Raw genomic sequence first — 114,174 nt, forward strand, 5'->3', positions numbered from 1 at the left:
CATTATTAAAGTGGCTGGAGTTGAGTCAGTGTCAGTGTGTTGGCAGCAGCCACTCAATGTTAGTGGTGGCTGTTTAACAGTCTGATGGTCTACGCTCACTATCGTAGACTCGTCAGAGATGTTGGCATGTTCCAGATATTTCTGTAAGTCTTTAGCTGACACTAGGATTCTTCTTAACCTCATTGAGCATTCTGCGCTGTTGCAGTCATCTTTGCAGGACGGCCACTCCTAGGGAGAGTAGCAACAGTGCTGAACTTTCTCCATTTATAGACAATTTGTCTTTCCGTGGACTGATGAACATCAAAGCGTTTAGATATACTTTTGTAACCCTTTCTAGCTTTGTGCAAGTCAACCAATCTTAATCTTATGTCTTCTGAGATCTCTTTTGTTCGAGGCATGGTTCACACCATACAATGCTTCTTGTGAATAGCAAACTTGCATTTTGTGAGTGTTTTTTATAGAGCAAGGCAGCTCTAACCAACATCTCCAATCTCGTCTCATTGTTTGAACTCCAGGTTAGTTGACTCCTGACTCAAATTTGCTTTTGGAGAAGTCATTAGCCTAGGGGTTCAAATACTTTGTCCAACCTATACTATGAATGTTTAAATGATGTATTCAATATAGACAAGAAAAATTCAATTAATTTGTGTGTTATTAGTTTAAGCACACTGTGTTTGTCTGTTGTTGTGGCTTAGAGGAAGATCAGATCAAATTTGATGACCAGTTTATGCAGAAATCCAGGTCATTCCAAAGGGTTCACATGCTGACCTGTGTGATGTTATTCTAGACGTTATTACATTAAATGAACAATCAGCCAAGGTAGTCAAGCTTTTGCCATGAACGTGTTTCATTTAAAGGGACTTTGATAAAGAACTACAATCAACATCATAGACAATTGCCCCCGTACCACCTCAGATATGCAGACAGTGTCCCCAAAATGACTGTTCCACAGTGTGAGTGGATTGTCTGATACAGACTCATCTCCGCATGAGTAGGATAAGGTTTACCTAAAGTACTTCTTCCCCCTCATTGCAACGGTTAGAAAGGTAGGCTGAAGGTTGGCTGTGCAGGTGTATGTGGATAGTCTGACACAGATTCAGTCCCCTTATCTAAGGTCAGTTTTGCATTTCTTCCCACACAAGGAAGGTAAGCAGGTGCTGACTGCTGATCCTAGATCTGTGCCTGAAGAAAAACACTCGTTCCAAATGGCACCCTATTGTTCTGATCAAAAGTAGTGCACTATATTAGGAAATAGGGTACCATTTGGGACACATAGAACTTTATACAAGGAGCGTCCATATGGCTCCTCCTGGTGGACCCTGATTGGTAACCAATGTCCTGCAATGATGACATCAGAGGTGCATAGCGCCCCCTGTCAGCTGGCCTCCTGAACAACTGGGTCCTCACTCAGCTCCCTCCAGCTGTCGTCATCGGTGCAACGCTCAAATAGATTCCCGGCAACAAGCCCTGTGCCCATTGTGGTTCCCTTCACCAGAAGGCTCACATCTCGCCCTGTGTGGCTCAGCATGGGTACTATCGACATCTAGTGGAGAGATTAAGGTATTTCAATGAGGTGTAGAGTACTGTACAGTAGGTATGTATACAATCAAAGTGTATTTATTCACAGGATACAACAGATGTAAACAGTTCAGCTAAATGCAAATGATGCACTGTAAACTAGGTTATTGATCAAAGTGCTGGTGAATATGCATGGAAAACCATTGAATATCGTTTTTACACACATACACATACTTGCACAAACTCAAACCACTATTCAATATGATTACTGAAGCACGTTCACTACTGTATATGGATACCAGTGGTGGCTGGTAGCACCTTGAAGATGCACTATGCAGAAATCTCACCACCATTTCCAGGTTGCAAAAATAGTTTGCCTAATTTAAGTTTATGTGACAAAACAAGCAAGTATAGTGTAGATAATCATTGTACCATCTAAACTGCTGTGAAATATCTTTTCCATACCCAAAAATATTTTATTTTCATCTGTTTGAAGCTGGTGTACAATAGCAAAAGTAAAATAAGCAAAAACTAGACTTAAAAATGGGTAGCATAGAAATAGCCCACATGGAACAGATCTACTGCTGTTTAGACTTGCTTTCAATGAGAATGACAGATCTATATCTCACATTTCTCCAATAGAAATCCCACATCACACTTGTAGGCGATGTCATGGCAAAGTTGGCTAGCTAAAGCCGCGTTCAAGTGCTAGTCAGAACTAGGAAACTCTGACATTTCCAACTTGCTAACTAGTTGTAGTTATAGAGCCCCACATTGGAGGTGTCATAATACCCATAAAACCTAGCGGTCAAACAAGGGAAACGGTTCCAATAGTTTTTCTATCATTCATTTTCCCCCATAGGGTATTTTAGATAAGCTTAAAATAAGGGCTGTGTTTCATGTAGGCTTACCCTGGTGGAAGTTTTGATAACCATATAAATCTCTCTCGGACAAGATGCCGTTTATCAATGAATTCTGCTCTATTTATGGTCCTAATTCAAAAATGCTAATTAGAATAAAATTAGACATCACGCAAAACTACAAAATCCCAGCAAGCTCCTGCCTATTTATTCATTACTACATTTACCTAACATTAGATAGTTGATCCAGAGATTCTTACCTTTGCCTCGATAGGCAGTCTCATCCAGATCATCGTGGTATTTGTAGTACTTTATGATAGCCACATTGGCCTCTAATTAGCATTTAATTTTTGGGGGTGTAAATACATTTATAAAAGTCACCTTGTCCTAGAGAAGTTTACACGGTTATCAAAATGTCAATTCAGGGTAAGCCTACACAAAACACAGCCCTTTTTAAAAAATTGTTTCTAAAATCCCCTATGGGAAAAATGTATGGTGGAAAAACGATTGGAACCAGTTCCCTGTTTGACTGCTTATGGATATTATGGCTCATACTGTGGTAGTACAGTATTTTGTGTTTCAAGAGCTGAATTCTGGGTATTTTCAGATATAGATGTTATGTGTTAAAGATGCTATAGTCTCAAAAGTCGACAAACGTGTAAAACTTGGTCAAAACTTGTAAAGTGGTGGTCCCATGTTTCATGAGCTAAAATAAAAAATTATTTAATGTTCTGAAATAAAGCTGAACATGTCCCAGTTCTTCCATGCCCTGCATACTCAGACATGTCACCAATTGAGCATGTTTGGGATGCTCTGGATTGCGTACGCGTACGACAGTGTGTTCCAGTTCCCGCCATTATCCAGCAACTTCACACAGCCATTGAAGAGTGGGACAACATTGCACAGGTCACAATCAACTATGCGAAGGAGATGTGTCGTGCTGCATGAGGCGAATAGTGGTCACACCAAATGGTGGTCACACCAGATACTAACTGGTTTTCTTTTCCACACCCCTACTTTTTTTTAAAGGTATCTGTGCCCAACAGATGCATATTGGTATTCCCAGTGATGTGAAATCCATACATTAGGGCCTAATTAATGTATTTCAATTGACTGATCTCCATAAATGAACTGTAACTCCATAAAATCCTTGAAATTGTTGCATGTTACGTTTATATTTTTGTTCGGTGTATGTGTAACTGATATATGCAAATGAATACTACATGTTCGTGTTTTTAAATGTATGTCAATTGTAAAGTATTTTGTCTGTAATGGCTTGTTCGTTATGTGTCGGACCCCAGAAAGACTAGCTCTCGTCATTGGCGTCGGCTAATGGAGAACCCAATGAAATCAACAACAACAACAAAAATCAGTGAGCTCCGGAACCATTGGCAGTGCATATGTTTCCGTCTAGCGTGAGGGAACAGTTATTATTTGCACACTGCTACGTCACGTCACAGTTCCACAATGGCGAGCCCTGTTATGGAAGAACTTCCAAAGAATTCTGTGTTGGACCCACTGAAGGGGCTCCTGCTCACTTATTTCATGCCAGAATCATGTTACGACGAGTTTTTCCTCAATTTTAACTTTCTGGATGGTAAGTCAAGTTGTTACATAATTGACTGACGTTTGATTGCAAGAGCTAACTTAGCTAGTTAACGTTAGCTAGCCATGGCTTCAACGTTGAATGGATGAGCTAGCTAGGTATCGTTAGCTTGCAAGACTTGCGTTTTTAATCGATATTTCACAATGTAACTTCTATGTTATCTTTTGCGTTTACAGTTACTGGATATAAAGACATATATTGGACGGCATGTACGTAGGGATCGTACCCTCTAAACAGGCTAAAAAGACAGAAGAGGAGCTAACGTTAGTTGGAAGTTTTGTTTTGACAGCGTTCAGAGGCGGGGCTATCGCATGCCAGTGTTCCTCAATTTCTTGCAGTTCCTCAATAATTCTAGATAGATGTGTCATTCTTCTCCTATCTGTTCTCTCTGATAATACCCGTTCAATCGACGATTGTTTCTGTCTGCAGTGCCATGTCTAAAGATTGTGCTGAGCAAAGGTCTGGGCATTGGAATCATCCTGGGGTCTGTGATGGGTAAGATTAAGATTCTCTCTATCTCGTTCTCTCTTTCAATTCAAAGGCCTTTATTGGCATGGGAAACACATGTTTACATTGCCAAAGCAAATGAAGTAGATAATAAACTAAAGTGAAATAAACAATAAAACATGAACATTAAACATTCCACTCACTCTCAATCTTTATCTCTATCTCTCTCTCCCTATGTGTGCAAAGCATAACTCTCTGCCCCTCGCTTATATACAGGTAACTGGCAAAATAAAGGAAACACTTGAGTAAATGATACAAAGTACTGTACAGGTGTGGTTCCTCAGACTGTTAAATATCCATCACTAGCACATTAGAGGCTGCTGCCTATATACAAAGACTTGACATCAATAGCCACTTTAATAAACGGAACACTAGTCCCTTTAATAAAGTTGACATATTTTCCATTACTCGTCTCATTTGTATAAACTGTATTATATTCATCTGTATTTTAGTGTATGCAGCTTATATATTCTTAATTCAATTCCTGTACTTAGATGTGTGTGTGTTGTTGTGAAATTGTTAGATATTACTGCACTGATGGAGCTAGAAACACAAGCATTTCGCTACACCCACAATAACATCTGCTAAACATGTGTATGTGACCAATAACATTTGATTCGATTAAGCAATTTACATCCCATCATGCTTAGGGTCATGAATAAAAATGTCCAGTTGGCCATTATTTCGGCTACCGTGGCTAGAAGAAGATATGGCAGTGACTTTTAAAGAGGGATCTCAAAGGAGCATAGGGGTTTAAAGTGTGTGTGTGTGTGTGTGTGTGTGTGTGTGTGTGTGTGTGTGTGTGTGTGTGTGTGTGTGTGTGTGTGTGTGTGTGTGTGTGTGTGTGTGTGTGTGTGTGTGTGTGTGTGTGTGTGTGTGTGTGTGTCTCAGTCACCAGATGTCAACGGAATTGATTCTGGAGCAGTGCCTAAGACAGTTTTTTCCACCACCGTCAAATAAACACAGAATTATGGAATTTCTTGTGGAAGAATGGTGCTGCATCCCTCCAATAGAGTTCTAGACACTTGTAGAATTTATGCCAAGGTGCATTGAAGCTCTTCTGGGTACTCGTGGGGGCCCAAATCCCTATTAAGACACTATGTTGGTGTTTCCTTTTTTTGGGCAGTTACCTGTAGATGGAAAGATATTTACAATAGAATTCAATCCATCAAGCGCACGTTTAGATAATACATAACATAACCCATATCTCGCTCTCTCCCACTCTCTCTCTCCCCACAGTAAAGCTGCCCCAGATCCTGAAGCTGATGGGGGCTAAGAGTGCAGATGGTCTAAGCTTCAACTCTGTCTTGCTGGAGCTGCTGGCTATTACCGGCACCATGGCCTATAGCATTGCTAACAGCTTCCCCTTCAGGTACTGTGGTAGTGTTGTACACACACACGGAGACATGCACAGACAGTCACACACACACAGACACGCACAAGTTAACATATTTGGCGTTTTCTCTTTCAGTGCCTGGGGTGAGGCCCTCTTCCTCATGTTACAGACAGTAGCCATCGGGTTCCTCATTATGCATTATGGAGGCAACACAGTCAAAGGTAAGACACACACACACACACACCTACCTGACGATAAGACTTGACACTCACTACTAACACTTCCTTTTGAGCTTACAAAGTACAATTTTACGTTAGCATACAACTAGCTGCCCTCACAAGCAGTGGTTTACGTTCTAATTCTGTGTGTCTGCTCCCTCTAGGTGTGCTGTTCCTGGTGGTGTACTTTGGTCTGGTAGCTCTGCTGCTCTCCCCTGTAACGCCAATGCCTGTGGTCATGGCCATGCAGGCATCCAACATGCCTGCTATCATCATTGGCAGGGTACGTAGCGCATTAATAGATTCTCTAACATGTATAACATAATCAACGTGTTAAATTGTAACAACAGCGTTATAATGTTGTTCGAGCGCCACATTGGACAATAAATGTGTTTTAATATTTTCATGTTATCCTCTAGGATTTAATTGTGCTTTAAATAGTTCAACTGTAAAAATGTGCCCCAAAATAAATCAATAATAAAGTCGATTTGTGTTATAAAATGTGTTTTATAGGAGTTATCCTTAGTTAACAAAATAATGTTATCGTTGTATTAATCTGTGATCATGTTTATTTCTCCCTGTGATTGCAGCTTATTCAGGTAGTGACTAACTATCGTAATGGACACACAGGTCAGCTGTCTGCCATCACTGTGTTTATGCTGTTCGCTGGCTCCTTGGCTCGCATATTCACCTCAATACAGGTATATGTGTGTGTACAGTGAATGTATACTAAACATTAGGAAAATCTTCCTAATATTGAGTTGCACCCCTCAATTGGTCGGGGCATGGACTCTACAAGGTGTCAAAAGTGTTCAACAGGGATGCTGGCCCATGTTGACTCCAATGCTTCCCACAGTTGTATCAAGTTGGCTGGATGTCCTTTGGGCGGTGGAACATTCTTAATACACACGGGAAACTGTTGAGTGTGAAAACCCAGCAGCATTTCTTGACACAAACCAGTGTGCCTGACACCTACTACCGTACCCCATTCAAAGGCACTTAAAATATTTTTGTCTTTCCCATTCACTCTGAATTGCAAGCATACACAATCCATGTCTGAATTGTCTCTAGTCTTAAAAATCCTTCTTTAACCTGTCTCCTTCCCTTCATTTACACTGATTTGAAGTTGATTTAACAAGTGACATCAATAAGGGATCATAGCTTTCACCTGGTCAATCTGTCATGGAAAAAGCAGCTGTTCTTAATGTTTTGTGTACTTAATGTTTTGTTACTTGTACATTTTTTGTCAATAAGCAGACACTCTTATCCTGAGTGACTTAGTCGGTATGTGCAGCTGTGTGTGAGTAAAGTGTGTGTACTGTATGTGAGTGTGGATGCGTCATAAACGGCACACTATTCCCTATATAGTAGGTAATAAGAACGTCTGCTAAGTGACACCTAAAGGGTGCCATTTCAGGCAGTCTGTGTGTGATCCTGTCCTAATCCAACATGCCAATAATTTCTACTTTTCACTTCCTGGTTTCTCTCTACCAACAGGAAACGGGTGACTCCCTGATGGCCCTGACCTATGTCATATCCTCTTCCTGTAACGGCCTTATCGCTGCCCAGCTCCTGTACTACTGGAACAGCAGCCCGGCACAGAAGAAGAAGACAGAGTAGATAGACGGGTGCACGTGAAATTAGTTGCCTCTAAATTGGCACCCTATTTCCAATATAGTGCACTACTTTTGACCAGGACCCATAAGGTTGTGGTCAAAAGCAGTGCACTATATTGGGAATAGCGTGCCATTTTGGGATGCAGTAGAGAGAATATACAGACAGGGTGCAGCTCAAATGGCCCCCTATTCCATATGTAGTGCACTGCTGACCAGGGCCATGGACTCTAATGGTACACTATGGGAAATTGGGTGTCATTTGAGATTTGCACCAATTCACATCTAGCAATTCATACACTCTGCACTCCCCTACTGTAAGCTTAGCTCTGGACCAAACATTCTACTCCCACCACCCAAACCAAGGAACTCTCTACTCTACCTGACTTCAATGATACTGTGACTACAGCCCAGTTAGACTAGCTCACACAGAGAAATCATTAGTTTTGCCTCAGTGTTTTAGCTCAGGGAAGGCTTGACACGCTTATTTCTCCATCCTGAACACTGATTATACTAAACGCCACAGAAGTGCCGATACGGTGTAGGGTGAAGTTGCCGCTTGACGCTGATCCTGAGTCAGTTTAGCATTTTTCCCACTTATGGTTAAGGTTAGGATTCTGGGAGGGGAAACTGATCCTATATCTGTACCTAGGGGAAACTTCAACCCAGAGCTGTCAAAACACCCACTACGGTCAGTTGTTTTTGTCGTACTCCTAAATCTTTATGCCTCCCTAACAATGCACTACATTGTTCCAGTTATATTACACGGGTTGTCCTCGGACCATAATCTAGAATGAAAACGCATTCCAGAACACAACCAGGAAGGTAACTATTCTAGCTATAATCAAGGGGTCAAGCAATAGAGGTTTACTGTGAAATTCTCTGTCAGTATGTTTAAGTTAAATGTTCAAATTTTAAGTTGTTGAAGCTTTGTTGACTGAGTGTAATCTAAAGCAGCCTGGTCTCAGATCCTTTAATGCTTGTGCCAACTTCATTGCTGTACTTGGTAAGCAATGTTTGGCGTGACAAGAGTTACAAGGATTTGGCATTATTGCACAAACAGACTGGCACACAGAGAAGATCAAAATAACAACTGAACCAAATGGTTCTGTCCAAATTATGTTTGTCTGTGTTTCTTTGTGCATATAGATGCTTTATTTGTTTAATGATAAATCACATATTTTATTGAATTCAATGAATGAGTCCACAATACTAAGTAATTCATTCCAATTTGATTCAGATTAACCTGGGAGCAGAAATTTGGGGTCGTTATGGTTTTATGTTGAAGTCCAATTTCTCTGTTTAGTTTTAGTTTACTTGTTGAGATTCAACTTCTCATGTTAAGATGCTGCTTGCGCTTGTATGCGTCACATGCGAGTGCTACAGTTCTGAACATGGTAAGAGTTTATTTTAATGCAAAAAATGTAATAAAATATGTTTTGTTTTTGTTGGGACTGCTCAGGTGTCTGTAGTTTTCTCTTATGTTTTCAGAACTCCAGTCCAAGAAAGCCTGTGGGTTGTGCAGGCTTTCATTCCAACCCTGCAGTAAACATCCCTGATTTAGCAAGTTATATGATATAATGAAATAAAACTCAACTCAATTATTTTCATTAGGTTTCTTGTTTAAGGAAGGGCTGGAACAAAAGCCTGCATACCCATTGTTCCAAAATGATTGGGTGTCATTCATTTTCACACCACTAGAGAGAGACAATTGTTCACCCTCTATTTTGTTCACTCACTACTAGTTCTCCAAAGTACAGGAATTTACACTAAACAAAAATATTAATGCAACTTGCAACAATTTCAGAGATTCTACTGAGTGACAGTTCATTTAAGGAAATCAGTCAATTGAAATTAATTATGCCCTAATTTATGGATTTCATATGACTGGGAATACCGATATGCATCTGTTGGTCGCATATACCTTTAAAAAAGGTAGGGGTGTGGATCAGATAACCAGTCAGTTTCTGGTGTGACCACCATTTACCTCCTTCAGTGTGACACAAATTCTTCGCACAGAGTTGATCCAGCTGTTGATTGAGGCCTGTGGAATGTTGTCCCACTCCTCTTCAATGGCTGTGTGAAGTTGCTGTTGTACATGTTGATCCAGGGCATCCCAAACATGCTCAATGGGTGACATTTCTGGTGAGTATGCAGGCAATGGATGAACTGGGGCATTTTCAGCTTCCAAGAATTGTGTACAACTCCTTGCGACATGGGGCCATCTATTATGCTGAAACATGACGTGATGGCGGTGTTTGAATGTCATGACTATGGGCCTCAGGATCTCATCAACGGGATCTCTGCATTCAAATTGACAGTTTGTGCTGAAATTCTTCGGTTGTGCAAACCCACAATTTCATCAGCTGTCCGGGTGGCTCGTCTCAGACAATCCCACAGGTGAAGAATCTGGATGTGGAGGTCCTTAGCTGTCGTGGTTACAATTGGTCTGCAGTTGTGAGGCCGGTTGGACGTACTGCCAAATTCTCTAAAATGACATTGGAGGCGGCTTATGGTAGAGAAATAAACATTATATTCTCTGGCAACAGCTCTGGTGGACATTTCTGCAGTCAGCATGCCAATTACCACATCCTGAAAAACTTGAGACATCTGTGGAATTGTGTTGTGTGACCAAACTGGCCTTTTATTGTTCCCAACACAAGGTGCACTTGTGCAATGATCATGCTGTTCAGTCAGCTTCTTGATATGCCACACCTGTTAGGTGAATGGATTATCTTGACAAAGTAGAAAAGCTCACTAACAGGGATGTAAACAAATTTGTACACAACATTTTAGAGAAATAAGCTTATCGGGTGTATGGAACATTTCTGGGATCTTTTATTTCAGCTCATGGGACCAACAACATTACATGTTGCTTATATATCTTTCTTCAGTATGGGAAATTTTGTCTCTGCTTATTCTCTTATTTTTCCCACAAACTTGATCATTCTTTTCCACCTCTTTTGTGATGTAATAAAATGTTTTCTATTTTTCTGCATGCCCTCTTTACCATAACATTATTTGTCACTACCCCCCCCCCTCCCCCATTGAATAGACCCTTCTCTCCTTTCCTTTCTCAAGTCCCGTGTGTGTCGTTCCATCGGCCCCCTGCCTCTCTGTCCTCAATCACACTGACATCATCAACACCCCCCGCAACCGAAAAGTCCCACAATTGAACAACGGAAGTTTCTTAAGAAACAACTCAAAACACAATTTTTGTGTGAACAACAGACTCTAAAAGTTCATTAAACTTAATAGAAGGGTTGTGCTGAAGATATCTGTAAGATACACTTGTTTATTTCCACATTAAGCCACAACAGTGACCATCTTTTTCTCTCTCTCTCTCTCTCTCTCTCTCTCTCTCTCTCTCTCTCTCTCTCTCTCTCTCTCTCTCTCTCTCTCTCTCTCTCTCTCTCTCTCTCTGCAAAGTACATCTTTCTCTTTTCATCCCTTTTCTCTCATCGGTTTCCCTCATGCTTTGTTTATCACTCACTCACCAACTTCTGTCCTTTGTTTCTATGACGGGAACGAAAGAGAGGAGCCAAACCACATGAGTGGGAAGAGAGCGAGTAAAAGGGGTAAGTAGAGAAATGATTGTCTTGGAAAGAAAGAGAGAGAAACGGCGGTTGTAGCAGGCCAAGGAGTAGGAGAAACAGGAGGGAGATCGACAGAGGCAGGCAGTTAAGAAAGGGAGTTTGGAGAAAATAAAAATCATTTTTTTCATTGAGAGAGAAAGGGGGTGGGGGGGGAGGAGGAGAGGAGAGGAGAGGGCCCCGGGAGGCGTTTCTGATGGTGATTGTGCAGCGGCGATGGCAAGCTCCAACTTTGTTAGGCCGTATCACCTGTGAGATATAGATGCATCTTGGGAGGTCTGACTGTGCTTTAGAAGAGGCCAGTTTTGTTCCACTGCGCTCAGTTCACACACATACACACACTCATCGCCTCCTTTAATCTCTTTAATGTGTGGGCCAATCTTTATCTACCTGCTGATTGTTAGGCCTGCATTTCCCATCTCCCCCAATCTGGCCATCTGTGAAACACCCCACCTCTGGCAGAACCTGGCGGAACACGCCATTGCCCCACCTCAGCGGTGTGGTTTGGTGAATGCCTCAGCTGGCTGATAAGGGTAAAGCCCTTTCATCTCCCCAATGGTTTAGTCTGTTTACTCACAGGATTAAGATCAAGTGTAGCAAACTTTTCCTCTTCCTTGTTCATCCTCTAATCACAAAAATGGATGTTTGCACCAGATGTGTTTCAGTAGGAACACACACACACATGCAAACAAAAACACATACGCATACACACGGGGTTCTCGAGTGGTGCAGCGGTCTAAGGCGTCACTACAGACCCGGGTTCGATCCCAGGCTGTATCTCAACCGGCTATGATCGGGAGTACCATAGGAGCGGCGCACAATTGGCCCAGCGTCGTTCTGGTTCGGGGAGGGTTTGGCTGGGGGGGGGGCTTTACCTGTAGGCAGTCATTGTAAATAAAAATGTGTTCTTAACTGCCTTGTCTAGTTAAATAGAAGTTTTTTTAAATACGCTAGAACTAAAAAGGCTTGTCACCCAACAACCATCCCACCACTCTCTCTCTTGCTCTCAGACCTGTTGAACTCTCCCACCCCTCTCGCTCTCCCTCTCTCTTTCGGACCTGTTGAACCCCCCTCTCTCTCCCCCTCGCTCTCCCTCTCTCTCAGACCTGTCTACCTCAGGGTGTGTCTCTACTAGCTCATTAGGGTTACCTGTCACTCTCTCACTCAGAGGTTGGCAAACAGTTCCTCTATTAGCAGCATTATACCCCTGTTGAATGTCTCCTATCTGCCATAGTTACACGCCACAGCTATGTGAGACAGATTTACCCAACCTGGGACACCTCCAGTCCTGACAAAGGCAGCAACACTTTCTATGATCAGTCTGTGAGTGTACATACCACCCATGGTCTTGACAGACTTTGTAAAACGCTGAGCTTGTTTTTTGGTTGTTTTGGCTATTATCTGAAAAATAACATCCGTGACACGTCTCAAATATCGGACATTTTTTATTTCAAATGTTTTTCTCATATTTCAAACCACGCATTCAACAGGTGATTTATTTTTTTACAATGGTCGGCTAATCGATTTCGTCCCATTTCTATCCACAATTATATATTTTGACATTTTTCATACAGTATCTACATCTTAATGTTACTGTTCTGTGAAACGAACAACAGTTGTGGGTGAGATAACCCTCGTCATTCCTGTCGGGCTGTGAGTGGGAACTGTGAAGTCTTTTGAAGCTGCGGAGATGCGGAGATGATCCTGTGATGTTTCACCGCAGACTGGAGCCAGACTGACGGACAGTCTTGCCTTATCGTTCGTGAGTTCCTTGAATTAGCTCGGGTGCTGCAAACAAAGCGGCACTAAATAGTACTATGCTAGGTAGGCAGGTAGGCCTCATGCACACACACACACACACACACTATCAGCAGAGATCTTGCTTCTTTGACAGCATTTGTTGAGAGATGTGGGAGGGAGCAAACACACACACACACAACGCTCCCTACCGCAAAAGGGGAAGAAAACCGTCACTGTTTTTCCATAACCTGTTAGGCCTACCTGGTTCACTCAGACCTGCAGTGGTGGAAAAGGTAACCAATTGTAATACTTGAGTAAAAGATACCTTAAAAGAAAATGACTCAAGTAAAAGTGATTCACCGAGTAAAATACTACAGTAAGATACTACTTGAGTAAATATACTTTTTAAATATACTTAAGTACAAAAGTAAATGTAATTGCTAAAATATGCTTAGGTTTAAAAGTAAAAGTATAAATAATTTCAAATTCCTTATATTAAGCAAACCAGGCAGCACAATCTTCTTGTTTTTGAAATATATGGATAGCCAGGTGCACTCTCCAAAATTCAGGATATAATTTACAAATGAAGCATTCATGTTTCGTGAGTCCGCCAGATCAGAGGCAGTAGGGATGACCAGGAATGTTCTCTTGATAAGTGTGTGAATTTGACCATATTCCTGTCCTGCTAAGCATTCAAAATCTAACGAGCACTTTGGGGTGTCAGTGAAAATGTATGGAGTATGACTGATGACTTACATGGCCCTTGGACCTATTATATTACGTAATGTTAGGTGTGTAACCATAAAACATGTGAAGGTACCTATGGTAGGCCTAACACTTTATACAACCTTCTTGATGACTCCCAATAGACCTACCCAAACGGCAGGACATACGAACGCCTTTCCCTGAAAAAACAAAACTGTTGGAGAAATATGTTGCTCATGTCTATGGCCAAGGTATTGGATAGCACATCACTCAGTCAGCCCTCATAGCTCCAAAAGCTCCACTGCTAAGTATAGACCTAACAGGGCAGACAAGTAGACGAGAGTGGGGTAAGTTGAGCCAAAGGGTTAGTTAAGCCACTCTTTGTTTCTAGAAAACCATAAAGAATATGAATTTTGTGAACAAATATTTAGGAAGAGGTCATGATTTCATAGAGTCTGTGAATTCAGAAACCACATGGAAAAAACCACCTTGGTGGTTAAGCAAGTTTGAACAAAAAACAAACAGATTTTTACAAAGTCAAATGTATTTATTGTGTTATAGGTTTCATGATGCTTGTATCTAAACCAAAGTAAATAGTTCTAAGATTGTCTTGTACATGAGTTGGGGTCTCACTACAATGTGAGTAGTAAAAATATTAGAAAGCACTACTTAAGTTTTTTTGGGGGGGATTATCTGTACTTTACAATTTATATTTTTTGACAACTTTTACTTTTACTTTACTACATTCCTAAAGAAAATGTTGTACTTTTCACTCCATACATTTTCCCTGACACCCAAAAATACTTGTTAGATTTTGAATGCTTAGCAGGACAGGAAAATGGCCTAATTCACACACTTATCAAGAGAACATCCCTGGTCTATTCGAGCAGCAACAAGGGATGAAAAAAAAGACAATGACACTGAAAGAGGTACATTGATTAGAAAATAACATGTACCTGTGCTTAAAATCTCTTATGGATTAGTCCCTTTTTTTCAATTTTCACCTAAAATGACATACCCAAATCGAACTTTCTGTAGCTCAGGCCCTGAAGCAAGAATATGCATATTCTTGGTACCATTTGAAAGGAAACACTTTGAAGTTTATGGAAATGTGAAAGTAATGTAGTATAAGATAACACAATAGATCTGGTAAAAGATAATACAAAGAAAAAAACAACCGTTCTTTTGTTATTTTTTTGTACCATCACCTTTGAAATGAAAGAGAAAGGCCATAATGTATTATTTCAGCCCAGGTGCAATTTAGATTTCGGCCACTAGATGACCTCAGTGTATGTCTAAAGTTTTAGACTGATCCAATGAACCATTGCATTTCTGTACAAAATGATGTATCAAGACTGCCCAAATGTGCCTAATTTGTTTATTAATAACTTTTCATGTTCAAAATTGTGCACTCTCCTCAAACAATAGCATGGTATTCTTATTATATTCTATAGCTACTGTAAATTGGACAGTGCAGTTAGATTAACAAGAACTTAAGCTTTCTGCCAATATCAGATATGTCTATGTCCTGGGAAATCTTCTTGTTACTTACAACCTCATGCTAATCGCATTAGCCTATGTTAGCTCAACCGTCCTGTGGAAGGGACACCAATGCCAAAGAAGTTTTTTTAAAAATAAAATAAAAAAAGGTTATGATAGCAGAGAGAAACAACCCACTGGGCACAGACGTCAATTCCATGTTGGTTCAATGTAATTTCTTGAAATTACGTGGAAACAACTTTGATTCAACCAGTGTGTGCCCAGTGGGAAGGTCTTATCTGTTGACATGGAGTCTGAGCATGCTAAACATATCAAGAATCTCGAGGACCAGTTTCATGGGCTTAGTAGCCTCAAATGTTGAGAACTTGCCTTTGAATTGGCACATAAAAACAACATCCCTGTCTCAGACAACTGGTCAAGAAATTGAAGGGTAAGTGATATTGAACTGATATCTATATCTGAATGTAGGCATACATTTAAGATATACCACAACATTAAACATTAAACACCTACCAGCACCAACACTCACAGTCACAGGACACCATCTCCCACTTACCCCATGAGGCACAATTTTACTCTGTCCCCATGCTCAATTTACCCCATACCCGGGGGGTATGAGACCACTTTTTTTTCGACAAGCTAAGTTTTCAAAACTGTTATGTTTACATGAATTCGGATTATTTCCAGGGATACACAACATCCTGAAATACAGTATATGTAGATACCTTTGGTAGAAAGAATACTGTATTTCCCTTGATGTAGTTATGCTGAATTTAAAACATGGCTCAACGTACCCCACTCTCCCCTACCCATAGACGTATGCTGTTGTCAGTCATAAAACTGAATCTTATAGCCATCCATGATCAGGCTTCCCCGGCTCCCTCCAAGCTACCCTGTTATTACCCAGTTTTATTTGATGTGATTTTTTATGAAATCTTTAACACTGCATTGTTGGAAAAGGACCCGTAAGTAAGCATTTCACTGTTAGTCTACACCTGTTGTCTATGAAGCATGTGACAAAGAACATTTTATTTGATTTATTGCGTGACTTGGTGTACTCAGGTGCGAACCTGTGAAAATGCGGCAGATTAGGCATTCAGTGACATTGCAGCCAACCGTGTGTGAGTGCGTGTGTGTGTCAATGGCATAGTTTTTGTGTCGTTGCTGCGCCAGAAACGGACGCCCACTCGCTTACCTGTGAGCAAACAACGCAACGAGCAGGTCTTTCAATGACCTGTGCAGAAAGAAGTGGTTGGTTTGTAGTCAGTCACAGACAGTCAGTGATGGGGTATGAGCTTATAGGTTTTGGGGCCTGTGTTTCTGTAGTTAACCTCCCCATGACCAGTGATAAGCCCCTAGGCCCCTTACCTACTGCAATTGTTAGGCCCCCTATCTATTAAAAGCTTATTTAAAATGTGCACATTTTATGTTCTTAAAGGGTCGATCAGCAGTTGCTACATCCATTTTTGTGATATAGACCCATTGATCCTTGAAGAATATAACTTATAAAAGACTCATGAGCTTGGTTCAACTGCCATACCCCATCAGAACCCAAAATATAAGCTTGTTTTATTCAAATTTTTGTAAACAAAGTAAATGTAGGCTATGTAAACATAGCCTCAAAACATGATTAAAACTATAATTTGTATATAATGGATGGTCAGTCCTTGCATCCATAGCTCTGTCCATTCATTTGAGAGTGGTAACATTTCTCCTGCCCCATCCTTAGCTTTTTACTGAAACAAGGAGAAAACGCGATGCTATTGTTTCTACTGCTGATTGCCCTTTAATATGTGTGTGGGGTTGTGTTTTGTTGGGATACTGTTGCCCCATTTATAGCCACTTGTATTGTCCAAGTAAGCTTGTGTGTAAACCTCAAATAGCGGGTTGGATAAATTATTGGACATGTAAAAACAATATGCACATAAGACATGAGAAGTTGTGCAATTGCAATTGACTGTGTTCAATTGTATTATAGAATGGGTTTTCTGTGATGCTTAAATCCTTGCCAAGAGCTCTACGTACGCTATGTGTGCGCACTGTGCGGGCGGGGTTGCAGAAAGGGAGCGTGAGGAAGGTGTTTGCCCTGCCCTGCTTTGCGTGCAAGAGAGGAGTGGTTCGTAGGCTTCAAGGAATGCAGGTAAATAATATGCGCGAGGAGTTTCCATGACGACTTCTGATGTGGTGAGTTTTCCTGCAGCAATGTTGACTAAAGAGAAAACGTGTTTCTGTTTTTGTGTTTCGATGATTCTCAATCTCCAAGTAGGCCAGTTGGTGCACATTAATGAATTAAAAGCAGGAAAGGTTACATCCCACTGGGCAGAAATTGGTTGAATCAACTTTGTTTCAAAGTAATTTGTCAACCTAGCCTGACATGGAAAATACACTGGATTTGAAAAATCAATCAGTCAGAGATTGTTGTTTTGAGGGTGACAATTCAACCACAGGATTATGTCATCATGGTAACCAAATTTCAACATAGACAAACCTTGTTTACATTTTTTTTTAAATTTGTACATTTAAAACAATGTCAGATCTTCAACTTATATCCACTTTCAGAAAAAAAACAATAGGCTGGGCAGCACATCCTACTGGAGAATGTACAGTGCATTCAGAAAGTATCCAGACTCCTTGACTTTTTCCACATTTTTTTTTAACGTTACAGCCATTCTAAAATTGATTAAATTGCATTTTCCCCCCTAATCAATCGAAAACAATACACCAGATTTTTGCAAATATATTCAGCTGACGTCAAGCTTCCCACAATTAGTTGGATGAATTTTGACCCATTCCTCCTGACAGAGCTGGTGTAACTGAGTCAGGTTTGTAGGCCTCCTTGCTCTCACACTCCTTTTCAGTTCTGCCCACAAATATTCTATAGGATTGAGGTCAGGGCTTTGTGATGATGGCCACTCCCACACCTTGACTTTGGTGTCCTTAAGCCATTTGCCACAACTTTGTAAGTATGCTTGGGGTTATTTGCTTCAATATGTCCACATAATTTTCCTCCCTCATGATGCCATCTATTTTATGAAGTGCACCAGTCCCTCCTGTAGCAAAGCACCCCCACATCATGATGCTGCCACCCCTGTGCTTCAAGGTTGGGAAGGTGTTATTCGGCTTGCAAGCCTCCCCCTTTTTCCTCCAAACATAACTATGGTCATTATGGCCAAACAGTTCTATTTTTGTTTCATCAGACCAGAGGACATTTCTCCAAAAAGTACAATCTTTGTCCCTATGTGCAGTTGCAAACCGTATGCTGACTTTTTTTGTGGTGGTTTTGGAGCAGTGGCTTCTTCCTTTCTGAGCGGCCTTTCGGGTTATGTCGATATAGGACTCGTTTTATTGGGGATATAGATACTTTTGTACCTGTTTCCTCCAGCATCTTCACAAGGTCCTTTGCTGTTGTTTTGGGATTGATTTGCACTGTTCGCTCCAAAGTACGTTCATCTCTTGGAGACAGAACGCGTCTCCTTCCTGAGCGGTATGGCGGCTGCGTGGTCCCATGGTGTTTATACTTGCGTACTATTGTTTGTACAGATGAATGTGGTACCTTCAGGCGTTTGGGAATTGCTCCCAAGGATGAACAAGACTTGTGGAGGTCTACAATTTTTTTCTGAGGTCTTGGCTGATTTCTTTGGATTTTCCCATGATGTCAAGCAAAGAGGCACTGAGTTTGAAGGTAGGCCTTGAAATACATCCACAGGTACACCTCCAATTGACTCAAATGATGTCAATTAGCCTATCAGAAGCTTCTAAAGCCATGACATTATTTTCTGGAATTTTCTAAGCTGTTTAAAGGCACAGTCAACTTAGTGTATGTAAACTTCTTCTTTGTATTGGTGGACTATATTATTAAACACGCTTCTCAGACATCCCTGCTCTCCTGCGCCTGACTCCTACACTTCTCACCAAGACGCATGTTATCACATATAAATTAAATAATCTGTAGTCTGTAAAGAATAGTTGGGAAAATGATTTGGGTCATGCACAAAGTAGATGTCCTAACCGACTAGCCAAAACTATAGTTTGTTAACAAGAAATTTGTGGAGTGGTTGAAAAACAAGTTTTAATGACTCCACCCTAAGTGTATGTAAATTTCCAACTTCAACTGTATATAAAAAGAAACTGAAATAGCACATTTACTTAAATGTTCAGACCCTTTACTCAGTACTTTGTTGAAGCATCTTTGGCAGCGATTACAGCCTCAAGTCTTCTTGGGTATGACGCTATAAGCTTGGTAAACCTGTATTTGGGGAGTTTCTCCCATTCTTCTCTGCAGATCCTCTCAAGCTCTGTCAGGTTGGATGAGGAGCGTTGTTGCACAGCTATTTTCAGGTCTCTTCAGAAATGTTAGATTGGGTTCAAGTCAGGGCTCTGGCTGGGCCACTCAAGGACATTCAGAGTCGTGTCCCGAAGCCACTCCTGCATTGTCTTGGCTGTGTGCTTAAGGTCGTTGTCCTGTTGGAAGGTGAACAGCAGATTTTCATCAAGGATCTCTATGTACTTTGTTCCGTTCATCTTTCCCTCGATCCTGGCTTGTCTCCCAGTCCCTGTTGCTAAAAAAAACATCCCCACAGCATGATGCCACCACCATGCTTCACTGCAGGGATGGTATTGGCCAGTTGATGAATGGAACCTGATTTCCTCCAGACCAAAGAGTTCAACCAAGGTTTCATCAGACCAGAGAATCTTGTTTCTCATGTTCTGAGAGTCCTTTAGGTGCCTTTTGGCAAACTCCAGGCTAGCTGTTGCCTTTTACTGAGGAGTGACTTCCGTCTGGCCACTCTACCATAAATGCCTAATTGGTGGAGTGCTGCAGAGATGCTTGTCCTTCTGGAAGGTTCTCCCACTTCCACAGAGGAACTCTGGAACTCTGTCAGAGTGACCATCGGGTTCTTGGTCACCAAGGCCCTTCTCCTCCAATTGCTCAGTTTGGCCAGACGGCCAGCTCTAGGAAGAGTCTTGGTGGTTCCAAACTTCTTCCATTTAAGAATGATGGAGGCCACTGTGTTCTTGGGGACATTCAATGCTGCAGACATGTTTGGTACCTCTCCCCAGATCTGTGCCTCGACACAATCCTGTCTGGGAGCTCTATGGACAATTCCTTCGACCTTATGGTTTGGTTGTTGCTTTGACATGCACTGTCAACTGTGGGACCTTATATAGACAGGTGTGTGCCTTTCCAAATCATGTCCAATCAATTGAATTTACCACAGGTGGAGTCCAATCAAGTTGTAGAAACATCTCAAGGATGATCAATGGAGTATCATAACAAAGGGTCAGAATAATTATGTAAATAAAGTAATTTCTGTTTTTATTTTGTAATAAATTAGCAAAAATGTCTAAAAATGTGTTTTCGCTTTGTCATTATGGGGTATTGTGTGTAGATTGATGATTGAAAAAAAATGTAAAATCAATTTTAGAATAAGGCTGTAGCGTAACAAAATGTGGAAAAAGTAAAGTGGTCCAAATGCAATGTATCTATTTACAGCTACCCTCTGGTCTCCTATCCAGGGTTTTAAGGTTGGTGCGCTCCGGAATCTTTAAGATGTCCCTTCTCCATTGAAGTTGAATGTAAAATGGTTAAGGTTTGGGTAGGGGTTAAAAACTTATTTTGGCTGGAATCCCAATACCGGGATCGATATGACAACTACCGGTGAAAATAGAGGGTGTCAAATTCAAACCACAGAAATCTCATAATTACAATTCCTAAAACATACCTGTGTCTGATATCATTTTAAAGGTAATCTTGTTGTTAATCCCACCAAAGTGTCCGATTTCAAATAGGCTTTTCAGCGAAAGCATTACAAACAATTGTGTTAGGTCTCCACCAACCCACAATAAGCACAGCCATTTTAAAGCGAAATGTAGCATTCACAAAAAGCAGAAATAAAGATTAAATGAATCACTAACCTTGAATTATCTTCATCAGATGACAGTCGTAGGACTTCAGTTTACACAATACATGCATGTTTTGTTTGATAAAGTTCATATTTATATCAACAAATCTGAGTTTACTTTGGCTTATTAGATTCACCAGTTGCAAAAACATCAAGTGATTTTGCATAGCCACATCGTTTCAACAGAAATACTCATCATAAATGTAGATGATAATACAAGTTATACACATGGAATTATAGATATACCTCTCCTTAATGCAACCGCTATGTCAGATTTCAAAAAAAGTTTACGGAAAAAGCAACACATGCAATAATCTGAGACGGCGCTCAGAACAAAAGCCAAATTAGCCGCCATGTTGGAGTCAACAGAAACCAGAAAATACATAAATGTTTCCTTACCTTTGATGAACTTCATCAGAATGGAGTCCTAGAAATCCCAGGTCCACAATAAATGCTTGATTTGTTCAAAAATGTCTGTTATTTATGTCCAATTAGCTACTTTGGTTAGCGCGTTTGGTAAACAATTACAAAGTCACAAAGCACGTCCACTATAACGTGACGAAATGTCCAAAAGTTCCATAACAGTCAGTAGAAACATGTCAAACGATGTACTGAATCAATCTTTAGAATGTTGTTTACATATATCTTGAATAACGTTCCAACCGGAGAATTAGAATGACTTCAGATAACCGGTGGAACGCAGGTCCTTCCCCTGTGAACGCGCATAGTGAATACATGGTGAACTCGTGGCAGTGGTGACGATTTCCTGTGTCATTCGATCCCCCTTCACATTAGCGTCATCAGACAAAGTTCTATTGACTGTTGACATCTAGTGGAAGGCGTAGGAAGTGAAGACTCATCCATATCTCGCTGTACTTTCAATGAGAGCTTGGTTGAAAATCTGCCACCCCCAGAAAAAAAAACAGTAAGTGGAATTTCTCAGGTTTTTGCCTGCTATATGAGTTCTGTTATACTCACAGACATAATTCAAACAGTTTTAGAAACTTCAGAGTGTTTTCTATCCAATACTAATAATAATATGCAAATATTAGCAACTATGACTGAGGAGCAGGCCGTTGAATATGGGCACCTCTGTGCACCTTTCATCAAAGCTACTCAATACTGCCCCTGCAGCCATAAGAAGTTAAGGTTAGGGTTAGGGATTAGGGTAGGATCGTCCCAAGTACACCGGATAACACTGACCAGGGTTTTAACTAGGCCCAGCCCAGCTTAGCTATGATATTTGTCACTGACTATTACCAATGTGCTATCGTGAGAAACTAAATATATTCACTGTTGCTATAGTAGTCATTCCAAAGTGTACACTCTAAGAAAAATGCTTCCAAAATGGTTCTTTGGCTGTCCCCATAGGAGAACGCTTTTTGGTTCCAGGTAAGAACCAAAAAGGGTTCTCTTATGGGGACAGCCGAATAACCTTTTTAGGATCTAGATAGCACCTTTTTTTATGAGTGTAGGTTTAACAGAGTAAATGAAATGTGACCGTACTTTATCACACATCATCAATAATGCTATTTAGGCCTACATAACATTTGAAAGTCATCAACAGTTATTGTTTCAATTTAACCAAAGATTCTTCTAAAAATAGACAAAATATGCCCATGCTTTGGTTGATTTAAAATGTTAGGATATTTAAGGGAATTGTGAATTGTGAATATTTAGTGAATTGTGTCGATTTAACAAAATATCAACATTTGAAGCAGCTGTATCTTCTGCTTGGATAGTTACATATGTGCCACTAACTTAGTTTGGCTTTAAAGATGCATTCTGAGATCTTAAGCACAACAAATTTGTGACATACTGTACGAATTGGATTCTTACACTATCATATGAATTGCAATATAGATATACAATACAAGTCCAACATTTGGACAAACCTACTCATTCAAGGGTTTTCTTTATTTTTACTATTTTCTACATTGTATAATAATAGTGAAGGCATCAAAACTGTGAAATAACACATATAGAATCATGTAATTACCAAAAAAAGTGTTAAACAAATCAAAATATATTTTACATTTTAAATTCTTCAAAGTAACCACGCTTTTCCTTGATGACAGCTTTGAACACTCTTGGTATTCTCTCAACCAGCTTCACCTGGAATGCTTTCCCAACAGAGTTCCCAAATATGCTGAAAAAATTGTTGGCTGCTTTTACTTCAATCTGTGATCCATCTCATCCCAAACCTTCTCAACTAGGTTGAGGTCGGGTGATTGTGGACGCCAGGTCATTAGATGCAGCACTCATCACTCTCCTTCTTGGTCAAATAGCTCTAGCACAGCCTGGAGGTGTGTTGGGTCATTGTCCTGTTGAAAAACAAATGATAGTCCCACTAAGCGCAAACCAGATGGGATGGCGTATCGCTGCAGAATGCTGTGGTAGCCATGCTGGTTATTTGTGCCTTGAATTCTAAATAAATCCCAGACAGTGTCACCAGCAAAGCACCATCACACCTCTTCCATGCTTCACGGTGGGAACCACACATGTTGAGATCATCCTTTCACCTACTCTGTGTCTCACAAAGACACGGTGGTTGGAACCAGAAATCTCAAATTTGGACTCATCAGACCAAAGGACAGATTTTCACCAGTCTAATGTCCATTGCCCGTGTTTCTTGGCCCAAGTAAGTCTCTTATTCTTATTTGTGTTCTTTAGTAGTGGTTTCTTTGCAGCAATTCAACCATGAAGGCCTGATTCACACAGTCTCCTCTGAACAGTTGATGTTGAGATGTGTCTGTTACATGTTACTTTATTTACTTTATTTGGGCTGCAATCTGAGGTGCAGTTAACTCTAATGAATGTATCCTCTGCAGCAGAGGTAACTCTGGGTCTTCCTTTTATGTGGTGGTCCATCATGACAGCCAGTTTCATCATAGCGCTTGATGGTTTTTGCAACTGCACTTGAAGAAACTTTAAAAGTTCTTGACATTTTCACGGATGGACTGACCTTCATGTCTTAAAGTAATGATGGACTGTCGCTTCTCTTTGCTTATCTGAGCTATTCTTGTCATAATATGGACTCGGTCTTTTACCAAATAGGGCTATCTTCTGTATACCACCACTACCTTGTCACAACACAATTGATTGGCTCAAACACATTACGAAGGAAAGAAATTCCACAAATTAACTTTTAACAAGGCACACCTGTTAATTGAAATGCATTCCAGGTGACGACCTCATGAAGCTGGTTGAGAGAATGCCAAGTGTGTGCAAAGCTGTCATCAAGTTGTTTTGATTTGTATAACACTTTTTTGGTTACTACATGATTCCATATGTGTTATTTCAAAGTGTTGATGTTCACTATTATTCTACAATGTAGAAAATAGTAAAGATAAAGAAATGTGAGTAGGTGTGAATGAGTAGGTGTGTCTGAACTTTTGACTGGTACTGTATTATTATTAAACTATTTTGCAGGACATAACATATCATACAAAATGGATGACGTAGTATACAATTGGATGACGTAATACACAATTGGATGATGTTTTACCTCATGAGCACCACTTTCAAATTACTGGCTGAAAGTATACAAAGTTCTGGAGCATCAATTTAATTCCAGTTTGTCTTAATTGATATATTGGATTCATGATCTCCATTTCAACCAAATATCCAAGTTAAATAATAGGACTAAATCAAACTTTTTTTCAAGTGCATCCCACTAGGCAAAGATGTCAATTCAACTTCTATTCAACTTCTATTCCACTTTGGCTCAATGGAAATCTGTTGAAATTATGTAAAAAGCCAGTTGATTCAACCAGTGTGTGCCTAGTGGTATTTTAAGTGTGATTTTATTATATGTAGTCCTTTTATTTAGATATTTGGTTGAGATGGAGATGTAAATCCAACATATTAATTATTAATTTGAAGACAAACTGGAATTAAAGCCAGACTAAATCAGTGGCACAGTGGAACCTTCCAAGCAGAAGATACATCTCCTTAATATTTTAATATTTGGTTGCATTAACAACCATACAGTTAAATTTCAATTTTAAAATACAATAAATAGCCTATTAACAAGTTAATAAATTATATGTTGAAACTCAACCAAAAATAAAAGTTAAAGAATGGGATTAAGCCAGTGGCTCAGATGGAATCTATCCAAGCAGTAGATACATTCATTTTAAAAGTTGATATTTGGTTGGCTTGTCAACCAAACTCAATTCAATATTTATTTTGTAATACAGTAAATAGACATTTGGTTGACAACTAATCCAAAAGTCAGACATTGTTTTTGCATTGGAATTTGATTGTGCTTTTAGGCGGTTGACAGCATAGTGATAACACATTGGAAATTCAATTAACATTTGGCTGTATTTTGAATGGGTGAATATAGGTTTTAATCTCATTGATCAACATCTCAACCAAATATTGCTCAATTATCCACGTTAAAATGACGTGGTGTGCCCAGTGGGATAGGCCTATGCGGCAAAAATGTGTTTATGAGTAAGAGACGTTTCAGACAGTATGAGACAAGGCAAATGTCAACTTGCTCATTGATCAGATAAGAGAGACGCAATTAGGCCTACCAGTCGTTGCGCGTGCATTAATTTAAAGCAGGATATATCACAGCAAATGAGTTTAGGCTTATGAGTAAGAAATGTCTCAGCATCAGAAAGAGCAAATGTCAACTTCGACATAAAAAAAAAGAACTGAGCGTATTGTAACCTGCCACCTGAGTCATAGAGAAGACTTTCTGATTACCACAGCTTCTCATAATTCTTTGAAAGTCACACCGCCAGCATCTCGCACGCACTTGTTTAGCCCTGGCTCACCAAATCCATGGCAACCACTTGTTGAAGCCTCACTGCCCGTTGCTAAGATATTGGATGTATTCTACCAGAAAATCCTCCTACCCCCATGTCCCCTCACCAAACTCAACAACCCTCGGAACGTACAGGCTGGCCATCATCTAACTTCCGTCGTGCAGTGGGACAACAAACTTTTTTTAACCTTTATTTAAATAGGCAAGTCAGTTAAGAACAAATTCTTATTTACAATGACGGTCTACCCCGGTCGATGCTGGGCCAATGGGCGATGCCCTGTTGGACTCCCAATCATGGCCGGATGTGATACAGCCTGGATTCGAACTAGGGACTGTAGTGACTCCTCTTGCGCTGAGATGCAGGGAGCCCGAGTGGACCTTTGTCAATTTATACAGATCAATATACATGAATGCTGTCAAAAGTATGAGCCTCCACTTTTAAGTTTAAAAGGGTCCTTGCTACACAGTTCCACCACTCATGCCATCTGGCTAACCATTTGGCGCAAACAAAATGTTATCTTATCTCCCCCTCCATACACAACTTCACAATTAGTGTGTTTCAATTATTGCACCCTTATTTAGGAATAGACCATATTGTTCAAATCTCCAACTGCTTGGCCCAAATTAATATTCCGAGGGGTGCACGCGGTCATGGGCCCGGGCTAGTGTTTTGTGGGCCAATTTACGCACTTTCTTGGCTAGTTTCGCAGCCTTGAGTTCAGAGTTGCCAGGGAAACGACAGGCCGTGTTGGTAGTTAGTTGGGTCTTGAATGTCATATTGAGAGAGGGAGAGATGGTGGGTTTTACCCCCCTCCCTTGCCCCACTCCACTCATATCTTCCCCATAGCTCTCCCATCCTCCCCTCCCCTCTACCCTGCGATTAGCCTGCGCAGGCTCTCCGATTTCCATGAGAATGGCGACGGGCGGTGAAAGGGTTAAGCCTGATCTGGAGAGAAGGGGCGATAAAGCCCCCGAATGCAACGCTAATTTTCTGCTCGGCGGGGGAGCGAGAGAAAGGGAACAAAGCTCTCCGGGGGAGTCGCCGAAGACTCCGCGGCTTTACTATGTGCACCTGCGAGCTCAAAAGCTAGGGACAATGTGCCTCCGAAACGGGCAATTATGAGTGGGCCAGCCACCCGCTTTCTCTCCGGAGAAGGGGAGGGGTTGGGCAAGAGGGGGGAGAAGTGAAATTTAAAAGACGGGGAGAAAAGTAAATGATCGACCCTAAATCATTCTAACTCCCCCCGCGCCTCTCCTACACCCCGGACGCCCCTGTCCCATCTCCCCAAACGTTTTTTTGTCCGCCTCCTTCCGAAGTTTTATTTTAAGCATCCCCAAGCATAATGGTGTCCACCTGTGGTGCCACTGTTTAAAGTAAAACCCGGCTCGTTTTGATTGAGCGCCTGATGTCAGGCCTATGGTTATTTTCTGTAATGATCGAGGACAGATGAGGTCACTCAAACAGCTGAGTGGCCAAAACTGAATAGGAACCATTAATAACGCGTTGTAAAACATTAGCAGTCACTTTTGCTGGTTTTAAAATATTGGATTAAGTAATTGCATTTTTTAGAGCCTGTATTATGTTCTTATTTCTCAACTTTGCCTGACAAAACATGCTCCAAATGAGCCCCATATCAAAAACCTTCACCAATGGATGAATCGACCTACCAATCTGACGTGTAATCTATGCATTATGCATACTGGAACAATTGTTGCCTGTGCCAGGAATTTCCAAAGAATAGCCTGTAAATGGTGCGTCATCATTCTGAAAATGCTATACTGATTTACATTTTTTTTTTTTTTACAATGGTGTGCACTTCTAAAATGTAAACGTTTAGAGAACAAAATAAAATTGCTTGATGTAAAAAACACTGCTGAAAAGATGCAAGGAAAATATATGGAGACCAGAGGATTTAAAAACGTTTTAATACTTGTCATCCATGCCACATATGAAAATGAGTTAAAAAAATACCCTTAGTATAGGGGCCTTAAATTGTTTATTTATACACAATGCACATCAAATGTTGCAAGACTCTCAAACAAGGATTAGACAACTAAATAAATTCCAAAAAAAAGTTACGTTTTACACACTTGGATTGCAATAAAACATTCATTATTCCTTTCATATAAATTATAGTATTTAAAACAACCAAAAATAATTTGATTTATTCCCTTTTTTTAATGCAAGTTCTTTAGTGGACTTTACAATACTAAAAAGGGACTGTTGGAACATGACAGTTCCAGAATGGTTGTAATTTGATGTGGTTCTACCACTTCCACAGCCTAAAAATGTACCCACTTGCAGTTTAAGACTGCAAATAATTCTAAAATCGATTCTAACTTTTAGCAGCACTGGTTTACTATTCATAAATTAGTTAAGAGGGTGTTGTCAGATGAAACAAAGACAAATTACATTTAACCCTCAAGTCTTGTTACAACAGGAAACTTGAGACAAAACTTTATGCCAACTCCTTTTTGTCAGTCATTTTGTAGAACTATAAAAAGGAAAGTGGAATGGGTTATCTGAAGACCTTAAGCAGCAGGCAACTGAAATATGAAACTGAGAAGCTGGTGAACATGGAGACACTTATTGTAAAATTAATAGATTTTATTCTCTACCATTAGTTGCCCGGGCAGAATGTAGTAACTGTGGTTGGATAAGTAGAAATCCATACAAACAGTTGCCGAGCTAGAGAAATCATTCAAATGTATTTTGTAAAAATAAAATTCAATAGAATGCAGCATTTGTATAAAATGTCATTCAGTTAATTGTATTCTATGAACACAGTTAAAACCTGCAGAATACAATAGGGGTATCTGAACAATAAACATTATGAACTTGGGACAACTCCTAATAGCATTTACAAAACAAGTTTTTTTTTTTTTTTTAAATGGATGACTAATGCAAACAATTACATTGTCAAATGTAAAACTCATTGCAGCAGCAGGGGGTTATGTTAAAGGACAGCGCAAACTATTGGAGTTGTGTTTATTAGTCCAATGTTGATACAGTCCCCAAATGTTTTGCATGTCAAGTTGTCAAGATATGATTTTCTAGAGGCAAAGTGTCACTTGCCACATGATACAAAACATCATGTGGCAAGTGACACTTTTCTTTTTGAAAACTTGACTGCTGACATGCAAAACATTTAGGGACTGTATCAACATTGGACTAATGAAAAGATAGAAAATAGCAAAAGAATGAGTGGATTTTTCCTTCAACTTAAAAAATAAAAGTTGAAGACAAACCAAAATGTATTGGCATGGGGTTTGGACATACAGTACTACTAAACACACCAGTTCATCTCACATACTTGTTTCCATTGGATCCAATGAACGCATAAGATTGTCCAGACTATACCATGTCATCCTAGGAAATTGGATTGGCTTTAAAAACAAGCGCATTTACTCACAAAACAGTAGAAGGCACCAAGTGGCCATACTTGTATATTTAAAAAAATAAGTCACTTCATTCAAGTTATACTCTGTGCATTTCTCCCTTGGTCTCCCCATTTCACTGCACTAGCAAGCAGTTAGTTGATTTGAGATGTTCCGAGAGGCCCCATTGGGCCACACAAACAAAACCAGTTAAGGAATCACAATCCTCAGAATCCTTGTGGTGGGTCATGTGATTTGTATGTCACTGGCCTTAGGAGAATAGTGATTGACTGACCCGGTTCCCAGTGTGTTGCGTTCCCGTTGTGGGGCCCCCCCTGTTTCTGCATCCCAAATGGCACCCTATTCCCTTTATAGTGCACTACTTTTGACCATGCAGGGCCCAGGTCAAAAGTAGACCACTATTTGGGAATAGGGTGCCATTTGGGACACCGCCCATGGCTCCCTCCCGGTTGGTTTAGTTCATGATGATTACCGATCAACTCGAGGGGCGGACACTACTGTGCCAGTAGGACAATACAGGAGACCGAACACAATGGAACAATTGTGAACATACTACAGTCACGTGCTGTGTGAAATACATAGGGGCCTGGGTGTTTTTGAATGGAAGCTTTTGATGTCAAGCTCAGTTTTTGTCAGAGGGGAAAAAATATGTACACAAACAAACATTTAATCATCATAATGTCTATGTACAGTACAGCAGTCCATCATAATGAGAAGTTAATTGAGAAGGGTCTCCGTCCAAGAAGTGGATTGGCAACTGAATGAAACAACCTAGTCTTGGGACAGAGGGCGGGATGGACGAGGGGGGTCGTTATTGTAGGCAAAATGCAGAGGTAGAAAAATAACCTTTTTATATAAAGTCACTTTTTTTTTATAATGCAACACGGGACCATAATGAGTGGGTCTGACAATGTTGTGCCCAGCGTGTGTGACATAACTGGTGTCCTTGAGCCTCTCGAAGCCAGCACACTCACATTGAGTCCCAGTCACTATCCCCACCAATCCCTAGATATGAGTGAGAGGCACAGTCCCACTGAGATAGTGTTGCTGGACGCTGTAGCCGCCTCTCTGGGAGACCGGGTCAGTGGTGTCCCCTCCGGGGATATACATACTGATCATATCCCGCAGGTCCCCCTGGAGAGGCCCGCGGTGGTGGTTAGGTCCACCCGTCGGGGAGTGCGACACTGGCTCTGGCTTCACCATGGACATGACTGGGTTGGGCTGCTGGTGGCTGCTGCTGTAAGACATGGGGCTGAGGAGGAGAGGGGGGAGATGCTGTTATTGACTAAATTATATGAATGTTATGCTACAGTATGCCATGTCGGGCCTTGCCACTAAATTTCAGGTACACACGAAACACATAGCGCAGACCCGATTAGACTATTCTACATGACAGACAATCAAATCATTTATAATCCGAAACATGTTGTAAAGAACAGACTGATTATGAAGTATCCAATTTTTCAGTTATCTTAAAATTTGCAACAAGTTCAATATTTTCTTTGGGATATTAGAGTGGATTTGTCAAATAAAGAGCACCGATTCATATTGATTCCAAGACAGACCCATCTGAACTAAATAATTACTCCTGCATGACAGTCAGAAGAGGAGCATGCAATAGATTATACTGGGTGCAGACAGACATGCATAGATCTGATGTGAGGGAGAGCCCATGGAATCCACCCTGTCTGTTTACAAACAGCATGGATTGGGGACAGGACAGGTCCAAACTAGTTAGGCCACCAACTACAGCACCATGAAGCAAACAGTAGATATTCTCAGTTAAAGAAATCATAAACCAACTAAAGGTACTTAAAGATATCAGGGTGAGGAATTATTTTACATTGGAAGCATGAAAAAGCAGTGTGAATGTTAATTATGCATAAAATAAAATGAAACTAAATCAATCACTGGTGTCTCTGCAAGAGGCCTTGCAAGAGGCCTGGGAGAAGGCACTGATGCAGACTAGAGGATTGTGGGTAAAGGACCACACACAAAGCTTTCCCATAGAGTGGGCCTCTACACATGCTCTACAATCCATCCACAGGCCTGAAAACAAGTAAACAACCTACACTTAACCAATTGTGTTTTTAAAAATGCAGTGCTTTGTGTTATGTTCCAAGTGTGAAACTGTGCACTGTAATTTTGGCCCGGTTTCTTGTTAGAGATTTTCAATCTCGATGAGACTAGCCTGGTAAAATAAGGTTAAAAAAAAAAAGTTAAAAATATTAACCCAAGTTCTAAAGACATAAGGTAGAATGTTTTAATAAATTATAGGTTAAATGACAGGTCAAACTTTTTTTTAAATATATATTTTATCCTTAAAAATGTGTAGTATATTTACCATTTCTGAAAAACAAAAATACAAAGTAATCTTCTGGAAAACAACAATTGGGAGAAAGACAAAACAAACGTTATAGCTCTGTGCTGGATGGGTGAGGGTTATGAGTCATGGCATGGGTTCTAATTCATCTTAGTTTTAAACAGGCAAATCCAGTTAGGTCCCATGTGTTTGTTTCCAATCAGATTATAAATGTTCACAGAAATTCATCAAATGTGTGTGAGTCAGAATGTTGGAAGTGTTTTAACAAACAAGTGTTTAACTAAATTTGAGCAACTCAGGTAATTCAAAACCCATCATGCTCATTATCTGACACATTTTGAAATACACTGACAAGGCATAAAGCTGGCTGGACCTGTACTGATTGTATACTGCATTAACTAATAAAATGCAGAAGTAATGTTAATTTATTCCATGTTGGGCGATTAATAATTTATGGTCCATTAAAAACAGCAGGCTATATCCTTTTTTTATGTGATAAACTGCTCTTGCAGTAATTGGGCCTAAAGTAATGTGATTTAACAATAAGTCTTGATTTAGTGCAACATTGATTCTGCAGCAACCACTGGTTGAAAGCAGAGAAAGTGGGTGTCTTCAGAATAGCTCAAATCTGATCACAATAACGAGAAGATGGAAATTGGCAAACTTCAGGCTGCCGAGCCTGACAAGTTTATAATTGGTTCCAAATCAGATAAGAAACGTTGTCTAGGCTATATAAAAGGGTACATGCTTTCAAATGTTGAGGTAAATTAAATATTGAGGGTGACCTTTTAATACAATACGCAATAAACTCAGCAAATGCAGGTGTCAGATTACAAAGGTGGCAACTGGCGAGCGAGCAGTCATTAAACTCTCATTATCAAAACTGGATTTACATGAAAGCTATAAAACATTGTCCTTCTCAATTAGGCATTAGAATCAGAACATGCGGAATGGAATTTAGAACTATAGCATATCCTACCTGTAAGTGTTGGCGCCGTTCATATACGTCTGTGCTGCGGTCATGGCCTGGGGGTACTGGAGCGCGGACAGGTCGTAGCGGTGCAGCTGCTGAGTGTAGCCCAGGGCCTCGCTCTGCATCCCGGCGTAACCTCCCGCCGGGCCCCACCCGTAACTCTCCATCCTGGGGCTCCCACCTTGGCCCTGCGCGGCGGCCAGCAGGTTCCCGGCAGAGAGAGGGTACTTCCCCATCTGGTTGTCCTTCTTGAGCAGGGGCTTGGATTTACGGCGTGGTTTGTACTTGTAATCGGGGTAATCCTTCATGTGCACCGCCCTGAGGCGCTTTGCTTCGTCAATGAATGGCCGCTTCTCAGCATCAGTCAGTAGCTTCCACTCCGCGCCCAGCCGCTTGCTGATCTCAGAGTTGTGCATCTTGGGGTTCTCCTGGGCCATCTTGCGGCGCTGGCCCCTAGACCAGACCATGAATGCGTTCATGGGTCTTTTGACCTTGTCCATGGGGTCCCCGCCCGGAGGACACAGGGATTTGGACCCCGGGTGAGAGTTGCCGGTGACCGGAGACATGGAGGTTTGGTGCGACTGCTGTTGCCCAGAGGTCTTCAACTCGTGTTCCATCATGTTATACATAGTTGTCTGGAACTTGTAAAAAGTGTCTCAGTTCAAAATAAATCAAGTTAAAATTAAAAAAAATTAAAACGAAGTAAACAGTCACAGCCGTTGTCACCTTACCTGTCGGCTTTTGGCCGGGTGGTTTTCCGTACTAGAATGACAAGTGGAAACCGAATGCACAAAGTGTTCCAAATCAACTAATTAGAAGACACACCCGATTCAAACAACGGGGAATAAATTACGAGTCGGTGTGTGAAGCGGTCATTAGGCTACATAAATCAAGCGAGAGAAAACTCAACGATATAACCTGAGGGATTGTTTGCGCATTTAAAATAAAAAATATAATTTAAAACCCCTTCAGTCTGTAAGCCTATTTCTTTCTGCACAGGGTTGCAGACAACCACCTGTAGAGACTCAATTCTGTAAACTGAAGAGTCCTGCGTGATGACAAAAAAAGTGATTCCATTTCAATCGTACGGTTTTTCAGGAGATAATTGTATTCGAAGGGTCCGGACCAATCCTCGAGCGCGATAGGCTTCCCCGTGCGCGCGCTCATTTGCTTAACTATAGGAAGGGGCGCGAGCTGCATGCGCTGGAGGCACTGAGGAGTGGAGCACTTGTTGATGAGCGATAGAAAGTGTGTGAGGGACGGGGTGCTTTTCAATGAGAAAAAGTAATAATCCCGCACACACTCATTTAAAAGTGTGACTTCTGCTGTAATTATTTGGAATAAAGATTTTAAAATCATGGCCTTTGCAGTTTGGCACACAGCCAGCATGCGCATAAATGGATGTTCATAAAATCGTTTTACTTTTTGTGCTTCCACGATTACGAGCAAAACGGACCAAATGTAAACAAATGATCAAACATGAATACATTTTAACATATTTAATCTACTTTTGTTTTCATCATCATTTTTAAGACAATCATTTAAAGGCTATTTTATTACAAGGATACTTTTATTGCGCTTGGAACAAAATTCACACAATCCTAATTCAGTCCACAACAACAACCACAATGACAAATTACGTTTACCAAATTAGTTTGTTGTTTCTGTGAGCGTGTCTGCTCGTTTTCTAGACGTCTGGCATCGTTCAAACGATTGTTAGCCTATAGAGACGTCCATGACTTCTATACATGGTATTGATACGCTTACAATGGCGCACAGAATCACGGTGGGGTTCCACGAGAACGAGGAAAAGGTCTGTTGGTTCGTCCAAATAGAAGCTTTTCTTATGCTGCAGTTCCAAAGGAATAGGTCTTTGTTAATGTTTCCCAAACCTACGAGGGGCATGCTGTCTCTCTATTTACCCCAGTACCCAACATCATCCTTCCTTTCATACCATTATTTTGAAAGGAAAGGATACAGACCTGTCATCATTCAAGTGATGTCGAGCCTGTAACTACAGGTCTATGCTCCTCTCCAAGCTCCATCAAAAAGTAATACATGGATTAATCACTAAAGTGGTTATCTTTGGATAATATAGACCTAGTGTATACAGTAAATTGGTGCTTTTATTTTACCAATATATTCAAAGCACTTCTAAAGGGATTTTTTGTACTTTGAAACAGCTCATGGTGCTGTCAGGTCGCAGTGAAGTTTAGAATCTACTGACATTCTTTAGTTGCTCTCTGAGGTTTCTAGGATCCAGGTGACCTATGGGAAGAGCTCAGGTGAGAGAGGAGCAATAGGTGAGACAGTTTCTGTGAGTCACCTGGCTGCCAGACGTTATAACCTGTTGGTGTGTGTATGTGTGTTCCCCCAATAGGTGAGACAGTTTCTGTGAGAGTAACCTGACAACACCTGACTGGCAAACATTATAAATTGCTCTCTCTCTCACTCTCAATGTCTCTCTCTCTTTCTCTGGGTACCTCAGTGTGCATGTGCTTGATGGCAGGTGTGTTGAAGAGTGTTTTGTGTGTGTGTGTGTGTGTGTGTGTAAGTGTGTTAGAGGGAGAGAGTGTGTTTGGTGCAGGTGTACAGTATGTTACATAAGAGTGTGTGTTTGTGTGTGTTCTGTATAGGCCTATGGAGTGCAGGTGTGTGTGATGTGCATCTTGGTGGGGGCCTACAAGCCTTGGAGTGTGTGTAAATGAGTGAGAGAGTGTGTGTGTGTTTTGTATGGTGAGTGGTGTTTATGTGTTTTAGGCCTTTGGGTTGCAGGTGTGGTGTGTGTGAAAATAGTGTGTGTGTTCTGTATGGTGCAGCCAGGTGTGTGATTGAGTGTGTGTGACTGTGTGTGAGTGTATTGTATGGTGAAGCCAGGTGTTGGTCTTCTCTGTTCGTGACTGACAGAAACGCCCAGACGCCAATCACACCGGGGATTGTGGGGCTCCACTCTGCCGTTTCCGTTTCCAAGACAACCCCTTTGGAATCTTTTGCAACACTCCCTCCCTTTCTCCTCTCCTCTTTTCCACTCTCTCTCTCTCTCTCTCTCTCTCTCTCTCTCTCTCTCTCTCTCTCTCTCTCTGTTTCTTTCTTCTTCTTTCTCTCTTTCTTTCAAAAACTGTTTCTTTCTTCTTCTTTCTCCACTTTTGTACAAAAACAACTCTCCAACTCAGGACCTCTGCCTCAGTCACACACTCACACACACACACACACACACACACACACACACACACACACACACACACACACACACACACACTGTAAATGCACCACCCACCACTTTGCCTAGGCCACTCTTTGTCAATGTTAAAATCCTGTTTTCAAGTCCTTGAAAGTTAAAATCTGCAGCAGCAAGTTGCAACAAGGTTTTCCATTCCTACTGCTTGACAAAAGTCCAAACACTCACACCATTGTCCCGGGCCTTTGCCTCAATACTAACCGACTGGTGCGGCAGCACCTGTGCTATTGTACTATATGTTTACTATTAGAGCTCACTAATCACTTAAATATGGTGTTAGTTCACATTTCTACACATAGGCTACATCAAATAAAATAATATTTTATTTGTCACATACTTTGTAAACAACAGGTGTAGACTAATAGTGAAATGCTTACTTACAGGTCTTTTTCCAACAATGCAGAGTTAAGATAAAGATACAAAAAAAATAGGAATAGAAATAGTGTCAAGGAATAAATACACAGTGAGTAACGAATAACAACAAACACCTACATCATTGAGAGTATCTTGACTGGCTGCATCACTGCTCGGTATAGCAACAGCACCGCCCTCGATCACATGGCGCTACAGAGGGTGGTGCGGACAGCCTAGTACATCACTGGGGCCTAGCTCCCTGCCATCCAAGACCTTTATATCAGGCGGTGTGAAAGGAAGGCCCAGAAAATTGTTAAAGACTCCAGCCACCCAAGCGCCACAGACTGTTCTCTCTGCTTCTGCATGGCAAGCGGTACCGGTGCATCAAATATGACACAAACAGGCTCCTGAACAGCTTCTATCCCCAAGCCATAATATTGCTAAATAACTCACAGAATGGCTACACAGACTGAGTTGACCCTTGTATTTTATTTTTACATTGTCTCTGCACACTCAAGGACTCTACACACTCACACACACAATTACACTCCATCACACACATAACATGCACACACATTTATACTGACTCTACACAATCGCGCACACACATACACTCACATACTATCATAATTTATGCTGCTGCTACTCTGTTTATCATATATCCTGATACTTAGTCACCTTACCCCTATACATATCTACCTCCATCACTCTAGTATCCACATTGTAAATATGGTATTGGAACTGACCATGTACAGTTGAAGTCGGAAGTTTACATAAACTTAGGTTGAAGTCATTAAAACTTGTTTTTCAACCACTCCACAAATTTCTTTAACAATTATTTTTCCAACAATTGTTTACAGACAGATTATTTCACTTATAATTCACTGTATCACAATTCCAGTGGGTCAGAAGTTTACATACACTAAGTTGACTGTGCCATTAAACAGCTTGGAAAATTCCAGAAAATAATGTCATGGCTTTAGAAGCTTCTGATAAGCTGATTTTACATAATTTGAGTCAATTGGAGGTGTACCTGTGGATATATTTCAAGGCCTACCTTCAAACTCAGTGCCTCTTTGCTTGACATCATGGGAAAATCAAAACAAATCAGCCAAAACCTCAGAAAAAAAAATTGTAGACCTCCACAAGTCTGGTTCATCCTTGGGAGCAATTTCCAAATGCCTGAAGGTACCACGTTCATCTGTACAAACAATAGTACGCAAGTATAAACACCATGGGACCACGCAGCTGTCATACCGCTCAAGAAGAAGACGTGTTCTGTCTCCTAGAGATGAACATATTTGGTGCGAAAAGTGCAAATCAATCCCAGAACAACAACAAAGGACCCTGTGAAGATGCTGGAGGAAACAGGTACAAAAGTATCTATATCCACAGTAAAACGAGTCCTATATCGTCATAACCTGAAAGGCCACTCAGCAAGGAAGAAGCCACTGTTCCAAGACCGCCATAAAAAAGCCAGACGACAGTTTGCAACTGCACATGGGGACAAAGATCGTACTTTTTGGAGAAATAACCTCTAGTCTGATGAAACAAAAATAGAACTGTTTGGCCATAAAGAGGGAGGCTTGCAAGCCGAATAACACCATCCCAACTGTGAAGCACAAGGGTGGCAGCATCATGATGTGGGGGTGGTTTGCTACAGGAGGGACTGGTGCACTTCATAAAATAGATGGCATCATGAGGGAGGGAACTTATGTGGATATATTGAAGAAACATCTCAATACATCAGTCAGGAAGTTAAAGCTTGGTCGCAAATGGGTCTCCCAAATGGACAATGACCCCAAGCATACTTCCAAAGTTGTGGCAAAATGGCTTAAGGACAACAAAGTCAAGGTATTGGAGTGGCCATCACAAAGCCCTGACCTCAATCATATAGTTCAGCAGAACTGAAAAAGCGTGTGCGTGCAAGGAGGCCTACAAACCTGACTCAGTTACACCAGTTCTGTCAGGGGGAATGGACCAAAATTCACCCAACTTATTGTGGGAAGCTTGTGGAAGGCTAGCCAAAATGTTTTACCCAAGTTAAACAATTTAAAGGCAATGCTATCAAATACTAATTGAGTGTATGTAAACTTCTGACCCACTGGGAATGTGATGAAAGAAATAAAAGCTGAAATAAATTATTCTCCCTACTATTATTCTGACATTTCACATTCGTAAAATAAAGTGGTCATCCTAACTGACCTAAGACAGGGAATTTTTACTAGGATTAAATGTCAGGAATTGTGAAAAACTGAGTTTAAATGTATTTGGCTAAGGTGTATGTAAACATCCGACTTCAACTATATATATCTTCATACTTTCTTGTGTTCTTCTTATTTCTTGTGTGTTTTTGTTCTACCTTATGTTATTTTTAGTGCTACATTAATATTGATTACTGCATTGTTGGGTTTGGAGCTTGCAAGAAAGGCATTTCCCTGTACTGTGCATATGACATTAAAACATTACATTTTAAACTTGAACAATAACGAGTAAAAGTAACATGGCTATATACAGGGAGTACCAGTACCGAGTCGATGTGCAGGGGTACGAGGTCATTTAGGTAGCTATGTACATATAGGTAGGGGGAAAGTGACGAGGCAACAGGACAAATAATAGACAGTAGCAGCAGAATATGTGGTGAGTTTGAATGTGTGTGTCAGTGTGAGTGTGTGTGTGGCGTCAGTATGTATGTGTGCACGTGCTATGTGTGTGTGGGCATATGTAGTGTGTGTGTTAGAATGTCAGTGTAAGTATGTGTGAGTGTGTGGGTAGAGTCCATTGTGTGTGCATAGAGTCAGTGCAAGAGAGTTAGTGCAATAGAGGGTCAATGCAGGTAGTCCGGGTAGCCATTTTATTAACTATTTAGCAGTCTTGTTTCGTATTCCTATAGCTTGGGGGTAGAAGCTGTTCAGGGTCCGGTTGGTTCCAGACTTGGTGTACTGGTACCGCTTGTCGTGCGTTAGCAGAGAGAACCGTCTATGGCTTGGGCCTTCCTCTGACACCGCCTGGTATATAGGTCCTGGATGGTCAACCACTGTAGCACCTTGCGGTCGGGTGCCTTGCAGTTGCCGTACCAAGTGGTGATGGAGCCAGTCAAGATGCCGTCAATGGTGCAGCTGTAGACCTTTCTTGACGATGCTTAGAAAAAACAGTGTGTTGTATATCCATGTCCGTTGATAGGATAGTCTCAAACGGAGATCATCTAGTTTGTTCTCCAGTGACTGTACATTTGCCAACAAACCAGGGCTATGGCGGTCTACTTGCTCACCAATGTAGTCAAGACGCAGCCTTGCTTGCCTCTCTTTCGCCACTGCTTCCGCTTTCGATTCCCGGGGAACAGGGCCTGGTCCGGTTTAAGCAGAACATCCAGAGTTGAAGTAAAAATCTTCATCCAAATCGAGATTAGTGATAGCTGTTCTGATGTCCAAAAGCAGTTTTTCGTGACAGAAAATGATGAGGGAAACATTACAAAGATCAACGTAAAAAAACACACAAAATAGCAGAATTGGTCAGTAGCCTGTAAGGCAGTAGTTATCCACTGCACCGCCATCCTAGTGGTAGTGTGCTTTAGGACAGACTACACAGTCTATATACTGTCTGTGACTTTGGCTGTTGTTGTGAACTCAGACTGATCTGAAATCAGTTGGATCACATTTCTCAGTGATTTATGTTACAATTGTAGTGGTTTGTAGCCTATAATGTACCGTTTCAGTTAATACTGTCGGTACAACACAACTATGGGGAGGCGCACTCTTGTGACTTCCATTGAAGAACTAAAATGTCGCCTGACGAGGCCATTGGAATTCGTGACTCTCTGGCAGCCCCGCCTTCCACTGGTGGTAAGCATGTGGCCCAGATTCCTTCCTTAAATTCTTCCACTCTTCACCTCGATGTGAGCAGGAATGATTCACGCTACTAAAAACAAACATTTTTGGAACACGAGACTATCTCACTTGGCGCCAACTTAACTGTCCATTTGTGATAGAGTGTGCTCACCCCCTGGACGATGTGTACTGGAGTTTATTTGTTTTCATAGTTTTCTAATCACAAGCAAATTAAAGAATAACAAATTGTTTGTGATAAGAAAACAGAGTAAGATGGCAAAAAAATGCATTTAGACGACAAAGGCTAAGCCGGGTACGGGTTTTGCGACCATGTACCCAGTCATGTGGTTATTTTGTTTCTCCCATGAGGTTATTTTGTTTCACCTTGAAGCGAGCTCAGGTGGCCCTTGCTTGAACCAGTCCATATTCACATTGCCAACGGCTGCGTTCAATCTCCTTGGATAGACGTGCAGTATTCTTGAGAAAACTTGGGGTTACCAATGGTGACCTTCCTTTTCTGGATGCCAGTACCTCGGTCGAGTTGCAGGACACATGTAGGGATTTGGGGCTGTGGTCAGAGGAGATGGAACTGGCCTCCCAGCAGGGCAATAGTGAGCCGGCTGACTCAGTCTTCCACGGTGACGCACAGGGCCCTGGTTTGGATGAGGACATGGTGTCCCTTGCAGGCTCCAAGGGTTTCTCAGTTGATGAGGAGGATTTAGTTCCATCGTAGCCACCTCCTCATGCTATGGGTCTAGCTCCGCTGGCTAACACAGGTGTGGCTAACGCTAATCCTACACTACATCCTACATAGTGGCTTACATCTACAGGCAGAGAGGGGGGGACCCGGTCTCTCCCCCTCCTCACATTAGTGTGCTCCCTGTGGCTGTGGAGCAGTGCACACTTTCTCTTGCTTCAGGTGATGCATGTTCCCAGGTACCTCAGCTTAGGTGTGGATCTGCTATTCAGGGGAGGCCCTCTCCCTTAAGAGTGGAGGTTACACCCCTGGGTGGTTACCCAGATATGGAAGAGGTTTGGCAGGGCCGACGGAGATCTTAACACATCGCAAGAAAACATACAGTGTTGTCTGTTTTTCACGGTGAGAGACCTGAGTGATCCTTTGGGAATGGACGCTCTGGCGCACCAGTGACCTCGGACCCTCCTTTACGCATTCCCCCCTGTGGAACTGATTCAGCCAACTGTGGAGAGGGTGCGCTGACAGGTCTTATCACTGATTCTTGTGGCTCCACATCGGGCCCAGGCAGCCTTAGTTCGCGGATATCATTTACCTGTTGGGTGGGGGGTCCCACTAATACTAGGGATGTGAGAAATTGACAACAGATATACTAGATATTATCTAGCGTGTCCTGTGTTGCATATAATCTGAACTGAGCATACAAGCATACAAGTATCTAAGTATCTGACTGAGTGGTGGTAGGGCGAAGCAGGCACGTAAACATCCATTCAAACAGCACTTTCGTGAGTTTTGCCAGCAGCTCTTCATTGTGCATCAAGCATTGCGCTGTTTATGACTTCAAGCCTATCAACTCCCGAGATGAGGCTGGTGTAATTGAAGTGAAATGGCTAGCTAGTTAGCGCGCGCTAATAGCGTTTCAAACATCACTCGCTCTGAGCCTTCTAGTAGTTGTTCCCCTTGCTCTGCATGGGTAACGCTGCTTCGATGGTGGCTGTTGTCGTTGTGTTGCTGGTTCGAGCCCAGGGAGGAGCGAGGAGAGGGACGGAAGCTATACTGTTACACTGGCAATACTAAAGTGCCTTTAAGAATATCCAATAGTCAAAGGTTAATGAAATACAAATGGTATAGAGGGAAATAGTCCTATAATTCCTATAATAACTACAACCTAAAACTTCTTACCTGGGAATATTGAAGAGCCGCCAGCTTTAATATGTTCTCATGTTCTGAGCAAGGAACTGAAACGTTAGCTTTCTTACATAGCACATATTGCACTTTTACTTTCTTCTCCAACACTTTGTTTTTGTATTATTTAAACCAAATTGAACATGTTTCATTATTTACTTGAGGCTAAATTGATTTTATTGATGTATTATATTAAGTTCAAATAAGTGTTCATTCAGTATTGTTGTAATTGTCATTATTAGAAATTAATAAATTTGTTGCCACGGAAGGAGAGTTGCATGGCATTGAAGCTCGTCTGGAGGTTAGTTAACAGTGTCCAAAGAAGGGTCAGAAGTATACAAAATGGTGTCATCTGCGTAGAGGTGGATCAGAGAATCACCAGCAGCAAGAGCGACATCATTGATGTATACAGAAAAATGAGTCGGCTTGAGAATTGAATCCTGTGGCACCCCCAAAGAGACTGCCAGAGGTCCGGAAAACAGGCCCTCCGATTTGACACACTGAACTCTGTCTGAGAAGTAGTTGGTGAACCAGGCGAGGCAGTCATTTGACAAACCAAGGCTGTTGAGTCTGCCGATAAGAATGTGGTGATTGACAGAGTCGAAAGCCTTGGCCAGGTCGATGAATATGGCTGCACAGTATTGTATTTTATCGATGGCGGTTATGATATCGTTTAGGACCTTGAGCGTGGCTGAGGTGCGCCCATGACCAGCTTGGAAACCAGATTGCATAGTGGAGAAGGTATAGTGGGATTCGAAATGGTCGGTGATCTGTTTGTTAACTTGGCTTTCGAAGACATTAGAAAGGCAGGGTAGGATAGATATAGGTCTGTAACAGTTTGGGTTTAGAGTGTCTCCCCCTTTGAAGAGGGGATTTGGGTGAAGGAGAAATGGGGGAGGTTTGGGCAAGTTGATGTGGGGGGTGCAGGGCTGTTGACCGGGGTAGGTGTAGCCATGTGGAAAGCATGGCCAGCTGTAGAATTATTTTTATTGAAATTCTCAATTTTCATGGATTTATCAGTGGTGACAGTGTTTCCTATCCTCAGTGCAGTGGGCAGCTGGGAGGAGGTGATCTTATTCTCCATGGACTTTACAGTGTCCCAGAACTTTTGGGAATTTTATTCTACATGATGCAAATTACTGTTTGAAAAAGCTAGCCTTTGCTTTCCTAACTGCCTGTGTATATTGGTTCCTAACTTCCATGAAAAGTTGCACATCGCGGGGGCTATTCAATGCTAACGCAGTACGCCACAGGATGTTTTTGTGCTGGTCAAGGGCAGTCAGGTCTGGAGTGAACCAAAGGCTATATTTGTTCCTGGTTCTACATTTTTTTGAATGGGGCATGCTTATTTAAGTGAGGAATGGTGGGGAAAGCACTTTTAAAGAACAGCCAGGCATCCTCTACTGACAGAATGAGGTCAATATCCTTCCAGGATACCCGGGCCAGATCGATTAGACATGCCTTCTCGCTGAAGTGTTTTAGGGAGCGTTTGACAGTGATGAGGGGTGGTCGTTTGACCGCAGACCCATTACGGACGCAGGCAATGAGGCAGTGATCGCTGAGATCCTGGTTGAAGATAGCAGGGGTGTATTTAGAGGGCAGGTTAGTCAGGAGGATGTCTATGAGGGTGCCCATGATTACAGATTTGGGGTTGTACCTGGTAGGTTCATTGATAATTTCTGTGAGATTGAGGGCATCTAGCTTAGATTGTAGGACGGCCGGGGTGTTAAACTGTCCCAGTTTAGGTCACCTAACAGTACAAGCTCTGAAGATAGATGGGGGGCAATCAATTCACATATGGTGTCCAGGGCACAGCTGGGGGCAGAAGGTGGTCTATAACAAGCGAAAACGGTCAGAGACTTGTTTCTGGAAAGGTGGACTTTTATGAGCAAAAGCTAGAATTGTTTGGTCAAAGACCTGGATACTATGACAGAGCTCTGCAGGCTGTCTCTGCAGTAGATTGCAACTCCGCCCCCTTTGGCAATTCTATCTTGTCGGAAAATGTTATAGTTAGGGGTGGAAATTTCAGGGGTTTTGGTGGCCTTCCTAAGCCAGAATTCAGACACGGCTAGGACATCCGGGTTGGCAGAGTGTGCCAAAGCAGTGAGTAAAACAAACTTAGGGAGGAGGCTTCTGTTAACATGCATGAAACCAAGGCTTTTACGGTTACAGAAGTCAACAAATGAGATCGCCTGGGGAATGGGAGTGGAGCTAGGTGCTGGTAGGATGGGGGTATGGTAGGATGTGAATACAGTGGAGGTAAACCTAGGCATTGAGTGACGATGAGAGAGGTTTTGTCTCTAGAGACATCATTTAGACCAGGTGAGGTCACCGCATGTGTGGGAGGTTAAACAAATGGGCTAGCTAAGGCATATTTAGCAGGGCTGGAGTCTCTATAGTGAAATAAGACAATAAACACTAACCAAAACAGCAAGGGACAAGACATATTGACATTAGGGAGAGGCATGCGTAGCTGAGTGATCATAGGGACCAGTGGGAGGCTAGGCGAGGTGGAGACACTGCGACTCAGACAGCTAGTGGGTCAGGGCTAGCAGAAGGGCCTTAGGAGGGACGTCACAACGAAAGAAGTCTGTTGTAGCCCCCTCAACGGTTACGTTAGCAGACCAGTCGTGTTGGATTGGCAGGGCTCTGTGTAGGCAGTAAAAGGGTCCAGGCCAATTGGCAAAATAGGTATTGTAGCCCAAGAAATTGGCTGATGGTCCTCTTCAGCTAACAGTCCGATATGCTCTAGACAGCTAGTAGGCCGAGGCTAGCTGATGGGCCTTCAGGGGACATCGTAACGGAGGAGCCTGTTGAAACCCCTCGGGCGGATTACGTGGGTAGACCAGTCGTGGTGGAATCGGCGGGGCTCCGTGTCGGGCAGTAAAAGGGATCCAGGCCAATTGGAAAAATATGCATTGTAGCCCAAGGACTGGTTGATGGACCTCTTCAGCTAGCCAGGAGATGGTGCTTGCTTCGGGACAGAGACGTCAGCCAAGGGGGTAGCCACTCGGATAGCAGCTAGCTAGCTGCGATGATCCAGGATAAAAACTTGAGCTTGCGGTAAGAAACCAGAGATGTGGAGAAAGAGCAGTCCGGTATGCTCTGGGTTGAAACGCGCTGTGCAGACTGGCAGGTTGACCAGGCTAAGGTTAGCTGATGACTGCTAGCAGTGGCTAACTGACTATTAGCTAGTTAGCTCGCTAGCTTCTGTTGGGGGTTCCAGTTCTAAAGTATAGAAAATAGCAGATCCATACCACATTGGGTGAGGCAGGTTGCAGGAGAGTATGTTGAAACTGAGGTTAAAAATATATATTTTTAAATATATATATATACGAAATATATACGAAGGGAAAAATATATATACACGGGACACGACAAGTCGAAGACAAACACGTCTGAACTGCTACGCCATCTTGGAACAAGAATGAGGTGCAACACTTTGCTCTTCGCTTCATGCTTCACGCTTCAGGGTTCGCTTCATGCTGTTCAGTTTCTGCATCGAAGTCATATCACTGATCTACCTTTAAATTACACACATTTCCCCAGGTGTTTATAGCCTATCGTCTAGTCAGGCTATAAACACGGAAAATAATATGTTTTGTGATAACTGCCCTGTGACTTTAATTTTGTGTGTGTGTGTGGGGGGTCGTTTAGGAATTGTTGTTAATGTTAAGGATCCAAATTTCCTTTAAATGTTTAAACGTTCACACCCCTAGTTGCAACTCCCTTTGCCAGGGACCTGTTGTTCCAGACACACGGGTGTCGGAGATTTGGTTCCTATGGCCCTGGCCCCTGGCCAATCTGATGGCTATAGGTTTGCCTCTGAACATTAAAGCTACTATTCAATCTGCAAGGGCACCCTCCACGAGAGGGGTGTATGCGTATAAGTGGCAGCCGTTTGAGCTCTGGTGCCCTAGATAAAGGACCTGTTCCTTTTCAGTGCTCTGTGAGGGACATCTTAGTGTTCCTACATGAGCTTTTGGAAGCAGGTTCAGGCATCCTCCACTTTAAAAGTGTACCTGGTCGCTATATCAGTGTGTCATGTGGGAATTGACGGAGCCACACAGGGTGCCCACCCCCTGGTTGTGCGATTTCTGAAAGGTGTGCGCTGCCTCAAAACGGTCTCTAAACCTATTCCGCGAACATAGAATTTGGCTCTGGTTTTGGAGGCGCTATTTGCGCCTCAGGAGTCAGTGGACCTGAAGATCCTCTCCTACAAGATATCCCTGCCAATGGCTTTTAGCCTCGGCTAAACATATTTGGGACCTCCACGGGTTATCCGTACACCCTTTCTGTACTCAGATAATTGCTGCAGCCCCCTCAGCACCCCTACTTCCCACGGCAGGGCTTCCAGCGAGGCCTTGTCAGGCGTGAATTCAGTTCTTCAATCAAAGTTGCGAGAGTGCAACTCCCCATAGTTGGGTCATCTTTATGAAACTGACATTTGACCAAAAACAATCTCAAGTGTCATTTTTCCCAAAATTACTTATCCATTTCATAATAAAAATTATTATTGTTTTCAAATCAGATATGCATTTTACCACAATATCCACAAAATTCTGATTACTGTAACTGACAAAAAAAAGTCATAAGCAAATTAATTTCTAATATTTTTTCCCATTGCTCCCCAAATGAAAAGGCCTGACTTAAACATAACACTGAAAATACAAATATTTTAAATGAAAGTACACAATTATAATAAAATGAAATCAGACTTTTCCCCAGTTTTAGCTTTTTAGTCATTTCAGTAATGATAAGGCCATGTGAGGTAATGGGGTTGTTTGAGAATAAGAATCTCATTCCGAAGGCATATAAACTTTATTTACAAACTGATTGGATTTTTTACAGGAACTTGAAAAAGTGTTACGGTAATGAGACACATGTCCACATATATTATGTTTGTAAGTAATACATATTATAGTTTCACGTAAACTTCAACTAGTATACAATTTGTATAATTTATATACAAACTACAGAAACATATTGTAATGAAACAGCAGGGAGCAGGTCTCGAACCCTTCGAGCCCGAGGTCCGGCGCGCTATCGACTGTGCCGCAAAAGCATGCTCTTGTCAATAAACCCAGGGTCGTTACAATATTTTGTTTTTTATTCAAATAAGTTAGGTTTTTCTAAAGTAACATTTTATAAAATTACCCAAGAATTTAATCCGAACGCATTTCGGATATGAGAATTTGGGGTGAAATGCACAACTTTTCGGCTAAAATCTATTTTTAAAAAGACACGGCCAAAAACTAGAAGTCTTAGTTCTCAGAATGATAGCTGATTTTAGATGCATCATGGTTCCATGAGAATCACCCAGTTGTGTTGTACCTCGTTTCCCTCTTTCAGGGAACAGTAGTTATAGTCATAACATTACCTTATGTGGGCTACATAATATAAGTTTTAAAAAAAAACTTACAACATAATCTCTTTGGTATAGGTATAAGATTTCTTTCATCGTGTTAGTTCAGGGGTTCTTAAACTTTTTCAGCCTGGGACCCAAATTAGAAATGAGGTGTTTTCCTGGGTCCCAAGGAAAATATGCAACTATACGTAAATATAGGTATATTTCATTGCCCTTAGGCATAAAAAAATGCAATATAGACAAAAACAAATAACAATGAAATAATCCAGATTTTTCTTCATGTTTATTTTCCCCCATTAAAAACACTCTTACATACCTATCTAGGTTGGAACTGTTGCTGTTAAAATACAATAAATACATTTAATTCTGAACTGGAATGAACGTATTGATCACGTCACACAGATGTAGACCAGAAAACACACACATACACACAGTCCTAATCAGAGATGTGTGGCTGGTTGAAGTTTTCAACAAGCATGTCTATTCTGGGCTCAGTTTTTGACAGTGCAACACTGAGGTGATGCTCAGCATTGACATTGTTTCTGTACTTGAGAACCCTGACTTGCATAGGTATGAGGTGCCAAACTGGGTCTGAACATCTTACTGCTTTCTCAGTCAGGCAGGAGACTGCTTCCTGCTGCAGATCAGCAAATCAGAACTGTGCGAGTGTTCGTCTCAAAAAGCATCTTGCAGTTTATTCCAGTTCAGAATAAAAATTATTACTTGTAACAGCAACAGTTCTAACCTAGACTTGTTTTCAAATATACTTTCTACAGTAAAATGTACAGTAGGCCTGAATTTTTCATCTGTACTGTTTCTTATCAGTAGCTAGTTAGCTTGCTTTGGGTAACGTTAGCAAATAGCTGTGTAACGTTACAAGGCCAGGGGATTGTTTGAAAGATACACTCACATCTACTACTATGAGAGATAGTACTCCCTTATTTCTGCTTATCATCACCTGTTATAAAATTACAACAATACCTTGTTAGTTGACTTACTTTTCCACTTTCGAAGCACAGTTTCCTGAAGCATTCTGCCATGTTCTGAAATAACTCCCTGAGTTTACCGTCATGTTGTGTCTGGATGTTTGTGCCTGGACGTGTCGTTTTATTAATTTGTTCGTTTTGAGAAACTCATTATTAAGCACTTCCCCACAAAAAAAACATTGTGGGCACAGCTAGTTATTTCCCAAAGTTTGTATGAAAGAGACAAAAAGTCATCACTGTATTTGCGTTTCATGACGATTGAGCTCAGTCAGAAATTGTGGCTAGCAGGAGTCCATTTCATGACTGCGCTGAGTCATGGTGAGCGGGAATAACAAGTCAGTGGTTTGAACCACAGTGCTTGCAGCGTGTGGGTCGTGGAGTGATTTTCAAGAACACTGCAGAAAAAAGATCCGGTAAAACGCGAAGCACATATGGGCATCTCCCTCGACAACCTCTTCCCCAAACTGAGCAGAGACCGCTGATAAGCAGAGAGCGCACTGAACCGAGAGCCCAGTTCCACTTGGCCAAATTAATTCAATTAATGAAATAATTATAAATTTACGTTGCATGGTGGGTCGCAACCCATACTTTAAGAAACGCTGTGTTAGTGGTTTGTAGTCTACTAATGTTCACATATGCCTAAGGCTAAAATATGACACCATTCTGTATACTTCTGGCCCTTCCTTGGACACTGTGCTATCTAACCTCCAAACGAGCGTCAATGCCATACAACACTCCTTCCGTGGCCTCCAACTGCTCTTAAACTCTAGTAAAACCAAATGCATGCCCGACTAGCATCACCACCCTGGATGGTTCCGACCTAGAATATGTGGACATCTATAAGTACCTAGGTGTCTGGCTAGACTGTAAACTCTCCTTCCAGACTCATATCAAACTTCTCCAATCTAAAATCAAATCTAGAGTGGGCTTTCTATTCCGAAACAAAGTCTCCTTCACTCACGCTGCCAAACTTACCCTAGGAAAACTGACAATCCTACCGATCCTCGACTTCGGCGATGTCATCTAGAAAATAGCTTCCAATACTCTACACAGCAAACTGGATGCAGTTTATCACAGTGCCATGCGTTTTGTTACTAAAGCACCTTATACCACCCACCACTGCGACCTGTATACTCTAGTCGGCTGGACCTCGCTACATATTTGTCGCCAGACCCACTGGTTCCAGGTCATTACAAGTCCATGCTAGGTAAAGCTCTGCCTTATCTCAGTTCACTGGTCACAATGGCAACACCCAACCGTAGCACGCGCTCCAGCAGGTGTATCTCACTGATCATCCCTAAAGCCAACACCTCATTTGGCCGCCTTTCCTTCCAGTTCTCTGCTGCCTGTGACTGGAACGAATTGCAAAAATCGCTGAAGTTGGAGACTTTTATCTTCCTCACCAACTTTAAACATCTACTATCTGAGCAGCTAACCAATCGCTGCAGCTGTACATAATCCATCGGTAAATAGCCCACCCAATTTACCTACCTCATCCCCATACTGTTTTTATTTATTTACCTTTCTGCTCTTTTGGACACCAGTATCTCTACCTGCACAGGACCATCTGATAATTTATCACTCCAGTGTTAATCTGCAAAATTGTAATTATTCGCCTACCTCCTCATGCCTTTTGCACACAATGTATATAGATTATTTTTTTTTCTACTGTGTTATTGACTTGTTTACTCCATGTGTAACTCTGTGTTGTTGTCTGTTCACACTGCTATGCTTTATCTTGGCCAGGTCGCAGTTGTAAATGAGAACTTGTTCTCAACTAACCTACCTGGTTAAATAAAGGTGAAATAAATAAAATAAAATAGGTTAACCTTTCCTTTAATGATGTTAAACACTCTTGAAACTCGTGTCTATACTTGCAGTAGCCTACATGCCTATATAACAACACCCTGTAACCTATCCTATTTGTAGATAATTATTCAGGAACTTTCAAAAACAACATACAACAAACTATAACAAAACCAAAGTGGATGTATAATATCAAATTTGTCAATAGAGACAATGTAGGGGGATTAGTCTGGTGTTATTGTATAAATCATTCCTCCTTTCTTGTCCATGTGACAGTTTCGGGGTCATTACATATAATTATCCTCACACCTCTGCTTCTCTCTCTCTCAGGGCGTGTTGAGACGCATCTGCCACCCTCAAAGCAGGTGTTGATGGGCGATACATGACGTTGATATCCGCTGAAGCCTACTGTTGATGATTCTAGACCGTAGCGGTAATCTACCGCACTGCTGTGCGCTCCCCGACTACTGTTGCCGCGTTTGCATTGGTGACAAATTAGCAGCACATTTATACATGACAATGCGCAGCGCGACGGGAGGGTAACGGTGAATAGAATAAGGAACGCGTTTAGCCAGTGTGGAGTGTCGAATCTAGCACGTCATTACTAATATGTTAACCCCGAGGGAGGGATAGTGAGAGGTTTTCGCACCTCGGATAATGCGCGATTAGGGCGATCAGGGGCAATTTGGTGATTTGTTGGGGATTAAAATAAATCAATATGGCTTTACCACACGGCGATAAGAGGCTGATAATCACGTATCAACAGGCCAGAAATGTTTCTTTTTACCGTGGATATCAAAACATTTATTATAGTACTTTATTAAAAGTGAGTCATTCTCACAAGTGTTTTGGGATATACAGCGCCTTCAGAAAGCATTCACATCCCTTGACTTTTTCCACAGTTATTGTGTTACAGCCTGAATTCGTGTCACTGGCCTACACACAATACCCCATAATGTCAAAGTGGACTTATGTTTTTCGAAATGTTTGACTAATTAATTAAAAATGAACATCTGAAATGTGTTGGGTCAATAAGTATTCTCTCCCTTTGTTATGGCAAGCTAAAAAAACTTCAGGAGTAAAAATGTGCTTAACAAGTCACATAATAAGTTGCATGGACTCTGTGTGCACTAAAAGTGTTTAACATGATTTTTGAATAACTACCTCATCTCTGTACCCCACACATACAATTATCTGTAAGGGTCCTTCAGTCAAGCAGTGCATTTCAAACACAGATTCAATCACAAAGGCCAGGGAGGTTTTTCAATGCCTCATAAAGAAGGGCACCTATTGGTAGCTGGGTAATAAAGCAGACATTAAATATTCCTTTGAGCATGGTGAAGTTATTAATTAAACTTTGGATGGTGTATCAATACACCCAGTCACTACAAAGATACAGGTGTCCTTCCTAATTTAGTTGCCAGAGAGGAAGGAAACTGTTCAGGAATTTCACCATGAGGCCAGTGGTGACATTAAAACAGTTACAGAGTTTAATGGCTGTGATAGGAGAAAACTGGAGATGGATCAACAACATTGTAGTTACTCCACAATACTAACCTAAATGACAGAGTGAAAAGAAGTAAGCCTATACATAATACAAATATTGCAAAACATGCATTCTGTTTGCAATAAGGCACTAAAGTCAAACTGCAAAAAATGTGGCAAAGAAATTAACTTTAAATCCTGAATACATAGCGTTATGTATGAGACAAATTCAACACAACACATCACCTAGTACCACTCTTCATATTTTCAAGCATGGTGGTGGTTGCATCATGTTATGGGTATACTTGTCATCGGCAAGGACTAGGACGTTTTTAAGGATAAAAATAAACGGAATAGAGCTAAGCACCGGCAAAATCCTAGAGGAAAACCCGGTTCAGTCTGCCTGCCAACACACACTGGGAGACAAATTCACTTTTCAGCAGGACAATAATCTAAAACGCAATATCAAATATACATTGGAGTTGTTTAACAAGATGACATTGAATGTTCCTTGACCTAGTTACAGGTTTGACTTAAATCGGCTTGAAAATCAATGATAAAACTTGAAAATGGCTGTCTAGCAATTATCAAAAACCAACTTGACAGAGCTAAGAGGAATTTTCAAAATAATAATGTGCAAATATTTTACAGTCCCAGTGTGTAAAGCTCTTAGAGACTTGCCCAGAGGGGAAAAAAATATTGAATCTATTTTGAATTCAGGCTGTAACAACACAAGAAAATGTGGAATAAGTCAAGAGTTGTGAATCATTTCTTAAGGCACTGTAATTCTTGAAAGTTACATTTCTCTTTATGATTTATTTATATTAACCCCCTAGAGTCATCAAATAATATTTTCCTCTGACACCCTTTACCAGAGTGGATGTCAGTCACTCAATGTGCATTTAAGAAATGTAGCATGGCATCATAGCCATTGAGTACCACTCAGGGCAGGGTATATCTAAACCCTATCTGAGGTTTTATTATCAAATTAATTTGCGCCAGACCAAATAATGAGGATCAAATGCTATGGAAATCACACCCAATAACACTGGGTTTGATGGAAAGGAGGGGAAATGAGAACGAACAGAAATTAAGTGGGATGAAATCAACTAAGAAATGGGGTTAAAAAAGAAAGAAAGATAGATTAGAGGGTCAGAGAAAGAAAACACGACAGAAAGAAAGGAGAGAATAAGAATGGAGGGAGAGAGTTGAAGGAGTGGAGGAGGAAAATGAGAAAAAAAGGACAGAGGAGAGAGGGAGCTGGCTGAAGAAGAGAAGGGTGGTGTGTTTTTGGTGCTGATGGAGAAGGACATAGAGGGATGGAAGGAGGGATGGAAAGGAGGGGGGTTGTTCCTCAGTCATCTCTGACAGGCCCATTGAATGGCCCTCTCTTCTCATGCTAATATTGCCTTCAGTCTCCCAGCCATCCGTCACAGCCCAGAAAGACCTTGGCAGGCCCTTTACGAACCTCCCACTCGCATAATCGAGCAGGGGGAGAGGGAGGTGGCAGTTGGGGGTTACAGACAGATAGACCCAGAGCAGTGAAAGTGGTTTGGGTTAGTCATTGGGCCACCTACACTGTGACTGAGTGTATACGTATAATAACATACAGAAACATAACATGTGATGAGGTGTCAACCAAATGTAAATGTATAGGGGAGTTGGGAAGTGGAGCACTCAGACCTGTCTGTTTGGGAAGGGGAAGAGGTGGAGTGAGTGAGTGAAGGGACGGGATGGAGGGAAATGGTGTGTGTCCTGGTGTGTTGAGGGATCTTGAATAAAGATGCCTTTGGGCTTGAGTAGCTGCTGCTATTATTTAGGTTACATAGGGACGTTGAGAGAGATGATGGTAGATTAACTAACCAACAGGCTTGCAAAATACCAACCATTAAAACAGCAAGATCATTTAAGGATGGCTGGTGAGTAATCAACATGTCTCTGAATGGACCGAGTCATTCCCTCTCCAAAAGAAACACTCACAGACCCAGCAGCACATACATATGGCTTATTGGGTCTTACTGGTGTAGCTAGAGCTAGGCTACACATTCTGATGAACTTTTGCTGACTTGGACTTGTTCACATCTAACAAAACGACATCTTGTGGTCATCAAGCAAAACTACACCTCTAAACTCAAGACTTCATATATAAGGACAGGCTGTGAAAAAATGACTGAGTCCGTAGCTAATATGATATCTCCTTTCCCCTTTTTCTTAATGTATAATTGTCACATACACGGGATAGCTGCAGTGAAATGTGTTGTTTTACTAGGTCAGCCATAGTAGTACTGCACCCTTGGAGCGAATTAGCTACTGATATATCTCAAATCACTTAATCTGAAACAAAAAAATCTTTGATTTAAAAGGTTTGATTTCTGAAAGTATTTTTACAATGCTTTTATTTCCCACACTACAAACTGGCCAACTGTGACTGGAACGTAAGCCTAGACAAAGTTAATGATGCCTAATATGTCAATCTGTTACTATGTATTTTCACCAGACACACTTGCAACAAATCAACCCAACTCTGAAAGTGCCATGCACATATCACAGGGAAATTACTGTGTTACAGAGGCTGTGTTTACACAGGGGGTCCAATTGCTTCAAGACAATAGGTCTAGTAATACCAAAGAACCATGGCAAGTTCCAGTACCATGCAGGTATCACATAAATGTAGCAATAAAGTGAATGCTTTATGCTGTTTAGATCTTTTAATATGAAGTCTAATCACTAGACACGAGAAACTTGAAAAATATCTACTTCCTTAAAGTTGCCATGTTTTAGTCAGCCTCGTTTGACCTTCCTCATAAATATTTACTAAATTCAAAGTGTTATTTTGTAGTTGTCCTTGTCTGACCTTTCGGAACAGGATAGTACCACTAGAGTTAAGGCAAAATCGCAGTGGCCTATTCACAAGACCGATACAATTAGTTCAAAGTAGTTTTAAAGTTCGGTAATCTGACTAGGTTGTTGCCCCCTGGTGGCGATTTTAAACAGTACCAGTTTTTGTAACCCACCAAAAACTGCCATTCCCTTGAGCATGGAACTTTACCCCTATAAAATTGCTTATTCTGTGCCAACCTGTCCAACCAAATGTGCGTGTAAAGCAGGTTGCATGGATAAAAGCACAAGACAATTAATTACTTACCTTTACTCTTTAGGAAGTCTCACTTTGTCCATAAATCATTCAACTGCCCCAATGTGAAGGTGGATATGAACGCGCTTGAACCACAATGGCAATTTAAGGTGGAAAATGTCAGAAGTACCTGTTTGTAACCCACCGTCACTCAAAAAGCCTAGCAATTTAAAGAGATTGCCAAAGAATCTTGATCTACTTCGAGTAGGATTAACTAGTTGATATAATTTGTGTCCAGTACACAGTCAGGAGTTGAGCATTAGCACTGTTTCACAAAACTAGCTTCATACTGGACAGAAAGAATGGTTCCCAGTAATTAATCTGAGACAAGTTGATATAGGGTCTCAATATCCAAAGCATCCATTTAAAGCAAATATTAAGGTTAACCTAAATCTGAAATTAGATATGAATGCACATTGTAACCCACCATCACCACTTTGAAGTACAACTTAATTTATCAAATAAGGCTGTTTGGTATATGACCTCTACGTGAGGAAGTGGATATGAATGCAACTTGAACCATGGTTAACTTGTTAAAAAGGAGAAACACCTTTTATTTAAGACCATTAAAATAAATACTATACAGAACCCAATGTAGAAAAGTTGATACATGGCCTCTGTCTCAAAAAAGGTTAATTTTCATAATCACATTTTAAAAATAGCACTGACAAATCAATAAATCCCCACATCCCACCCAATGACAGCCCATATTTTTTTAGCTGTTGAAAAACAAAACAAAAACATGTTATAATATTAATCTCTATATACTCAATCATTTGTAGTTTGGTCCTTTACGTGTAAAGACCCCCCCCAACAGTTTGGTGAGGTAGGTTACAAAAGTGACACCACCCTTTCAAATCAGATAACTCTTGAAAAAAAAAAAAACCTGTCCTTCGAAACTCCCACAGCAGGGTTCTTGTGACAGTTCGAAACAGGGTATGGATTGTAAATCCCCTCCATAACCTATTCTGCAGTCAGCTCCCATGCAGCCGCACCAATAAGCAACATGTTTCAAACAAAAAATAATGCTACCTCACAACTTGGGACTATACAGGATAAAGCAGAAATATAAACAAGAGAATAGCACAGCAGAGAGCTCAGACATCAAGAGGAAAACATTTCATACTCATTCATGATTGCATGTTTTTTTAAGCTTTTTTTTCTATACAATTTATTTGTTGAAGCCCCTTAAACGAACCTTTAAATACCCACTGAGAGAATAGGGTTGGATACCAATTTCAGTATACATTGTAATCTTTAGAATCTGTATTCTGGCAAATGGTAATGTAATAACATCTCCAAGACCAAAAAATCCATGGTATAGTTTTGTTGCACACTTACTGAAGAACTCAAAACACCCACTGACTGTAGATCAATGATACACTTTACAATAGTAAGAACGGTGCATCCAAAATGGCACCCTATTGCCTACTGTGCATTATAGGGTATGTATGGTGCAGAATCAGACAGCCAGAGTCAGCATAAAAGCAAGTCCCCCCCATACACAAATGCCACTAAATTGCACCATTGGGGATAGAGTGGATATATCATAACTTGGATAGTCAGGACAGGGTTGAGTTGAGGGGGCACAGAAGCCATTATAGTAATGAATGATGTGGCCTCTAACTATATGAGTTCTTCTTTAACAACCATTATCAATTCTAAACTTAAGTCTGAGTAGCGCGATTGCCCCCATCATGTCAGGGAGTTGAGCTTAAAAAACAAACGAACCCATCAAAACAGAACACATTTTTGACTTTGGAAAGACAATGGGAGGGGTTAGGTAGGACTCAAATAAGCTTAACCGCAGACTAAAGGAATGGGCCATAAAGACCACCCCCACAGTTAAGAGAAATTGAGTTGGGTTAGAATACTAGGTCAAGGATCAGAATCATGGTGAAACAGAATCAGATTGCAGGGGAGGGATCTAATTGTATCCCAGGTAAAGGTGGTAGGGACCAAGGAACCTCATTTAAAGGGGCAGGGGGATGTTTTTGTTCAGTGTTTGATGAAGTGGGAGGTTGGGACGGAGATAGGAGGGGGGGACCTGGGGACGAACGAAATCCGCTAGAATGTAGAAACTAGATGAGGTCAGCCACGTTCATTGGCATCTCCTCGACGGTGGTGTTGTAGAATGTCTCGATGTCCCGCAGAGTACGCTTGTCCTCCTCAGTCACCATGTTGATGGCAACGCCCTTACGACCAAAACGACCACCTCGGCCAATCCTGACAGAGGAAGCAGAGGTTAGGTTGGACATTAGGTTTCATCTAAGGTGACATGTAGTTCAAATGCAACTGTGGCAGGTCGATATGATCCTTCATTGAATGTTAAGTGCTTTGCACCACTGGAAAAGAGCTATAGGTTCATGCTATTACCACCCCCCCAATTCGTTACTTAAATCTTGTGAAACCATTGAATGAAACCCGACGGAACATTGAAAGGATTCGCAATTTCAACCAACTAGTATCAAACTACATAACGCTGTATTCAGCCAGTGTGGAATCTGATCATGAGTTCCAGAGCCCTGAGGTTTAGAACACGCAAGCCAACAGAACGCTGACAGGCGGAACTAGAACACCCAGGGGGTTCCAGAGTCAGTTGACACGCATGGATTTCATCATTATACAGCCATAGTTTAGCATGTCAAACACATGGCTGACCTGGTATCAATGTCATTTGCTTTTACGTCAACCACATGAAGTCAGACATATTTCCACAAAGGACAATAAAGCCTAACGCTTTATGCTGGGAGTTATAGTATTAGAATCACCTGTGGATATAGTTCTCCCGGTTGGTGGGCAGGTCATAGTTGATGACCAGTGACACCTGCTGGACATCAATACCTCTGGCCTGGGGGACAAGGAGAGAGATGGGGGACAAGGAGTCCAAGGTTAAAAGGTGACTAAAGACAGGCTGATGGCATTTGGGACACAGGTCACAGTACAAATAGGCCCAGGTGGCCAATGACAGAACAGTCAGTAATACTGATGTACAAAGGTTGAAAATCAAGCGCCGTAAAAGACTGTCCTTTATAGACATCGGAGAAAGCCAAACTATTCTATGGAAATGGAGGATCATGCCAACTAATTAAACTGTTGAGCAATACCACCTAGACTAGAGGGATAGGTAGCACTGGAAACATTTATTGTGCAATACTTGCTATTTTGAATCAGTCAACAGCAAGGAAAGAAAGTTACATTAGCACAAGGTTGTAAACTGCTAATAAGTTGTGAGTAGGGACTGTAAGCCCAGTCACTGTGGAGAGCAGATCCTAGATTCTCTACCAGAGACCTTCATTCCAGACACAGCACACAAGCTGGGAGGAGAGTTATCTCTGGACTTAAATTAACAGGAAGTGGGTGGGGAACCATTACAGTGAGACACCGTCACATGGAACAGGGAAACTTGAGCTCGATGTCATTGCAGGAAGTGACTTACCAGCAGGTCAGTGGTGATAAGAACTCTACTGGAGCCTGAGCGGAACTCCCTCATGATCAGGTCTCTCTCCTTCTGGTCCATGTCTCCATGCTGGAAGAGGACATAATATACACATCTTAATAGGCATAGGTTATGTGGGTGTAGCTAAATGCTTGGGTTCCTAGCTCCTACAGCATAGTTATATCTAACAAATATAAAAGTAAAGGAGTTTAGGGTCAATGGTAAGCCATTACTATGTTTCGCTGAAAGACTTCAGGTAGATACAGGTGATATGAATCCACAAAGCACGCCATTTATGGCTATGAGATTCTAGACTTGGATATTGAAGAAAATATTACTGCATGATTACAGGAGTTGGGCTTGAGGTAACATCAAACCACTACACAACATGCAAATACTGTGCCCATCGCATGAACCAGCCTAGTCCTCACTGAACAGAGTTGACTGGGATGAATATGGACTTATTCTTTCTTCCCCTGGCAGATATAAGACTCAGTGCCATTAGAGGACACTGCCTTGCCCAGTTGACAGGGGAGATGAGGGCAGAGCATAGATGCATAAAAAGGAGTCATGCCATTTCTATGGGACAGCCTCACATTGACATAGCTATGTTATTTAAAATTAGATCAGAGTTGTTAGGACAGTATTCTTAGAATTTTGACACTGAACAAGAAACTCAAAGCCCTAGGGAGTCTAAAATGACCCATGACAGAGCAGCATTTAGTCAACTTGACACTAGGCAAGTCAGTTAAACTTTTCTTATTTAAATATTATTTACAATGAACTACAAAAAGCCATAGTTCAGTTACAGGGATGATTAAAAATAAAAGCCAAAATACCACAAGGGTCTAGTAAGAACATACAGAGACCGACAAGATAAATTCTCAAACCAAGGCTGTAGCCAAAGTTCACTTCAAGAGACGTGTTCATACATGCAATGATCCAACTTCTTTAAAGCGTCATTAGCCTCTTACCCAGAGCAGTTTAAGGCCACAGACATTCAAGTTTATCGTCTCTTACCAGAGCAGAGACGGTGAAGTCCCTGGCGTGCATCTTCTCAGTGAGCCAGTCCACCTTCCTCCTGGTGTTTATGAAGATCACAGCCTGGGTAATGGTCAGGGTTTCATAGAGGTCACACAGAGTGTCCAGCTTCCACTCCTAACAGGTGAGACAGAGGAACAGATCAGGGGATGACAAAGCAATGGAATATAGCGTTGATGCACCAGTTAGGCAAACCCATATTCATGCACATTATGGAGTTAGGGAAGATGTGCTGGGTCATTATGAGTGAACCCTCCAAAGTACTCACTTTCAATTTACACATCTCAACTTTCTTTTACCTTAGTCTGCAAGCCAACTCAACTTAGCCTTTAATCACTACAAGTCCCATGAGAAGTTATATATCATCAAAACTAATGCCCAAGAGCCAATAACCATTGCAGGGCATTTGTCCAATAGACAGGTGTGTTTTCAGGGCAACAGTCAGATCATGCCCCCAGAGCCCTGAGGCCCAGTAACAACCAGCTGACAGACGGCCAACCCAGGCCACAGGGAACCCCAGGGGATTCTGGGATCAGTTGACAAGCACAAGTTTAATAAAACAGTCTTTACCTTACTGGCAAGATAAGTCTTAATGTTGACCGTGGGGGTTTACACCATGCCTATGGTTCTGTGATGAGCCAAGATGACATGCTACTTAGTGGGGCTTTTGTACCCTTGGTTCAGTATAAGTAACCGAAACCCAGAGCTGGCAAGGTAAAAATGTGTCATTCTACTCTTGAACGCAGTTAACCCACTGTTACTAGGCCACCATTGAAAATAAGTATTCGTTCTTAACTGACTTGCCTAGTTAAATAGAAGGTACATTTTTAGTTCACTTCAATTAAGTTTAACCAAATGTTCACATACCAGCAGTCAGATGATGTGTTTACCATGTAAACACAATCATTAAAATGAGAAGCAAATGACTGTAGGTAAAGTCAAACCAAGCCTTACTCTAAACTCACCTAAGGTCTACACCTAAATAAATAACAATCCCATCTTCAACTGATCCTAGATCTGTGCCTACGGGCAACCCTCACCTCTTTCTCAACGTTAATGTAGAACTGGCGGATACCCTCCAGGGTGAGCTCCTCCTTCTTGACCAGGATGCGGATGGGTTCACGCATGAACTTCTTGGTGACCTCCAGCACATCCTGGGGCATGGTGGCAGACAGCAGCACCACCTAGAGGGGTAAGAGGTTAAAGGCCATTAGATAGAATTAACAACAGATACATTACTTACTTCCACTAGCATCCAATTCCCCAAATTGAGCACTCATTTTAGTCACTAGAGGGAATAGGGTGCCGTTTTAGAGAGCAATGGTCAACCACATGGAGGTTAGGCATGTTGAAGTCAATCAGCATTACCACAAACAGTCTACAACAGTTCAACCTCAGGGAAGAGTCAATGCCAACCTCAATCACACGAGTGACAGGTATGGTTGAGTGTGGTGACTTGTTGTAAACTGACAGCTGTGAAGCAAGTGAATAAGTTGTAAACTGCTATTAAGTCGTGAGGAGGGACAGAGAGCCCAGTCACTGTGGAGAGCAGATTCTAGATTCTCTACCAAAGACCTTCATTCCAGACACAGCACACAAGCTGGGAGGAGAGTTATCTCTGGCCCCCCCATACTATAGGGAGTGGGACAGTTTCAGTGTAGCGCCACTGCGTCAAGTTCATACTTCCCTTAAGCAATTAACCATGACAAATGTTTCTAGTAATGTCAACGACAGACAACTCTGTCAAATGTCTCAAGCTAAAGTCAGTACTACTCAGATTGACGTACCTGCGTGCTGGTGGGGAGCTTCTGGAAGATCTCGTAGATCTGGTCCTTGAACCCTCGACTCAACATCTCATCTGCCTCGTCCAGCACAAACATCTTGATGTTCTTGGAGGCTGGATGAGGGAAGACGTAGTGATGCAACAAGAACTAATTAAACATGCATATACAAATAATTTAGCTCCATCTTTACTGGTAGTATCACCACTAGCAATATTACACGGATGAAATCCCAAATAAATTTTTTCCTACTACTTCACAACAAAAAGTGCAGAGTCATTGAGTGCTGTATTCAGCCAGTGTGGAATCTGATCACGAGTTCCAGAGCCCTGAGGTTTAGAACACGCCAGCCAACAGAACGCTGACAGGCAGAACTAGAACACTCAGGGGGTTCCAGAGTCAGTTGACACGCATGGATTTCATCACTATACAGCTGTTTAACCACACCTGGTCACTCAAACGTATAAAACACCAATTCAAACTGCACAAGCTACATCTGATAATTGAGCACACGCAAAATAAAATATTGTAAAGCCTCACTCCAAGTGTAACTTCCACCATTGATTGTCAATTAAACGTTTGGTCAACCACTAGCCCAGCACTTACCCAGGTATTTGCGGTTCAACATATCGAACACGCGGCCAGGGGTCCCCACCACTATGTGAGGGGCCTCAGCCTGGAGCTTGGTAACCTCGTTACGGACATTGGTCCCTCCTATACAGGCATGGCAGGAGGCTCCCATGTAGTCACCCAGGGCCAGGATCACCTTCTGGATCTATTGAGGAAGGAGAGAAAAAATAAATAAAAAAGTATTAGATAAAGGGGTATCGTTTTGAGTTCTGATCAGTGACGTTTGTGTCAGAGGTGCAACTAGAATAACAGTTGGTATTGGTTTGAAAGAATGTCAGTTTAAGTGACAAGGTTATTCAATTCCCAATTCATCTGGCATCGGAGTATTGTGAAGCCGATTACAGGGAAAAATATTTGGCCTGGTTGACTTGTACATGTCAGGTTTGACCAGTACATTTCTGTTATACGCTATACAAACTGTTATAATGTGCAGGTGTTATAGATCTGTGCCCATAGCATGAACCAGCCTATTCCTCACTGAACAGAGTTGACTGGGATGAATATGGACTCATTCTCTCTTCCCCTGGCAGATATAAGACTCAGTGCCACTAGAGAACACCGCCTTGCCCAGTTGACAGGGAACATTAGGTTACCACACACAGGAGGCAACGAGTTTAGAATAGTGTGACATTACTTATGGTGTAATCTAGTTACATTTCTGTCAAGTAACGTGCCCATTCTCCCCCAGGACACACCTGCTGAGCCAGCTCTCTGGTGGGGGCAAGGACCAGGGCTTGGGTGCCCTTCAGCTCCATGTCAATCTGCTGCAGAATGGAAATGGCGAAGGTGGCAGTCTTCCCAGTACCAGACTGAGCCTGTGCAATCACATCATAACCTGGGAACAGGCAGGATGGGAGATTGTCAGCTCTTTATATAAAAGAAATGTGGCATACTATATTAACCCCCCCAGTTTGCATTTACAATACCATTAACGCCACAGCTATTTTGCGATGGACTTGAACACATGCCTTTTACTAGCACGTCAGCTAACAAGCATACACATTTAAGTATAACGAACCACCCACTATCAGTTTTTCAGAGTTAAATTCTCAGTAAATTAAAGTAAAAATGCACTACACTTGACTGGCCGTTACATCTGTGCCCATAGCATGAACCAGCCTATTCCCCACTGAACAGAGTTGACTGGGATGAATATGGTCTCATTCGCTCTTCCCCTGGCAGATATAAGACTCAGTGCCATTAGAGGACACCGCCTTGCCCAGTTGACAGGGGGCTTTAAGCAAAGCAGAAGTAGTGACCTTAGTTCCCTTGGCTATGCTAAAGGTCTTTAAGGTGACAAGTTCACGCGTTCTTAAGAGTTGAACTCCCTCATAAGGTTAATAACATTTAGACCCAACCATCTGAAGTGTGAGTGTGGTTGAATACTCACCCTTGATACAAGGGAGGATAGCCCTCTGCTGGATAGCAGAGGGTTTTTCAAAACCATAGGCATAGATTCCCCTGAGCAGCTTCTCGCCCAAGTTCATCTCATCAAAACTGTCCACGATCTCATTCCAGTTGCTCTGTAGAAAGTAGAATATAAACATGACCATACACTTATCCAGTGCGACTTGACGACCTACTGTTTTAGCAGCGAATTAAGCTGATAAAACACATCAAGTTAGAATTGGTGCTCTTGAATCGCTTTTCTTTTTCATCCAATTTACAAGCTGTAACAACGAAGCATTCACTCACCTCAATGATCCCATCTGGCTCCATGCCCTCAGGGCCATTATCTCTGGGAGGTCTGAAAAATATATATTTTTTAAACTATGACATTAGTAAATTCCATAAGGGACAAGAGCAAACAATCCTACACATTTTAAAAAGTAAAGCTGCCTTTAAGCTTGAAGACAAAAATCGTTAATTATAGGCTACACTGGACAGGCGATACTGTTCAAATGAGAAATTGTTTCTGGTGGAGACGTAATTTATACTAGAAAAGGATTACAATAAAGTCAGTTAACCGTTTCGTAACAGTTTTGTAAGTATTGCTAAACAGACGAATTTACAGACGAATTGCACAATGGAGATTGTGTAGAGTAGAACACGTAGAGTGGGCGGGAGGCATTTCCCGGAAAAACGCCCATGGTCGAAAGGCGGCCATTTCTTTTTCAGATATTTCAAGATGGTCGTTTACCAAGGCCCGAAATCCAGTGACGGCTAGCAGCATGCGTAAACGACGATTGAACGTGTAAAATACTTGTTTAAAATTACTTAGATGTTCAAAAACTGACTTAACGTAATATTACAATTGAAAGTAATCTCAGAAAATAATTATGGTTCACATGCGCTGGTAATCTACATGTTAAGCATTAGCCTGCTAGATAGCAAACTAGGCCCAATGTCGATCACTCCGAGTGAATTGGCAACCAGATCAAAATTAAGTCAACAAATCGCGAACATTTTTTAAACACAATACCTATCCACTTGGGATGTGATAAATACGTCAAACAAAACTAGCAATAGCAGGACAATAAGGCCTGCCATTGTCACGCCGGTAACTACGACCATGTGCGTGACATTTCCACCCCCCGCCCTTTGCTCGAGCCATCCTGCTGGACCTGCCCAAGATCTTTCGATTAATAAATATATCTACGTATTTTCAAAAGTGAGGCTCACTAAATTCACATTACAACACAGAAAAGCTACAACAAGTACGCCTATTCCGGAAAGGCCTAGGCTAAACTAGGCTCAAATCAAGTTCGTCACTCACGTGCTTGCCGAGAAGCCGGCACCGCAGCATATCGTACTGAAAATTGGCTAACGTTCCGGCAGCGGTTTTCCAAACATAAATAAAGCTTAATTCGTACGCTTTCACAACAGAAAATAAAATGCTGTCGATCGATGTTGGTTATATATTACGAGTAACTCGTTACTTAAAAAAGGCCGAGTTGAGGGACCTTTACACATAGTTAACGTAACCTAACTACATATAACGTTAGCATACAGGCTAGCCAGATATCTAACAAGTCAAATAGGTTCAACATTAACGCTTTAAACGTCGTATACATTTTCAAATAGTATGCGTTACGATAATAAATATTTTTTCTTTGAAATTTGATGAATTTTACGCAATACAGTTCCAAAAATGTGCGTTCTTTACTGTACCTGTCTTCATATTCAGCCGACATTATCACAAAGGAAGAGAATGTGGCAGAAACCTTATATATACGTCTACGTGTTGAGCAAACTAGCGATTTCATTGCAGCAGTGCCTTATCAATCAACTCTGACTCCACCCATTTTGATATATCATTGGCTAACTCATACGTCATTATAAAGCGATTGGCAGCTTACTCGCGTTTATTTACACTAAAGTTAGGCGGGATATAATACATAACCCTCCCATCGCATGTAACTATTGGGCAAAAGCACGCTTGAAGTCAGTTTTCATTGGGTATTTCCTTTGCAACGTTGAACGCGCTCGAGCACTGATCTTAGATCAGCGTTTCCGATCATGTTAAAAACTTCAACTTTCTAGAATGAGATTTCTGAAACCGATGCAGGAACAGATCATTTAGCACCACATATCACCAGAGCCACCCCCTGCAAGTCTATACGTCACTCCATCAGTCTCTCGAGTGGCGCAGCGGTCAAGGCACTGAAGAGGCGTTACTACAGTCCCTGGTTAGAATCCAGGCTGTGTCCCATAGGGCAGGGCACAATTGGCCCAGCAGCATCATCCGGGTTTGGCTGGGGTAGGCCATTATTGTAATTAAGAATTTGTTCTGATTAACAGTCATACCTAGTTAGATGAACATATTAAAAATATAAATTTTGCAAATTACAGTAATAATTAGATGACATGTCTCCTGCTGTGTTGCAATGAACACGTTGTACTTGTACCCTGAACTTTTTTGGAAGAACATGAGTCATTTACAGCATCACCACCTACCTAGACTTCCCTCTATTTTTAGTAATGGAGATAAAACGTACCTAATGACTAACATAGTCTGCTTTGGTAACTCGCGCCATAAAACAGATGTGACGGACAACCTCCACTCTACCTTACCCTCTAATATTGGTTCAAAAAGCAAACCACACTGTTAGAATTATAATGACTGGAACTATAGAAGTCAGTATGAGCAATCTACCTTCCACATCCATGTGTAACTACTAGAAGCTAGCACTTGGCCACTACCAGCAGGAAGCAAACTTTCGCTGCTATTACACTGCTCCAGCAAAATCTTGAAATATATTTAGTGTCATTTAGGTATGCATGAATAGCTTTGTCTTTTTTAGATTGGGTGATCCTGACAGACAAACAAACCCGCACACAACCCAGAACATCTAGATGCCACACCACAGTACTAGAGAAATCATCCTCTTCACACTAGCTAATAAATACATTATACAAAGCATGAAAGAATTTCAACTTTCATTTCTGTTCCTTGCCATGGACTTGTTTATTCTGATCAACCATAAATGACTTTTTTTTTTTTAAAAAGGTAGAAAAACAATCAATTATGTTCCAAACGTCTGCTCGAAAAACAATATAAAAACAAAACATACCCATCAACAATGTCTCTTTTAGTTAGAAGGGAAAATGTAATAGCATAAATGCGTGCCAAATGTCACCCCATTCCTTATATAGTGCACTATTTTTGACCAGAACCTTATGGTCAAAGTAGTGTACTATAAAAGGGCATAGAATGCCATTTGGGAATCAAGGTTGTTTATAGCCAACATGGTCCAACCAATGACTCCAACAAGATTTTGTTATTATTTTAAATCAAAATAAAAAAACATCACTGCCCTCCAAAAACCACCATGTACAATAAGCATAGCAACATGTTTTTTACTGACAAAGATTTTTTTAAACAGAACATAAGTGAAGATTGGTTGTTATTCTCTGTCCGTTTGGGGGGTTCCTGCACCAGTAAGGTGATAAGTCCATTTCACCACCAGAGTATAGTAGACTTGGTTTGCATCCGAAATAGAACCCTATTACCTATATAGTGTACTGCCTTTGTCCAGGGCCCATGATCAAAAGTAGTGCACTACATATGGAAATAGTGTGCCTTTTGGGATATAATCGAAGACTTGGCCTCTGTCAATCACAAGGTAACAAACATCAAAATTCAATTAAAACTAGGGTCATGGGAGAAGAAGAAAAAAAGAGGGGACAGATAACAGGGGTAGAAAAGATAAAAGGTCCACTTGTAAAGTCTCTGGATATCAATGTCGTCAAGAGGAAAAAAATGATTCCTTTGAAAAGTTGTTTCCTTTCTTTCAGTCACTAGCTAGTTTAGAATAGGTCATTATAACCATCCCTCGCTTCCTCAGAATCCCCCACTTAATTGTTAAAAATCCTCAAAGGGCGTGGTGTCACAGCGAGAGCTTGCAGTGACAGAGTTCTTTGTACATGAGTCTCCTCAGTTTGGGCATGTCCTGCTGGGCGAAGCTGAACGGCTGACCCAGGGCTAGAGTCTTGCAGTACTGGAAGGAACACCGACAGGTTAGAAATCATGCTTACCCCTAGTGTTGGACACAAAGGCCCCAAAAGCAACATCCAGGCCCTCTAGCACCAAATTGCTCTACATCCCCATTCAGAGGGCAAATGTTAAGCAGTTACAATATTAAAGCTATCCAATCCTAAATCTAAACGAGTGACAAGGTCTTGGGAGTAAGGACTTGGCTTGATTTAGAATTCAGCACACAAGTGTGTAGTAGTACAAGAACAGCTATGGACCATGGCTCTCCGATTCTAAATCAGGACTTGGACCTACCTGAAGAACAAACGCCCCACAGTCACTGTCATTGTTCTGACGGCCCACATTCTGAAACACAAACAGTAAATGCACTCAGAAAATACCATCACCAATGTCAAACAAACATCGGTTGTTAATTCATGTAAAGCAATTGTTGTTACACTACGAATCAGAACTGAAGACAAACAGACTCACCATTTTGAAATAGCCTTGCCACCCTGTAAGGAAATCTCTCTGGTCTTTCTTGACAGCCTCCGCCTGCAGATACTTTGCAATATGCTGAGGTGGTGGAAAACAAAAGAGCGAATTTCACTTGATTTCAAAGACGACCAAATAAACACCCAAACAGACCACTCTGAACAAGGTGAAACAAATCAGGTGCTGTAACAAATAGAAATCAAGATGCCACAACATCCCAAATAAACTCAGCAAAAAAAGAAACATCCTCACTGTCAATTGCATTTATTTTCAGCAAACTTAACATGTGTAAATACTTGTAGGAATATAACAAGATTCAACAACTGAGACACTGAACAAGTTCCACAGACATGTGACTAACAGAAATGGAATAGCATGTCCCTGAACAAAGGGGGGTCAAAATCAAAAGTAACAGTCAGTATCTGGTGTGGCCACCAGCTGCATTAAGTACTGCAGTGCATCTCCTCCTTATGGACAGCAGCAGATTTGCCAGTTCTTGCTGTGAGATGTTACCCCACTCTTCTACCAAGGCACCTGCAATTTCCCGAACATTTCTGGGGGGGGGGGGCCCTAGTCCTCACTCTCCGATCCAACAGGTCCCAGACGTGCTCAATGGGTTTGAGATACGGGCTCTTCGCCGGCCATGGCAGAACACTGACATTCCTGTCTTGCAGGAAATCAACCATATTGCTCGTTATGTGCGTGGTGGCATTGTCATGCTGGAGGGTCATGTCAGGATGAGCCTGCAGGAAGGGTACCACATGAGGGAGGAGGATGTCTTCCTTGTAACGCACAGTGATGACAACAAGCTTAGTCCAAGGATGCTGTGACACACCGCCCCTGACCATGACGGACCCTCCACCTCCAAATCGATTGCGCTCCAGAGTACAGGCCTCGGTGTAACGCTCATTCCGTCGACGATAAATGCGAATCAGACCATCACCCCCGGTGAGACAAAACTGTGACGTCAGTGAAGAGCACTTTTTGCCAGTCCTGTCTGGTCCAGCAACGGTGTGTTTGTGCCCATAGGCGACGTTCTCGCCGGTGATGTCTAGTGAGGACCTGCCTTACAACAGGCCTACAAGCCCTCAGTCCAGCCTCTCTCAGCCTATTGCGGACAGTCTGAGCACTGATGGAGGGATTGTGCATTCCTGGTGTAACTCGGTCAGAAGTAGTTGCCATCCTGTACCTGTCCCGCAAGTGTGATGTTTGGATGTACTTGATCCTGCGCAGGTGTTGTTACACGTGGTCTGCCACTGCGAGGACGATCAGCTGTCCGTCCTGTCTCGCTGTCTTAGGCGTCTCACAGTACGGACATCGCAATTTATTGCCCTGGCCACATCTGCAGTCCTCATGCCTCCTTGCAGCATGCCTAAGGCACATTCACACAGATGCGCAGGGACCCTGGGCATCTTTCTTTTGGTGTTTTTCAGAGTCAGTAGAAAGGCCTCTTCAGTGTCCTAAGTTTTCATAACTGTGACCTTAATTGCCTACCGTCTGTAAGCTGTTAGTGTCTTAACGACCGTTCCACAGGTGCATGTTCATTAACTGTTTGTGGTTCATTGAACAAGCATGGGAAACCGTGTTTAAACCCTTTACAATGAAGATCTGTGAAGTTTAGATTTTTACAAATTCTCTTTGAAAGACAGGGTCCTGAAAAAAGGACATTTTAAAAATATATATATTTTTTTAGAGGTTACATGTCAGAGAAGAAAAAAGGTATGGCACAAAACAGAACGTTCACTCGGATTTTAGCAAGCAAAATTTCTCTGTGTGACCCATGGTCAGGTCGCACTTGGAAAAGAGGTGTTCTGACCGTAACTGGACTACCGGGTTAAATTAAGGTTAAATATGCATTTGAAAGATTGCTGTCTCACCTTTGGGCAGCGTCGGTTGAGAGTGCGTTGGGAGTCGAAGTAGGTGATTGCCCTACGGGGGATGTCTACGCTGACCAGGGACCAGTGAACCTCCAGGTGGATAGGGATCAGGAGGAGATCCTTCTTGAAGATGTCCACCTGGGAGGGAAGAGGTAGGAACATGTTCAGGCGTTGGTGGTTTAAGGCCCGGGTCTCTATGCGTAACAGATTCCCCCCCCTCATTGTATTCTTGACAGGTGCACAAATGTCAATTGGTTCACAATTTGTTGCATATTTAGTTAGAATGCAAATAAACTGACAACATGATTGCTTGATTGAGAAAGGATAATGCAAAGCGGGTATATTGAGGACAACGCAACAAAAAAAACTATTAGATAAACAAATATCTTTATGGTTGCTTACATTCTTTGTCCATCGTTTGACTCCATCGTAGCCTTTCGTCCTCAACTTGTCGTAGAAGAAACTGTTGAAGAAGTGAACCTGAGAGAGAAGGAAAAAAAGACATCAGATGCTACAGATGTTCTCCTTCACTGAATATACAGTGGCAAGAAAAATTATGTGAACCCTTTGGAATTACCTGGAATTCTGCATAAATTGGTCATAACATTTGATCATCTAAGTCACAACAATAGACAAACACAGTGTGCTTAAACTAACATACAAATTGAATATTTGTATATTGAATACATCATTTAAACATTCATAGTATAAGGTTGGACAACGTATGTGAACCCCTAGGCTAATGACTTCTCCAAAAGCTAATTGGAGCCAGGAGTCAGCTAACCTGGAGTTCAATCAATGAGACGAGATTGGAGATGTTGGTTAGAGCTGCCCTGCCCTGTCCAAAAAAAACATCACAATTTGAGTTTGCTATTCACAAGAAGCATTGCCAGATGTAAACCATGTTTTGATCAAAAGATCTCAGAAGACCTAAGATTACCACTTGTTGACTTGCATAAAGCTGGAAAGGGTTACAAAAGTATCTGAAACTGTGGATTGATGAACATCAAGGTTAAGGCAAATGGTCAATAAATTGAGAAAGTTCAGCACTGTTGCTACTCTCCCTAGGAGTGTTCCTCCTGCAAAGATGACTGCAACAGCGCAGAATGCTCAATTAGGTTAAGTAGAATCCTAGTGTCAGCTAAAGACTTACAGAAATATCTGGAACATGCCAACATCTCTAACGAGTCTACGATACGTAAAACATTCTAAACAAGAATGGTTTTCATGGGAGGACACCACAGAAGAAGCCACTGCTGTCCAAAAAAACCATTGCTGCACGTCTGAAGTTCGTAAAAGAGCACCTGGATGTTCCACAGCGCTACTGGCAAAATATTCTGTGGACAGATGAAACTACAGTTGAGTTGTTTGGAAGGAACACACAACACTGTGTGGAGAAAAAAAAAGGCATAGCACACCAACATCAAAACCCCATCCCAACTATAAAGCATGGTGGAGGGAGCGTCATGGTTTGGGGCTGCTTGTTATCGTCAACGGAAAAATGAATTCCCAAGTTCATCAAGACATTTTGCAGGAGAATGTAAGGCTATCTGTCCGACAATTGAAGCTCAACAGAAGTTGGGTGATGCAAAAGGACAACGACCCAAAACACAGAAGTAAATCTACAACAGAATGGCTTCAACAGAAGAAAATATGCCTTCTGGAGTAGCCCAGTCAGAGTCCTGACCTCAACCCGATTGAGATGCTGTGGCATGACCTCAAGAGGGCAGTTCAACAGACATCCCAAGACAATTGCTGACAGTTTTGTTCAGAGGAATGGTCCAAAATTCCTCATGACCGTTGTGCAGGTCTGATCGGCAACTACAGAAAACATTTGGTTGAGGTTACTGCTGCCAAAGGAGGGTGAACCAGTTATTAAATCTAAGGGTTCCACATACTTTTCCCACCCTTTACTTTGAATGTTTACACGGTGTTCAATAAAGACATGAAAACATATAATTGTTTGTGTTATTAGTTTAAGCAGACTGTGTCTATTGTTGTGACTTAGATGAAGATCAGATCAAGTTATATGAGAAATTTCTGCAGAAATACAGGTAATTCCAAAGGGTTCATACTTTTTCTTGCCACTGTACTGTATTCAGGACAAATATTATGGATTTTGTTGAAGTAGTATATCGTGGAAGTATGTTGTATTATACATTTAAAATGATTCCTACCTTCTCGGACACCGAGTCCATCACAAGGTCACCATACATGTTCATGACCTAAAGAAGAGACATTGAATAAACAATGCACAATGCCCTGCTTTTAATCTGTTCAAAAGTAACAGATATTTGCATACAGGGCTCAATCTTAACTAGACATACCCACAAATACAATGTTGCATAAGTCATGCAATATTTCAATGCAGAAAATGCTAAATGTATGCAGAAATTCTGGTTACAAATCAAATCTTAGTCACAATTCCCTTTTCGATTGTTTGGGGCATCAGGAAAAAAGCTTGTCCGGAGAAGACAAGGTAAGCGCTACCATCAGTCCTGTGTCATGCCAACAGTAAAGCATCCCGAGACCATTAATGTATGGGGTTGCTTCTCAGCCAAGGGAGTGGGCTCACTCACAATTTTGCCAAAGAACACAGCCACGAATAAAGAATGGTACAAACACATCCTCCGAGAGCAACTTCTCCCAACAATCCAGGAACAGTTTGACAAACAATGCCTATTTGAAGATAATGTGGCAAATTGCCATAAGGCAAAAGTGATGTGGCTCGGGGAACAAAACATCGATATTTTGGGTCCATGGCCAGGAAACTCCCCAGACCTTAATCCCATTGAGAACTTGTGGTCAATCCTCAAGAGGCGGAAACACATAAAAAACACATAAATTCTGACAACCTCCAAGCATTGATTATGCAAGAATGGGCTGCCATCAGTCAGGATGTGGCCCAGAAGTTAATTGACAGCATGCCAGAATGGATTGCAAAAAGTCTTGAAAAAGAAGGGTCAACACGGCAAATATTGACTCTTCGTATCAACTTCGTGTAACTTTGACACTTATGATATGCTTGTAATTATACTTCAGTATTCCATAGTAACATTGACAAAAATATCTAAAGACACTGAGGCAGCAGACTTTGTGGAAATTCATATTTGTGTCATTCTCAAAACTTTTGCCCACAACTGTACAGGGTGGTACCAGTTAGTTGAAGTAAAATGTACATGGAGGTAGAGTTATTAAAGTGACTATGCATAGATGATAACAGAGAGCGATGTAAAAGAGGGGGAGGGGGGCAATGCAAATAGTCTGGGTAGCCATTTGATTAAGTGTTCAGCAGTCTTATGGCTTGGTGGTAGAAGCTGTTTAGAAGCCTCTTGGACCAAGACTAGGCACTCCGGTACCGCTTGCAGTGCGGTAGCAGAGAGAACAGTCTATGACTTGGGTGGCTGGAGTCCTTGACAATTTTTAGGGCCTTCCTCTGACACCGCCTGGTATAGAGCACCTGGATGGCAGGAAGCTTGGCCCCAAGTGATGTACTGGGCCATTCGTACTACCCTCTATAGTGCCCTTCGGTCAGAGGCCGAGCAGTTGCCATACCAGACAGTAATGCAACCAGTCAGGATGCTCTCCATAGTGCACCTGTAGAACTTTTGAGGATCTGAGGACCCATGCCAAATCTTGTCTCCTGAGGGGGCATAGGCTTCGTCGTGCTCTCTTCACAACTGTCCTGGTGGACCATGCTAGTTTGTTGGTTATGTGGACACCAAGGAACCTGCTCCACTGCAGCCCCATCGATGAGAATGGGGGCGTGCTCTATCCTCCTTTTCCTGTAGTCCACAATCATCTCCTTTGTCTTGATCACGTTGAGGGAGAGGTTGTTGTCCTGGCACCACACGGCCAGGTCTCTGACCAACTCCCAATAGCCTGCCACGCAGTCCTTGGTGAGCAGGGAGTACAGGAGGAAACTGAGTACGCACCCAAGGGGCCCCCTTACCACCTGGGGGCGGCCCGTCAGGAAGTCCAGGATCCAGTTGCAGAGGGAGGTGTTTGGTCCCAGGGTCCTTAGCTTAGTGATGAGCTTTGAGGGCACTATGGTGTTGAACGCTGAGCTGTAGTCACCGAATACCATTCTCACATAGCTGTTCCTTTTGTCAAGGTGGGAAAGGGCAGTGTGGAGTGCAATAGTGATTGCATCATCTGTGGATCTGTTGGGGCGGTATGCAAATTGGAGTGTGTCTAGGGTTCCTGGGATAATGGTGTTGAGGTGAGCCATGACCAGTCTTTCAAAGCACTTCATGGCTACAGACGTGAGTGCTACGGGTCGGTAGTCATTTAGGCAGGTTACCTTTGTGTTCTTGGGCACAGGCATTATGGTGGTCTGCTTAAAACATGTTGGTATTACAGACTCGGACAGGGAGAGGTTGAAAATGTCAGTGAAGACACTTGCCAGTTGGTCAGCGCATGCTCGCAGTACACATCCTTGTAATCCGTCTGGTCCTACGTCCTTGTGAATGTTGACCTGTTTAAAGGTCTTACATCAGCTGCGGAGAGCGTGATCACACAGTCTTCTGGAACGGTTGACGCTCTCATGCATGTTTCAGTGTTATTTGCCTCAAAGCGAGCATAGAAGTAGATTAGTTCGTCTGGTAGGCTCGTGTCACTGGGTAGCTCTCGGCTGTGCTTCCCTTTGTAGTCTTATGGTTTGCAAGCCCTGCCACATCCGAGGAGGATCGGAGCTGGTGTAGTACGATTTGATCTTAGTCCTGTATTGACGCTTGCCTGTTTGATGGTTCGTCGGAGGGCATAGTGGGATTTCTTATAAGCTTCCGGGTTAGAGTTCCGCTCCTTGACAGCGGCAGCTCTTGCCTTTAGCTCAGTGTGGATGTTGCCTGAAATCCACGGCTTCTGGTTGGGGTATGTACGTACGGTCACTGTGGGGATGACGTCGTCGATGCACTTATTGATAAAGGCAGTGACTGATGTGGCGTACTCAATGCCATTGGAGGAATCCCAGAACATATTCCAGTCTGTGCTAACCAAACAGTCCTGTAGATTAGCATCTGCTTCATCTGACCACTTTTGTTCTAGTCACTGGTGCTGCCTGCTTTTATTTGTGCTTGTAAGTAAGAATCAGGAGGATAGAATTATGGTCAGATTTTCCAAATGGAGGGCGAGCTTTGTATGAGTCTCTGTGTGTGGAGTAAAGGTGGTCCAGAGTTTTTTTCCCCCTCTGGTTGCACATTTAAAATGCTGGTAGAAATTTGGTCAAACGGATTTAAGTTTCCCTGCATTAAAGTCCCTGGCTACTTGGAGTGCCAACTCTGCGTGAGTTTTCTTATGGCGTAATACATCTCATTCAATGCTGTCTTAGCTGTTTACATACCACAGTCAGTGGCTGGCACTATGAAAAATACAGATTAGAATTCTAGGTAGATGGTGTGGTCTAAAACTTATGGGATACTCTACCTCAGGCGAGCAATAGCTCGAGACTTCCTTAGATATTGTGCACTAGCTGTTAGTTACAAAAAAATACATAGTTCGCTGCCTTGTCTGGGCCTATTCCCGAGAAAGCAGTATATCGTTCACGTCGGGCTCGTCAGACTCTTTAAAAGGGAAAAAAGGATTATGCACGTCCGTGGTGAGTAATCGCAGTCCTGATGTCCAGAAGTTATTTTCGGTCATAAGAGACAGTAGCAGCAACATTATGTACAAAGTAAGAAAATAAATAAGTTACAAACAAAGCAAATGCAAAAACAATCAGATGGGGCACATAAAACCTCTGCCTTCTTCTCCGCCACCATTTTACATGAGCAAATATCAAGTTAGAATCCTAGACCCTAGCATGTATGTGGCCTTACAGCGTGTGAAAAATGTATTAGTGTGGCTCCACAATAATACAATAATTGACTATACATAATACAGATTACAAAATGGTCAAACATGGTACAGTATTTCCTTCGGCGTCATCTATAATACATTACATCTATATACATGCATGCATGCATAAACAAAAAACAAAGTACAGTAGATAAAAAGGACATCTAGGCACATATAGAAACACCTTCATTGGAGGATAGGCGGCAGGCTTTGGCACAGGCATTTTACAGTGCCTTCAGAAAGTAATTATCCCTCAACCCTTTGTTGCTACAAACTGGGATTCAAATGGATTTAACTTTTTGTAATCTACATAAAATACTCCAGTGTCAAAGTGGAAGAATAGTATTTTTGATTTATTTATAGAAAATAAAACAAATATTTGATTAGGGACCACCTGACTTAATCGATACATGTTACGAGTTACCTTTGGCAGCGATTGTAGCTGTGAGTCTCTGTAAGTCTAAGTGCTTCGCACACCTGGATTGTCCGATACTTGCCAATTATTCTTTAAATTCTCAAAGCTCTGTCAAGTTGGTTGTTGATCATTGCGAGACAGCCATTTTCAAGTCAGAACATTCATTGTTTAATTATGTTACCTTTATTTAACCAGGCAAGTCAGTTAAGAACAAATTCTTATCTTCAATGACAGCCTAGGAACAGTGCCTTGTTCAGGGGCAGAACGACAGAATTTTACCTGGTCAGTTTGGGGATTCAATCTTGCAACCTTTTGGTTACTAGTCCAACGCTCTAACCACTAGGCTACCTGCCGCACCCACATACATACACACAGTCCATGTCCCCATGTGCAGTTTCAAACCGTAGTCTGGCCTTTTATGGCGGTTTTAGAGCAGTGGCTGAGCAGCATTTGACGTCATGTCTATATAGGACACATTCTACTGTGGTTATAGATACTTTTGTACCCGTTTCCTCCAGCATCTTTACAAGGTCCTTTGCTGCTGTTCTGGGATTGATTTGCACTTTTCGCACCAAAGTACGTTCATTTCTAGGAGACAGAATGCGTCTCCTTCTTGAGCGGTATGACAGCTGCCTGGTCCCATGGTGTTTATACTTGCGTACTATTGTTTATACAGATAAACATGGTACCTTCAGGAGTTTGGAAATTGCTCCCAGGGATGAACCAGACTTGTGGAGGTCCACAACTTATTTTCTGAGGTCTTGGCTGATTTCTTTTGATTTTCCCATGGATGTCAAGCAAAGAGGCATCGAGTTTGAAGGTAGGCCTTGAAATACATCCACAGGTACACATCCAATTGACTCAAATGATGTCAATTAGCTTATCAGAAGCTTCTAAAGCCATGACATTATTTTATGGAATTTTCCAAGCTGTTTAAAAGGCACAGTCAACTTAGTGTATAAAAAATAAAAAAAACACTTTCAGGTTTGTTTATCAGTTGGTGCCACTCGAGTTCATCGCTCACTGAAAGTGCTGATTAAAAAATATTTAGGTAATTTCTAGAATACACTGCGCCTATGAGTGAGGGGAGTCATATGAATGGAGATAAAAACAAAGCTGACATGGTATATAAAGATGTACAATTGTAACATCACAAGCCCATAAAAAAATACACGCTTACATAGACGTTCATTTGACAAACTACAAAAGTGTTAGTAAAGGGTCCCACCCACTTGGTCATTGAGCCAATTCTGTCCATACAACGTGCTTAAGTCATCCATGGTGAGGACATGACGCTTGTAGTTGACACGGAACCCTCGCACCATGGCCGTGCCGGACGACCTCTGGTAGGACTGGATTAGGTGTTGGACCACTACTTTCCTGTTGGAAATGGAAACATGAGATGAGCTTTATGGAACTTTTACAAAAGCCTTTCTGCATTATACCACCTTGTCTTTTTGGGAAATATCAGGATGGAACTATTAGTCAAGGATTAATTGAACCATAAACATTTGTTTCTCGTTAAAACTTTACATGGGGCAACAGCCGGGTCATATTCATTAGGGCACAACATAGCAAAAACAAGCTTTTCTTATTGGAGAGTCAAACTTGTCCGTACCAGTTTCATTCAGTTTTCTTCCCTTTGGTTCCCAAGCCCTGGTGATGAACAGGGGGTTCCATCACAGATGGTTTACATCACGATCTTCAATTTGTAACATTTGTGTCTTGTCATAACACAAAGACTCATTTCCATGAACATACTCAGAACCTGGGTGATACTAATAACATGTGGGTGGTTTCATCATGTGGGTGGTTTCCATTCCCTTTTGTTCCAATTCACTCCGGCAAAAAAAGAATTAGAATCAATGTCTGAAATTAGAGTGCTGCATAGAAGCTAGAAGGAACTACTCTCCAGGACAGATGGACTTGGTTTACATTCCACCTGGCCTTGGCAAAGAGCACCAGGCTTTTTATGGCCAACATTTAAAAGGAACCTCACATTAGGCAGACATCAGGGATATCAGATTGTATAAATATTAGGCTGTGTTGGTGTTGCCCTCTACAAGACATTATGATTCATCTGTGTTTGTACTGTATGTGTGGGCACTGTGTGTGAATGTGCACCTGAGCGTGTATTGCTTTGCATGTTCGCACATCTGCCTGTGTGTGTGTTATATATATATATATGTGTGTGTGTACACGTCTCAGACCTGTGAGGCTGTGAGAAGTTGTCGTTGAAGATGTCTTTTAATTTCTCCACCACGTCGTCAGCGTGGATGGGGATCAGACTGCCGTACTTCTGGAGGGAGTCATCCAGGATCCCTGAGACAACGGGAAAACAATACAGAATGTTGGGAGAGTAATATGGAATCACACTGACTGTAGAGGATTCTGTGACCTTGAGCAGCCAAGGTCAGTCCTATATTCATATCCTGTTGGTAGCAGATGTGTAAAGCTAAACCATAGCAACATGTACATATTACCTCAACTACTTCATACCCCAGCACAATGATTTGCTTGAACTGGGCCCCGTTTCCCAAAAGCATCTTAAGGCTAAGTTCATCATTAGACCCATTGAGGTAAATTCTATACAATGTAGCAATTTCAATCTCGTCGCATCGCTGCAACTTCCCAATGGGCTCGGGAGGCGAAGGCGCCCAGAACAAGGAGTCGCTAAAGCACGATGAAACATGTAAAGCCCCCTCCTGCAAAGCCCCCTCCTGCCAAACCCTACTCTAACAACGTTGGGCCAATTGTGAGCCGCCCTATGAGTCTCCCGATCACGGACGGTTGTGACAGCCCGGGATCAAACCCAGGTCTGTAGTGACGCCTCTAGCACTGCCTTACACCACTCGGGAGGCCCCCTGCCCAATTATTTCAATAGCCGGAAATCCCCGAGTTACTTAATTACATAATTTAAACTAGAAAAGGTCATTTTCTGAAGCAAAATAGTATGTTTCAGTTTACCATGCACACAGCTCATGTGTTCCTCAGTGAGAGTGACCTCCACAGGTTTCTCTCTGACAATGGAGTACGATGAGGCCTCTGGTTCCCTTCTTTCACTCTCCACCAGACCACCCATCTGACTGGACTGGTAGTCTCCTGAGTAACCATTCAACCGGTTGTCTGCAGGGACGACAAAGGTCGAGTGAGATAATTATAGTATAGTTTATATAAAAATGGTGATACCTTTTGAGATGCATAGTCAGTCATTGAAACATATTAGCCCAGTGCCAACACAAGCATTCCAATTTTGCCAACAGTGGGTATATTAAATAAGAATTCTGTTTGCCAGCAAAAAATAGAGACTTGAGTGTACACTCTCAGTTGTTCTGATCATATCAACAGCCCTTTAGAACACCGAGTCTTCAGTTTGTCAGATACACCTTCCATGGGATCATCTCACCTCTTTCAGACCCACCGAGCCGCTCGTCATCTGACAGTGGGCTGCTCAGAACCGGGTCCACTCCCGTCCTCTGGCGGTTGGAATACAAACTATACCGACGCCAACTCCTCGCCCTCCTGTGCCCCAGGGTGCCCACCCACTGTGCCCGGTGACGCCAGGTCTTCCAATGCTGAGTGAGACGGAGCCGTAGACCTTCATGAGAGTGGAGCTTCCTCCAGCGCCTCAGCCTGCACTGCCTGAGCCCGTTGAGCCTGGACTGGATAGGGACACTGGAAAAATCCCTGGCTTCAGGTTTGGCCTGGTTGTTGTCATGGTCATCCAGTGGTGATTGCAGCTGGTGATGATGATGATTCTGCTCTTGTAGGGATGTGGTGGGGACCATGTGTGGGACCTCCCATACGACCTCAGCCTCCTCTCCTTCCTCCTCAGCCGTCTGTCCTTCCTCATCATCATCATCATCATCATCCCAGCCCTCATCTTCAAAATCTTCCTCATCGTTTTCCCCCTCCATCTCCTCGGCCTCCCAGGCCACCCTTTCCTTCTGGCCCAACTTTAGGGGCATGGGGCTGGGAATCTGGTGGGTTGAGGTGGGGTCCATCTCCAGGTGACCCCCGGAGATTGCTATACCACCACCTCCATCCCCACTGTCCTCCTGGCCCACAGCTAGGCCCAGCTGCCCCTGCCAACGGTTCTGTGCTAGGCTGCTACCACTGTCCCTCATGGTCCACGGGCACCCCACGACCTGCGCCAGCTCGTCGCCTGGCCAACGAGTAAGGTGGAGAAATTAGAGACAAATGTAACATGATGCACCTCCAATGTTTTTCAGGAGGTAGGACACTACAATAATAAGCAAATATACAACATGCAAAGCAAGTGCATAGAATTCTGCAAGCAGGACTGTAACCACGTTGGTTTCTGCAACTCATTAGGGCATAAAACTAGTACATTACTTTCCGGTTAGCCCAAATATTGTAAGCAGCTCAACGCTTCTAAATTTGAACATAGCGTGCATTGATGCATTTACATCCTGTGCCTTGCGAACGCCATTCATTTTGGTAATCATTAATTGTAACATTCAGCTGCGAGCTAGCAGGCTGCACTTTATTTAAGAAACCTGTGAACTGGAAACAAAAGATAATTATTGACGATGCAGAAAAGTTAATGATATGTCATAATGTATTCAATGTTGCTCACAGGCGCTGGCAAGGTTGCTAGTTAACTATGCAGTTGATAGCTGTCGTTTGCAGCTAACGTTAGCAGCTGATAACTAGCTAACGTTAATGGGATAGCGATGAAACATGTTTAGCTTGCTTCGACAGGACCGAAGTTTAATTAAATTTAAAATATCAAAACTATTTTACAGTTTGGCATGCACATTGTATAAGCAATGCATTAGTAACCAATTCAGCGAAAAACGATGCTAGCTACTTAGCAAGGATATAGCTAGCTAGCTACTTCGCAAGCTAACATCAGCTAAATAGCAACATAAACTGCCGGTCGCCTATCGTTTTTGTCTCAAGTAAAATGCAACCCCGCACTCACCGTTACACTGCAGTTTAGTGCAAATGTGCTTCTTATATACAGTTAAACGTTTGCGTAGTGTTTTAAATTATTTTTGGGACCAAAACAGACGCGACTTTTCCGTTAAACCTCATTCAATGAAGCAGACACTGATGTAGTAAAGCAATCGTCACCACCACTCCCCCCCAGCTAACATTGATCCCTTTCCGGACTTCCGGTTTCAAGAAAATAACATCGCTTTTAACAGAAAGGGATGGCAGTAATACATATTTATTTTTTTAAATTATTTTTTACTTTCATTTCACATTCAAATACAACTATTGAAATAAATGTTTTATAGTCTATAAGAGGTGCAAAGGAAGAACAGTGAGGCAAAGCGAATTTATGCTAAAAACCGTCTCGACTGACAACACACGAAACTCGTCGCACTGCATCGCGTCATTTATGACCTATCTTAAGCGGTGCAGGGTAAAGTGCAGGTAAGGGTAGCATATTTTCGGCATTTTCTAAGATTTTGCTTCTCATGAAGTTAGAAAAAATGTGTTATAAGCTATGGATGTGCTGCATAATAGAAAATAGACATTATACGCAGTGGAAGCCGTGAAATTATGACACGCGGTGAGTTCTCATGCAGAACAGAGCTGTGTTCTATTATGAACGTTTTTTGTTTATTTGCCTGTTGGTGTCAACAAAATGGCACGTTGATGTAGTCTAGGTGATTGTGACAATTAATATTATGAGGGTGACAGCTATTTGCTGGTAGAGCAAGTCTACGTGATATCATGCATGGTTTTGTCAGAAATTGACCCTTGCTCTACATAGCTGATTGTCTGGAAGGGACTTTTGAACTACACAACACGTGTCCTCCACTGCCATGGCGTGCTCTCTCTCTCTGCAGGTTCTTAATAATGTTATCCAGCTAGCTAAGCATCTTGTTCTTTTTATTAAAGTGCCTTACATAATATAATGAGTGTCCACAGCTACACCAAGGCTAAGTACGACCGGAGTGACAAGATGGAGATGGGTCTGCCTGACTTCCCTAGTGGACCTCTGGACATATACAGAAAGAAAGCATCCTTCAACTGGAAAGAGATGGTCATGTTCCTTGAGGGAGAGGACATGCTAGCATTTAAGGTAGGCTTTGTAATGAGCATTAAGGGTAGGCCATGTCAGAGCCTTCTATTTGCAAATAGAAAGCTCTGGGCTATGTAAAGAAAATCTGACAAAGGAAACTGACTGTTAGACCTATTCTTAGAGGAATATCTTACACAAGTCACTTTGTAATATTTTCTCCCACAATTCCACAGCAACACGTGTTCCGGATGTTGGAGAATGACCCTATCTTCGCCCGGCAGTCCGGCGAGGACATGTCAACGGAGAGGATGCGTGAGGTCACTTTCAGACGGTGTAAACAGCTGTTCCGGTATGACTTCTTGACACGCGATGACATCATGGCGAACCCGTGGAGGACGGTAGTGCTCAATGACTGTCTGGGCATGTACGATTGGTCATTGGGCGCCAAGTACTTCCTCAACAAAGGGGTGAGTTTAGATGGATGGATGGAGGGAGAGAGAGTTAGATAGAGAGTGCTCAAGAACTGTCTGGACATGTACAACTGGTTACTGGGGGTTAAGTTCTCCCTCAACAAAGGGGTGAGGGTTGTCAGTAGTTACGACCCTAAGTTTTGGTGTTTTATTAGGATCCCCCATTAGCTGCTGCAAAAGCAGCAGCTACTCTTCCTGGGGTGCACATGAAACATGTCTATTGAGTTCTGTATTATGTCAAGAACAGCTCAAGGACAGAACTACATCATTTTTTTAAAGGCACACGTAGCCTACATATCAATACACACAAACTATCTAGGTCAAATAGGGAGAGACGTTGCGCCGTGAGGTGCTGCTTTACCTGTTAAAAAAAAAACAGGTTTGCTGTTCATTTGAGCAATATGGAGTGGAGTTCCATGCATTAATGGCTCTATATAATACTGAATTTGTACTGGATTTGGGGACTGTGAAAGTGAGTTAACCCACTCACTTTGATGACCTCCCATACAAGTCTATCTATTGCCTCTAAGCCTTGACCTTTAGTCATATGCATGTTGTTGAACCTCTGTACAGTATGACATTATGCATGTATCTTCTCGAGTAATGATATGAGAGGTTATAGTATAATCATATTCATGCTCTGTTTCAGATGTTTGGTGCGACTGTGGCCAACTCCGGATCCCAGAGACACAGCCAGTTTGTGCAGGATACAGAGGACATGATGGTAAACAAACAATCATCAGCATTCACATGAATTGATATCTCCCTTTCAAATGTATTGGATTCAATGTAAACACATCTTAAAAGTGATTTCATTGTTCTTTATAGTGGCAGGTTATTGCCTTTCAGTGTGTTATGCAAGTATGCTCTTTGACCTCTATGCTGCTAGCTATGCATAGACTCTCACTAGAATGCTGTAACTAAAATACTACTTCTTACACAAATGGTTATTTAATAATTATACAACAGACCATTTCTCTATTTCAAAAAAATGTATCCCAGTCACACAAAGCTGTTGAAATACAATGTAACTGTTGTGGTGTCCCACGTCCTAAGCTGCACCTGTTGTTGTTTGACTGTCCACAGACGTTTGGATGCTTTGCATTGACAGAGCTGAGCCATGGCAGCAATACCAGAGCTATGAGGACCACAGCCAAGTATGATCCCAGCACACAGGTGGCCTCTGACTCCATTAGAACCGTATTCTATACGGAATATTGAATTATTTCATCTGTAGATTTTGAATGTGTCAGTCTCCTTTTTTATTTTAATGCCTTTTGCTTTGCTCAAAAAAATAAAGGGAACACTAAAATAACACATCCTAGATCTGAATGAATGAAATATTCTTATTAAATACTTTTTTCTTTACATAGTTGAATGTGCTGACAACAAAATCACACAAATATTCAATGGCAATCAAATTTATCAACCCATGGAGGTCTGGATTTGGAATCACACTCAAAATTAAAGTGGAAACTCACACTACAGGCTGATCCAACTTTGATGTAATGTCCTTAAAACAAGTCAAAATTAGGTTCAGTAGTGTGTGTGGCCTCCACGTGCCTGTATGACCTCCCTACAACGCCTGGGCATGCTCCTGATGAGGTGGCGGATGGTCTCCTGCAGGATCTCCTCCCAGACCTGGACTAAAGCATCCGCCAACTCCTGGACAGTCTGTGGTGCAACGTGGCGTTGGTGGATGGAGCGAGACATGATGTCCCAGATGTGCTCAATTGGATTCAGGTCTGGGGAACGGGTGGGCCAGTCCATAACATCAATGCCTTCGTCTTGCAGGAACTGCTGACACACTCCAGCCACATGAGGTCTAGCATTGTCTTGCATTAGGAGGAACCCAGGGTCAACCACACCAGCATATGGTCTCACAAGGGGTCTGAGGATCTCATCTCAGTACCTAATGGCAGTCAGGCTACCTCTGGCGAGCACATGGCAGGCTGTGCGGCCCCCCCAAAGAAATGCCACCCCACACCATGACTGACCCACCGCCAAACCGGTCATGCTGGAGGATGTTGCAGGCAGCAGAACGTTCTCCACGTCGTCTCCAGACTCTGTCACGTCTGTCACATGTGCTCAGTGTGAACCTGCTTTCATCTGTGAAGAGCACAGCGCCAGTGACGAATTTGCAAATCTTGGTGTTCTCTGGCAAATGCCAAACGTCCTGCACGGTGTTGGGCTGTAAGCACAACCCCCACCTGTGGACGTCGGGCCCTCATACCACCCCCATGGAGTTTGTTTCTGACCGTTTGAGCAGACACATGCACATTTGTGGCCTGCTGGAGGTCATTTTGCAGGGCTCTGGCAGTGCTCCTCCTTGCACAAAGGCGCATCTCGCATTGATGTGCCATCCTGGATGAGCTGCACTACCTGAGCCACGTGTGTGGGTTATAGACTCCGTCTCATGCTACCACTAGAGTGAAAGCACCGCCAGCATTCAGAAGTGACCAAAACATTAGCCAGGAAGCATAGGAACTGAGAAGTGGTCTGTGGTCCCCACCTGCAGAACCAATCCTTTATTGGGGGTGTCTTGCTAAATGCCTATAATTTCCACCTGTTGTCTATTCCATTTGCACAACAGCATGTGAAATTTATTGTCAATCAGTGTTGCTTCCTAAGTGGACAGTTTGATTTTACAGAAGTGTGATTGACTTGGAGTTACATTGTGTTGTTTAAGTGTTCCCTTTATTTTTTTGAGCAGTGTGTGTATGTATATATATATATATATATATATGTGTGTGTCTGTACTAAGAATACACTATACTCAAGTGAACTCTCTCTTTCAGGAGTTTGTGATTCATTCCCCTGATTTTGAGGCTGCCAAGTTCTGGGTGGGGAACCTGGGGAAGACGGCTACACACGCTGTGGTGTTCGCCCAGCTCTACACCCCCGACGGAGCCTGTCACGGCCTGCACTCCTTCATAGTTCAGGTACAGGGAGCTTATTTAAATGAACCTTTTGCATACATGTACTACTTTGTGTCCTCAGAGTTAGCAATCCTTTATGATTTTCCAAAAACAAATCTTACATTTTAAAACTAAAACATGCTTCTACTATCTTTGCTGGTGAAACTGTGATATTGTAACCTAAAATAATGTGTTTGACAGGTCAGAGATCCCAAGACTCTGCTGGCAATGCCAGGAGTAATTGTTGGAGATATGGGCAAGAAGCTCGGCCAGAATGGACTGGACAATGGGTAAGTTCAATACCATATGTTTTATTGTGAATTTAAACAATGCATTTCACCTCAACACACCACTGCATTCTATGGCATTCAGTCAAAATGAGCACCAGTAATAATATTACTAAATAGAGAGTAATATTCATTGTGAACTTTGGTGGTGACACTTCGCAAGACCACCAGAGGGCAGTTGAATCCATCCTACATTTAAATTACCCTAGAACTTCCACAATGTCCTATGGAACAGATGTTTCAACCATGAGAATGTTCTTTTTAATGAATGTTTTCATATTCTCTTCCAGGGTGTGCAGGATTTCTACAGTACTAGTGCTTAGAACTGGGCTGTACTGTATGCATCACCACACTAACTATGATTTGAAATGTATTCCTAAGATAGACCTGCACAAAAGTCTGAGCCTTTTGTTTCCCGTACCAGGTTTGCGGTGTTTCACAATGTCCGAATCCCTCGAGAGAATATGCTGAATAAGACCGGTGATGTCACCCCTGAAGGACACTACGTCACACCTTTTAAGGTGAGGAAACACACACGCATGAATAGCTTTTGTTCCTCTCTGGGAAAAAATATATAAGGGAGGAAGTAGAAATCACATTTTTACAACAAACTACGAGTACGACTATGATCAAATATATATTTATTCTGTTCTTCTCCGGCTCAGAGAAAAATAGTTTGGCGTTGTAAAGTTCTAGCCCGGATTCCAACTCCAACCTTCTAAATAACTTGGCTAGACTCTACACAGTCGTGACAGTGATGGGATGTCAAATTAAAACGTATATACAAACATTCTGGTTCGTAGTCTTCAGACAGCCACGCCTGATCTCACAGTAAGACTCTTTAATCTGTTTTTGTTCCAAACAAACATGGATGGGTTTGACGCGACACATGTGAACGCACACACACACAAACATGGATGGGTTAGACAAACATGTCAAAAGAAAATACCAGGGCTCTCTGGGTTCTCTTGAATGATGGGAACTTGGTCTGAGGAGGCTTCTGAGGAAACAACTTGGTCTGAGGAGGCTTCTGAGGAAACAACTTGGTCTGAGGAGGCTTCTGAGGAAACAACTTGGTCTGAGGAGGCTTCTGAGGAAACAACTTGGTCTGAGGAGGCTTCTGAGGACACAACTTGGTCTGAGGAGGCTTCTGAGGACACAACATGGTCTGAGGAAACAAATAATGACTCGGGGAGGAGGTAGGCCTTAATTGTTCTGTGGTTCGTTGCCGTTTCAAGTTTTATTAGTCATGTCTATGGGATACGCATGGTTCACATTGTTCAACGGAATGCTTACTTGCATGTTCCTTCTCGACAATGGAACAACAATAACACATAATAAAAGATAAGAATACAAACTTAAACGGCTCAGTTGTATAGAATAAGCATTTAAGTATAATACAGGAGTTAGGATTGGATCCTCAGCAAGGCCCTGCATGCTGGTCAAAATTGGTACCTTTTCACTGCTGGTTTAATTGGTAATTATGAGCTGAAAGGAAGAAGGCGTGAGAAAGAAAGGGTGAGGGAAGGGTTGGAAAATGCTTCTGTACACATGAGAAATGTAAGGGGAGTTAATCATTTGATTTAGTCTTTGAGTGGGATTTCCCTCCAGAATCAGATTTTAAGTGAATACTTACTTAGTTTTACTGAGTTTTACACTCTTGCATAAGCCCTATTTTTCAAAGTTTATTTAAGGGCTCCCAGAAATAAACTATGAAACTATAGAAAAACTGAATGTTAATATTCTAAAACTCAACGTTAATCCCTCCCTCCCTCCTCTCTCTGGCCCCCAGGACCCTAACAAGCGTTTCGGGGCTTCCCTGGGTGCCCTGTCGGGGGGCAGAGTCTCCATCTCCAGAATGGCTGTGGTCAACCTGAAGCTAGCCATGACTGTAGCTATCCGTTTTTCTGCCACCCGACACCAGTTTGGACCTAAAGACGACCAGGAGATTCCTGTCATAGAGTACCAGCTCCAGGTAATGTACAATTATGGACCTTTCAGTTGGTTAGGTTAGGTTGGTGGACATAGGTATAAGCCAGGAGTTTCCCCCCATTTTTCCAGAGACATTCCTGAGGATATGTGTCCCTAATAATCATTCCATTGAAGGTTAAATACGTTTTCTTTGGACCCCAGTGGGGTATGCTACAAAGCAGGATCAATGAGTTAGCCAGCTAATTTGCCTAAATATCCAGAAATAACTTTTTTTAGAAAGATTTACTCAACAACTAAAAATACATGCGTTTAGCTTTCTTAATAAATCAGAAAATCTAAAGCTATTTTGTTTTTTAAAGGTACCCTGTTGTAGGCAGTTAGCCTTGTGGTTAAGAGCATTGGGCCAGTAATGGAAAGGTCGCTGGTTCGAATCCTCCAGTCAACAAGGTGGAAAAATCTGCCGTTCTTGAGCAAAGCAATTAACACCCAACAATAACTGCTCCCCGGGCGCCAATGACGTTGATTAAGGCAGCACTCCACACCTCTCTTATTCAGATGTGTTGGGTTAAATGCGGAAGGCACATTTGGGTTTGAATGTATTCAATTGTGCAACTGACTCGGTATCCTTTTGTCTGGTTGCAGCAATGGCGTCTGATCCCTTACCTGGCGGCCGTGTACGCTCTGGACTACTTCTCTAAATCCATCTTCGGGAACTTTGTGGAGTTCCAGATCGGTATGATGATGAAGGACAATAGCGACAGACAGGTAAGGAAGGGAAGGAGGGGGGGACCGAGATGGCGAGAGAGGGGAGAGCGAAAAAGATACACAAACACCCATAGTTAGTTCTTTGCGGTATGTGTTTTAACTAGGCGGAGCTGGGCAGAGAGATCCATGCCATCTCCTGCTCCAGTAAGCCCCTGGGGTCCTGGACGGCTCAGAGGGGTATCCAAGAGTGCCGTGAGGCCTGCGGAGGACACGGATACCTGGCCAGTAAGTCACACATATAATAATATAAAAATAAAACCCTAGCTCCAACACAACCCTAACTTCATGTCCACATCCTAGTTCAACCCTAACCCCAGCCTCAACCCTAACTTCATGTCCACATCCCAATTCGACCCTTGCCTCAACCACAACCCTAACCCTAATCCACATCAAATCTGTCTCCTAATAATGATGCTGGATGTTGACTCCCTTGTAGTGAATCGTCTGGGGAGCATCAGGGATGACAACGACCCTAACTGTACATATGAGGGAGACAACAACGTGCTCCTGCAGCAGACCAGCAACTACCTCCTCAGCCAACTACACGCCAAACAACAAGGTTAGTATTAACACCAGGAACACTTTGTTTCATGGTCTGCTTCTAAATGCTTTATAAACCATTATGGAACTGCTTTGTATATCATTACATATCAGTTTCAGAGTAACTGTGAAATCCTAAAGACACTGGGCACATTATTTGTGTGCCATTTAAATATTTAGATTTTACGCATGAGTTTGGAATGTTAACTGTTTGTCTCACTGTTTTATGTGCTGGTTTTGTTGCTGTTTTTGTAGATGGAGTGAGGATTGTGTTACCATAAGCTGCTTATAAATGTCTTATCAACTATTATTTGTTCGTTGTAGATGGAGTGAGGATTGAGTCTCCACTAGAGTCTGTCAACTTCCTGGAAGACTTTGACAGCATTCTGGAGACCAGGTTCACGGCAACGTCGGTGGAGGAGTGCATGGACTCTGCAGGTAACAACACACACACACACACACACACTTGTCTCTACAGCTACAACACACACAACTCTCTCTAGTCACTACTCTGTGCAGAAATTGCCCATGGCCAGTCAGTTATGTAAGATGCCCAGTGTTGTTATACTACTGGAAAGCTATTTGTCATGATGCCAGAGATAACACCCGCTTTCCAGTTGTCACATCTGGTAGAAGGCAAGCGAAACCATACTGACCCTCTGAAGGACCCCCATTCCCCCGCCAGGGCAAGCTGCCCCTGGAAGTGCCTGTTTGAAGCCGTCACAAAATCCCCATCTTTTCTATTGTAATATAGCTTTAATTATAGAGGGCTGGAACAAAATGATCTAAATTCAAAAAAAGCAATCTAAACCAACGCAAATAGAACGTGTTGAATCAAACACAGATACGTGCACACACACACACCGGCTTCAGCTGTGTTTTGCATGCTGCTGTGTGACTGAATGAATGCCCTTCAGAGGTAAAAGCCGTCCAGACAGCCTCAATCTAAGAGGGGGAACAGATAATGTGAACCTTGGTTAAAGCCTCTTTCCTCATATGGCACACATATACATATATTCACAAACACACACATCTGCAAAACATCTGGTCCATTTATTCACATATACCACAGAGGGTGCCGCTGGTCTACGAGCAACCGAGGTCTACTCTGCCAGCTAATTGGCTGAATTGGAACCAGGAAGGGGGGAAATAAAGGCGGCCATTTTGTGTACCGGGTCGGGTCGCTGTCTGTCACCATCGTACTGTTTGTGTTGCCACAGTGAAGGCCAAGCAAATGCGTCTGTCTCATAAGAAGGAGTAGGTGGAGTAACGTTCAAGACACGTGCTTCAGTTGCGTCCAACACTGTGTTAACTGAGTTGGTTGTTAACGCATGCTGGTGACTTACTGTCATTGTTATAGAGATGGTCATCTCGTCCTGTTATGCTGGGATGTGCCGTTCGAATGCAGTCGCCCGACAACGGCACCACCACAGTGCTCCCTAAAGGAGTATCTCATTCTCATCACGTTGATGACCAACTTTTGTTCTTATTTTTACTCCTTCAAAAGTGAATTATGTTAAACTTGAAAAATGAAGGTTCCTGTAAACTAACATCATCTGAACACTAAATCTTAAACTCTAAAGCTCCCCAATTAGGGCTGACCCCATTTAGTCGACTGGTTGATTGTAGGCTGTTGGTTAACCAAAATTTCTGTAGTCGAGCAGTGACAAAGAAAAATGTAATATGGTGTACAAGATGACACCTGTCTGATTCGTGCTGAGTGGACTGATCCATTGTGGAGGGCGTGGGGATGGCAGTCCATCAATCTATGACGTGCCACTGAAATTGTTCTTATGTAATATAACCATATACAATGGTGCAACACTAATAAAAATAATATTTAAAACAAATGTGCTTTCTCCCTCCTTGGGTAGTGGTCGCTGTCCACGGTTCTGAAACACTACGCTGTTGAACTGCCGTCTTTTTCTAGACCATGTTGCTATGTGCATAATAGCAAAGTTAACCAGCAAATTGGTGTTGAGAACAATGCAGAAGCAGAATGAGGTGTGAAAACAGCTCTTGCCTTATTGTCTGAGAAAAGTGACTAGAGGAAACTTAATTAGGTCTATAATCAACAGCCTAACTGTTTAATGTGCCTGGCCTTATAAATCATCCATATACATCTACAGAAATAAGGCAGATTCTGCTTCTGTGGGCTGTTTTTGAGTGTTTGTTCATTAGCCTAGTGATCCCGTTAGCACCAAACCTCATGCAACGACATGTCAAGTAAACCCTTTAACACATTCGGCTGTTTTCAACCTGTGCTTTGCTGTAATGAAGTCTGTACCCTTTTAAAAAATAATAATAATAACAGCCTCTGGTATTTTAGAATTGATTTAGTGCTTACACTGTTCCAAATAGTAACACTTTTTCTTGATCTCCCTTGTTGTTATTATTACAATTATTATGATCGTCGTTATAATAATAGGTCATGTCATTATCATTAGTAGGCTTAGTATAGCAGCCTTGTATAACCACAATTGAGCTATAGGCCTTAGAGCACATCCTGTTTAGTCTTCATACCGTAATTTACATAGGCTTATATTTCAATACTTCTATAGGCTACTGTATCAATCATTAATTCATTCATGTCATCACACAGCACAGGAGTCACTCATGATTTTGAAATGCAGTCAGGCATTTTAGTTTTAAAATAAAGTGAGCCTTGAATAATTGGCTTAAACAATAAATAAACCGTTGCATTTCAGGAAATTTCATTCAAGAATGAATGCAACTGTTTTTAGCCTTTGCTGTAATAAGGGTTAACAAAAAATACCATTACAACAGACTCTCTGGTGTGCTTATACTTATACTATGTTTTGTGTTGTTTACATTGTTCCAAATGGTCAGAGAAATTATATTGTAATCTATACAGCACCTGTTTGGCACACACAATATGCACACAGCGCTTGCTCCTTATCTTATTTTTCTTGATCTCCAGTATTTTCCACAACTAGTCACATTTATTCCACACATCTGACTTTATTTTTTACCTCCTGAGGAACCTGTAAATATTCCCCCTTTTGAGTGTATTTGTCACATCCTCCATTTTGCTGTCACATGTGTTATGGTGTTCAGAGTTTGTTATAACCAGTTTATTGATGTGATCATGGTATGCTATAGGCACGGTCTGCCCGCTGTTTAGGCAGGATTAGGCGGCCGCCTATGGCAGAAAATGAATTGGGAAGGCATTCTCTGAGCTAAACTGACCAAAACGCACCTCCAACAACAACACACAAAACCTCACATAATTCTGCCAAAAAACCAATGGCAATTTCTCTCATCCTGGGGCATATGGGCTTTTTAGGTGAGCGCAGATGTCGCCCTTTGATAAGCAGGGCCCACTTTGTGAAAGGCAGGGGCCAAAAATATTTTTCTAGTCCATTCTCAGCGCATCTCTCCAGGGTGCTGTTCGACAAAAGCAACTCTGCAGCGCTCCACCGATGTTCAGTCCCAAAAAAAAAAAAACTCCTATAAATCATGCAGCAGATAGCGTATGTGGCCTTTCTGTAACCTACAGGCTGGAGATAAAATGTGTGACAATGTAATGAGACCGGACACTTTTTACATCATGCAGGTTTCTCCGATCAAATAGCCTAACCTAAATGGCGCTCAATCAAATACAAAATGAGCTGTCATGTTATCAAAGCAACATATTCTAAAACAGGACAGACCGGTCAAAGGTCAAAGTAGTCTGGACAATATGGAATGGACAATCACAATTGTTGTCCAGGAGTTTCAACCCATTGTCGTGATCATTGGTTTCAAGTTTGTGTCCGCCGATTTATTGACAAGATGATCATAGTGAAAAATAAAATACTTAAGCATTTCCCGCTGTGTAAACACATTGCAAATAGTCTCGCGATAACTCCTGATAATGTTGGCCAGCTGATATCAATTTTGCTATTTAAACTTTGAATATGTCACAGGAATCAGGACTAATGAAGCCAATGCAATGGCCTGTTTTACAAACGGTGGGCCTACCACATGGATGGGCATGGTAGGCTACACCCTAGTACGCACAAGCCAATAATTTTTTTTGTGTGTGTTTTACAAATGGTAGGCTTACCACATAGAAGGGCATTCTTAAAATTGTATTTCAATCAACACTGTAGGCTACACCTTAGTAATCACGGACCGATGCCTTTTGGACGTCTTTTTTCAGTGCAGTTCCGGACTGGCCTTGATTTCCACAACCACAGACGATGGTTTTTGGTCTGGTTCATACCAAATCTGAACCAATCATAGATGTTATATTTGGTTCGGCCTAGACCAGCCTTGATTTGGTCCAAACATAGACTTCTATAAATGACTTATTTTCAACTTTCATTCAGAACCAAAAAATGAGCCTGATTTCATCAGGAAAATACGCATTTTTCCAAATATGCTTGTCAGTGCTCTGGGAAATATATATTTGAACCGTTTAACGCATACGATCACATATTTGTGATCCTTGTTGAATGGTCCTTGCAGCATACCGTTACATTTTATTTTTTTTATTCCCCATTTATTATTCAAAGTACAAATCAACAATTTACATTGTCACATCATACAAAACAGAACACAGCTATTAACAAGAAAATACTAAAACATATTATTATTTTTTTTAAATATATATAATAATTTAAATTCTAGTGCAATTATATTTATGATGAACAGTAGCAACAGAAGTATGGCAACAATCGTGTCTAAACAGCATTGTCTGAAAAGCATCTAAACAATGTTTTGTACTGATGGTAAATAAAGGACTTCACAACTGTATCCCTAAATTTCACCTTTTATTGTAAACGATAAATGTGAACTTCATCATCCAAACATCACACAGAATATATCCACAGCCAAACTCATTCCACAAACCTGTCTAAATAACAAAAAAACTAAAAGCATGTTAGTGAACAAACAGCTAGACTGTTTACAATGTACCCCATCTCTGGTGAGCACTAGGGAGAAATGTACAATTGTTTAGAAAAGAGCTTAGTTGACACGTATCTAACAGCAGCTAAATTCTTTATGGTGTCAGGCATGTTCGTTTATGTAAAACAAGCAAAAACTCCCTAATCCCAGAATGCCATTCACTAAAAGACGCAAATAAACAAAGTCAAAGATGGCTGCGTCCATTGCCTGAAATATTAACTTAGTTTGGCCAATTTTCGGCATATTACAACTCTTCGATGTACGCGTTAGTGTATACAAGAACCGGAGCACATGACTTGACAAGTCGTTTACCGTTTTTTGACAAATTACAAAGCAAATAAAATGTTATCACCTCCTAGAGAATCGACCCAAATTCCAACTGTAGCGCGAACACTAAACAGGGATGAAACCATTTCATGGGGGTTTGTGTGGGGGTTCATTTAATTTGTGAGGGGGTTTCAAGTCCATGGGGGTAGAAATGGGGGAAGTTATCGTGGGGATATGATGCAGGAAATATTACTATGATGGGGGATTTATCAATACATGGGGGCAAACACAGGAGAAGTTTATATGCTGAATAAAAATAAACCCCTGGAAAGGGCGGTCTGGCCTGGCGATCCTGAGGTACCATAGTTACAATGTAATGCCGTGTTCAAAACAACTGGGAACTTTGGGGGGGGGACTAGATCCGACTGGTAAATCGTTCTGAACGGTTATTCAACTCGGAATTCCAACTCGGGCTATCAGTGTGGCCCAATCACCTGGACATGTGAAGAAACGATATTTCAACACCTAGAATAAAAACCACCAGGCTTCTGTCATTACAGTCAATCTAATTGGACAAAATGAAGAATTAGAGGGGACAGTTTGGAGAAAAAACTTAGCCTGTCTGAATTGTCCTGGAATAATGGACATTCTGGAGTAAAAATTACATAACCTACGTTCTCTAGTAATACTACTAGTCCCGTGCGAATAGGTCTTTGGGCACATGCATGCGATACATACATGTGTCACCTAAAGAGTGCAAGGATGGAAGGAATTGGAAATGTTTTTCCTAAACAAATGAGGGATTTCGGTAATAGAACTTTTCAGTCCGAAATAGCTGGAATTATATTGCAGCTTCAGCAACACGGACAGCACGATAAACACTGTGGATATTCTGTGGTGGTCGCTGCAGCAGGGAGGAGAGAGCGACCGGTGCTAAGCACAGTCACTCTGCTGTCTTTTCAAAAAAATAAAAAATAACACAGCTCAGCAAGTCTGAGCCCGGCAGGCACGATCAAATCAAATTGCTGGTCGGACTCCCTCTAGTCATTTGTGTGTCTTAATTATTTAATCAAACAGTGTGCTTAAAGCATCAGACAAGCTCAGTGAATATAGTTGATTTGATTAAAAACACATCTGCTGTGTCAATATATGGAAAATACAGGTTTAATCGATTGGTCGACAAAGATTTTTTTTTTTTCTGGGACAGCCCTATCCCCAATATTCTCCTGTTATAATTATTTCCTTCTCTGACCCTTCAATGTTCTCAATGTCTCTGGTTAGTGTGTGTGTTCCTGCGTCTCCAAACCTTACAACCATAAAGCTTCTCATATCCTCCTAATAATCATTCCAGGATCATATGTTTGTTGTTATTCATCATCATGTTACACACTCCTCTGCATTCCTTGGCCCTAGAAACTGTAAAAACAACTGTCACACACACACACATACCTGCACTCGCTCAACCCCCACTCCTTATAAAGCTAGCCCAATAAAACAGTGTTATCATGGTCAGAAGGATTCAGGTTAGTCCCTCACTACTTCTTCTATGTGATCTGACTTTTTGATTTCTAACAGACTATGACAGGGTTGTCCAAGAGCTGTTCCATGACTTGCTAGAAGATTAAGTGTATTATGATAGAGAACAAAAAGTTGAATTGATACCCTATGCATTGGAAATCTTTCTTGATACTCTTCCATAAGTTCATATTTGAAATATTACCTGATAATCTCTGAAGTCAAACTCGTTTCCTTTTTAATACGCTCATATTGTAAATATTCCTTGATGAAATCTGTGTTTTTAACACTAGAAAGCTTTTTCATGTCTTCCATGATTTAATATTGTATATAAAATAACGGAATAAATAATATTAGCGGTTGACATCTGTGTTTTTATGATCTGAAGCCTAACATATTTCCTTGTCTCTCTTTCCACCTCAGTGCCGTTGGCAGCGTATAAATGGCTGGTGTGTTTCCTACTGAGAGAGAGCGAGAGGAGAGTGGCTAAGGAAAAGGCTTCTGGGAAGGCTGACTTTGAGGCCCGCAACAACAGCCAGGTAAATGGTACACACAGACACACAGCAGGAGGGGACTGAGCAAGGTCAGATAAAACACTAAACTACTGGTCCTCCACTTTCATCACCATCATCACTTTCATGATTTTATTTTAACATTTATACAGCTGTTTTTACATTGATGTCATTGCATTTCAGAAGCTGAATGGTCCTCATAAGATACTGTAGTTCTGGGCTATCTGCTTCTCTACAGGCACGTGTATCAACCAAGTGCTTCTAGAACAGTCATTAGCTAGGTTTCCATCCAATTGGTGAAAGATTTTCATGTAAATATTCTAAAACAATATGCGCATTTTCCCACCAGAGAGGTTTCCATCAAATTGACTTGTTGCAGATGAAAGGCTGTGCCTCATGACGTAGTGCACATAAAAATTACTTTTGCGGTTAAATTCCCATGTACCGAATACAAAAAAAATTAAATTAAATGGGTTTCCGTTGCATTCAACTCTACCCATGTTTTTGTCACAAAAACTAATGCTATATATAGCAAATGTGCCCAGTTTGGTCTTGGCTCATGCGCTATAGCCCAGGGGTTTTCAAACTGTAGTCCACACCCCACTAGGGGTCTGTGGCGGGACTGCAGGGGATCCGCAAAGTTATTATAGTATTTTTGGGGGACAAATTATTTTATGAATATCGCTAGCTGTAACAGAATACTATCGTGTATACCATTTTTATGTCTCTGCATCCGTTTTGAAGGAAGTTATAGGTAGTTTCACGAGCCAATGCTAACTAGCAATAGCGCAGTGACTGGAAGTCTACAGGAACAGCATGCTAGCTTTTCCTGTTCATCCGACTCTGGGAAGTAGATAAAGGACTTCAATGCCAAAATATCGAACTATCGCTTTAATATAGAGGAAATGACAGTAATCTGAGCTAATTACAGGTTTTTTTCTGTATAGAAAATTCTTAGGCACGCTGTGGTCATTTTTAGGATGGAAAAACAGTTTGTGTCAACTTAAATGACAAAAAAACAGAACGTATGCAGAAAATATATTGAACTAATAGATATATTTATGACCGCCTCGCCTGGTTCACCAACTACTTCTCAGACAGAGTTCAGTGTGCCAAATCGGAGGGACTGTTGTCCGGACCTCTGGCAGTCTCGATGGGGGTGCCACAGGGTTCAATTCTCGGGCTGACTCTTTTCTCTGTATACATCAATGATGTCGCTCTTGCTGCTGGTGATTCTCTGATCCGCCCGTCTAGCATCACTACTCTGGACGGTTCTGACTTAGAATATGTGGACAACTACAAATACCTAGGTGTCTGGTTAGACTGTAAACTCTCCTTCTAGACTCACATTAAGCATCTCCAATCCAAAGTTAAATCTAGAATCGGCTTCCTATTTTGCAACAAAGCATCCTTCACTCATGCTGCCAAACATACCCTCGTAAAACGGACTATCCTACCGATCCTCGACTTCGGCGACGTCATCTACAAAATAGCCTCCAACACTCTACTCAACAAATTGGATGCAGTCTATCACAGTGCCGTCTGATTTGTCACCAAAGCCCCATATACTACCCACCACTGTGACCTGTATGCTCTCGTTGGCTGGCCCTCGCTTCATTCGTCGCCAAACCCACTGGCTCCAGGTCATCTATAGGTCTTTGCTAGGTAAAGCCCTGCCTTATCTCAGCTCACTGGTCACCATAGCAGCACCCACCCGTAGCACGCACTCCAGCAGGTATATTTCACTGGTCACCCCCAAAGCCAACTCCTCCTTTGGCCGCCTTTCCTTCCAGTTCTCTGCTGCCAATGACTGGAACGAATTGCAAAAATCACTGAAGCTGGAGACTTATATCTCCCTCATTAACTTCAAGCATCAGCTGTCAGAGTAGCTTACAGATCATTTCACCTGTACATAGCCCATCTGTAATTAGCCCACCCAACTACCTCATCCATCACTCCAGTGTTTAATTGCTAAATTGTAATTACTTCGCCACTACGGCCTAACCCTAATCTTACCTCATTTGCACACACTGTATATAGATTTTTTTCTATTGTGTTATTGACTGTACATTTTGTTTATTCCATGTGTAACTCTGTGTTGTTGTACTGCTTTGCTATATCTTGGCCAGGTCACAGTTGTAAATGAGAACTTGTTCTCAACTCGCCTACCTGGTTAAATAAAGGTGGGTGTGTGTGTGTGTGTGTGTGTGTGTGTGTGTGTGTGTGTGAGAACTAACAATCAAATAAAAGTTAGTCAGGAAGAATTGAAAATTCCCAAAACCAGGCATTCAGGCCACATGGCCATTGATTTTGTTATAATGTTTGAGCAGAGGAATACAGCATTTTAGCCATGGAAAAATGCATTGAATTGCAGGAAATAACCTTTAAAAACAAATAAATTGTCTCTCAACTCTATGCCAAACTGTGTAGAATTGCTGGAAATTAGCTCCAAAACTGCAACATTTTTATCTCAGCTCAATACATATAGATATTTTTTTATTGTAAAAAATTACCTTTATAACGGCAACATTTTGGGTCGCCGGAGTGCCTGGGTGGGGGGGTCCCTGGGCAAGAAAAGTTTGAAATCCCCCGCTCTAGCGAACAGCTTGCAGATACAGTGCGGGTTGGCTAGCCTACATGATGAGATTGTTATGGACAAGAGCGAGATAAGCCAGGCATCAATCATCACTTCACCAGAATAAGACCCTCAATATTTATTGGAAAGGAGCGTCAAGCTCATCACCGTGCAATTTCACCACCCTTTGAAGATCATCGTAACTTATTTAATCTGTAGCCTTAAACTGCATTCTTTCTCGAGTCGTAGTGGGACGACCACACAATGTGTAATCGCGTGACTCCAAATTTCGATATGATGGTTATTATATCAATATTTGCACATAAAGCCATTTCCACCACCATTTCTCGCATAAATAATTGTACAAACACAAAAAGATCCCACCCTGTCTAGCGTATTGTTTTGCCAACATTTGGAAAGTTTACAGACAAATTTGCTATTTCCATCAACCTGTCTTGTACTCCACTTGCATAAAAGCGTTGGATGGAAACCTGGTTCTTGACATTATACAGTCACGTATCAACTATAATAAGGCTTAGTCCAATGATCTCTCCTGATCATTTGGGTATTTTTAGTGCTTTATAATATTTAACGTGACGGCATGGTGAATATATTTCAGCTCCATCAACTCTCTCCTCCCCATATAGTCCATGAAGGCAAGGCTCCCACGTTCCAGTAGATACTGTTGCAGTCACAATACAGGATGTCCGAGAAGAACACACCCCATCACAACATGACCCCACAGCACTGCACTCTGAATTATCTAATGGTTCTATGATATAATAACACAAAACAGATGGTTTCGAGCAATGTTAAGACTGTAAAGATGCAGCTACGGTAGTGTGTAATAATGTAAATATAAACACATCTTGGGTCGAGCATGCATCCTTACGGAGTTTGACAGGTTTAGCCTTCCATTGAGCACGTGTCATTACGAATCGAGGGTCTTTTGCGTGTGCATGTGCTTGTTTCATACAATGCAATGTCAGTTGAGCTGTATTCAGTATCAGTTTATAGGCCCAAAATCCTAACTTGGGATTCAAACACACAATCTTAGATATATATCTATCTATATCAGGGCTGTTGTCAAGGGATATGTCTGTGCCTAACTCAGACTTCGGTTTTCAATCACGCGCTCATGTCAATGGGAAATATACACGGAAATTGGGTTTCATGCACACAGGTTTTCAATTTGGGAAACTATCCCAAAAAGATGACTGAGTGCAGTCCTTTTTCTCCTCTGGAAAGTCTTTGATACTCCAGGTGTGACTGTAGGAGAGGAAGTTTAGAGTAGATGAGATTGATGGAACAGAACACTGATGAGACTGCTGGAGTTTCTTATGGAACCAACATTAGGAATGTGCTGAAGTCAGGAAGACATCTGTTACCACTGACACTCTGAGAGAGCGAGGAGGGGGAGAGCGAGAGAAAGAAAGAAGACCAGAGTATTTTCTGTCTTATCATGTCTCTTCTCTGTCTCTTATCTTCTCTCTTCTTTAAAGGATGCGCGTGTGTGTGCTCTTTAGAGCTGGGACAATAAACCGACAATTATCGACACCAACCACTTATCATGGACATTTTGATGTTATTGTTAATTACTATAAAATAGCCTATAGGGCCCTACTAGAGAAATGTGAAGTTTGAAATTAAGTAAGCTTGCTAATATGGGTGATTTTAATATTTTTTTTTTTTTTAATTTTTAATTGTTTTGTTATTGTGACAATTGATAGCTACAAAATTAAAAATAGTTGTAAGGGTAATAAAAAATCAATAAACTGCTGCAAATTAAATCTTTAAATGTATTGTTATCGTGATAATTCAGTCAATTTATCTTGATATGGATTTTTGTCCATATCGCCCAGCTCTAGTGTGTGAAGAGTGAGCGTTTGCTTTGGCAGCTTCCCTAGGCCAGTTGGCTCAGCGTGTATGGCTGTGGTGTTGTCCTAACCCGAACCCTGTATCCGGTTGGCTTAGAACAAGGATTAGCTAAAGACGGCTATAGTGTCAACTCACACTTGCCTAATAACAAATGCGTTTATCAGATCTATCAGAATGTGTTTTGACATATTTCATATGTTGCTGGCTGGCTCCAGTTATTGCATGGTTAATGTCTGATAAGACTACTTCATACCAATAGGGTAGGCTAATTCATGATTGCCTGCAATGAAAACCCCCCATAGGAACCGAACCCACTGCGGCTAGAAAAAGGGTCCGTTGCAACCATTCAGACAGCGAAGAACCCTCTCCAAGAAAAAGGTTATTGGAGTAGAAATAGTGTTACCTAGAACCATTGCGCACTTCAAAGAAATTCTCAATAACCCTTTTTTTCAAGAGTGTATGACCAAAACAAATTTGAACTCCACTATGGTGCCACATTATGACCAAAGGAAGTTTGTTTTCATATTCGCTCTATTAAGTGTCAGTGTTTTTAGTATTTTTCTAAAATATTTGTCCATTACCGATGATTACTCCACCCATTGCAATAGAGGGACATATGGACTGACTGACCTAATGGAAGGAAGGGAGGGGGGGGCGTACAGCCAGAGAGTCCACAGAGGAGGTACAGCCAGAGAGAGATCTCATACCCACACCTGGGTTCAAATAGTTGAGCCTTTGCTTGAGCCTGGTTTGAGAGTGCCAGATGGGTTGGAGTTTGCACTTTTGGGACTTTTCCGTCAGTTCCTTTGGTTCTGCTGCGCAGGCAAGCTCAATTATGCTCATCAAGCTCAGCTAAAAGTATTGGAAATTAAGCAAATACTATTTGAACCCAGGTCTTGTGTGAAATGACATGCAGAGAGGAGGCAGATCCAGAGTTCTCTCGTACCCAGACCAGGGGACTAGGCGGGGAACACAGCGACCTTGGCAGAGCGGTAGAGGAGTTCAGAGGCGTGGGAGAGGGTCTGTGTTCTCTCTGCCGACATGGAACAGGAAGGGTGGGCATCACCCAGTCAAGGCCAAACCGGGGGAGAGGCACAGACACACAATTTAATACCAGGACTGAGAATGGGGGTTATGATAACTCGAGGGGGGGTAGTGGATTGGGGTTTGTGTGTGTTTGGTTCACTCTCAAACCTGCAGTGTTTGGAAATTGGAATCTAGTAACACTTTTTTTCTCTTGCTCTCTCTATGCGTACGTACATTTAACTAGTATAACTTGTCACTTTTTGTCATTCCTACAGTGTTAGTACAAGTAGCTTTTTACATTTCCAAACATTGCGCTCTCTGTGTTTGCATACGTGTGTGTCTGTGCATATCCAGGTGTTCTACTGCCGTTCCTTGTCCATCGTGTACATAGAGCACACCGTGGTGCAGAGGTTCCACGACCAGACCCATGATGAGGACACACCGGCTGTCCTCAGACCAGTTCTTAAACAGCTCTGTGCCCTCTACAGCCTGTGGACCCTCAGCAACCACATGGCCACGCTGTACCAGGGTCAGGTTCATTTGAGTGCTGGCCGTCTTTCTCATTCAAGTTTGACTTCCCCATATTCATATAGGGTCTGATCTAGGATCAGTTTACCTTTTTACATAATAATGAATAAGATAACATGGACCAGGTAGGCCTGATCCTAGATCAACACTCCTACCCGGAGACACTTGAGTCATACATCTCCTAAAGACTGTATCCTTGTGAGAGTTAAGCATGCCTGATTATGTATTATATTCAGTGTGTTGTTGTTGTGTTCCTCCAGGGGGTTATTTCTCTGGTTGGGAGCCAGCTGATTGGATCCAGCAGGCCATCCTTACCCTCTGCTCTCAGGTCAGTTCTCATATAAACTAGGGTTGGGCGGTATCCAGATTTTCATACCGTTTCTGTACCATACCTAGGTATACACTTGGGCATGTATGTTTAATACAGTTAAAAATCTATTTGAATTTAAACGGTATTGAGTGGTCTTGAGTTAAAGTGATGATTTTATTCATATGTTTGGAGGACTGAGGGGGATGACCTCATAGGTGTTTATTGGCTTGCAGTGTGCGCTCTTTAGAGAACCATCACTGTGTTTGTCTGTGTGTATACTCTTTCTGTCTCTCCCTCCATTCTTCCCATTAGTCCCTCTCTCCTTCTCGCCCTCTAACAGCTGAAGGACGAGGCCATAGCTTTGGTGGACGCCGTTGCCCCTCCTGACTTCATCCTCAACTCACCCATTGGCAATGCGGACGGGGAGGTAAGACAAGACCGACGTGTGAAATGTGTCAGCGCCAGAGTCATATCTAATCCTGATCCGGTGCATTTTAAAGTACATTTTAGACACTGTCACAACTCACTATACAAAAATGGAAATATGAAAGGTTAGAATAGAAACAGAGCAGCCGAATGAGATCGTGGACCTATAGCTGCTTAACTTGCAGGAACAAAGCATTACACACACACACACACTTGTCTGGTCTTACTCATTTACCCGAGTTTAATGGCTGTTTGGATAACGAATAACACTAGGCTTAATACTCATCCATTGATTAAATCATGTCTGTTTGAGTAATGCTAGTAACCTATTCATCCATGCACTCAGACAGTGCTCTTGTGTTTGAAGAGTCTGTGGAGACACAACAACAATGTTTGAGACACTGAGTTTCCACGTAGACCATCACAATGGTCCAAACAACAAAATGTCTCAATAAAACAATACAGAGTGTTCTGCTATTAACCTACTCTTAAAGGATGGAACACTTTTTTTACTGGAATAGAGCAAGAGGAGAGTTACAGAGGCTGCTGTCATCTTCCAGTAAACACACTGACCCAAACCTATAAACATACAGGCCCAAGTGTGTCAGCCAGGAGTGAGGTTGGGGAGGGACTGTGTGTGTGTGTGGGTGGGTGGGTGTGTCCGCCAGGATAATGCATTACTAAGGAGGCACGATGTCGCAGTGTGTGTGTATGACCTTTAACTGTGTGTGTGTGTCATCTGTTTTGTTAGGAGTCTGGCTTTCAAATGCTCCCCTTGTCTTTCTGGGCTCAGAAAATGGATGCTTTGTTTTCACTCTGTGAAGACTCACAGCTGCTTTCGTTGGCAGGACAGTACACACACACACACACACACACACACACACAATACTGGACCTGGAGAGAGTGGGATAAACATGCCTTCCTAGCTGAGCTGAGTAGTACAATAAATCTGTACAATTGTAAGCAAATCTAAATAGATCATTAATCAATATATTTATCATCATTGTTATTTAATAGTGACACTAATAGTAGAACAACAGAACAGTCACAGAAGCATGAGATGGAGTTCTGTTGTAGTAGTGCTGGTGGTAGTATTAGTAATGGTACTACTGGTAGTAGCAAGAATAGTGTTTGTCTTACCTGCTTTTGCTAGTAGCATTGCTATAAAATGTTGTTGGTGTTGCTATTAATGCATGGTCACAGGTGCAAGTTTCAAAGCAGACGTTTAACTGAATTAGGGTTGTTTTATGGTGTCGTTGAAGCAATGGCATTTCCTTCCAACCTCACGCAATGGTGTGAGTCTGACCCTCTCTGCTCCCTGGCTGTGTGCTGTATAAGAAACATTTAGATTTTGACATTTAGCTTTAGTGTGTTTGAGACACACACTATATACGCAAAAGTGTGTGGACACCCCTTCAGATTAGTGGATTTGGCTATTTCAGCCACACCTGTTGCTGACAGGTGTATAAATTCGAGCACCCAGCCATGCAATCTCCATAAAGAAACATTGGCAGTAGAATGTCCTTACTGAAGAGCTCAGTGACTTTCAACGTGGCACCGTCATAGGATGTCACTTTTCCAACAAGTCAGTTTGTCAGATTTCTGCCCTTCTAGAGCTGCTCCAGTCAACTGTAAGTGCTGCTACTGTGAAGTGGAAATGGCTAGGAGCAACAATGGCTCAGCCGCGAAGTGGTAGGCCACACAAGCTCACAGAACGGGACCTCCGAGTGCTGAAGTGCGCAGCACGTAAAAATCATCAGTTGCAGCACTCAGTACCGAGTTCCAAACTGCCTCTGGAAGCAACGTCGGCACAATAACTTTTCGTCGGGAGCTTCCATGGTCAAGCAGCCGCACACAAGCCTAAGATCACCATGTGCAATGCCAAGCATCGGCTGGAGTGGTGTAAAGCTCACCGCCATTGGATTCTGGAGCAGTGGAATTGCGTTCTCTGGAGTGACGAATCACGCTTCACCATCTGGCAGTCCGACGGAAGAATCTGGGTTTGGATGATGCCAAGAGAACGCTACCTGCCCCAATCCATAGTTGAAACTGTTAAAGTTTCGTGGAGGAGGAATAATGGTCTGAGGCTATTTTTCATGGTTCGGGCTAGGAAATCTAAACGCTACAACATACAATGACATTCTAGACGATTCTGTGCTTCCAACTTTGTGGCAACAGTTTGGAGAAGGCCCTTTCCTGCTTCAGCATGACAATGCCCTCGTCCACAAAGTGAGGTCCATACAGAAATGGTTTGTTGAGATCGGTGTGGAAGAACTTGACTGGCCTGCACAGAGCCCTGAACTCAACCCCATCGAACACCTTTGGGATTAATTGGAATGCCGACAGCGAGCTTGGCCTAATCGCCCAACATCAGTGCCCGACCGCACTCATGCTCTTGTGGCTGAGTGGAAGCAAGTTCCTGCAGGAATGTTCCAACATCTAGTGGAAAGCATTCCCAGATGAATGGAGGCTTTTATAGCAGCAAGGGGGGACCAACTCCATAATAATGCCCATGATTTTGAAATGAGCAGATGTCCACATACTTTTGGTCATGTAGTGCAGATATTCCCAAACTGGGGTACGCCAAATAAAAATGTGATTCACTTATTTATTTTTATTCACATTTTTAAACCATACATTTATATTTTCCAATGTGGCTAAACACTTGGGTGAGTTTTTTTTTTATCTCGCCTGAGTAGCCTCGTTTCACTGCCAAAAATAAAATTAAACCATCTAGTGTTCAGCGAAATAACAATACAATGTCAAATACAGGTATCCTAGTCAAATAATTAATATCCAATCACATTAACCGTTACTCTCTTGCGGGAAACCTTAACACAGACATTTAGAAACTAAACATGACAATTTGAAAAATAAGCCACGGGAGTTTTTTGAGCGTGAATAAAGACGGCTTTCGAGTAGTAAGACAATTATAAAAGCAACAGATACCATTAATAAGAAGTGTCTAGAAGCGTATGGTGAGCTACCGAGTGTCTAGGACAGGCAAGCCCCATACTATTGTGGAGGACTTCATTCTTCCTGCTACCGCAGATATGGCTGGGGGAAAAAGCCCAAAAAACTGTACAGACAATGCCTTCAAACAACACTGTTTCACGACGCATCAGTGACATGGCAGGAGATGTTTTGAAACAATTACTGCTTCAAATACAAGCCAGTGAATTATATGCGTTACAGCTGGATGAGTCAACAGATGTGGCGTGCCTTGCACAGCTGGTATATGTCCGTTACTTTTATGGAGGGTCAATTAAGGAAGACATCCTCTTCTGGAAACCAGGACAACATGAGAGGATATTTTTAAAGTACTGGACAGCTTTGTGATACCAAATGGACTTTGGTGGTCAAGATGTTGGTATCTGTACTGATGGAGCAAAAGCCACGACAGGGAGACATAGTGGAGTGGTAACGCGCATGCAATTAGTTGCTCCCTACACCGCTTGGTACACTTGCAGCATCCACCGAGAGGTTCTGTTGACTCATCCAGCAACAGCGCCTCTTCAACCTCAGGAGGCTGAAAAAAATGTGACTTGTCACAACAGCTTCTATCTCAAAGCCATCAGATTGTTAAACAGCCACCAGTAGCACAGAGAGGCAGCTACCTACCTATAGACTTGATATCATTGGCCACTTTAATAAATGGAACACTCGTCACTTAAATAATGCCACTTAAAGAATATTTACATATCTCGCATTACTCATCTCATATGTATATACTGTATCCTTCACTATCTATTGTATCTTTCCAGCTCTGTCACTGCTCATCCATATATTTTAGACTTATATATTCTCATCCCATTCCTTTACTAGATTGTGTTTTAGGTTTTGTTGTGGAATTGCTGGATATTACCTATTACTGCTGCACTGTCGGATCTAGAAGCATACACATTTCACTACACTCGCAATAACATCTGCTAACCATGTGTATGTGACCAATAAAATTTGACTTGATTTTGCTGCCAAGGGAATGCCTGAAAGAGGAGACGGACACTACAGTGAAAATGGTTAACTTTGTTAAAGCAAGGCCCCTTGAGCTCATGTTTTTTTCTGCATTATGCAATGATATGGCTCAGCGACCATGTAACGCTTTTACAACATACGTGCTGGTTATCAAGGGGCAAAGTATTGACATGTTTTTTTTAAATTGAGAGACAACTTTATGAAGCTTTTCTTTACTGACCATAATTTTCATTTGTCTGACCGCTTGCATGATGATGAGTCTCTCACATGACTGGCCTATCTGGGTGATGATTTTTTTTCTCACCTGAATGATCTGAATCTAGGATTACAGGGACTGTCCTATATTCAATGTGCTGGACAAAATTGAGGCTATGATTAAGAAATTGGAGCTCTTTTCTGTCAGCATTAACAAGGACAACACACAGGCTTTCCAGCATTGTATGATTTTTTTTTAATGTGCAAATGAACTCAAGCTTACGGACAATGTCAAATGTGATACAGCGAAGCACCTGAGTGAGCAATTACACAGGTACTTTCCCTAAACGGGTGACATGAACAACTGGATTCGTTATCCCTTTCATCCCCTGCCTCCAGTCCACATACTGATATCTGAACAAGAGAGCCTCATCAAAATTGCAACAAGCATTTCTGAGAAAATGTTATTTAATCAGAAGCCACTGACAGATTTCTGGATAGGGCTGCACTCAGTTTCTTGCCTTGGCAAATCACGCTGTTAAGACACTGACGCCCTTTGCAACCAATTACCTATGTGAGAGTGGATTCTCAGCCCTCACTAGCATGAAAACTAAATACAGGCACAGACTGTGTGTGGGAAATGATTTAAGACTGAGACTCTCCAATACAACCCAACTTTGCAGAGTTATGTGCATCCTTTCAAGCACACCCTTCTCATTAACCTGTGGTGAGTTAGTCACCATTTTTGACGAACAAATAAGGTTTTATATGTAAGATGGCTAAATAAATAAAGAGAGAAATGATTATTATTTGTGCCCTGATCCTATAAGAGCTCTTTGTCACTTCTCATGAACCAGTTGTGACAAAACCCACACTCATTCTTATGTTTAATAAATGTGTTGTATAGTGTGTGTTTGTGGCAGGCTTACAATGATGGAAGAAAATAAAAACATTTGAGAGTGCGCTGACCCTGGTGCTATAGGGCGTACGCAGCTGGTGGTTGAATGTTTGAAGGGGTACTGGACTATAAAAAGATTGGGAACCACTGATGTAGTGTATTTGGTTGACTGTATATTAGATAGAAACAAATTCTTTTTTAATTACATTGACATTTAGCTTAACACGATCCAGAGACTCATAACAAATGTGGAGCGAGGTAGATCACCACGACAACACCCATCCAAACCCATATCAAGTGTGGGCCAAGAAGTACTAACTAATACTATACCGGTGAGGTCAGCGATTTCGTGCCTGTGTCACAAATGGAACTCTATTCTCTTTTTATAGTGCAATATTCTTTCCAGGGCCCAGTGCACTATAGAGGGAATAGGGTGCCATGACCCTGCAAACATTGTGTGAGTGACTGGACCATTTACAATTACATAAGTCATGCATTGTCCAATCAACACCCTGCTTGAGGTGTTGCCAGGTTAACACAGTGCTGGAGATTGAGCCCAGAAGCACAGGGGATTTCTAGAACTTCCTAGAAATTCTTATAGAATGGGGTTGGAAGCATTGAGGGGAATATACAATGATATACAGTACTATATGTATATCTATAGCTAGAAGATAGGGGTCAAATGTACCTTAAATATACTGAACAAATGGACCATAATGCTTTGTAATGACAATACCCTGAGCACATACAATATTAGTGTCTGGATACTTGACTTGTCATAAAGGCCTTATAACAATATAAATTATTAACATAACATTGTAATCATTAGTGTGGTCTGTCTCTAACCCCCTGTTGAGGTCAGTAAATCATAGAGATCAGATAAGACTTAATGCTTCTTGTCACTCCTGTGTTGAAAACACTAAACATAAATATAAAAGCAACATGTAAAGTGTTGGTCCCATGTTTCATGGGCTGAAAAATGATCCATGAAATGTTCCATATGCACAAAAAGCTTATTTCTCTCAATTTGTGTGCACAAATTTGTTTACATCCCTGTTAGGGAGTATTTCTCCTTTGCCAAGATAATCTATCTACCTGAAGGGTGTGGCATATCAAGATGCTGTTTGAACTGGATGATCATTACACAGGTGTGCCTTGTGCTGGGGACAATAAAAGGCAACTCTAAAATGTGCAGTATTGTCACACAACAAAATGCCACAGATGTCTCAAGTTTTGAGGGAGCGTGCAATTGGCATGCGGACTGCAGGAATGTCCACCAGAGCTGTTTCCAAATAATTTTATGTAAATTTCTCTACAGTAAGCCACCTCCAACGTTGTTTTAGAGAATTTGGCAGTATGTCCAACCGGCCTCACAACCACAGACCACGTGTAGGTGAGCAGTTTACTGATATCAACTTTGTGAACAGAGTGCCGGTGGAGTTATGGTATGTGCATGCATAAGCTACGGACAACAAACACAATTGTATTTTATCTTTGGCAATTTGAATGCACAGAGATACCATGACGAGATCCTGAGGCCCATCGTTGTGCCATTCATCTGCCACCATCACCTCATGTTTCAGCATGATAATGCACAGCCCCATGTCACAAGGATCTGTACACAATTCCTTGAAACTGAAAATGTCCCAGTTCTTCCATGGCCTGCATACTCACCAGACATGTCACCCATTGAGCATGTTTGGGTTGCTCTGGATCGACGTGTCCTACAGCGTATTCCAGTTCCCGCCAATATCCAGCAGCTTCGCACAGCCATTGAAGAGGAGTGGGACAACATTCCAAAGGCTATAATCAACAACCTGATCAACTCTTTGTGAAGGAGATGTGTCGCACTGCACGAGGCAAATGGTGGTCATACCAGATATTGACTGGTTTTCTGATCCACGCCCCTACCTATTTTTTTAAAATATTTTTTTTTTTTTTTAAGGTATCTGACCAACAGATGCATATCTGTATTTCCAGTCATGTGAAATCAATAGATTAGGGCCTCATTTATTTAAATGGACTGAGTTCCTTACAATTAATTTAAGTCAGTAACATTTTTGAAATTGTTGCATGTTGCATTTTTTCCAGTATAATATAACTCCTATGTTGTGACCCAAATGGTACCCTATTCCCTTTTATAGTGCACCACATTTGACCAGGGGTGCCCTCCAGTGTAGGGAATAGGGTGTCATTTGGGACACGGACATACTAGCCCAGCTGTGACTGTCTTATTGAGATACTGTATACAGTATCACCTATTTCAAATCACCACATTGGAAACGTGTGTGTGTGTGTGTGTGTGCAACATCTCAATCATAAACCTCAGTGTTTTATAAATATTGTCTCTAGTCAGCGTTACTCAACCAGCTCTTCTCAGAAACATCTCAGTTCATAACATAACATAAACCTAGTTTAACACAGCTATAAACATAATGCTTTGTACTGTTTCTGTATGTGAAAGTTGGTTGTTGTGACATTTAAGTATGTCCGGTTTGTTAGTGATCAATATTGGATAGACGCGAGGGGATTAGCAATAGGCTTTGGCATTTTTTGTCACTTCCCTTTGAAAGACATTCTTTGCCCATACATACTAGTTAAATAAAGGTCAAAATAATATTATTGTGAGCAATTATGATTTAAGATTAGTTGATTTTGACCTTTCATAATTTTGCTTGTAATGCCAACAGTTCTTCAAGTTACTTGCCCCAATTACACACAGCAAACCGCCACTAGGATTCCAGCATGTTACTAAAAAAGAACAAATCATCAATCCAAACAGTTTGAAATGTTGTCATAGTCACACAAAACACTTCATCCTATCAATTCTTGATGGTGTTGTTTTCCTGTGTTCCAGCTCTATAAGAACCTGTGGTCTACGGTGATGCAGGGGAACAAGGTTCTAGAGCGCCCGTCCTGGTGGGCAGAGTTCACCTCAGACAAGCCTGTGGTGGGTTCCCTCCGACCCAAACTGTAGGTTTGTAGATCTTGGTTCTAGAGTCCTCTGTTCCCCAGTTACACCACCCAGTTTCATCAGCCCAGAAGACAACAAGAAGAAGCCTTCAGATTAGATGGATCTCCTTCTCCTCACTTTGAAATATGAACTTTGTATTATCAGATATGAAATGAATGACATATTGGGCCTTTTGAAGAGTGTAGAGGCAATTCAATTATAAACCACTGTCTTCCTCTGAATACGGTAAAGAATGATAATCAACTATGTTTGTGGTAATTGTTGGAATCAGTGCCTATGATGGGAAGCACTCTAAAGAGAAGAGATTATGTTCAAGTACATTTGTTAACACGTTTCAATAGATTTGATGCCAGCTTCTTGATATGATTATGTATCTAACACTACATAAGGTTGTCTGTTTTGTATAATTAATGTAACTATAAATTCATGTAATGTGATATTTGTGAAATAGAGCTTATTTTGATTGCCAAATTATGAAATGAGTCCACGTGTATATACTTACCACACATATAATAATGTGGTAATATATAAATGTAATAAATTGTGCACATTTTGTAAAATAATGACTGAATAAAGGGTTTGTAAAATAAATAAAATATTTCTACTAATACATATACTTGAATTGCATTATGGATTATTATTTCAGTGAATCAAAAACTAATTTGATATTCTCAGCTCAAGTAACCATGCATGCTTGATAAGTAGTAGCCTTGTCTGAGACCTGCTGACTTGTTAGCTCCCAAAGCCTTTTTGCTCCCCAAGCTAAAAGGTTTTAGCTCAGCTGGCTAACATTCGTATTTGAACTAGAGCTCTGCTCTCCGAGCCCGATGGGGCCTACATCGGGTTAGACGGGAGAGATTTTTTTCACAAAAAATAATAATGCTCCTTGAGTTGTTGGAGTTTAAAGTGATGAAAAGTAGCTAGCTAACTGCTCTCTCATGTCTCGTCATTGAGCAGCGCAGCCCAAGCAGAGCCGTTGCTATGGTTACTCACAGACCCAGACCCGACATGAGCAGAGCGCATGCAGGAACAAGACAGATGAGCAGCTAAAGGACTTCACTAACGGAGGAAGTTATTTCTGATATTTCGAGCAGGGCCGAGCCTTCAATTTGTCAGAAGCAGTCGGGCCTGGGTCGGGTAGGGCCTGAAGGTCACGGGCATTGGTAGGTCTCGGGCTTAAAATTCATGCCCATGCAGGGATCTAATTTTAACTCTAGTGGGTCACATTAGTAGTTTTTTATGATCATATAACATTTAATATTGTTAGTCCTTTTATATTCTCGTATTTTCTCATACCTATCAGTTGAGCTCCACGTTGGGCATTCAACATTCATTCCAATCAAAATCAGATTACATCCTTATAAACTCACTAACCTCCCAAAATATCCAGATATTGTTTCTTTAAGCAGGGGTTTTGGTCATATAAATTGACATAGTTTTAAAAATAGCTAGGGGCACCGCTGGCTTCTAAAATTAGCTATGTATTCTTAAGGAGGGACCGGTCGAGGTTCATCCATCTATGGGTTCGAACCAAGTTTGAAAACCCCAAAGATCAGTTATCAACACACTATCTAAGCTAAAAATGTCCTGATATTGTTTTCTTATGGAGGCACTCTAGTCATGAATAGGTACGGGGCACACAGAATTCTACATTTGGCTCTGTCCTCTTAAGAAGGGCGACCAATGTTTAGTTCATCCATCTATGGGTCTGAACAAAGTTTGAAAACATCAAAGATTTCCCCAGTTTATTGTTGTTAGTGTAGTTAGCCTGGCGACACATGCACACAACACACGCAAGCATACACACGCATGTACGTCGTCTGGGAAATAAATGTTCATTATTCCACACTACAACCCTTGTCCTCCGACCTCTGGCCCTTCAAATTAAGTTTACATAAGGATGTGGGGACATATTTTATATATTATATATTTTATATATTTTATATATTGTATATATATATTGAAGTACATATTTTTATGTACTTCAAGAATTGCTTGTCGAGCTACTGTTGGAGATCCCTGGTCTAAACACTTGACTTTGGCCTTATTCCTTACACAATAGTTCACAATAGATTCAGTGAGATTTGTCCCAAATCTGTCAATGTTTAATGTCAGTAACCTGGTGGTTACAGAGTCTGCCCTGAAATTGGAAGGATGGGAGTTCGATTATTGGAAGGATTTTTAAAAATTGAACCTTTATTTAACTTGGCAAGTCAGTTAAGAGCACATTCTTATTTACAATGACGGCCTACCGGGGAACAGTGGGTTAACTACCTTGTCTTGGGGCAGAACGGCCCAACGCTCTAACCCCTAGGCTACCTGCCGCCCCAATTATTATAAAAAATGTTTCACCTTTATTCCACCTTTATTTAACCAGGTAGGCCAGTTGAGAACAAGTTGTCATTTACAACTGTGACCTGGCCAAGATAAAGCAAAGCAGTGCGACACAAACAACAGAGTTACACATGGAATAAACAAACGTACAGTCAATAGCACAATAGAAAAGTCTATATGCGTGCAAGTGAAGTAAGATTAGGGAGGTAAGGCAATAAATAGGCCATAGTGGTGAAATAATTACAATTTAGCAATTAAACACTGGAGTGATAGATGTGCAGGAGATGAATGTGCAAGTAGAGATACTGGGGTACAAAGGAGCTTAAAAATAAATAACAATATGGGGATGAGGTAGTTGGGTGGACTATTTGCAGGTGGGCTATGTACAGGTGCAATGATCAGTAAGCTGCTCTGACAGCTGATGCTTAAAGTTAGTGAGGGAGATATAAGTCTCCAGCTTCAGTGATTTTTGCAATTCGTTCCAGTCATTGGCAGCAGAGAACTGGAAGGAAAGACGGCCAAAGGAGGAATTGGCTTTGGGGGTGACAAGTGAAATATACCTGCTGGAGCTGCTATGGTGCCCAGTGAGTTGAGATAAGGCAGGGCTTTACCTGGCAAAGAGTTATAGATGACCTGGAGCCATTGGGTTTGGGGACGAATATGAAACGAGGGCCAGCCAACGAGAGCATACAGGTTGCAGTGGTGGGTAATATATGGGGCTTTGGTGACAAAACGGAAGGCACTGTGATAGACTGCATCCAAATTTGCTGAGTAGAGTGTTGGAGGCTATTTTGTAAATGACATCGCTGAAGTCAAGGATCAGTAGGATAGTCAGCTTTACAAGGGTATGTTTGGCAGCATCAGTGAAGGATGCTTTGTTGCGAAATAGGAAGCCGATTCTAGATTTAACTTTGGATTGGAGATGCTTAATGTGAGTCTAGAAGGAGAGTTTACAGTCTAACCAGACACCTAGGTATTTGTAGTTGTCCACATATTCTAAGTCAGAACCGTCCAGAGTAGTGATGCTAGACGGGTGGCAGGTGTGGGCAGCGATCGGTTGTAGAGCATGCATTTAGTTTTACTTGCATTTAAGAACAGTTGGAGGCCACGGAAGGAGAGTTGTATGGCATTGAAGCTCGTCTGGAGGTTTGTAAACAGTGTCCAAAGAAGGGCCAGAAGTATATGGAATGGCGTCGTCTGCGTAGAGGTGGATCAGAAAAACACCAGCAGCAAGAGTGACATCATTGATGTATACAGAGAAAATAGTCGGCCCGAGAATTGAACCCTGTGGCACCCCCATAGAGACTGCCAGAGGTCACCGGCACCAGTCATACCAAAGACAAAAAATGGTACCA

The 114,174-nt window shown here is 41.9% G+C and overlaps 5 protein-coding genes and 3 non-coding genes across 12 annotated transcripts; 2 read left to right on the forward strand and 6 right to left on the reverse strand.

Annotated features, from left to right (window-relative positions):
• The first annotated feature begins 3,799 nt into the window (after nucleotides 1-3,799).
• On the forward strand, nucleotides 3,800-9,112 carry LOC112214540 (mannose-P-dolichol utilization defect 1 protein). The gene is made up of 7 exons (XM_024373354.2): nucleotides 3,800-3,975; nucleotides 4,414-4,479; nucleotides 5,731-5,863; nucleotides 5,963-6,048; nucleotides 6,210-6,328; nucleotides 6,636-6,746; nucleotides 7,543-9,112. The coding sequence occupies exons 1-7, from the start codon at nucleotides 3,846-3,848 to the stop codon at nucleotides 7,663-7,665; spliced, it is 768 nt and encodes a 255-aa protein (XP_024229122.1). The 5' UTR covers nucleotides 3,800-3,845; the 3' UTR covers nucleotides 7,666-9,112.
• An 18,676-nt stretch (nucleotides 9,113-27,788) lies between these two features.
• Nucleotides 27,789-33,672, reverse strand: sox19b (SRY-box transcription factor 19b). Of its 3 annotated transcripts, none has more exons than XM_024373357.2 (3): nucleotides 33,306-33,672; nucleotides 32,581-33,209; nucleotides 27,789-30,530 (listed from the first exon to the last, which is right to left on the reverse strand). In XM_024373357.2, exons 2-3 carry the CDS (start codon nucleotides 33,201-33,203, stop codon nucleotides 30,284-30,286), a joined length of 870 nt encoding a protein of 289 aa, XP_024229125.1. In that variant the 5' UTR covers nucleotides 33,204-33,209; nucleotides 33,306-33,672; the 3' UTR covers nucleotides 27,789-30,283. The 3 variants fall into 3 exon arrangements, with proteins under 3 accessions (XP_024229125.1, XP_024229124.1, XP_042154155.1); XM_024373356.2 differs by having other exon boundaries at nucleotides 32,581-33,215; nucleotides 33,306-33,670; XM_042298221.1 differs by having other exon boundaries at nucleotides 32,581-33,670.
• A 21,503-nt stretch (nucleotides 33,673-55,175) lies between these two features.
• LOC112214542 (eukaryotic initiation factor 4A-I) lies at nucleotides 55,176-64,734 on the reverse strand. Its single transcript, XM_024373358.2, has 11 exons — nucleotides 64,653-64,734; nucleotides 63,237-63,288; nucleotides 62,932-63,064; nucleotides 62,237-62,376; nucleotides 61,518-61,686; nucleotides 60,918-61,027; nucleotides 60,171-60,314; nucleotides 59,110-59,247; nucleotides 58,090-58,179; nucleotides 57,422-57,501; nucleotides 55,176-56,876 (listed from the first exon to the last, which is right to left on the reverse strand). The coding sequence occupies exons 1-11, from the start codon at nucleotides 64,673-64,675 to the stop codon at nucleotides 56,732-56,734; spliced, it is 1,224 nt and encodes a 407-aa protein (XP_024229126.1). The 5' UTR covers nucleotides 64,676-64,734; the 3' UTR covers nucleotides 55,176-56,731.
• On the reverse strand, nucleotides 57,135-57,277 carry LOC112215097. Its single transcript, XR_002948198.1, has one exon. It is a non-coding gene; the product is annotated as a small nucleolar RNA SNORD10 (small nucleolar RNA).
• LOC112215099 lies at nucleotides 59,556-59,691 on the reverse strand. Its single transcript, XR_002948200.1, has one exon. It is a non-coding gene; the product is annotated as a small nucleolar RNA SNORD10 (small nucleolar RNA).
• Nucleotides 61,200-61,342, reverse strand: LOC112215098. Its single transcript, XR_002948199.1, has one exon. It is a non-coding gene; the product is annotated as a small nucleolar RNA SNORD10 (small nucleolar RNA).
• A 1,115-nt stretch (nucleotides 64,735-65,849) lies between the features above and the next one.
• LOC112214544 (sentrin-specific protease 3) lies at nucleotides 65,850-80,679 on the reverse strand. The gene is made up of 11 exons (XM_024373362.2): nucleotides 80,528-80,679; nucleotides 78,986-79,744; nucleotides 78,547-78,705; nucleotides 77,790-77,901; nucleotides 76,812-76,959; nucleotides 71,507-71,554; nucleotides 69,732-69,809; nucleotides 69,330-69,467; nucleotides 67,450-67,533; nucleotides 67,273-67,323; nucleotides 65,850-66,982 (listed from the first exon to the last, which is right to left on the reverse strand). Exons 2-11 carry the CDS (start codon nucleotides 79,704-79,706, stop codon nucleotides 66,872-66,874), a joined length of 1,650 nt encoding a protein of 549 aa, XP_024229130.1. The 5' UTR covers nucleotides 79,707-79,744; nucleotides 80,528-80,679; the 3' UTR covers nucleotides 65,850-66,871.
• Nucleotides 80,680-80,742: 63 nt separating this feature from the next.
• On the forward strand, nucleotides 80,743-111,101 carry acox3 (acyl-CoA oxidase 3, pristanoyl). 3 transcript variants are annotated; one of them, XM_024373359.2, is made up of 18 exons: nucleotides 80,743-80,985; nucleotides 81,478-81,640; nucleotides 81,814-82,047; nucleotides 82,700-82,774; nucleotides 83,137-83,226; nucleotides 84,849-84,992; nucleotides 85,170-85,258; nucleotides 85,680-85,776; nucleotides 87,048-87,230; nucleotides 87,830-87,952; nucleotides 88,057-88,177; nucleotides 88,389-88,511; nucleotides 88,817-88,930; nucleotides 95,612-95,727; nucleotides 101,534-101,708; nucleotides 101,968-102,035; nucleotides 102,358-102,444; nucleotides 110,369-111,101. In XM_024373359.2, exons 1-18 carry the CDS (start codon nucleotides 80,891-80,893, stop codon nucleotides 110,486-110,488), a joined length of 2,217 nt encoding a protein of 738 aa, XP_024229127.1. In that variant the 5' UTR covers nucleotides 80,743-80,890; the 3' UTR covers nucleotides 110,489-111,101. The 3 variants fall into 3 exon arrangements, with proteins under 3 accessions (XP_024229127.1, XP_024229128.1, XP_024229129.1); XM_024373360.2 differs by having other exon boundaries at nucleotides 81,487-81,640; XM_024373361.2 differs by lacking the exon at nucleotides 80,743-80,985 and adding an exon at nucleotides 80,994-81,124 and having other exon boundaries at nucleotides 81,487-81,640.
• Nucleotides 111,102-114,174: the final 3,073 nt, after the last annotated feature.

This window comes from Oncorhynchus tshawytscha, linkage group LG15 (assembly GCF_018296145.1).
Source record: "Oncorhynchus tshawytscha isolate Ot180627B linkage group LG15, Otsh_v2.0, whole genome shotgun sequence".
Lineage (NCBI taxonomy): Eukaryota > Metazoa > Chordata > Actinopteri > Salmoniformes > Salmonidae > Oncorhynchus > Oncorhynchus tshawytscha.

Coding starts and splice junctions, on each gene's coding strand:
- sox19b (XM_024373357.2), bottom strand. CDS start 33,203: ATGTATAACATGATGGAACACGAGTTGAAGACCTCTGGGCAACAGCAG. Junction 30,531..32,580: donor AACGGCGCCAACACTTACAG/GTAGGATATGCT, acceptor TCTCCTCCTCAG/CCCCATGTCTTACAGCAGCA.
- LOC112214540 (XM_024373354.2), top strand. CDS start 3,846: ATGGCGAGCCCTGTTATGGAAGAACTTCCAAAGAATTCTGTGTTGGAC. Junction 4,480..5,730: donor CATCCTGGGGTCTGTGATGG/GTAAGATTAAGA, acceptor CTCTCCCCACAG/TAAAGCTGCCCCAGATCCTG. Junction 6,049..6,209: donor TGGAGGCAACACAGTCAAAG/GTAAGACACACA, acceptor TGCTCCCTCTAG/GTGTGCTGTTCCTGGTGGTG.
- acox3 (XM_024373359.2), top strand. CDS start 80,891: ATGCTAAAAACCGTCTCGACTGACAACACACGAAACTCGTCGCACTGC. Junction 85,777..87,047: donor ACTACGTCACACCTTTTAAG/GTGAGGAAACAC, acceptor TCTGGCCCCCAG/GACCCTAACAAGCGTTTCGG. Junction 95,728..101,533: donor AGGCCCGCAACAACAGCCAG/GTAAATGGTACA, acceptor GTGCATATCCAG/GTGTTCTACTGCCGTTCCTT.
- LOC112214542 (XM_024373358.2), bottom strand. CDS start 64,675: ATGTCGGCTGAATATGAAGACAG. Junction 63,289..64,652: donor TCGGCTGAATATGAAGACAG/GTACAGTAAAGA, acceptor TATATTTTTCAG/ACCTCCCAGAGATAATGGCC. Junction 57,502..58,089: donor TTATCACCACTGACCTGCTG/GTAAGTCACTTC, acceptor CTTGTCCCCCAG/GCCAGAGGTATTGATGTCCA.
- LOC112214544 (XM_024373362.2), bottom strand. CDS start 79,706: ATGAGGGACAGTGGTAGCAGCCTAGCACAGAACCGTTGGCAGGGGCAG. Junction 77,902..78,546: donor ACACATGAGCTGTGTGCATG/GTAAACTGAAAC, acceptor CCGTTGTCTCAG/GGATCCTGGATGACTCCCTC. Junction 67,324..67,449: donor GGCAAGGCTATTTCAAAATG/GTGAGTCTGTTT, acceptor TTTGTGTTTCAG/AATGTGGGCCGTCAGAACAA.